We start from the raw sequence: 144,179 nt of genomic DNA on the forward strand, positions 1-144,179 counted from the left end.
AGAATAGGCCTGCAGCAGCCCTAAGCTTGTCGTAAAAGGCGACTAAATAGTGCTCAGAACCTTAGCCGGGGGCTACGGCGCTCTGCCCACAGAGCAACTGGGATGTGTGCCCCAGGTGGTGGAATGGGGTACCCCTGGCGTGTTACATGCTGGGGTTGTCAGGCTATGATACGGAAAACCTGACCGCAAACCATAGTGGTGCACCGTGTTGGGAAAGATGCCACGTTCCTCAAACGTTAAAAAACCCTACTGTGGTATTCTCCCGGAGTACGAATCATAGGGCTCCGCCACAGGAGGCTAAATTGCCCGATCCTACCCACCTCTCCCTATTTCCAGTGGCAATCAAAATTTGTCGATCCCATTGTCCTTGTGTCCCATCCCTTTTTCATTTCATCATTTCATGTTCATTTTATCATCAATTTCATGTTCATCGTCTGAAAATAGCTGAAATATTGCTGCTCGGACGTTAAACCCCAACAAACAAACAAACAATAACAAAATACTTTTAATATTTATTGCCCTCAAATCAAATTCTGAGTAACAGTAACAGAGATAAAATATAAGACACAGTATATAAAATTAACAAATAAGGTAAGATACATTTGTATAAATAAAATATCATTAATAAATACTGTGGCTATTGATTAATATTTTAGCACTAAAGGATGCTGCTGTATTGTTTTATGTTATGCCCAAACTCCAGTGATTTTTTCATTGCAAGGAAGCAATTTTCATCTACTTAACTTCACTTATAAACCAGAAGATACATTAACAAAGGATGCAGCATCTTCAGCCTGCAACATAATGATATTTAACTGTAGTAAACTAGAAATTGTTATGTAACCCAGATACTGGTGGTACAAACTGTATAACTGGCCTTGTTAAAACTGTATACGTTTTAGGCAGAAAATTGGGTATTCAGAAGTACAGAAATTTCAGTATATATCAAATATTGACCAAACAAATGATACTAAAGAGACTGACTTATTCTTTGTAAAAGGAACTTTAATTCTGCATACATTATATGAATAGGATATTTTAAGCTAAAGGAATTCTGTGAAGTAAGGATTCATAGTGTATATGCATGATCATCGGTATAAGTCCCTAACTGCATTTAATACGTGTTGAGGTAAATTAACAAGAATATTTTTACTAAAGCTTTCAGCATTTCAAAGAATTGTCAAACTTTCTACACAAGAATTTTTTTTTTGTAGTCACTTCATAAGAAAAAAATATCTCAACTGTTCAAAGTAAATATAACAAATAATGTGTTTCCTTACATTTTTGTAGCTAAATTAATGTCATTTAATGTAAACGGACATTTTCATGATTTCTTTGATAAATCTACATTGTACAGCTTTAAATCAGGACTGTTCCCCCAAACTGCATTATAATTTCCTTGAAAAATAAATTCAGGACAGTTTAGTTTTCGTCTTACAGGTTTTACCACAAAAATGGGGAAAATGAAACTGCCTAAAATATTTCATGGTTTACAGTATTTCAGAGAAAAACTTTTAAATTTTATATACAGACCTGAGTCAACAAACCAAAAGAAATTGAAAAAAAAAATAAAAGTAAATTTATAATTAAAGAACTATAGCAATAAATTCTGATATAAAAAAAAAAACTAGTTAGGTCTGCATATATTTTACACCTCTTTTAAGAAACAGTCCCAATTAAAATATAAATAGCAGTTAAATACTATTGGGACACATACGATACATCCAAACATACTGAGAGGATAATTCAATACTTCATATTATGCTGAATTTCAAATCCTTCTTAAAACAACTAATATATAACTGATCAAAATTTGCAAGTAAACGTGTGCAACTATCAAACATCCACATCATAAGGCCAACAAAAAAATTGTTATGTTTCCTGTCACCCTTTCAGATTCCCCTACCCAAATGTTTTCATTTGTAATATTGGAAAAAAACAATTAAAATGCCTGCTGACTTGCAGAAATAAAGAAGAAAATAAAGCCAAAGAATTTTTTTCTATCCTAAATGGAAAAACAATGAGTAAGAAATACTGGTTGTTTTTATTTCGAATTGATTGTAAACACACATGTGACTATGCTCTTGGCAATGGACTAACTCTACACCATGTTTAATCTTTAATCTCAGATTTGGTTTTCATTGTATTCTGAGTTTGGTGTCACAATTATTTCATTTCAAAATAAAAAAAAAAAAATTAAAATAAACATTTTTAAAAATCCTAACATACCACATTAAAAAATTTAGAGGAGTGATTGGAAATAAACACAACATTTTTTTTTGCCTAATGTAATAAGCAATAAAAAATGAACAACTGTCACTATAAACTCTGGATTGTTCATGTTATAACAGTTGGCGATTGTCTTCCTGTGAGTTCTCTAAGCTGTGAAATCTGTAAAGCTATATCTATCAATGGCTTCAATACAACCTGAAAAATGAGTTAATATCATATTATACATAGTTTATTGGATTCAGGTTAAATTTGATGGAAGAATACATGAAATCAGCTAACACTTTGGAAACAAACATACACATCTGATAAATACCTGGTAAGAAAGGAACTTGCATTCAGTGCTAAATTTATATACCAACTGATTTCACCATTGCTAAACCAAAACATATGAAAAATGGAAAAAAGTAGAGGGACATTAAGAAGGAAATTTTGTAACTGTACAATTGAAAGATTGTAGAACTGTGACAATTATTTCCCCTTTACATAAGGGATCAAATATAACTACATGTACTAGAAGGGTACAGAAAGAACTGGTCTCAAAAACAAAATTATCATACAACCTGCTATTGTAAACAGCTCCAACCAAGGAATGAATGGAGTAGATAAGTCCAAAGAAAATTACACAGTTTCCATGTTTAAAACCTAACTACACTGGTGGAAAGTGCTTCATCCAAAAGACAATGATTAAGAATTCTTTTGTTTTAAACAAACTTTTTTTTCTGCAGTGAATGACAGTGTGGTCAAGTCAATTTCAGGGATGCAGTAGTCAATTATTTGCTATTTGAATCCAAGTAAAGCTTAATAAAAGTATGAAGTGTTTCCAAGTATATATTGAAAAATGGATTGAGTACTTTGCCATTCAAAAGCTTAAATGAACAATGAGTCAACACAGTTGTTAAAAACTTACATTTTTTAATATTGTCATTGTCTTGTAGGACTCAGTTGGAACATGGACAGAAATTTCTTTCTTTAATGGCATTTAAAAATTGAAAAAAAAAAAACAGAGATTGTGGTACCAATCATACAGCAGAAATAAAACATTCGAAGATAAACCAAAGGCTAATAATATTTCTTAAGAAATGAAACTTTGCCTCATTAAAATTTGTTTGATTCCTGATCTCAAACACATATCCTGTGTTTATAATAACCAAGAAAACTTTTATTTGACCTGTCTTTTTTACATTCATGGTACTCTTGGAAGTTAATGATTCGGTATTTAAAAAAGAATATTTTATTCATGAAACAAAAATAAAATAACTTCTTCAATATCATTAGGATATGTTAGATAAATTAATTTGTATGAATCAGTTCTCAATTGCTTAAAATACTTAGAAATGTCTATTTATTCCCTATTCCCTCTATTTCTTGATGATAGAATATGAATTTCCAATAATATTAAAATATTAAAACTTAAGGCAGACAATATCAAAAACCCTTTTTACATTATTGTTATATGAATAATTAAACAAATATGAAAAGTCTTGCTGAAACATTGACCTTCAAGTAAAGATTCAAGGTCATTATCTATCTATTACTCTATGAGTGATGTATTGGTCTTATAAATAATCACAGTTAATATGAAGAAAGGACAGAGTTTTGGACAAATATGATAGTTTTAACATCATTTTTTAGAAAAAAAAATAGAAAATACTAGTTCCTTGGTAATTCTTTTTTTTGTGTTAAAACTCAGAGCAAAAAAATTTCAAATTTGTACATTGTACCTCTATTAGTACAAGAGTATGAACAAGCAAGTCTGTGAAAAAATACATGCTGCTATTTGTCAATATGTATATACTTAAATTATTCTATAAAAATATAATTCATTTCAGGACAGTGGACACACTTCTTATGGAATCAAAATAAAATTGTATTTCAAGAAATCAAACTTGGGTTTAAGTCTATTACCCTGGTCATAAAAAATCAATATTTAAAGTTGGTTTTCTTGGCTTAATAATCAACAAGATACAAAGAAATCATAAAGGGTTAATGAATGTAAAACTATGTGACATGAAAAATGCACAAACAAAAACAAAAAATACAAATTGCGTATGGTGCACAAACTAAAAAATTACCTGAGGATCATTAGTGAAAGTGGCAGGATCTGATTCGTAACCTTCTATATACATTCTTATAGTAGCACCACTACTGCCTGTACCACTCAAACGGAATATAATACGAGAATCATCTTTAAATATGATCCTTATGCCCTAGAGTAAAGAAGAAAAAAAGCCATCCATAGAAATGTATACTTTGAATAACAGGATCACAATAGAGATATTTGATGTTTTTTTCTCTCAAGTATTAAATATGATACATTTCTATGACTATTTCTGTTTGATGGTTTGTTTGTTTGTTTAATATAGACTTACTGAAATATTGCTTAAAGCAGCAAGCAATTTGCAGCAGACTTTCAGAAATATTGCTGAAAACAGCAAACAGTTTTCAGCATTGACATGATTTAATTGTTTCTACTACCTCAGAAACAAAGTTCCTTTTTCATTAACAACAGAAATAAAAGAAGAACATTTCTTTGAAATATTGATTCATAAGAGCCAATACTTATAATTTTAATGGTTAAAAATAGCAAAAAGTGCCACTATGTGAATCATGTGTTGCAAAATAAAGAAAGTATGATTTGTAGGATAATTATTTAGAGAGAGTAAATAACCAAATTATGTTCAAGAGCACAGGAAAACACCAACATTAAAGAGTTCACAAAACCTTGTTCTGTGCTCTACATAAATCTCCAAGCATTCTAGGTACATGTAATTATAATTACATTTTGGATATAAACAATCACTAATTTTATTTATCATGGCATTTTTCTCCAAATTTTACTGTTATTTTCGAGAGATATTTTTGATTTTGAGATCAGCAGATATTAAGAGTCTCCAGTGATGTCAAATATAGTAAATGTCACAAGAAATAGAAGAAAATGCATTCCAAGCTCTTACATTGTTGAATGGTCAAACAAACTCCCAAAAATATACCGTATTGCACCAAATTACACTTTGGGACAAAAAAGTTGCGACTTTTTTGTAAAAGAAAGTCTGAGAATTCTACATAATAAATTACAATATTCTCCGGAATATAAGTCAAATTGTCTAATTTTGACCAAAATCGACAAAAAAAAACATAGAGATGGTGAATTTGCCAGAAAAGTCAAGGGTCAGACTTGTGCATATATATCATAGATGTCAGTGAAGATCCGAGTTGAGTGGTTTGTTTTTAACAGTATATTATTCCAGCAATATTGCTTTGTATAGTACTTCTGAATTTAAATTAATATTTGTATTTTGTTGAAGTGTACTTTGTCCGCAAGTTCAATTTAGTGAATTGCGTGGTAATTGCTTAGAAGCCTTAGATCATCAGGTGTATGAAATCGTAAACATATCAAGCATAAGATGTGAAATTAACAGGAAATTAGTTTGATGAATAGGTCATAATTACAAGTGGTAATTAATAAACAATTCCCTGATATTTCGAAAATACAATTAAAAAAAAACTGTCACCTGTAAATTTGGTCGCAATTAGCCATTTAGATAACACCTTAACTGATTAAAATTTTAGCAACATGCAAGTAAGTCACAACATACTGTAAATGGGTATAAATTTGAATATTAAAGGACCGAAAACTTCGGAACACTCGATAATGTCTTACCAGTTAAAAAACAGTTTTGTTATCGTATCTTCTAGAGTTAGTTTATAAATTTTAATGATTCCAAAGTTTTTATTAACATTGTCGTATTCGTTCATAAAGGATAGCGGCACTGATCAATAATCTTCAAGTTCAATGGCCAGTTTGACTGAGTGATGGCTTTTGTTGATTGCAGTTTGTCCAAAATTTTGAATGAAAGCAATCGAAAGTGAACTAAAAAAATCTAATGAAATGCATCGTAGATGAACATTTTTTCTTGAAAAATACTTATACAAGTCGAGGCTGACACTTCACTGAAAAAAAGTATCAACTTATAGTCCGAAAAAATATGGTACTATCATATTTTCAAATTTATATATCATTTTTTTCACTCAGGTTACTTGAGATAAATATATTTTCACTTACAAATATTGTTATTGTAAATGAGCAAGCTTAAAAAGTCTTTTTAAATTGGACAAGAAACTTACACATTGTAACTTATACATGGAGTAACTTAAAATAATCATGTGTTACAATTTCTTCTGGGTAAAACTTCAACCATGATATACCTGATTTTCACTTTTACTTTTGTCTATTGGATCTATATAGGAGAAATTGTCCATTATGGCAACTTTATAGGATTTTCCACCAGAACTGAATGTCTGTCCTTTTAAACTCCCTTGAGCAACCTGCTCATTTAAATTGGACATCATTTTCTTGGCAGGATCACTTTCACAATTTTCATAGTCATACCTTAAATATAAATATGCATATGTATCCAAATGTCAACATAAAAACAAATATAACAAAATCTAGAAAACATGATATCGATATATTTTTTGACACATTTAATCCTGAAGTATAGAATATTATAAATTTAACTGCTAAGTTATCACTTTCATATTTTATTGTTGCAAAACACAAACACGTAATTGGTGTAAAATCCTGAATTTGGTTACTGGATTGGAATCCATTCACAAGTTGTCAAAATCAAATATCCATCAAAATTAACATATAAACCAAAACATCTATGTAGCAAAAAATGGTAATCAACTATTACATTCTGTGCCATAAACTTTTTCAGCTACTAGCCCAAACAATGAATTTCAGTAACTTATCTTAATCAAGCAACTAACATTCTCAGATTTTTCACTAGCCCGAAACAATTTCAATTACTTTCAGGCTTCGGGCCAGTGGCTAAAGGCACAGACTGACCAGTAGAAAAGAATAATCAGTATACTTCGTGTGCAGAACAATTTAAGTGCATTTGTCAAATCAAAACATTCAACGGCACTAATGATTGTTGTTATTTATCCTTTTTCAATTAATAATATTTTGTATTTTGTTAGTGTTGATAAAATCTGCTTTATAAAAAATTTGTAAATACACTATTTGGTTCTTCTATTTTAAAGAAAACATGTGATTATCAACTTGACAGTATTATATCCTATCTCTAATACTATCGAACTGAACATTTGCAAAGGAAGAAATACAGATAGATTGAATAATTCAATAACTACAGATAAACATCTACACCAGATTTTAAATAGAACTACAGAATGAAACCTATAAGACTGAATAATAAAAGTTATTTTTATTAAACAAATAACAAACCTAGTGTAAAAGTTTCTACCATACTGTTTCCAATGATCTAGAAGCACATCTTCTACACTACATTTTTTGTTAGCTAAAACTGATAACCAGGCCAGAACAGCCCATAGCCCATCTTTTTCACGAATGTGATCAGATCCTGTACCAAAACTTTCTTCACCACACAGTGATAATCTACCAGCATCCATTAGATTACCGAAAAATTTCCATCCTGTTGGTACCTCAAAGCACTCTAAACATTTGGCTTTAGCAACTCTGAGAAATAAAACAATATACACTTTAAACACAAGAACATATTAAATGTTGCTAGGCAAAATTAAATTTTGGATGCAGTGAGGAGGTGGGATTGGTTTCTATAGAAACCGGGTGAAATGAAGAAGTATTGATCAATTCTGTTCTTGTTAGAGGCCTGATAAAACTCTGTATAAGATAGCCTTATTTTAAACCACATTCACTCTGTTTGCATATGAAATCAAATTGTGGTTTTCAAGCTAAAACTAAAACTGCCAGAACCCAAAAATCAGAAAAAAAACAGCCCAATACCTTACATATACGGTTCCTGCGTGGTAAGGGTTAAGATTTGTATCAAAGGCAATCCTTAAAAGAGGAAGGTAAATTAGGGAAAAAATTGAAGTAATAAATTTCAAAATTTCATAAATGAATTGTCTGCCAACAGACATTTTTGTTTTCACTTTTTGGGTAAAGAAATATTATTTATGTACATGAACATTCACTACCTATCTACAGCACCACTGGTAGGCATACTTCTAGCCAAACCCTTCACTCCTGTCTTCTTAAAGTATGGTATACAGTCAAGGTTATTGCCAAGAACTGCTAGGGAATCTGATGGTGTCACAAAAAATGCATTCTTTCCTAAAATCATATTCCTGTCCTGAAAAAAATGCAATATATGAACCACTTATTCTTACATTGATAGTCCACAGACTTTATATATACACATGTACCAAAAACTGTAAGTTTTCTGTATCCATATAGACAATGTAAAGTAGAGATAAGAGAATGAAATTTTTGTAGCATAACTGATATGAAGATTTTTTGCATTAAAGTAACCTTAAAAAAGAATATTAACTTTAATTACAAGATCATTTGTTGCCACAAGGATGAGTTTAGTTCTTTTCAGGATTACATTATCATTTTAACCATAAATGAAATTGTGTGTTTCGTAAGAAATTAAATTTTTTACGGCAATCTGCAAGGTAAACCAAAAAACTTGAACCCAAACATTTTTTATACAGAAATTATCTTAACTGACAAATTTCATTACTATTTATTTCAATGATCATTCCTCTATTAATGCCTATCAAGGCCATTCAAAGTAAATTTTATGATTCTTGGGACATTCTTCATGAAAACCAATGAGAAAGGTAGCAATTTCTTTTACTTTTTTATAGCCCCTAAAAAATTCTGAGGGTGCTTTCTACAATTTTCAACCATGAAAAAAATTATGTGGAATTTATGGAAATTATTCTTGTTTAATTTTATTTATATAGAGATAAGAATGGATAATGAAGCACCCTTAAAAGAGACAAGAGTCTTTCAAAGAAACCTGAATTTTTTTTTTTAGTTGGCACATAAAAAACAAAACTTAACCTTACCACAGGATTTTAAAATAGCAAGTGCCCTCTCACCAATGACCCCTAAAATATGGTGTGGGCTACAGAAATTTCTTTTAGATTGTAAAGAACTATACATATTGGATACCAAATTTTAAGTAGTGGGCTACCGAGCCAAGATTTTAAGTTAAAGCCCTGTCTTACCCCATCCCCATCAAAAGCACAACCAAAGCTGTGATTTCCTTTCTTCAACTCTGTGACTAGATCTGCAGCATATGTAAGGTTAGGGTCCGGATGTAGTCCTCCAAAATCTGGTAATGGGTTGCAGTTGACAATGTTAGATTCTGAAGCACCAAGTTCATCAACTGCTACTTTTCTCACATAAGGTCCCATTACTTGAAAATAAGTATTCAATTAAATTAAGACATGCTAAATATGATGTATTATAGCATAATAACTCACTAACAGTAGCATGAGCCTTGACTATTCTAGACATATTACGTCTCATGTTTTTCTACTATCAACTACAATACAGTTCAATTTAGATGTTTGTTCAACTGCACTCTTGTTTTTAATTTTGTTTCTTGTATACGAGAAAAAAATCAAATATGGTGAGGCATAAGTGTAACAAAATATAAAAGGTTGGTAATGTGTATGAATTTAAAAAGAACAATGTCTTAATGGTAAAATATTGTTTAGTGATAAATTCCCCTACAAGGAATTAATAAAAGAACAATCCTAACATAAATGTCTTATACTCGCAGTAAGAATACATAATAGAATTATAATATATGCTCAATATAGGCAAATTAATATTTAGAACACAATATTTTTTTTTTACTTCTACCAAAATATTGAAAATGTAAAAAGAAGTGAGAATATAAGTATTTTAAAAACTGACCTCCATTCATAGAATTTAATAGGACATTAACATCAGGAGAAGACAAGTAGGATTTAATGGCAGGAAAATCAAATATCTCCTTCATGTAGTCTACATAATCTGCTACAGAATCAATAACTTGAATGGTAAACTGGTGTCCATCTACATTAAACTGTTGTTCTCCTAACTTAGATAAGTCTGCATTTAGATCTTTACATATTTTGTACTCTGATATGGATGTAGTCAGCTTGTAAATAGTATCCGTAACCCCTTCTGGAGCAGGGCCTATACAAGTGGAATAAAAACAAATTTGAATAAACATATATTTATATTAAAAAAAGAATCAATGGAAACTGGTCATCAAAAGATTTTGTTCAATTTAACCTAGAACTTCTAGGGAATGAGAATTCAGGTTTCTAGACAACTACTGCATTTAATATATATTGTCTTTTGTCAATTACATTATTACAGGTAATATTATTCTTAGTCCCTCACCCCTTGAATAATCAATCAGGCTACCCCTTACATATACCTGACAGAATAACTTCACTCTCTAGATCATACAGCATACTTAAATAAAAAAACTGAATTACAAAGACATAACAAACAACCTTTATAGTTAATGCTAACCTCCATTTGAAATGTTGAACTTGATCCCAAAATCAGCATCAGGACCTCCAGGATTATGACTTGCTGTCAGTATTATGCCTCCATCTGTCTTATATTTTCTTATAACACAGGATACACTAGGTGTTGACATAAGCCCATTCTGAGCAATAATAAGTTTAGAAACCTATTCAAAGTTAAAAAAAATAGATGATACATTTACGTTTTTGTTTAGAATTTGTAACACATAGCAGAGTGGAATAAACTGTATATTCATGTTTCATTTTAAAAAGAAAAATCAACAAGTCTATGAACATCACCAAAAATGACAATAAATAAAAAAATCTAACTCACTGTTTAATATTTCTATATGTAGAAAACTATAAAACTAAAGTATTTAAGTATTTTCCATATCATATATTTCAGTTTTGGGATTTCTATGGCTGAAAAATATGCAAATGTATATTACATGTACATTTATAGAGAAATGAAGATGGACAGAAGAAGTCCTAGTAGCAGTGATTTTTCTAGCGCTCGTCATTTTCGTCAATGACGAAAGACTTTTCAGAATGACGAAAATAATTGAGTCTCATTTCGTCACCTGAAATCTTTGAAAGTACAAAATACATTAAGAGCTGTAAGCCCAACATTGGTTCAAGTGGCAAAAGTGACAATTTAATTACCCCAACCTAATTACAACTCTCAACAGGTATAAAAAATTTGCGTAAACAATCACCTAAGTTGCCAATTACACTAATCAGACACCGCACATGGAGTAAATGTCAATCTCTGACCACACAAATGTGAAAGTTCAAATGCGGGTAACAATTGCTGCTTTGAAAATTCCTTTGCTTCTCATTAACTTCGTCTCAAAATGACATAAAAAGTAATTTATCATTAATTTTTGTAAATCAAACTTGAGTGTAAACCAAATGTGGGTAATTTTGCCACTACCCCGGTGTCACTACATTTGTAGTTGAATGTCAGCAATATTAACTATCTTGAAGATATCATTTATACTATCAATGAATTCCTCAGGGACCAATACTAAATATAACTGAAAAATAAAGACATAAATTTGTCATTAACTCAGTATGGTTCCCAAAGGCACAGATGAAAATTGTGCTAAAAATAGAATCTCATGAGGCAACAATAGGGAAATACCTATTTGAAAATATTTATATCTGTCCAATGTAGCACTGTTGCATGTTAAGGCAGTTCTATATATACACTGTGCTAGATGTATTTTTGTGTTTCTACAAAGGGTGGCAATACAGAAAACAGCATTTTTTATATGAAATACATGTACATTTAAAACTATGTCAGGGATGTACACTTGTATTTCCCTGATTAATTTGTAAGAGTGTAAAGGGATTTCTATTGTTGATGACTCTTAAAAGCTGGGGAGTTTCTTTTTTAATTAAATCTCAGGCATGCTTTTTGGATTCTCTGGAAAACATGCTTGCATGACTGTGGAAAAAACTGTGCTTTATTCATATGCAGTGTACATGTACATTTAAGTTTTATTTAATGTCTTTACAAAGTGCTGTAAATAACAGATGATTCTGAAATATCTTTTGTCAGATGCAAGTATTACCATACTTTAAAAAAATTTACCATTAAAAAGGTCCTCATTTTCTCACACGAAAGTGGCTAAAGCTTTCAAAATCCTGGAAAAAACCCTGTAGTAGGTAACCCTCTATAAACATTTTAATGATAATTTTTAAATTAATAAGGCGAAATGTAGGTCCGGTCACCTCATTGAATAAAATAGGGTCAGTAAGTTGGAATATTATTGATTTTTAAACAATTCGTGAGGTTGGCTTGAAATGTCGCTAAATCCTGAAAAAAGATGAAAGCATAAGTGTTCAATGAAAATATTAATTACAAAAACTGATTACTATACAATCAACACAAACAGGAATGAGACATCAACAGGCTATAAATTTATGGCTTTCAGTTGTCTCATGGCCGCAGCTGCAAGTAAGTTGTTATTTTATAATGTAAATACCAAATCCATGTGAAGAAGTTTCGAAAGAAATCCAGATTACCGGAAATGGGTAAGGTCGGTCGGCTTTTTATTATTATTTTTTTTCATTATGGCAAAAAGAAGTTAAGGGCAGGCAGTAAAACAAGGGGGCAATCAGGCAACAGGAGCTGCACATATTTTTTACTTTGGGCTTATTATACATTAAAGTATTTTTAACAATACAAGGAACAGTAGCAAGCACAATTAGTAAGACTGGAATCTGGAAGAGTTTTAAATAATTCCAGTGGAAAATGATATGTCTACTACCATTCTGCTCCAAAAGTATCATGCTCCATCCACTCTTGTTTTGCACTAATTCACATGTAAAAAGATTCAAAATGTCAACAAAACAGGGTCTCTCATGTAAAATGATTAAAACTTCAATAAAAAAATTTAATTATTTTTGCATTGAAAATGATATCAGCATACAGAAAAATGAACCAGGAATCGAACTATAGCAGGCTTGCCTATCCTTTCCTTATGAAAATAGTAAGGACTAAGGGTGTAATCAAAAGTAGTAATTTGAGATCAAATATCATGAGTTTTATTTTCTGTTGCGAAAAATTGTGGACAGAAACCACCAATATTGTGGATGAATATCAATAAAATGTATATTTTATTGTGTTGTATTATGTGGTTTTTTTTTGTTTTGGAAAGAACATAATTTTTCTCCTCACAAATATTTTTTGACATATATACAGTGATTGGGATTACCGTGCACCATGTGCCATAGTCGCATTTCCTCTTGGAATGGCCCATTGAGTGACTAATGTGTCGTGTCATATGCACGCATTAAGTTTCCATCATTGATGGTGGAGTATTGTCCACTACTTGTGACAGTAAAAAAGGCATGAATGTGTCTTTTAACAATGTTTTTATTAGCTGTAGGTGGATGTTTTGATTGACACATTTTCAAGGGGATTTGAAGAACGGGGAATGAAACAGTACTTTGTCAATTTTTAGATTACATATTCTTGATCACTTAATTATGTGTTTGAAAGAACAATAAACATTGTTTTAAAGAATAAATCTAATACCAAAACAGAAGAAAGTATCTTTTTCAACACCTAAAAAATATTAATAATGGTAATTACCAGAATCAAACTGCATTGTTGTAGAAACTAACTCGGCAGCTAGACACAATTATGAACCCCTTATTGAAAATATTGATAATGGTGGAGTCATAATATATGGTCCGAAGCACCCCAAAAAAATCCATAATATGATTGCAGCCAAACAAAAAAAATAGACTTTTTCCTATCATTTTTTATTAACTACTTTAATAGCCTAACTGATGGCAGATCTGTGGACTATGATAAAGGACTAGACAATACATCACTATAAAAACTCAAACAATAGAAAAGAGACGAGATTTGATGTGACAATTAATTGACATGTTAATTGTTAACTCTTAATAAACATTTGATCTGCAGTGTAAATTAAAGTTTGTTTATGTTACATTTGGTCTTCAATATCTATTGTCTAGCCAGCCTTAGCAGCTATTCCAAATTTTGTCTCATGTTTTTTTAAGAATGGCCCATTGAAATTGAAAATTTCCCATTGAATTGAAGGGTAAAGGGGCCATAGTCCCATTGGCAAAATTTTAATTCCAATCACTGTATATAGATTTTTTTTATGTTTAAAAACTAGAAATGACTATTAATGCAATAGTTACAGAGTCATATAAAACAAGATGAAACCGAACCGAACCAAAAAAATCACAAATTCGGAAAATTTGCCAAAGTGTAAGAAAGTTGTCAACAGATACCCTTGAAAATCTTGGGCCTTACGACAAAATTGTGCGGGTAAGCAACTCTGCTATAGGTACATGTAGGTGTGATAAGCATGGTTGTTAGAAGCATTTGAAACCCAAAATGGTACTCCCTAGTATCACTATATCTTCAACTTTTTGTATGGCACATCTTTTTGAACACAAATCCAAAATACAAATGTATCAATATCCATATAAAAAAGAGGAGGCTTACATGGTCAGATGAATTTTGGATTACCTTTGGAATAAACAAAAGAGTTAAAAAGGTTTTGTAAGTCTTGTCATGTATTTCTGTGGTTTCACGAGAATGGGTCCTTCCTACCATTCAAATGCATAGAGATTTGTCATTTTCAAAATGTTCAGAATATGAAAGCAAAAGATATTTTCGTGTAAAAATACCAATAAAAATAGCAAACATCTATTTCCACATGATTAAAGTGTTAAAAATGCATAAAATAGAAGATTTTGCTTTGTAATACAGCATGTCAAGAACCAGAAAGTAAACTAAAATGCAGACAGGTCTACCGATTTCAATAGTTACATTAGAAATTCTAGTAAGAAAAGTGAAATGTGGCAGGACGGCCTACCTGCGTTGTAGTAGGTAGTGCGATTTAAATAGCCAGTTAATTGACTTGGCTAAAGGATTAATTCTTTAGCCAAATCGTTTGTCGCTGGCTTGTCTAGGATTCGATCCTCGGTGGCGGAGTATAATTTTGTGAGTCAAATCATGCTCTCCAATTATGTTTGGCACCCAACTAAAAAAACCAAAGGGTTTGGTTAGCTATTGAACTAGTGTTAGAGTCATTCATGGTACGAAGACTCTTAAGGTGGGGAAATGTGGCAGGACGGCCTACCTGCGTTGTAGTAGGTTGTAGTGAGATTTAAATAGCCAGTTAATTGACTTGGCTAAAGGATTAAATTTTTAGCCGAATCAGTTTGTCGCTGGCTTGTCCCTGAGCGGTCTAGAGTTCAATCCTCGGTGGCGGTGTATAATTTTGTGAGTCAAATCATGCCCTCCTGTTACAGAAACAAGACGAGACTTACAGACTCTATTGTCTTGGTGACAAGCTTTCATTATGACCTACCAGTAATAAATGATATATATGATATGGTGCAAATATTACCCCATTGGCAGCAGCAATTCTGACAATCTTTTCTGCTACATCTTTCATAAAATAACGTCCATCTCCTCCCACTGCCAACGTGCAACCGATCAATTTTTCGCCAAGAGCACCTGTAAGTGTAGACTGTACGAAATTTTCGGTGTAGTGCTCTTGTTGGAAAACTTTTACCGCTTTCCTTAGGCCACTTGTGCCCGGCTTTTGCCCATCGATTGGCGATGTTGACACCCTTGCAGAAGTGAGCGACATTATTCGTCCTTAGGCTTAGACAGTCAAGGATGCTGAATGTTTTTTGTCCTTGAACTCCGAAAATATTATAAATCCGGTACCAAATCCGTTTGAAGATCCGGAAATAAACGCGCGTTACCACCGGGGGGATGTTACTTCCTACATACCAGTACTATAGGAGAGTTCTCCAATCTCATTAGTGATGTCATATTCCCCAATTTGCATATCATTAAGTGTCAAATTGGTTGGCAGATAAAAAACGAAATAAACAATTAACAATTTCATGATTAGAATCCCAATTTTCAAAACTTTATAGCTTTGTTATTTTATATCCAATTTTTGTTCTTCAAAATGTTTCATTTAGATAAAATATTCCATATATTGTATGTGAATTTTTTACTCTTTTACTTACAAAATTAATTTGAAATGATATTTATATGTAAACCTCTATTTTCATTAAAAATTATTTTTAATTTTTTATGTTCACATAGTCTAATTACTGAATATTTATTTTTAAAATCCGTGGATAAAAAGAGTATTGTTGGCAGTGTAGTGAACCAAAAGAATTTTTCAATTATCTTCATAAACCAAAAAAGTTATGATGATTAAAAGTTGATGCCCCGTGCCACTCAATGGATTTTTTGCCAACCAAATCCAAATCACAGGTAAGTGATGACATCACGAAGACGTGCCGCTGGAATGGGTCTGTTTTTCTAGAGTTGAAATATATGTTTGGGTCATAATTTTTTCCCTTTCCTATGTCACTGGGCTGTCATTTCTGAGCTATACATATAACGGAGGTGTTTTTCCAGCTCCAGCAGCACTCCGTACCAAATTCTAACAATAGTGACTCCACAACCAGGGGTGGATCAGGCGGGGGCGTGGCGGGCATGCGCCCCCACTAAAAAATGCAATGCATGGGATGCCATAGACTGGTTCCCGATCGCAATCTTCAGTATGCTACACATATACAAATATAACGACCGGTACGGACTTGACATTACCTTGAACTTGTTTACTGCGCTCTTGGAAATCGGAGGTATTTCTGTACCGAACGTCAGTTGGCGGACGTATACAAAAAGACGCTCCTTCACCCGATATTTCACAAATCCACATCCCATTGACAAAAAAATGAATTCATTAAAACGCAAACTTAATTTTTTTTTCTAAAGCCTGCGACAAGACATAACAATTAGAAGGCATGATAATGGATAAGTGATTAAGCTATGCAAATCTCGATATGGTATATTTGATCATTTCTGCCATCTGCCATGATCTGGATATATGGATATGAATCAGAATTTTTTTAATACAAACATGAAAGCAACTGGATTGTCACCACAAAACATATATGTAATTCAACAATACAAATTACAATATTTAAAGTACATGTTCACAACATAACTTTATTAACTGCATTTATGATTACTGTAAGTCCAAAGAAAATCTTGGTTTGGAAGGTTGAGTCGGGCATATTTATTATAATACATTTACCAGGACACAATTAAGGTTCTCCATTTCACTACCCTTATTTTTATTTATTTTATTTTATTTTTTTATTTATTTTTTTTTTTTTTTGCCTTTTCTGTAAAATTGAAGCTAAATTTTAATATTACAACAATATCTAATAAAATAATTTCCAATATCTGTCTGACTAGCATGTATCCTAAACTTTACTGTCGTTACTATCCGTTACTCGTGTTAACATTGATAAGGTATAGCTGCGAAACGTAGCTCTATTTTTTTGTATTTTCTTAACGTTAGATCGCGAAATCAAAAAAAAAAAGATCAAGAGCTACGATTTCGCAGCTATGATAAGGTAATGCAATTTTGAATTTGAAACTCCAAGAATCGGAATTTCATATAATTCACGGCTTCTTCGGTTACTGAATCATCTAATAATTACAATGTAAGTACAAAGCGGATGTAGGTTTACTATAGCTATATAATTAAAACAATAACTGTTATTGTTACATTTACATGTATACACCGTGTACATGCACACATTTAGGGGTAGGGATATGTGGATACCTGGGATACAAAATTGAGGCGGTACGGACACAGGAAAGTCGACTTAAGTCTTGGTTTAAAAAAATGAGCGAACATGATAAAATGTTCACATTCATTTCTCTGTGATTTGTTTCAATAATAAATTATCTAACTTTTATTGAGCCCAACAGAACGATCTAAAACAAAAACAAAACAAAACTGGAATTTTAAAGCCGTCACAAATCGAAAAAATCCAAATATTACGTGTGCCAACTGGGTGTGTATACACCTCTCGTGAGAGTGTTTTGCTAGTAGCTAATACCTGGAACGTAGTCCCGGGAACCAGGATAGTGTTGTCAGGGGTAAATTTAGGCGGTTTTTAGTTGAAACTTTAATTTCTCGCTAATTTTACCACAAAAGATATCTACACTGCACTCACTCTAGAAGAATATTTCAAAAATTTGACTTCAAAATGGTAGTAACATCGTTAAATTTGAAACGCTTTCTAGTGTCTTGCCATTTTCACGTATCACGTATTTTCAAACTTTAACTTCGGTCCACTCATTTGGCACCTCCGTGTAGCAAAAGCAATACAAAGAAGTTCATGATACGTAATTGACCTAATAAATATTAAAAAAAAATAATTATTCTTTTAGGTACCAAAATTTAGCAGCAACCACATATGACATAAAATCATTCACGGGTGGGTTTCTCGAAACTATCTTAAGGATAAGACGTGTCCTAAAACTATCTTATGATTCGTCTCTGCCTTAAGTCGTGTTCTCGAAGTCATCATAATTTAAGCCGAGTCGTAATTTTCATCCTAACTTTAGGACGACTAAATAGGTGTCGAGGGATCATCTTATCGAAAAAAAATACCACAGAATGAGGGGGCACCCGTCGGTTTAAACATATTTTTAAGGAGTGTGCATGATTATAAACTTTGACCTGAATGTTTTTAACGATTCAGTGACACTTAATTAAAAAAAAATTGTCACTGTTTCTATTTCTAATACATATATGTAACAATCGAAAATGACAAGTTTAATAGATCTTCTTTACATAAGTCTAACCTGAAAACAAAGGAAAAAGAATATAAGTCTGAAATGAACAAAGCAATGATTACACATCGACGTCAAATAAGAAAAAAGCTTAAAGCACTCAGAAGTTGTAACAACAACGAATGTTGGAATATATTGAACTCAAATCGCACTAGAAATGCTCCGGAAATTTCCATTGATTCGTTGTTAAACTTTTTCAAAGATTTAAATAGCGCCGATGACGACGAGGTTCAAACTCCAAATCCGCATAGCGTTGATGTAGATTCAAATTCAGTTATCAATGATGAGATTTCTGAAAATGAAATTTTAAAATGTGTTAAAAATTTTAAAAATGGTAAAGCCTGTGGCGATGATTTAATAATTAATGAGTATATTAGAAATAGTTGTCATCTTCTTATGCCCCTATACATCAATTTTTTTTAATATTGTATTTAATTCTGGTATAGTACCAGAAAGTTGGCTATTTGGAAATATTATTCCATTTTATAAAAATAAGGGAGACAAATCAGATCCAAAAAACTATAGACCCAGAACTATTTTAAGCTGTATGGGAAAATTATTCACATCTTGTTTTGAATTTAAGGTTAAATGCCTTTTTAGAAAATTATCTTTTACTTAATGAGAACCAATTTGGCTTCAGACATGGTTATTCAACTATTGACAGCATTTTTACTTTACATTTATTGAATGAATTGCTTCGACAAAAGAAGAAAAAAACTCTACTGTGCCTTTATTTATTTTGCCAAGGCCTTTGACACGGTTTGGTGTCCTGGTTTATGGACAAAACTGCTATACTCATCAATTAATGGTAAGATGTTTAATGTTATTGTTAACATGTATAGAAATGTAAAATCTCGTATCTTTAATGGTAGAGAACATTCAGATTATTTCCCCTGTGATATAGGTGTTAGACAAGGAGAAAACTTGTCACGTGCACTAATTTCGTTATATGTAAATGACTTGGAAGATTTTATGTATAGTAAAAATATTATTGGTCTGGAGTTTCCAGTACTGCACTGCAACTTTGCTAACCCCACATGCCATTCTGAGGATTGTGAGCTGACATATGTAAAATCATGCTGATATATAGTCCTCGGCAGGTTAAAGTTAAGGTCAAGTCCAGAGAAGCCATTGAATATGGTGAAATTAACATAGAAGCCTATGGGAAGTGGAATTAGTGGTTTCTAGCCTTTAAACAAACAATTTAACCCAGTCATCACCTTTAGTCACCGGATGGGTGTTAAATTATCAGACATCTTTAACTGTTATTTAATGTGATTTGTACCCACACCAAAACAATAAAGAGTGAATTTATTAAACTTTGTTGAATGGTAGTTAAGTAAAACAGAACGAATGATTAATTACCAGCCCTTTGATCTTTAACACACATTCTTTCTAAACAGTGAGCATTATTTATCGAAAAGACCGTTTGATTTTAATCAAACCATTTACAAGTGATGCAAGTTTTGAAATGCAATAAGGCCCAAAGTTTTGAAATTGCATCAAACATTTGTCTCGACCAGGAAACCACAACGTCTAAGGTTATATAACACACGTAGGGTGGCAACTCTTTTTATGCATTTTAGAGTATAGATTTGTTGTGCTTTTTAGAAAAAAAAATCGAAAATTACAAACTTTTTTTCAAATTGTGACTGTGTATGACAACTCAAATCAGTGGGTTCCATCTTACACTTCTATTGTACTATGACAACGATGAAACATCCATTTAAAATATAAACCATGTATATTTGGTGTCAAATGTATAAGGTGTCATGTTTTCGAAGTAGTTGAATTCACCCATATACTCCTTTGTAAAATTGAATACTTTTCCAAATAGGTGTGACCATAAATTAAGTTTAATAGGGTCTTGATTTTTTCCGGTTGAACGCATAGTTTTTAAAGTCAGAATTTATACAAAATTACTGAAAACTTTATTAAAATGTAAAACAAAATCGACTCTCTCGACAAGTGATTGCAAATTTGGTATCATTCGATAGATAATATAATTTCTATATTGTGAATATAAAAAAAGAATAAGAATTTGCCAAGAAAATTTTAAATATTACCCTTACCCCTAAAAACAAAATGTTCCTTTACAGCAAACCAATACAGTCAACATCACATGTAGTGCATTTATATTTGAGATAATGACGTATCCAATATATATATATATATATATATATATATATATATATATATATATATATATATATATATATATATATATATATATATATATATATATATATATATATATTGACTGTATTGGTTTGCTGTAAAGGAACATTATATATATATAAGTTGGGCGCTTAGAGTTTAAGAATTTCACAAGTTATTGTCATTTTTTTTAATAGCGTAGTTCAAGTAAGATTTTATGCGACATAGTGTGTTCACATAGTATCTTAACATTCGAATGAACCTAGGCCTTCGTTATGTTTCAACCAAAGGTGGCCAATATACTCTAATAAGTAAAGTATCAATGATTGCAAATTCAAGCAAGTAAGTACAGTACCTTAGATTTCAAATTTACTCTGAAGTAAGTAAAGTATCAAGGGCTGCAAATAACTATACGAAAATAGGTAAACTATCAAGGATTGCAAATATACGCAAGTAAGCGAAGTATCAAGGAATGCGAATATACGCAAGTAAGTAAAGTATCAAGGATTGTAAATATACGCAAATAGGTATAGTATGAAGATAATTGTTTGCAAAAGATTGCAAATATATGCAAGTGAGTAAATTGTCAAGGAATGTAAATATACACAAGTTAAAAAAGTATACTATCAGTAAATGTATTCAGAGCTAAATGTTGTTGTTATTTTCGTAATTATTTCCCAGGTTTTTTTTTTTTTTTTTTTTTGGTTTTTTGTTTTTTTTTTGTTTTTGGTTTGGGTTTAGGTAGTACTATACGGTTAGGTCAATTCTGAAAATTTGGTCTCATCTTGTTGAAATAAAGCCGCTTTGAGGCAGTCTGCACAGAAATTTCAAATGTTTTGTCATAAAAAGTACATATTTTTCTAATCCTTGGTGTGTAGAGAAATTTATAAGTAATTTAGTGATTATTGTTATAAAATCTAGTAGCTGATGCTGAGGTGAGAACCTAATACGGCAGTGGACTGAAACGTTCCGGATACCATTCACCTGTTACCATTACATGTGACATTTTTATTAGCACTTCGGCGGGTGTTTCTAGAAAAGCAAAGAACTCTTACCCTAAGGTGCACATGGTCCATGCTCCCAGTTTTTAGTTGAGTTTTGATTTTTCCTGTCTAGTTTTAATCCTTGGAATATATTCTATTGAATACCCTCGAATCTTGGATCCATTGAATACTTTTACAAGAAGCATGACATCGCTCTTAATATGATTGTATGATTAATAAAATCCTACATTGCTTTAGATATTTCTTTATCAGAAAAAGTGTTTTTTCCTATAACCATTATAAGCAAATTAGTTTAATAGAAACGGATTAAAGTGAAGTTGTGATTCTTGATTTTATTAAGGCATATAAGAGTTTCCCCGGGGGAGTAGCCGCCTTTAAAGATGAATTTTATGAGGTCAACAAGCTTATGATTGGGTCAGATTTGATTTGATTGGTAGCTAACTGTTACCATGACGAATAGTTTATGAATGGGGTTTGCTTAAATGACAAGATAATTCTCTGCCTAATTTGGTTCGTATTCGTAATTTGATGGCATTAATTGTATTCACTTAAGTATCAGTCTTTATAAAAATCAGACAGGAGGTGATTCATGCATATCAAAAACCCACCGAATTCAGTTTTATTTTTTATTCAGAATCCATTATAGATAAGTAACCAGTCTTAGTTTTTCATTTGCTTGTTGCGCTTTCGAGATAAAATTCATATAGATTGTACACGAAATTAGTACTTTGCAAGAGTTATCGTACTTGATTAAGTGTGATTTGGTTGATTTTAGTGGGATGTTGGAGTGTAGTTTTCTCAAAAGTACAGATTTAACTACAGAAAGGACTATTGTCGCATAAAATATATCGTATGTAGACCAAAAAAGCATCGTCTGATCCATGGGGTTTTCTCATGATTAGTGTTAGTAGATTAATATTTATGTAGCTAGTATATACATTGTATATATATATATAAGGGTCTGAAAACTTCCAAACTTCCCAACAATGTTAGAACTGTCAAATTTGCGAAGCAAATTTTTGGTCGTTCCCTCCACGACTGGAACTCGTACCGCTGTGACATACATTTGTATCCGTTTGTGTAATATGGATTTGTTGTGACATGTATCTTTAATTTGATCATCTATCCTACACAACAATACCTAGATGAGCTGTCCCATATTACCACACTTCGTGTACTAAGTTACAAACCTAGATTAACAACAAATCAATATTATACTAACGGATATATATGAATGTCACAGCGGTACGAGTTCGAGTCCCGCAAAGGAACGACCAAAATTTTGCTTCGCAAATTTGACAGTTCTAACATCGTTGGGAATTTTTCAGACCCTTCTATGCTTACATTATCTTCCTTGTATCAATTTGAGCCGATGGAGCAGTGAAGCAAATAGAGTCGTCACATTCTGAGACGTTATATATATAAAGGTAGAGTATTTAAAAACATTTGGTTACACGTCTGTACCAAATTTTACTTAAAGTTACTCCCAGCCCTCTCACTTTCCCCATCCAACCGGGATTTTCTTTTAAGTTTTCAAATGCATGTTCACGTTTTGGCCAACAAGAGATATGAGATATTGGATTTCAATATATACATGAATGATTCTAGTGCTTCAATAATCCTTGGTGTCACTATGATTTTTTGCATCCGTTGTGACCGGGGAACATTAACCGACCTGTATTTTCATATATAAAAATCAATAAAAAAATATTAACAGAAAAAAACATCTTTAATCAACAAAACCATTACGGAAAATCTATGTAAGAGTTACTCTGCATAAACAACGAAAACCATTCCTATTACGAAGTATTCTCCACGTTTTATAGTGACTGTTGCTGAGTTATCAAATCTTTGGTCCCACAGACAACGTGAAGTTATCATCATACTTTGGTCACCCTTCTGTGCCGCGAGGACATGACATATTATTTTGAATCTGTGCATGTTAAGTGATTTAACTTTTTCTTTAATAATCTCACTTGTCAGTTTACATTTTTGTCCCATAGCTTGTGGGTCATATTCCTTTTCTGTTATGTTTTCTGTGAAAACATTCCTCATAATGTCTTCAACTTTTGACTCCAGGAATCGGTAATCTGGTAGCATTTTGTACGTGTTCTCATATTTGACTTCCGGTTGAGGTACCTCAGCCGATGAAGCGCTCCCTCTGTCATGGTCTTTATGACTATGGCCTTTGACAGATCCGTGTCCAACAGAATGAGTCGTATCTTTACGAGTAAAACTTCTAGATCTGTGTCGTCCATGATGGGAGTTGGCATGTCCAGCATTCATTGTGGCACCTTTTAGAGCATGATGTTTGTCGTGCTTATCATGGTGCTTCTCATGATGTTTGTCATGGTGTTTGTCAGACTTGTCATGATGCTTATCTGGTGAATGGTGTTTCTCATGGTGATGCCCACTTTTTTCTGATTCACCGTGACTCCCTTTTGACGAATGGACTTTTTTGTCCGATTTCTCTTTCATCGCTATAATGAAAAAGCAGTCAATGCTTCAATAATTATGTAGTGAAAGAAATACATTTTTGTTGTACACTGGGAAAATATACGCGTTCTTTTTCTTTACATCGAAATATTTATTATCAGGCCATACAAGAACTAAAATCTTCAGAAAATCAATGGAATGCAATAAAAGATTTTCTGTTCCCACTTATCCTACAAAGTTAATCCGTATACTTTGGGACAAGTTTTAATTTAAACATTAAACATATCCTTTTAGAGATAGTTGGATTTATTGATTGGTTTAGGGGGATTTTATTCGAAACATTGCTGTTTGTTTTAAATCGAAACTCTAAATAGTAGCGTATGAAGTCATAGATAAGTTTTATATTACATGTTTGATAAATATTTACAAATGATCATTTTTTTAATTATTACCAACGAATTGTCCAAGAGATTTATGTTTTAACTATTCGTCTTTCTTCGTTTTTCAAACTCTAAATGCTGGTATTGCTTAACTTAAATTCTATGAGAGCGTTTCTTGTACCAAAAATTATAAGATCAATATCCACATATACTGCTTGTACAAAGATAATTTACAGTAATGCTTAGAAACGTAAGTGCTTACCTTTTTTTCTTAATATCCGAACTGAAATAAGTCTAAAGCGATTGGACACTTTCGTTAAAAGATACAACACGGTGTTGGAAACTAAAATACCTCTAGACTCTGTTTAATTCAAGATCTGTGACTTTCTACTATTTTCTCTTTATCTGGTAACTAAAGAAATTGGTCTTCATGAAATCTATTGATTAGAGGGTGGTATTTGTCTAATAGAGGCAAAAACGTACAAGTTGATAATACATAATATCAACTGCGTGATAGCATTCACTGGAATTAAAGCCCTATCAGTCCGCTCAATAATTGATTTTTGTGGTCAAGGGTTACTTAAACTTCGGATTATACCTTCTGGATAATTTGTCAAAAAGTTGCATGTAAAACAAACGTGGTTGTTTAAATATTTTATCAAGGAGCTAGACAAATCGATGTGGAAGAATACCTTTGCCTTTGTCGTTTTTTGACTTTCATTTCCTGGTTAATGTGGAGTCACAATATGCAAACAGTGTCGAAACAAATACGTGTTTAATAAATATAACAGACTCTTTTTGGGCCAAGTTCTTTTCATTGTCGATAGAAAAATTTCGAAGACAGCCGACTTTCATCTTCGGGCTTAAATCTAGCAAAAGTCTATTCTTGAAAGTCCATTGTCAACTTTTTGTTACGCAGACATTTGTTCTTTTTAAATGCGTTTTATATAACTAGAACGAACACATGTTTTTCTCTTTGATCATACATGAATCCTTGCATTTAGCCAAAGATGTTTATAACTGATTATATACTATGTAAATCAGATGAACCTTTTTATCCAAAACTACTATTACACATTATGCCATCTGAAACCATTTATTTATAATTCGGGTTACAGATATAGGAAAGACTTAGTCGTAAAACATGACTACAGAGAGTAGTCCGATAAAAATATGTTTATTTACAATCGATTTGTTTAACATTCTTTTGTATTGTCATGGATGCATACTTTTCCAGTTCGAAAGAAATCTGAAAAAAAATCCTTTTAAGTAAGATGTATTTTGTCATCATGAAAACAGTCGAATAACATTGAAATTCCAACTAGAAGAATTTTGTCCATAGATCACGAATGCCCCCGCTACCCCTGAAGTCCATTAGTCCAAACTAGTTGATGTAGTCTAAAGCATCGCACATAATACAGCTTGAAAAACCATCTCAAACACTTTGACCAACTTTTCAGTATTTTTGTTCAAAGAAAAATAACCATGAGTTAATGCTATGATAATGTATTTGACAGACTGGATTGATGTCATTTGCGAAACAAGACAGAAAATAAACAAGGTTATGAGTAACAAAAAAAAAAAAACAAAAACAAAAAAAAACTGTCGAACTCGAACCTTTTCCGATAAATATCCTGTCAGTTCGGCTACGATCACTATATTTTTTATGATTATTAAAACTATGAAAAAGAATTGAAACCAAAAACAGTAAACACAAAATATAATTGTCCGACTTGCACTAAAACGCTCACTATATAATTGCTATGCTCAATAATTGTAATGAATTACAGTATGTCTACTATTCACGTGTTATATTTAAAAAAAAATCATACACTTTTCATTCACAACAGGAAACAAAAACAAACTCACACATGCAAATAGTAATGATTGAAAGATGCTTCTTCGAGTCCATTTGCTCCAACAGTTCTTTTTATTTTTTTCCTACTTCTGGTCAGATTTCAGAACGAAACGACCTTTAGTTTCGTTGAAATCCTTCCCTACACGTTTTTCAAAGTTGCACACCGCACAAGTACACTTTTAACTCCGACCGTTCACAAATAGCTAGTTAAAGTGAAACCGTACTGAAGGTCTTGGTACAGCTGTTTAACAAATTTAACACCATGAAGTGTCAATTTATTGCGATAATATTAACGAATTTACGATCCCAAGAAAAACAGCAACAATTGTGTACGACATATAGAAAGATAACATATTTCATTTAGAAATTATTAGATTACTCTACGAAGGGTTGCCGGAAGGACTACACTCAAACTTAATGATTCAGTACCTATAGCAGAGGCTCAAAAACGTAATCGAAAAACAAGCATGATAAAAAGGTTACAATTAACAACTATAAGAAATACAAGTAGTGGGTACTCACCTAATGTATAATAGCATGATGAAATTTGGGTACAAATTTTGATGTCCGGATAAGTGTCGGAATTGTTTCCGCAATTTACATATCATCTCATCTAAATTGAGCCTCCAGATCACGAGGCCTCCTAATAGGAACAGACACCCACCAACAACCTGAGTTCAGGACAGGAGTTAAAATTTCCAATATTTCAACTTCCCAATCGACATCCTCATCTGCCGATGTGGTGCCTTCGAGAAACGCTGATCTGAAAAGCCATTTGAATTACCTACAAGGACCTTTAACAAGTGGACCGACTAATCTTCAGGGACCTTCGACGAGTCCGCTTCCCTGTACATGAACTCAGGACCAAAAACACACAACTTGACAATTGTCATGTTGTTCATTGCCCGGTTGTCAACATCACGGAAGAACAGAAAGAACGAAAGTACATTACATGACGGTGACACTAAACTTCAAACATCAAGACCTGGGACAAGTAGTCCAACTTCAGTGCATGCGAAGTTGGTTTAGAGTTTACCAGATATGCCTGTCGTTCCTGCTGTATTTCATTTTAACTGCAACTTACACCCACCAATGATTCACTAGAGCCTGACACCACAGTCTCATCAGCTAACACATTGATGGAACTAGGTAGCTCGGATTTCCACAATACTAACAGGAGGTTCGGCAGCTACGGCAGCTGGCTGTATTATAAATGGTACGTTATGTGATTTTTCATATTCTGTTAATTGTCTTGGGTCTTGTTTAAGCATGATATATACTCATTTACAAGTTCATAATAAGCCAGTTTTAATACCTAGTATTTTTGACCCCATTCCATCCCACAGCCCAATGAAAATTAAAAAGAAAGTGAGGAATGGAATGTAAATTGATTTAGGTTACCTTTGAAATAAAACTGTGGTAATCTAGAAGGAGATCTTGCAATAAAGGGCGGTATGTTGTCGCTAGTAAAAAATATTTCTGTAAATATTATACATATTTGGACCAATACCTCCATGATTTATGCTGGAAAAGTAGTCAGAAAAAGGGTAAGAGTATTCGAAGTACAACGAAGTCATTGTCGTACAAGATACGTTTTTGTCTCCAAATTATGAAATATTAAAAACAAAATTATTTCCTGTTTCTGAAACAATAAATGTTAAGGGAACCTTTCTGCAAAATGAAAAAAAGTGTCAAAAAGTTGTGGTGATAATAAACAAAATGTCAAGTAAGTATGTTGAAAACATGTTTACGGATATTAAAATGGTGTGTTAAATTAAATCACCCAGATCAAAAGACGCTCTCCTTATTGATAGTCAAACCACAGTCTTAGCAGCTGTATATTAAAAAAGTAAATGTAAGAGAGCATTTGGGTGTAAACTCGGGTAACCGGTGAGAAGATTGACGACTGGGAGACGGCATAGAACGAAAACAGTGAGTCCTGTTTGGACTATTACAAACTGAAAGTTGCAATCAGAATCCTAGCCTGTAGAACAAAAACAGCTTACATACAAGTTTTGGTTATCAAGTGGTATTTTTAGTCCTCAGGGAACAAAAAAGATGTGTAAAGGGAAAGACTTAGGCCACATTTACATTGCAAGTCACATGATTCAAATCCTCGAAAAGTCTCAAACTGTAGTCTACAATTCATTTAAAGAGCAATATCCTGAAATTAAAATATAACAGATGAGCCTTTGTTCGAGAAGTTACGGGACAAAATCGTACAAATTGTTGTCGCCATAAAGAATTCAGGACTGAATTGCACACTCTTCGTGCATGAAAAATAGACAACTGATAATTCTGTCAAAAGAAAATTCAGTTAAATTGGAAGTTTAACACGACTTTGACATCGTTTTTTTTTTAATTTTAAGCAAAGGGAAGTAAGGCCCCAAACAACAAACTGGTTTACTGTCCAAATTCAAATAATTGATTTATTTGTACACATGGAATGTGCTTGGAGACTTTTGAATAACTTATTTTAAACCATGTAAGTACTTACGGGAGAAAAATAGTTGAAATTTGAAAGAAAAAATGTTTACAATTCTTCCTTCCCTAGACTGTGGTGTGTTGGTGGATTACCTTCCTAAAATGGCTTACATTCCATAAATATGAAAGTGCTATTCCCAATCTACAAAAGACAAAAAAAAATAATAATTTCACAAAACTTAGTGCCTCAAATCTGACGATCAAGGGTATTACAACCTAAAGTGTTTACATAGAAATTGTTTAAATGATGTCCAAAAATGAAAAATACAAGCGTCTTAGAGAAATTCGAAAACGTAAAAGTGCGCTGTAAATGTAACCAAGAAAAAAAAACACCATAGCTGTGAAACGGTTAACCAAAATTGGCGAGAAATCACTTTTCTTTAAAAAAAAGTTATTATTTCAATCAATAAAGTACGGAAGCCCATTAGTGCCAGGTGTTCACTTATTTAGTATCTCGTTTAAACGACTTAGCTAACTCGTTTAAACGACATAGCTAACTCGTTTAAACGACTAAGTATCTCGTTTTAACAACATAGCTAACTTATTTAAACGACTTAGCATCTCGTTTAATCGACTTGGTATCTCGTTTTAACAGCATAGCTAACAACGCCAGTTATGTCGTTATAACGAGATACTAAGTCGTTTAAACGAGTTAGATATGTCGTTCAAACGAGATACTAAGTCGTTTTAACGAGTTAGCTAAGTCGTTATAACGACTTAAAAATACGTGAACACCTGGCACTAATGGGCTTCCGTAATAAAGATCAAAATCAACAGTTAAAATTAATCGTATCAAACCATGAATGAATGCGTCTGCATGCATGATTTCTCTGAAAATTTGAAGTCAAAACGCAGTCAATTTGAAAGTAAACAAAGTACATGTCGCAAGGGAAAATTGTTTATATACAAACAATATGATCAGCCTAATCTTTATAAGGTAAGTGTCATTTAGGTTATCTATTCATGAGGGTGCAAGTGATCGAAAAACTTAGTCGTTTATGAGTTTTTTTTAATATGAGGCAGGTGTATTCTGTAAGAGCACGAAGTTGAACATATAGATATATTTAAAAATCTTATTATCTCTATTTCCCCTCTTTTTTGTTTTTTTCTAGACATATGATGGTTTTTTGTCACTTCTTGACGCTACTTGTCGCTAATTAGTGAGAGCGGTATTTTACGCATTTCCTGATGAAACAGAAAGGCCTACTCTTATGGCAGAAGCGAGGTAAACGAGGAAAAGAAAAAAAATCTAAACAGGTTTGACGAAACGCACTTGTCAGATACCGGCTACGCGGCGTATTTAAAAAAAAATAAACAATGTGGTCAAGAATATTTGTTATATATTTCCGCAAGAATGAGCAATGTCATTAAAGGTTAAAACAGCAGGGAAAAGTTTGTTTCTGGAAAATGTGGAAAAAAAATAATTTTGACTAATAAAAGTTTGTTTTAAAAAATGACAAAATATGATAAACAATGCTGTCTATGTGAAAGGTTCTATATAATTGTGAAATGTCTCAGAAAAAAATCCATAGCTCCAGAGAATCAAATGGTTGATGCCTAATATGATTGATGTGTCGAGGGCTCAGTGATAGAATGGTGAAACGCAACTCATTCAATATGGTATAACCCCTCTTGAAATAGTATATACTTACAGAGATTACCAAAACGACTTAGTATCTCGTTTGAACGACATATCTAACTCTGGAAAGCCCAGATTACATAAGTAATAAAATAAACGATGGCGCTCCTTCAAAATAAACTAAAAAGTAAAAAAAAATACACACGAAGAAACATTAATGACCAACATTGACATTAGAGCGAAATCATTCATTTGGCCAAGTATCATACTGTAAGCACAGCAGACAAATTGGAAATAATGGACATATATCCGAAACCGACAAATTAGATTAAGACAACGAATAAAAAACGCCATAAACATGCTTCATTCATAAATTAATTGTTGAAAATTTTGAATTTGGTCAAGAACTTGATATCACAAAGCAATAAATCGTGGATAAAAACAACGCAGGGCAAAACATTTACTAGAAGATTTGAAAAGAAATAAAATGTACAAAAAAATCTCGCAAACTGAATCGTTTTAGACAAACCCATTTGGCGAGATTTGACCAAATAAAAGGTCACATTCTCCGATGTTCTACGCTGCATCATATCAAAAATAACTTTCATGTGAAGTGAGGTAGACCATTTCATGCATACCTTGAGTTTCTGATTCTTTTCTGTTAATCAATTTGAGCTTCAAAGTTGAGGTTGCTATATTCAATTTTTTTAATGAAAATTTACATTTTTTCTTTTTTTTTTTTGCTCTACAGAGTGATGTGACATGGTTATTCCATCCCAAAGATACTTTTGTGTCTAAACTTTTGGATAAAACTCGTCAAAATACGGACGATCTTAAAGCTATGTAAACAGTCGCCAGATTTCCCATACCCGAAAGGTACTCTTAAACGGAGACTCGAGAAACGGGCAAATGGTTGCGATTACCTTGCAGTAAAATTAGCCAAGGATTGTCATGTATTGTTAGTTGTGTACAATAGTACATAGATAAATGAACTTAGCGATGTTTTATCTGTAAAAACAACGAAACCAATGATACTAACACAAGGTGATATAAACACTCCGAATCCGAACGCGGCCCTACAAGAAAACGTGATAAGAGTTGATCGCGATCTTATAACTTGGCGTGGTGAATTTGTACAGGATAGCGAGTTTCTCAATAGAAGTGTAAAAAGTTTAACTGGTGAAAATTCGAAATTACGTGAAATTATCAACAAACAATCGGATAGAATTCTGCAACTACAAAACCAGATAAACTTGATTCGCGATGGCAATAAAAGAGCTTGAAACTGTAAATAAACGATGTGATAAGATGGACGGTATCGTAAAACGTTGCAATGAACTTGAATCTAGATTAAATGAACAAACCATTTTAAAATCAAGAGTTGATAAAGTTGAAAGTACAGTAACTACATTGTCTGAATCAATCAAGCTTGTTACATGTAACGAAAAGAACTCAATAGCAATTAAAAACCTGAAATCGAGAGTTGAAGACATTCAAAAACAACTTAAGTCGAAATCTAGCGGAATTAACCTTGTCCAAGACCAACGCTATTCTGGGGTTTCGTCCTTAAAAACTTGAAATCATAAATTAACAGGTCAAAGAGAATGAACCAGCTGATGAACATGTTGAACGCAATGAAACAATGCTGACTTCATGTTTTAACTCTTTTTTCTGAATTTCAGAAAATAATAAATAACTTTGAAAAGAAAATAAATACGAATGAAAGTGATTGTAATAAATCGTATGCCAACATAGTGAAGGCTAATGAAACTAAACCCGATAAAAGCATTGCGGATGATACTGTTCTCGACACATCGAATGAGGCAAATGTTCAAGCAGCTTCCAATATCCAAAATTGCAAAGCGGGTCCCAAAATACCAACAGAATCAACCACGACAAACAAACAATGCGCCTTTGTGTAAATGATCCAAAAGTAAACATCAGTTTAGATATGGAAAAAGTAAATGTGACCCATTGCCCTGTCTTGAACGGCACTTATGCTAATAAGCATAACGAACAGCAGTCTGCATATTATGATCGTAACACTAGTCTCAAAGGTAGTGAAATAACAGTTGTATGTAACAGTGATATGAACATGGTTACCAACAAATTTCAAGGTTACCATCGGAACCGTGTCGATTGGTTCTTTGTCAGTAGAATAAGTAAGGCGTCTTCTGAAAACGACATGCGTGCCTATTTACAAGAAAGAAACATACGTTTCTTTGATAATCCAAATTCAACCAGAAACTCTGCACAATTAAACGTTTCATTGCAAGAAAGTGACATTATCCACAACCGTTCCTTTTGGCCAACTGGTATTAAAGTCCGGAAATGGATTTCACGGAGCAAATTTTATTTACGAAGTGAATATAGTGACTCAAATAATATTCATAATGGCTAACCCAATTAACATAATGGCATGGAACTGTAAAGGTGTGATGTCCGCAACATCATACCTTAATCAATGTCTTGAGAAGCATTCAATTCATGTGTGCGCCCTCTCCGAGCATTGGTTGCGTCTGTGTCATATTCACTTCTTGGACAAAATAAACACTGAGTATATAGCGTACTCAAAAAGCGTCGACTATCAAAACCCTGAGTTACAAACTTTTTCGAACTATAGACAGGGTGTGGCCTTTCTCATTCATCGATCTTACGACCAATTTGTTACACGGGAAATTGAAGTCGACTCGGATCGTATCATCGGTATTGAGTTTAACTTGCCTAGTAATATTCGCTTGTATATGTTTGCGATATGTATGCCTGCATCCTCACTCTCGATTCAATTGTTTAAAGATTATGTAGACTTGTTGCATGAACTTTACTCCATATATAGTGAACATGGTCATCTGATTCTAATGGGAGACTTTAATATCAAAATTAGAGGCTCACGTTACGATTTTTACGATTCTGAACGCAATCGTTATGCTGAGACACTGTTAAATGACTTTGATATCTTTTCAATAAACAGTGACGTTAAATGTTTAGGACCACGCTTTACATTTCAATGTTTTCAGAATGGTCCCACAACCATGATAGACCACATTCTTTTATCTAAAGAAATTTCGTCCCATGTTATCAGCGCTAGAGTTTTGGACGATCATGCTGTAAATGTATCTGATCATCATCCCGTGTTGTGCACATTGACAAAAATTCCATATATTGAAAACACAAACTTAGAATATTCGACTACGTGTAGGATTGCATGGAACAAAGCGGTTGATACCGAACAAGTGGTTGACTATAGATTTGCGGTCTCTCAACATTTATGGACGCTTTATCAACAGGAATGTGATGACATTGAAACATATTATAATATACCGCTTACGGTTATGTCTAATTCAGCTATTGAAACTCTGCCCCTGGTCCAATTCCGTAAGCACCATAAACCCTATTGGAATGATCGGTTAACGTCTCTACAGCGAGATGTAATGCGTATACGGGATGCATAGATACTTGACGGTAAACCTAGATCGTATAGTTGCGAGTCTTATGCTAACTACAAAGCACTGACGAAATCCTTCCGTGATGAGCTCAGAAAAACATACGATGATTATTTCGCATCAGTATCAGAAACTAAATTCAAAACTCTATAGAGGTAGATCAAAAACTAGTATGGTCAATTATCAACTCACGTAAACAGAAAAAAGAATACTTGTATTACATTAAAATCGGACGACAAGGTGCTTCACAGTGTAACTGATGTATGTAACGAATTTTCAAAACACTTCGAAGACATAGTTAAGATTCTCGATGGTCAAAACGACGATACATTACAAGAAAAACTTTTAGAAATTCGTCGAAGGAATAATAACTCTGCTATTCGTAATGTTGATCGTGTTGAACTCACTAAAATGCTTCATAGTCTCCGAATAAAAAAAGCATGTGGTGTTGATGAAATATGCTACGAACATTTGAAATATAGCGGAAATTAGTTAGCAGATCACTTATGCAAATTGTTTAATTTGATATTTGAAAATGGTGAGATTCCATCTATCTCTAAAGAGAGTGTTATTATTCCCTTATATAAATTCAAAACCGACGTAAAGTCACATAGTGAAATTTCTCTTATTCCAGTAGTCTGCAAGGTATTTGAAAAACTTCTGGATTGTCGCATGGACGAACTGATCACCAACTTTCCAAATCTCCAACAAATGGCATATCAGAAACATTTGTGTAGCATGTTCGCATCTTTCAACCTTCAAGAGACTGCGCATCACTACATTCTTGACAGTCAAAAAGCCTTTGACACGGTTGACCATAATTGTTTGAAAATGGAATTTCCGGGAAATTTTGGACTCTTTTGGATTAATTCTATGATAAACTGTCATATCAGTTGTATCAGATATAACCACAAACTTTCTCGTTTCTTTAATCTTGAGAGATGAATTCGCCAAGGTGGCTCGCTGTCGGCTAAACCTTACCTGGTTTATATTAATCAATTGATAAACATTTTAAGTGCATCAGGGAAAGGTGCTTTGGTGATTGATATTCAGGCCGGCTGTCCTGTCGCATTAATATCTGGTAATATTCAATTTTTGCAAGATATGATTCACATTTAATCAATGGAAGTTCCACTTTTCATAAGCTAAAGGTCAAGTTATGTTATTCTCAAAGAGACCAATGGAATTAAAATTGAAAATTAATGGTGAAATTCTTCCTGTACGCAGTTCATTTTGAAACATGTCGGGATTACTTCAGACAACAAATTCAACTCCATAGAAAGAACTTTAGTGGCATGTAGGACTATACGATCATTGAGCATGTCAATTATTCATCAAGGTGTGCATCCCAGTGTTTTAAGTGTTAAAACTTGCAGTAAAGTGATCCTTCAACTTAGCTACTCAAAAGCTCTCTATAGTTGTGAACTGTGGAATAACATAGCAGGAAATGAAATATTACATCTCGAACGTGCTCATCGATACGTTTGTAAGTACATGCTAGGTCTACCAAAAAGAACTAGAACCGATATTTGTACTTCACTTATTGGTTGGACATTAATCACGTGCATCATCGAAATTAAGAAACTCTTGTTTTCCGGCAGAGTATGCAACCTTCCATCTAGAAGTTTACCTCGTCAGATTTTCTTTAGTCACTTACTCCTTCATCTCAACCACGCAGATATGTCAAAATCCTGTTTTATATATGACTTTATGCAAATCATCAGAAAGTATGACATAATGCAGTTTGTTGACAATTTAATCAGAAATAGTGATTATCACCACTATGGAAACGAATTGTACAAAACAAAGTAAATTCTGAGGAAGAAAAGTATTTTCTGGAAAGACTAGAATTCGACAGCGAGTTTGAATATTTTTAAGTTATTCGTCCAAAGATTGAACAACATCGTGCATGGACAATTCCAATGAAGCATAGTCGCCTCACAACACAGTGCAGGTTCGTCATCTCGTTGTGTGCTGTTGTTAAACCTTCCCGTGATACTCCTAGAACCATGTGCCATCAATGTGTTTATTTCTACGACGATTCTATTATACACATAATATCATCATGCTCTAGTAGCAATTCAACAAGAGACAAAATCTGGTATGACATTATCAACATTGGGCCTATCGATTTCAGCGTAACTCTGCATGGTATGGATGATACAACCCAAGCTCTAACTATTCTCTCCTGTGATAGTGACCGATTTTTCGAGCTGTCATGATGAATCAGAATGTTTTGCAATTAATTGTGTACAGTCATCTGCAGAATGTGCAAGGATTTCGACAAGTGATTATAACGTTATACATACAGTCATCCTTTTTTTCTTTATTCGTAATTAGTTTTGTAATTAAATACAATTAAATGTATCTCACTGTGTGCGTGTGAAATTGTGATGGTGTGCCGTGATGACGTGTGTGTTAGATGGTGCGTACATGACTCTGCGTGTGCGTGTGGATGGAGTGTACCGTTCGTGCGTAAGCGTGTTTCGTTGAAAGAGTTAGTATATGCGTATTTGTGTAATCGAATGTGTGTGTATTTTTTGATATTTTGTTTCTCTAGTAAACCCTGTACCTCATATGTATATATATGATGTAATTGTTTATTTCCGTTGTCTGTGAAACAACTTCTCAAAAAGTGTGTCTACAAAAAAAAATCTGTAAGCTTAAAATAAAATCCTTTATATGTTTACGTTTGCTTTCTTGTTCTTTTTTTTTTAAATAAAGAAACAGTAGTTTAGAAATCATATATTTATTATAAGACATTTATCAAGGTAAAAATTCTACAAAGTTCATAGCATAGTAACAATATTTATTTATAATAAAAAGACATTCTGTTATGACATAAATACTTCGACAGTCGAAAGACCATCTTTGATTGCTTTAAATAACAACTATACAAGAATAACAACATACAATTTTATATCATTACACAACTTTATCACAAATCCGATCAAAAATTCATGAAGAAAAATCAGCTTTCACAAGCACTGTTTTTTTTAAATCCTGAGTATATTATGAAAGTGTAAAAAAAAACGTTTGAGCAATAAGAAATTTTTAAGCTATTTAACATAAACACAAACTGAAATGGACGGCATCTAATCAAAAATAATTTAAATAACTATAAGCACAATACATGGACGGAATCATTTCCACGAATATATGAACTATCACATACAATGAATATGAATGGAAGAAATGCAATTTAAGTTAAGATAAACTCAAAACTGCTCTATAAATAAATATCAATGTCTCACTTTTGAATCACTCGTACCCTGAATAAAGTAATTCAAATCCCCATAAACATAGCACTACTATATTCTACTGCTGATAAAGTATTGTCCAGGTGTTAAATGTACGTTCTATTCTCCATATTTAAACATCAAAGGCAGCATGGTAAGTACTCTAATGAACAGTCTTAGAATGAAACGATTACTAAATGCGTAAAACTATCCAAATCTAACAGTTTTATATTTAATATCACTATCGTCAAAGAATTCTGTCAGATTCTACATAGGTGCTGCACATCACAGTATACATTTAGATTCCATTAAACTATAACTTTGTTTTAAGCTATCATACTTGATCATAGTAAAAGTCAGGACCGACAGTCACTTCGCCATCATGATCGCTTTTTCTAGACCTTACTGAAGACCTAAGAACGTCACCGTTATCAATTCTGTCTTCGACTATTATCTCGTTGTCACGTAAAGTTTCGTCGTGGCGTTTGCTCTTCCTCTTCTTCTTTCGACGACGACGCCTGCGCTCTTCTTCCTGGTCATAAGTGTACTCTAATTCCGGGAGATAAAGATTGCGGGTACCTGTCGAAGTGACGTAAGTGTTCTCTCTAGCACGGTCGGTGTAACCCCTGTAAATATATGGTATTGTTCATTAGAGTCACTACATTACTTAGTCTTCTATGCGTTGACTAATGTCTAAAAAATTACATTACTCGAATACATTATTTTTACAGTTTTAATGAATATCATCAGACAAAACAAGTATTAGTTGTATTTTATATTTAGGTGGATCAAAATAATAAGGACTCACAAGTCTTCTGTTCCATCTGGCCTCAGTACTCGGTACTTGTTAATTTCAAACTCATCCGACGGTTGCCTGAAATTAGACATATAAATCAAATGAAAACATTTTATAGGGCAGGATTGTAATCGTATGATAACGAATTTATTCGGTCAAACCGGAAATGAAAATTGCTATCAGAAACATTTTTTGTAACTGTTGTAAATGGACGTTGCAATAAAATTTTAAGTTGTGAGAATATTAAAGTATAATTTGCTTACAAATCAAAAAACGCTACACGATTTTTCATTCTTTTTCTTCATTCATGCATTGTTCGTTACTATGTCAATGGTAACCACAGGCCCTTGGGGCCAGGATTTGTTTAATTACAAAAAAATATAATTAAATCATTTTGTTAGAGGAGGAGATAGACAAAACACTGGGCATAGTATAAACAGTAATAAATATCAAGCGGACACGTCTGAGAACATAATCACTCATATATGGAAACAAAATAATTTAATGATATTTTTTTGGTGATAAAAATAATATCCTGGTCCCAAGGGCTTGTGATGGTAACGAATAATAGAACTAATAATATGAATCAAGGATAACGACTAGATAGGGAAAATAGACACCAAATAAAAAACATGAAATAACACAACTAACACTACAAAGAGACATTGAAAAAATCCTGATGTAATTTGCGGTCACCCACCATACACCCATATATAACTCCTGTGTTATGCTTAACCTAAACCAATTATCTAAGTTCTTGAAGTGCTAATGTTTAGTGTTTTAAGAAACCCAATCAATAACCTACCTGATATGGACTTGCATATAGCAAGATAAATCAAAATGATCATTATAAGTCTTATGAAAATTTGCAAGTATACAAGTACTATGTTATAATGTTATGTTTACATGATCAACTATTTCAGACTCACATTTTACTTTACATTTGGTTCCTACTGTTTAAACTCACCTGTAAGATTTATGTTTCTTTCTACGAATCTTCCTTACGGCTGTCGTTTCTGGCTCACTGAAAATTAAATAGTCGATTTCGTTAATGGTCAACCTACATGAAATGATTCTTGCACAAAACGTAACCGGTTTAACATTTCTATTTTGTTTCAATAAGCCATTTAATGAAAAATTGATACACAGCTTCTACGAACAATCTTTAAATAAAGCAAACTGAACATACTTGCAAGAAGCACTACTTACTCAATATATACAGGTTCTTCGTAGAATCTTGGAATCTCAAATTTACGAACTGTTATAACTGAGTCCTCAGGTTCTTCGTAATAAACTGGTATTTCAACTCTCTTGGGTGCTGGTTGTGGTTCAACCTTTTCTTTCTTCCCTCCACAACAAAGAGCTGCACAGTATGCTGAAAACATTATCAAAAGTTAGAAAGAGTATTCTTAATAAGGAACAGTCAATTTTACTTGTTAACAGATAAAATTGATAAAATTCGGATTTAAACCCTAATTTGTGGTTCAACCTTTTCTCTCTTCCCTCCACAACAAAGAGCTGCACAGTATGCTGAAAACATTATCAAAAGTTAGAAAGAGTATTCTTAATAAGGAACAGTCAATTTTACTTGTTAACAGATTAAATTGATAAAATTCGGATTTAAACCCTAATTTGTGGTTCAACCTTTTCTCTCTTCCCTCCACAACAAAGAGCTGCACAGTATGCTGAAAACATTATCAAAAGTCAGAAAGAGTATTCTTAATAAGGAACAGTCAAATTTTATTTGTTAACAGAGAAAATTGATAAAATTCGGATTTAAACCCTAATTTAGAGAATTTAAATACATTTTTTTTTGTATTTGCAATATATTGTTTTATTTTTCTGAAAACTAATGATTTCTTATCATTTACCTTGACAGCAACAACATACGATGATTCCTATTATTAGCAAGAGGAAGAAAAGAATAGCCAGGATGATAGCCGCTATTTCCCCTGCTGTTAAACCACTTGATTCTCCACCAGTAGCTGCTCCTGTATTAGGTGCTATAAGAAAAAGAGAACATTTACAAGATTGTTGACAGTAAGTATATGTCGGTCTTTTAAATGAAAAATTAGGGAAAACAATAACGACAACGAAAAACTTACATTCTCCCGGTATTTTATTTTAAAATTATAATTGTTTATACAGACTTCATTAGATCAAAAAGAAGACTATTCATATATAATTACTTCAGCATAATGCATCATCGAAGAAATGTGAGAAAAGAAGCAAAATAAAATCAGTTTACAAGGATTATCGCCAACGTGTTTAGTTCATGAATCTTAGATTTTTGTGTGTGAAAGTGGTTTAAGGACATTTTATTTTGTTTTTTTTTTATGGTATTGTGAGATGTTTTTTTTTTTTAAATGGGGAAATGTTTTTGTTTGGAAATGGGACACATTTGGTGGAAAAAAACGAAGGGCATTTGTGAAATTATATGTTGCAAAATGAGTACAAAACTATAACATCCACCTAAAACTATGATATTAAACATTATGAATACATGTGTATATTAAAAGACATTATACACAAGAATGTTCAAAGTATTTCGCAATCACTTCTTTTGTTCCTCGTGTTTTAATTGTATTAAAAGTTATAATCTACTATTGTTTATCAATTTTACATTGACAGCACATTCTACTGACTTGCACCACTTCCCACTGAAAGACTGAATGCGATATCAGCTGACTGTCCGACAGTATTTGTAGCTCTGCATGTGTATGTGCCTGCATCACTAGCGGTATTCATGTCGACTACAAGCGTCTTTGTAGTTGTAGAAAGAGCGTTGCCGTTATAAGACCAAACCCATTCTGTTGCGGATGGATTTGCACGGGTGTCACAGCTTAGTGTTATTGGCGTTCCGACGACTTGGCTTACACTATTTTGGGTAACAGCGCTGACAGGAATATCTACAAAACGGTAAGATTTTATTGTTAAAAATACTTAGCGAACTCTGTAAAACTTGCATACTCACTACCTGAACAATCAAACATCATTTGGTAATCATAAAGCAATCACTCATCGATTAAGCTAGCTGTTATTAATACATGGGATCAGTCAAACAACTACCAAATACGACGTAAAAAGAAAATCCGATTGTTTCCGAAGATACTCTCAAGTTGTGTGTATATTCTTTCCTAGCATATATAAAATTTGACCATAAGTATCGGTAAAAAAATACCGAGGAGTGAACACTGAGACAATTCAGAATACCGAGGAGTGAACACTGAGACAATTCAGATGACCGAGGAGTGAACACTGAGACAGATGCGTCAAAATCCAAATCAGAACGTAAGAATGATCAAATGAATAAGCATACATTGTACATCAACGTCTTCCCAGGTTTGTCTACTTCCACGAGAATTTGTTGCTTTACACAAATGCAATCCGTCGTTTTGTGTCCATTTAGCATTGTTAATAGTAAGAACAGCTCCTTGATGTATCATAACATCATTGTGATACCATTGGTACGTTGGTGCTGGATCTCCGTCCGCATCACACGTCAATGTATAGCTTTCTCCTTCCTTTATTACAACACCAGCTGGTGTAATAGTTATCCAAGAAGGTGCAGCTAAAAATGCAAATATAACATTAACTTCTTTTAGTATTCATAATGTATGGTAATACAAATACTTCTACAAAAAATGTATTTCATTTAAGTGTGTACCTAAATTTTATTTGCCTCTATTTAAATTTCTTGAAATTGTAGCCAGTGGTTTAGTTCGATGATAGACGCAAATTACATAACTTTCAACAAATTTAATTCACATATTTCAAGGGAATATGATTTCAATGAACACATAGTAGCTTCATTAACAAAAATTTTGATCACTAAGATGATTTGAGTTTGAAATGCCACCCATCAAAAAAAGTTTTGCTAAATTTTATAGTTACTTCCATTAGATGTTGTGTACCCCTTAAGCATTAAAGGCATTATACGGTTAATCCAACGGATGTAATAATGATATATGATGAGAAAAAGTCAGTACGCTAACTGTTCAGTTAGAAAATTAATAAGTTAATTGTTCCCGTACTATTAAAAAAGAAGAAATTATCTTATAAAATGAGGTTTACAAGATACACATACTTGAGGTATCAACAGTGAAGGCAACAACCGAAGAATCCCCTTGTCCAACAGCATTTACGGCAGAACATCTGTATGACCCTGCATCCGACGCTACCAAGTTAGTAATTGTCAGGCTAGGATTGGCTAAATTTCCACCAACGTATTTTGTCCCGTCAACTGTTATGATTTGACCTCCTTTTGTCCAAACTACATTTGTAGCGCTAGGATTAGCTACATATGAGCAACTTATTGTGGCTGATTGTCCCCCAAGTCCTTGAGCAGGCGTCGTAATAGTTACATCAGGTACATCTACAATAACATGATATAACTATATATTTATTTAAGGCACTGAAGAAGGTCATTTGTTGACTGAAAATTTTGCCCATTATATACTTTATTATAGTATGTTAACATCTTTATCGGTATCGTTGTACAATCCTTTAGACTTATATAAATATTTTTGTTTGTGCTGCATCGTCATGACTGGACGATCCGATACCCATTAAGTTTCCTGGTTTGCAGATTCCTTTAGACTTATATATACTGTGTGAGTTATGGAGAAAGTGACTTTTTGATTGCCATATCAAAAAATAATAAAATAAAAACAACATAAAAATACTAAAGTGCACAACTAAAAAGAAATTAGAACAGTATACTTACAGCGAACGTCAACATTGACTGATGCTTCTCCGCTGCCATAGTTATTAGTAGCTCGACAAGTGTAAGATCCAGTATCAGTACGGGATGATGACGCAATATTTAGTGCTGCTCCGGTGGAAATTTCAGTATTAGAATTTCCTTTATACCATCTGTATGTAATTGTTGGACTTCCTTGTGCAGAACAAGTTGCCGTTATTCCAGTTCCTTCGGTAACAGTGATTGGATTAGGCGTCACAGTTACTCCAGTAGGTGCATCTGAAATTAAAGGACAACATTGCTTACTTTTAAATAAAGATCACCCACGCGAGTTAAATTGACAACACATTAATTATTTGAATCAGGAGATTGAGTTCGTGACTTGCTTGACAAATGGGAAACAAATCACATTAAATAAGGTAGCTATCATTGGTAAATTTATATATGCCTTTGGTTCTTTTAAGTTTTAAGTTCGGTTGGGTTGTATGTCTCTTCATACATTCACCATTTCCAGTTTCTTGTTTACTGTAATATATTTTTATCAAAGCAATTACTATATTTCAATATCACTACCCATTGTCTTACCTCCTGAGATGGTAAGATAAACTTGGTTACTGCTTCCTGTTCCTATAGAGTTGGTGGCCTGACATACGTATTGTCCCTGGTCATCCTGTACTACGGAATTGATCGTTAGAGAAGGAACAGATAAGGTCCCTCCGGTGTATCTACCACTGTTTATGCTTATAGTGGTAGGTTGGTTGTTTTCATATTTCTGCCATGTAACCGACGTGGCAGATGGGTTGGACTGGATGGTACATGTAATTGTTACCGAGTTTCCTACTTTGACAGACGCTTGAACTGTTGCTGTTACAGTAGGTACATCTATAAAATTAAAAGGGAAACTTTCAAAAACAATTTTTACTTTATGTGGCAAGAATTTTGCAACAAATGATACAATTTGTGCATGTAATTCTTTTTAAAAGACCTATTGAGCAATAACTGTATTGGCAGTTACCCTAATATCTTTCCACTTATTCTATCCCTATAAAGACCTTTAATATGTGAGTATACTTTCGGAAACTTTCAATTATTGTGTTCAAAAGAACATGGATTTCAAAGTATGTACATTAACATGACTCTTACTTCCAACCACATCCAAAAATGCTTGTGAACTTTGACCAGTTCCAACGGCATTCGTTGCATGGCAAACGTAGTTTCCTTCATCAGCAAGATCAACATTGTTGATGGTTAGTGAAGGAGATATCAAAGTACCACCGTCATATTTAGTCGATGTTGACGGATTTAATGTTGCCGTATTTCCATTGGGTGTCTGTTTTGTCCAGTAAACTGTGGAATGTTGTGGGTTAGCTGATATAACACAATCAATGGTAATAGTATTACCAATGTTTGTAGAGTAGGTACTCTGGGAAATGGTCACAACTGGTATATCTACAAATAGAATCATGCATTATTGTTATAACATGCATGGGAGAAAAGCTGTATTTTAAAATAGTTATAGACTAACTCTGAAATGTAAATTGAACTTGAGTATAATATTTGTCTAGAAAATATTGAATATACCATTGGTATCAGATACAAGAGTTAATTATTCGACATGGATTTCAGCAAAAATTAATGAAAGAAAAGAGCAAAATAAAAGACAAACATAAAGACGATTAGTAAATGGAAAGTCAAAAAGGAAAAATCGGAACAACAAATTGCAAAATCAAGGCAGGAAAAAACCAGTAAGTTTGAAACCGCAATAGTTCTGACTTGGTATAGACATTTTTAAAAGACATGGTAGGTAAAACCAGGTTTTATATCGCGCTATACCCCCGCATCAATAACTGTTAACTGTCTCCGGTGGATTGCTAACGGGCAGCGTGACATTGACACTTGTTCAAATCACAAGTCATAACAATACCGAAGATACATTCATGATATCATGAAAATCTAAACCTATATTTTTGTCAGAAGCAAAATAGTTCTCAATAAGGCCTGGATACAGTTAATAACACTGCTTCAGGCTGTGTAGGAGACGCATTTTTCATCATGCCCTTTGTTCAAAAGCCTATCTCTCAGGCAACAATGGCGGGCGTATTAATAAATCAGATTATTACCTAATTATAAGGTTTTATCTTGTTTATTAAATGTACACATATTTTTCTATATTTTCAAAATTTATTCAGGACAGGGCGATCTATTGCATTGTTGATGTACTATTGCACGGTACAATAGTCTCCTTGAGGAGTCTATTGCATTGACCCAATAATGACCTTTATCTAAGCCTATTGTTTGGTTGAATTTTTTTAAGCGCTTCATTGAATTGGAATTTACACACAAAAAACTCGTGTGTAAAAACGTAGATGTGACTCTCGTCTGCCAATTCGTAAACATGGAGCGGTCAATTTCCTATTCCTGGTCGAATGGTTGTCTCTTTGACATATTCCCCATTTCCATTCTTTATTATATCTCATAGACAAATTAGGTAATAAAACAGTTATTAAATGGGTTGGATGCAATAGACCAGAACATTTGTCCTTTGGTACTGAGAATGATCAAGTGTTCTTCTTGATCATTCTCAGTACCAAAGGACAAATGTTCTGGTCTATTGCATCCAACCCATTTAAGAACTGTATAATAGTGGCTAATAGATCCGTCATATTATAACAACTGTGAAATATAAACATTATACACAGAGTAAGCTGGAATGTTAATGCAAATGAAAGGGATTTATATTTTACAATCAAAATCGTGTCGTTTGTCATATATTATTGTACGGAGATGACTACTGTCGTCGAAATCGAGATGAAGATCCAAGAATGATTCGGAGAAAGCCGTGTTAAAGTCTCTGTAATTTCTAGTTCTGGTGGATAAATGGACGGAAGCAACTCTTCAAATTTAGGTTTACTAAGTGAAAGAGCATCGCTGATATATCGATGTGTGAATTAAAAGGGAACTTACTTCCAATAACTGTGAGAGGACCCTGTGAACTTTGTCCTGTCCCAACAGAGTTTGCGGCTAAACAAACATATCTAGCTTCATCATTACTGTTCAAGTTCGAAATTGTGAGTGATGGTGTGGTTATTGTAGAACCAGAGTATCTGGAGTTGGACATATCAACAGTAGAAGTTGTAGCTCCTGTAATTTTATGCCAGTATACGGAAGTTGCTTGCGGATTAGCAGATACTGTACAACCGAGAGTAATTGAGTCACCGTAGTTTCCTGTGAAGGATGTCTGTGTTAATGTTACACTTGGAACACCTGGAAAATAATTTAGAGACATGTAGATAATGTCAGGTGTAACAGGTCATTCCAGGACAAATAAATTTAAATGAAAGTTACAACAGAACAACGTAAAACAATGTAATACTTTAGATGTCTTCAGTAGTGAAAAAGACTCTTACATAATTCGACACAAAAACTTACTTCCGGTAACAGCCAAAACTACTTGTGTACTCTGTCCGGTTCCGACGCTGTTAGTTGCGAAACATACATAGGTACCCTGATCCGAAAGTGCAGCACTTGTTATGGTTAAAGATGGTGTGGTAGTAGAAGAACCAGTAAACCTGCCTCCCATGTTAACGTTGTTTGTGTTGCCACCTGAAATGAACTGCCAATAGACAGAAGTTGCCTGTGGATCAGCTGTTACTTGACAATCGATTGTAACAGAACTACCAACGTTTACTGTATAGGCAGGGGTCGGAGCGACGACGACTGGAATATCTGAAAAGAAATTATTTCTGTAATCAGTGTGTTTGTTATTTACATGATTGACCTTAACAAAATTTGTTTGTTTTGTTTGTTTGTTGGGGTTTAACGTCCGAGCAGCAATATTTCAGCTATGTTCAGACAATGAACATGAAATGGATGATAAAATGAACATGAAATGAAAAAAAGAAAGGATGGGTCACAAGGATAATAGGGTCGACAAATTTTGATTGCCACTGGAAAAAGGGGAGGATGAGTAAGGTCGGGCAATTTAGCCTCCTGTGGCGGAGCGCAAAGGTTCCTACTCCTATCGAATACCACAGCAGGGTTCTTTAACGTGCGAGGAACGTGGCATCTTTCCCAACACGGTGCACCACTATGGTTTGCGGTCAGGTTTTCCGTATTATAGCCTGACAACCCCAGCATGTAACATGCCAGGGGTACCCCATTCCACCATCTGGGGCACACATCCCAGTTCCCCTGTGGGCAGAGCGCCTATCCCCTGGCTAGGTTTCTGAGCACTATTTAGTCGCCTTTTACGACAAGCTTAGCGCTGCTGCAGGCCTATTCTTTTGACACCCGGACCTGCACGGGGCGACCTTAAAAATGAAGAATATCAAAAATGCAGTTGAATTGAACTTTTGAAGTGTTATGATTTTGGTAAGATGCTGTCAGTTTAACTGAAACGTTAAAGCAGTCTATATCAGGTTTAACAACTTACTTCCAAGAACATCCAGGAATGTTGTCGAACTAATTCCGGTACCAACACTGTTAGTTACTTTACAAACATAATTTCCTTCGTCTGATTCAACTGCATTGTTGATTATCAAAGATGGCGACTGGACAGTTGATCCACTGAACTTGGTAATGGCAGTAGAAATCGTAGTGACTTGGTTTGCAACAGTTTTTTCCCAAGTTACACTGGTGGCAATTGGATTTGCAGTAAACCTACATTCCAAAGTAACTGACGAACCTCTGTTTACGCTGTAAGCATTGACTGGTACAGTAACAGACGGTATACCTGTAATTAAAGAAGATAAATCAACATCATACAATTACACGTTGCATGGAAAGCGTATGATTTATTATGAAACTGTTCAACTAATAGGACCTAACCATCAAAATAATACTTACTTCCAATCACATCTAAGAAAGTCTGTTGACTTTGTCCGGTTCCAACTGCATTTGTTGCTCGACAAATGTAAAAGCCTTCATCGTCAATCACAGCATTGTTAATAATAAGAGATGGAGATCCAACAGTACTTCCACTGTATTTTGCATTTGACATTTGTACATCCGTTGCAACATTGTTTACAAAACGCTGCCACGTGACACTTGTTTCAGTTGGACTTGCAGTAACTGTACACTGTAGAGTAATAGAGTTACCAACATTTACGGAATAACTGGTTGACAGGACATTTACAACCGGTATACCTATAATAAAAATGGTAACAATATGATATACTTATAATGTTTAAGTAAATTTAAGGTTTGTAGACTCAGAGTATTGCAAAAAATAAAAAAGAAAGTTGCATTTAAATTCAGGGAAAATATACAAAGAACTTAAACAAAAGTTTTACGTTTGATAAAAGTGATTATATGGACGACCATACTATGTTAAAAGGAAAGTTTAAAAACTGTTACTCACTTCCTACAACGTCTAAGTATGTCTGACTACTAGTTCCTGTTCCAACACTATTTTGGGCATTACAGACATAGTAGCCTTCATCAGTGAGGGCAGTATTTAGTATAGTTAATGCAGGAGTTGTTGTTGTTGAACCGCTGTATTTGTTTGTCTGTTGCATATTGATGTTTGTTGCAACTCCATTTGTCACTTTCTGCCAGAAAACTGAAGTGTGGGCTGGATTTGCCGAGATCGTACATGGAATTGTTACAGATACTCCAATATCGACATTGTACTGCGGCTGTGGTATGGTTACCGTTGGCTGAGCTAGAATACATCAAATTATAATGGCATCAAGCATAACGTTCAATAATAAGTATGTATTGAAGAATCAACTTTCTGAGCCGACTTAAAAATAAATCTTTACACCGCTTTAGATATCAACTTAACGTAATTCAGTTGAAGATTACAGGTGTAAAATAATTTTAAAAGCAATGTAAAAAATACTGAAATACATTAAGGAAAGATATTCTAAAACTTCTTGAAACTGTCTGTTGTGATAGGATTTACCGTTTTTAGTGCACTTACTTCCTTGGACATTTAAGTATGTCTGAGTACTAGTTCCTGTTCCGACAGAGTTGGTAGCCTGGCATGTGTAGTATCCTAAATCTGAGGATGCAGCGTTTACAATTGTCAAGGAAGGAGTGTTGATATTGCCTCCAGAGTATTTGGTAGGATTGCCAGTTATATCGATAGCTACAGAATTTCCACCAGTCACCTTGTTCCATCCTACTGAAGTTGCCGAAGGTGTGGCAAATACCGTGCAAGTGAGTGTGACTGAATTTCCAAGGGTTACAGTGAAACCTGTTCCGACAGTAACAGATGGCACACCTGAAATTTATACATGATAATATTGAACGCAGGGACTTTTCAAAGATGCAGTTTTTAGTAACTGTATGGAACTTAAGAAAAGTAAAGGGGTAAATTCACTAACACTAGTTTCTGGCCTACTATTTTGCCAAAGTTTCAACTTGCTTTTTGAAATTTACTATTTGCCTATTTTAAAGCTAAAATACTATTTGAAACTAGTATACAGAACATACATGCTGTTGCGTGATAATTTTTTCATAAGGAGGCACAATACTCTACATCTACACAGTTTTCGAAGAATTTTCACAAAAATGTGAGGATCATGGGTAGTTTTTTAATCCAAAAATAGAGAGCGCAAGCTATGAACAACAAAATATTTTGTCAGGAGTTGCAATGGTACAGAAGGCTATTTTTGTAGAAATAACAAAGAGTTCGATAAATGCGCTCTATATTTTCTACATAAAAATGTCTCATGAAATAAGCTATTCTAATACAATTCGGCTAGATTTTCAAATTTTGGGTTATTTACCTCAACAATTTTAGTGCAACACATGCATTAACAGCAATGAAACTTTGTTTTTCACGAAAGTCACATATTCAACTAGTAAATTATGCAATTTTCAAATTTATTTGAAATACTTTAGTTTTTGGGGTTGATTTTGCTATTTTCTTAACATACTCCTTTACGATAGGGATACTTGAAAGCAAATATTTGAATACAAAATTTCTATGAATTTTCATAGCAACGTTTTTTAAACTTACTGCCAACAACAGAAAGCTGGGTTTGTTGACTCTGTCCAGTCCCAATTGAATTAACAGCAAAACATTTGTATGACCCTGCATCATTGGAGTCTGCATTGAAGATAGTCAAAGATGGATTGGTAGTTGTCGACCCTGTGTACTTGTTTGTGCTCGTGTTAATGTTAGTTTGAACACCATTCCTGGTTTTCTGCCAATAGACACTTGTAGCTGCCGGGTTACCAGTCACTGTACACACTAGCTGTACTGACTGGCCATAATTGACGGAATATGAAGCCTGGACAATGCTAACTGTGAGCACACCTGAAATAAAGCTTTCGTTTATTATATTGTTCTATGGAAGTTTGCATTATATTACATGCCACAATCGTTAAACATCAAATACAAGTAGATGCGATAATTGAGTAAATCCTTTACAATAGGTTCTTTATGAACTGATTTATCAATCTGATTGCATAAACTTACCATAACAACATCAAATTTTAAAACATCATTGTAAGTACATATTGGGAAAACACTTACTTCCAGTGATATCCAGATAAGTCTGTGAACTTTGACCTGTTCCAACCACATTAGTGGCTGTGCATATATAGTAACCTTCATCGGAGTTAGCAGCATTGGTAATGGTCAATGAAGGTACATTTGTTGTACCTCCACTATATCTATTATCAGATACATCTACGTTCTGCTGGTTACCATTTACGATCTTTTTCCACTGGACACTTTGATGTGCAGGGTTTGCCGTCACTGAGCATTGTAACGTTACACTATTGCCAATTTCAACTGGATAGTAGTTTGAAGATACAGTGACACTTGGTATGGCTGTAAAACAAATATTACACTAAACAATAAAGTCATTGTTTTGAGACAGACTTTCATAACGAATAACTATGAATACAATATGAATTGGCAATAAATTTTCGTAAATCATTTCAACATTGTGGGTTGACGGTTTTTGCTGAACGAAATATCTCTCAGATTCAAAAATTAATGTTGTTGACCAGTGAAAACTACTTACTGCCTTGAATATCTAAGTACGTCTGAGAACTCTGTCCCGTTCCAACACTGTTCGTGGCTGAACATACATAAAAAGCTTCGTCACTGCTGTCAACATTAGATATGACCAGGCTAGGGGATGATACTGTGCCCCCGGAATATCGACCAGAGATAGTAAGCGTTGATGGAATTCCATTCTGTATTTTTTGCCACTGAACGCTGGTAGCACTTGGTGTTGAATCAACGGTACAAACAATTGTTGCAGTGCCTCCGAAACTCACAGGATAAAAAGTAGATCCAATAGTTACAACTGGGACGCCTAAAAATATATTTGTTATCGTAAGAATCTATGAAAATCATTTTCCTAATCAATTTATTGCACATTGAGCCGACATTGTCGTTAAAAAAACTTCGATGAATGCGTAATACATGTACTACATATACAAATCTGTAATTATAATTTTATACATGGATGTTCCCACAAGTTTAATTGCTGATAAACTTATATCAGGCTTTTAACAAAATCTTTACTTACTACCAATCACGTCCAAGAATGTTTGAGAACTTTGTCCACTTCCAACACTGTTTGTAGCCATGCAAACATAGTAACCCTCGTCACTCAGCACCGCACCAGATATTGTCAATGTTGGACTGCTAACAGAGGCACCAGAGAATCTACCAGAAACTTGTACTGTAGTGGTTGCTCCATTAACTATTTTCTGCCATGTAACAGATGTATGGGTAGGATTGGCCTGCACTGTACAAACCAAATTAATGCTGCTACCGATGTTAACAGAATAGACGTTCTCTTGAACAGTCACTGTTGGTACATCTGAAAAAGAAATTGAATATATATTTATGAAAATAATATTTATGAAATTATATTCACATTTTCTCTCAATGCTTAAAAATCCTTAGAATCATATAAGACAAGATAAGTTTTCTTTAATTGCGTACGCTAAGTCACAACAAACTAACGAGGTGCTTAACACGATTACTTCAGTACATCTTTTTACTCTTTTTTACTTGAACTTGAAAAAAACAAAGTTTTTGTCAAAAACATAAAAAAAAAACTTACTGCCAATAACATCTAGGTACGTTCTTTGACTCTCTCCAGTGCCGATACTATTGGTTGCAAAACAGATATAATTCCCCTCATCAGATGACTGTACATTGCTGATGACGAGAGAAGGACTACTAACAGTACTACCACTATATCTGGTGCCTACTGAGGTCGTATCGACGTTTTGTTGTTGGTTGTTAACTACCCTTCTCCAGAAAACATTCGTCGCTGCTGGTGAAGCAACAACAGTACAACCTAGTGTCACAGTACCGCCGATGTTGGTATTATATGTAGATAATGTCACTGTTACTGATGGGACGTCTAAAAAGAAAATATCGTAAATGGAAGCGTTACATTGTAACAAACATTTCCGCCTGTTAATTATATAACAATAGTCATTGCTGAAAAAAAAGCATCACCAGGATCAATCATTTTTTTTTTTTCAGTTCAAATGAAATATGAATTTACAGAAGTGGACGTCGAAAAAACGTAGAAATATTTCTAAGTGAACACCTTAAAGTATATTTACTTACTTCCAGTAACAGAGAGGAATGTCTGTGAAGATGTTCCTGTACCTACAGCATTAGCAGCTGTACACACGTAGTACGCAGAATCGCTGGTAGCAGCGTTGTATATAACCAGATTTGGACTGTTGACAGTAGGTGTATTGTATTTGCTTGGGTTATTTGTTAAGGATTGTTGTATTCCATTTACCACTTTATACCACTGCATGCTTGTAGCAGATGGATTGGCCGTGATGGAGCATTCTAATGTAGCTGTCTGGCCAGTCAGTATATTGTAGTTGTTTGATGAAATAGATACAATCGGTAAACCTGGAAGTGTATGACAAATTGTTGTAAAACAATACTTTCGATCGAAGAATATCGATTATATCACCATATTAAACCTTGTACTCAAAATGACTTGATCAGTTTTGTTTTGTTTTATTTTTGGTTTTGGTTTTGTTTTTGTTTTGTTCTTATTTTTTGGTTACATTTCTACGAGACGAGAGAGTGGTAACTTGGTAATTCAAAGGGCGAAATTTCAAGGTGTGCAGTTTTAAAATTTCATTTGTAGAGTTAATTGGTTACTATGAAAAACTTGTGATATCGAAAATACTTGATATCTATTGATTTTTAATGCATACTTCCAAGTACGTCAACATAGGTCTGCTGACTGTTTCCTGTTCCGACGCTGTTTGTTGCATAACACTTATAGAATGTTTCGTCACTTTGCTCTACATTAAAGATGGTAAGAGATGGGTTACTGACAGTGGATCCGCTATACTTTGCCGAGTTAGCCGTGGATATGGTATTCTCCTGTCCATTCTGTACTTTTGTCCAGTAAACGGTTGTGTGGGTAGGGTTGGACGTTACTGAACAAACCAGTTGAACAGTCTGTCCAAAATTTACTGGGTAGTTGCTATTTGCAACAGTAACAATTGGTACATCTAAAATGAAATGATTATATACCGCCATAAGTAACAGTTATAATTATTCTGTCCATATTGATTTATATTTTAAAATGAGACAGATTTTGTCATAAAACAAAAGGGGACAGAGACTTTTTAATGTGCATTTGTTTATTATTTGACTTCATTCCAGCAACACTGAGATAATAGGGTTACTTACTTCCTACAACACTGAGATAATAGGGTTACTTACTTCCAACAACACTGAGATAATAGGGTTACTTACTTCGAACAACACTGAGATAATAGGGTTACTTACTTCCTACAACACTGAGATAATAGGGTTACTTACTTCCTACAACACTGAGATAATAGGGTTACTTACTTCCAACAACACTGAGATAATAGGGTTACTTACTTCGAACAACACTGAGATAATAGGGTTACTTACTTCCTACAACACTGAGATAATAGGGTTACTTACTTCCTACAACACTGAGATAATAGAGTTACTTACTTCGAACAACACTGAGATAATAGGGTTACTTACTTCGAACAACACTGAGATAATAGGGTTACTTACTTCGAACAACACTGAGATAATAGGGTTACTTACTTCGAACAACACTGAGATAATAGGGTTACTTACTTCCTACAACACTGAGGGTAGTAGGGTTACTCTGACCATTTCCAATACTGTTGACAGCGAAACATCTATACACTCCTGCATCAGTAGAGGCTGTATTCAAGATAATTAAAGACGGAGAGTTGACCGTTGAACCTTGATATTTCTGTGTATTTGCCATGGATATCGTCTGAGGGGCATTATTCCCGACAGTTAATGTCCAATAGATACTGGTTTCTGTAGGATTAGCGGACACTGTGCATGGAATAGTGATTTGGCTTCCAATATTGACACTGTAGCTGTTTTGAGGTATGGAAACGCTTGGTATATCTAAAATGAAATTAGAAGCTCAACAAATGTACCAATTTTCTTTTTTTCCCAAATGTTTAAATTCAGCATTTGCATTATGCGTGTTTTAACTTATCATATAATCTATGCATACATAATCCAATAAGCAATTTTCAATTTATTTATATCGAGATAAAACACTGAAGATTATAACTACACTTGAAGTGGTCGCAAATGAGAAAAACGTTTTGCATATAAATTTTATAAAACAAGAAAGCAATACACTTTAAAGATATTAGTTTCCTCAGTTTCTTGGAACGCTAAATTATTTGCGCCGTTAAATAAAAGTATGCATTCACATGTTAAAAACCAACATTAAAAAAAAAGACATGTTTAATCCTTCATAGTGCCATGCTTTGAAAGTACTAATAGAAAGAAAATTATTCAAAATATTCATAAAATATTTTTACTTTCACGATCAGTACTTACTGCCAACAACATCAAGGAAAGTATCACTGCTAGTAGCCGTTCCAACAGAATTTGTAGCTGAACAAACGTAATTTCCTTCATCACCGGCGGTGGCTCCTGTAATTGTCAGTGAAGGCGTTTGTACGGTTGATCCACTATATTTATTGTTATTGTTTGTTCCCATATTGATTGCTGTTAGGACTCCATTTACACGTTTTTGCCAGAATACATTAGTAGCTGAGGGATTTGCTACGACTTGACAACCCAAAACTACCGTATTGCCAAGAGTAGTTGTGTATGTATTGGACAACACCTGAACTGTAGGAAGCCCTGCAATAAAAAGGAAAACACATCCACATTAAAATATCTTACATAATAGGTGAGAATTAAGTTACAATATTAAATATGGAAAAATATTCATGTCTTTCTACTGTTATTCCCTTCTTGCGGAGCTCGGGATGCAGCCATATTTTATCCTGTTTCTGCAGAGTTACCTCCCGTAAGAGCAGGTGTAATTTCGAAGTCTCTCTAATCGATGTTCGGCTTCGGGTGCAGAAAAAAGAGGTAACTCGAATGAAAATGGAATCCCCAGCAGACAAACACAACGGTGTTTCTAAAATTTACAGGGTGTTTCATTTTGTTGGTAGGTTACATAAGGATGATTTTCATTTGTATCCCGGGTGAGGAAAATTTATTGCAGGGTCAGTAGAACGAGAAATTCCCTTTTGACTTTCGAGATTTTCTAAAATATCGTCGATATCAGATGGAAAAATCTACGTGTTCCGAATAGACACCTGCTCCAACAGGGAGATAAATGTTGACAAAATGTTGTTCCGCAAGTCGGGAATTTCCTTTTCACTTCCCCGCAATTAAGACTGGTAACTAAGGTATTCGTTAATCGTTAATCGTGAAAAAAAAATCAATCTGAGTATATTGCCATACGCTATAGAAAAATCAATATAATAATAGCAATTCTATTGGTTTTTTACCTCCAAGAACATCAAGGAATGTCTGCTGACTGGATCCTATTCCCACACTGTTTTGGGCAAAACATTGATAGTATGCTTCATCAGAGAGAGATAGTGAGGATATAGTGAGAGATGGAGTAGCAACAGTAGAACCGGAAATTCTAGAACTGGATGTAGATACGTCTGTCGTCTGTCCTCCCTGTATCTTTCTCCAGTATACGTTAGTTGTTGCAGGATTCGCTGTGACCGTACAGACTAACGTTACTGTTTGTCCGATGTTACCTGAGTATTGACTCTGAGCTACCGTAACTGTTGGAATATCTGTAAAAGAAAATAAAATGCAGTTCTTACCATTTTACTTTAGGTTATGCAAATTGCCACGATACACGGCTTTTGATCAATATAGTGGCGTAACTATAAAAAAATTCTACACAAGTTTGAAAAAAATATTGATTAAAGACGTGGTGAATAAGCTAGTAAACATCAATAACGTCATTAATATTAACTACTTCTCATTAATTTAGCTATTACTTACTTCCTGTGACATCTAGGAATGATGTTTGACTGCTTCCTGTTCCAACGCTATTGGCAGCAGAACAAATATAATTCCCTTCATCGCTTGTTGCGGCGTTACTTATAGTAAGTGATGGTGTGGTTACTGTACCACCAGTTAACCGGCTTCCATCAATGGTTACCGTCGTCTGTTGTCCATTGACTATCCTCAGCCATGTAACAGATGTATGAGTTGGGTTCGCAGAAACCGTGCATTGTAGTGTAATAGTTCCACCTTGTGTCACCGAATAACTGTTAGACAGTATGGAGACAGTTGGAATGGCTGAAAAAAGGACGAAAAACAAAATTTTACATGTGGATATATATTGATAGGATTCTTTGTTTATAGGGGGTATAGCTGTTGATTATAGGAATGGCTGTGCCCTGAAGATTTGTTCCATGTATATTAAGTGAGTTGTGCACTGCAAGATTTTAAATCGTGAAATATGCTAATAACACTGAACGAAAAAAGAAACTTTTTCATCACCCTTAAACATTTAAGGATTGGCTTAAGTTGGTTTATTTAAGTACCTCCGAGAACATCAAGAAACGTCTGGGAACTTTGTCCTGTACCGATGCTGTTTGAGGCAAAACAAATATAGTTAGCCTCGTCACTAACAGCAGCATTGTTTATCGTAAGAGATGGGTTGTTGACAGAAGAACCGCTGTACTTGTTGTTGCTGTTTGCTATGTTAACAGTTGTCGTCACGCCATTCTGGATTTTACGCCAGAAGACGATGGTGTGTGTAGGATTAGCAGTGACGGTACAAACAAGCGTAACAGAGCCTCCAATGTTGGTACTGTAGGATGAGCTTTGTATGGTAACACTGGGTACATCTACAACATAAAGAATTATATTTGTAGAGTCAGCTTATATTTTTATTGATATCGTTAAACACAACTTGTTTTGGACCCAAGGTAGTGAGTGTGTAATATTCTGGTTTTTGCAACGATGTTATTGTTTTTTACTCGTTTTCTTTTTGAATATGGTAATATCTAATATATTTGAACCAATACCATAAATATAATAAATAGAAAGTTTTAACGACTGCGATCATTATTCGTTATATAAGAATCGATTGCAAAAGATGCGTTTAATGTTGAACCATATATATTTGTATCGTACTCTTATCTAAAAGTTTTTTTTTCCTTGGTTGAAATTGAAAAGTTTGTTTGTATAGTCAAGTATTTATGAAAGTTCTTGGAGATTAAATACATGAATTGGAGTTATTTCTTGTAAGCAATTCTATTAAATCGAATTTGGTTTTTAAATATAATCAGCTTATATTTAAGGACTTTAAGTCAAATTATAATTCTTTATTGATGCAATAAACAGTAAAACTATACTCAGTGAAAACATGCCAGAATTTCGAAATCAATTTATAGTATGGGTAGAATGATTTGAATAATAATTGTAAAGAAAATAAATCTTCATTTTGAGGTAAAAAACTTAATAGTTATATATTGTATATTGAACCCCTCATTTGACAAAGAAAGGTTTTCTTTATTTACGCAATAGTTACTTACTGCCAACTACATCCAATGTAGCAATCGAACTTTGACCTGTACCAACACTGTTTGTAGCATAGCAAATATAATCAGCTTTATCACTTGATGCTGCATTAGATATTGTAAGAGATGGTGTCGAAACAGTAGATCCTGAATATTTCCCGCCACTGTTTATCACGTCAATGTCGGACGTGACACCATTTACTGTTTTCCTCCAAAATACTTGATAGTGAGCTGGATTGGAAGTTATTAAGCAACCCAGAGTGACTGTACCTCCAGTGTTAACTTGATAGTTGCTAATTGTCACTTGGACATTGGGAATTTCTGAAAACAAGCAACAGTAAAGGAGTTTCATTTAATAAAAGAGTGGCCAAAAAATGATGCCACAAATCAATAAAATATCAGCATCTTAATAAAGTACTTGAAACTTATTAGGCTTATGCAGTAGGACAGCAGTAATTCTTGTGTTTAAAATTCTAAAAAATAAAGTCAACAGAAGTATTTGTCACAAATGGCAATGTATACTTACGACCTGACACGCCTAGAACGGCTTGCTGACTGGATCCTGTTCCAATGGAATTAACAGCGTAACATATATAGTTTCCTCTGTCGCTCAAATCTGCATTTAGTATGGTCAGAGATGGAGAAACGATAGTAGATCCACCATACTTGCTTGGGTTTGTAGAGGGACCGATGTTAGTGCTTTGTCCATTGACATCTCTGGTCCAGTAGACACTAGTAGCGGCGGGAGTAGCAGAAACGGTACAACCAATTGTGATGGAATTTCCTACTTGGACATTGTAGGTAGACCCACCTATTGTTACTACGGGGACACCTGAAATATGAAAAGAAAGTTTCATTTTAAATTTCAGACAGTTTTAATGCTTATGTTGTGTTCCGTGTAATGCATTTCTTAAACCTAAAGAAAAACGAAAGCGCGTGCTACCAAATTTACAGATACAAGTACATTTTGTATTATTTTTTGGCAAGTGATGTGACGCATGTGAATTACTAGTTTTCATTTCCATGTAATTAAGACTAATAGAACTTACCCCCAGTTACATCTAGAAAGGTATTTTGGCTATTTGATGTTCCAATGCTGTTAGATGCGTAGCAAATATAGGTTCCCTCATCATCGATGGTTGCCCCAGTGATGGTAAAGGATGGATTGGTTGTAGTACCACCACTATACCGACTGTTGGTAGATATAGTGACATCGGTCGGTACACCATTCACCAACTTTCTCCAGTATACATTGTTGGCGGATGGTGTGCCGGTAACTGTACATGGAATAGTGACCTGTTGTCCAATCAACACGGAGTAAGAAGTAGAGGGTATCGAAACCGTCAATAAATCTATTAAATTATAAGAAAATGAATTATTTGATTTTCATCTTGATTTCCATCTTAACATCATTTTGTGAGTGTTGAATATCGTTTTGATGTACAAAGGATTCGGGCATATGCTTTACTTTTCAAAATGCATTTTTTCAATAACTCTTTTAATTGTAAATGTATACCACATGATGTTATCGTTCAACCTACATCATAGTGAAGTGAGAAGTTAACCCGTCACGTTAAGCACTCTTAACAGCAATAAACATTAACAATTAACACGAAGCACGCACTGCAACAAGGAGAAGATTGTTGAAAAACTTGTCTGTAAAGCAACACATTGAACACAACATCCACACAAAATATAATTGAGAATAGCCTTAATTCTTTAAAAATAGAATTCAGAAATTGAGTCACGTTAATCAAAAGTTGTAGCAACGTATATACTGTATATACTTAAGGTGCTCACAGATTTTCTGTTAGAGTCCTTTCATATGTTGACCAAATATGTCTAACAAAAATAAAAACATTGTTACGACTTACTGCCAGTGACGCTAAGTTGTGTAGGATTACTGTTTCCAGTTCCGACGGTGTTAGTAGCTGAACATGTGTAAGACCCCACATCAGACGACGCAAGATTTATAATTGTCAATGACGGGTTGGTAGTAGTCATTCCATTATATTTTGCTGTGTTTGTAAAGGTTGTAATGATATTGTTTGTTTGACCATTGTTAAATGTCCATGATATCGACTGGAGTTGGCTATTAGGGGAGGATACGGTACAGGGTATTGTAACTTGGCTTCCAGTTGTTCCTGAGTAAGAACTTTGTGGAATGGTTACTGTAGGAGCAGTTCCTGCAAAGATAAAATTAGTGAGAAGCAAGTGTCATACACTTTTTTGCGTTTATTAGACTTTTTATACCCACAAGACCTGTTTGTTCATCTAAAGACTTCTGTTTTCTCATTCATTCACTTAAAAATGAAGAATGGTCAATTTATCATTTTCGTTATTTTTTTCTTACTTTAGATCGGCTTACCTTGCACTGTTAATGTGATTTGGTTAGAATTAACAGTTGTTGCTCCGTTTGATGCTTGGCAATAGTACGTTCCAGCATCTGAAGTTGCTACGCTGTTAATGGTCAAGGATGGATTGTTGATATTTCCGTTACTATATTTAGAAGAACTACTGGTTGTGATCTGATTGTTATTGAAGTACCATCTGAGTGATGTAGCGGTTCCAGTTACTTCGCATCGCAAAACTGCCATAGTACCGGCTGTCTGAACATAATTAAGCTGAGGCGCATTTACAGATAGAGGATCTACAATTGAAGAGTATGTCTCGGTTTAACTACCCCATTGCTTTACTTTAACCAATAGTATTAACGAAATATATTAATACATGAAATGAATCCTAATTCCTTTGATTTAGGTTTCACATACTTTAAATTATGCAGGTTCGTATTTTTTAATAAGTGTTATTTCTTATAATGTTTCTTTAAACTTGTGGAAAAAGAAATGCATTGTGTTTTAAATAAAGACTTTTAAAACCAAAACATCAGTCAGTCCGTTATTGTTACTATTCCTTACTGGTGACACTGAGTTGTAGTGACACTGTCTGTAGATTGTTGCCCCTAGTTTGTTGGTGCTCCACATCACAGTATAGTGTATCTCCATTATTAGACAAAGATGGTACCCAGGTGAGGACACCAGTAACTGTATATGTCTTGTCTGTCTGTAAGGCTGCATTTGTATTGACTCCAGAATTAAGTTTAGTGTTGCCAATCCTAAATGACATAGCAGGAGCGGGTATACCGCCTAAACTGACACATGTCCATTGTTTTGTTATTCCAGGCGTCAGACTTGTAGGTCCTGTCAATGTTGGAGTATTGGGTTCCGCTGTAATATTAAAAAGACGATTTTCTAACCATTGGTGACTCCTGTATATAAGGTCTGTCTTAGTCATTGTTGGGAATATGTAAAATTAAAAAAAAAGAACTGACTAAGCGTGTCAATGACATCTCTTAAAACTTCCTTTAACTTTTACTTAATATCTAAAAGTATTGATTTTTAAATATAAAGAGTTCCCAATTTTTAGTACCATTAAACTTTAAAGAACTTGTCTTTAAATCAATTCAAAAAACATTAAAAAAATCCAATTAAAATTCAGCATGTCTGCATTAATATTAAGAATTTTCCATAATTTCTCAGTTACTGAATTGTTCCCCAAAACCGCTTAACATGATTTCAACTTTATATTAATTCTGAAAGAAAATTGAATTGATAAGTACATACTATAGACCTGAAAGTACCAAGTAAAAGCTAGGGGATTCTGGAGAACATTGTTATCAGCTTGACATTCATAGACAGACAAATGGTGAGATTTATCGGCTGTGAATGTATATGTGTTAGTTGTTACACCGTTGGTAGTTGTATATGACTGGTCTACCGGGGTTCCTCCCCGTAACCAGGTCACAGATGGCGATGGTTCTCCGCCTGTAGACGAACACGTTAAGGTGATACTGTTGCCCTCTACTATAAATGTTGGGCCCGTAATAACGGGAGGACCAGGTGCAGCTATTAAAGAAAGGGAGTTAATGTTTTAATTAAGCATGCAGTTATATAGAAAGTATAGGAAAACTACACTTCTTAAGTCAGAAAATTGTCTCAAACCAAAATATATACTAGTATAAAGTAACGTAAGAAGAGTATTTTTCTGGAGTTATATATACACCGTGTAAGAAGATGGTAGGAAATACAAGTTTGCCTATTATTGTAATAAAACTAGAGAGTGTATACTATTTTTAAAAGAAATTTGAAAATATTTTCTTGACATGATTTCGACGCCTAGCGAAAATCAAAGCCTTTGATTTTTGCAACAGTGACTCCAATTGATCATACCATATCTTACGACGCTATATATAAACACGACCAGACTGTCCTTTTCATACGTGAAAGAAAGATAGAAATATTATTTGGTAATTTTTTATAAATCAAGAAAATCAGTAAAAATGTTTTGAGGGGTTAAGTTGTTGTACTAATTTGTAATTATGTACATTATTGTATAATAATTGACGCTGTACATAAAATAAAAATTTTGATACCCGTTCCAATGGCTAGCTTGGCTAATGGGATTTTCAGAATTTTAAGTCTATTTTTACTAATATTTATTTCCATAAATTAATTGTTCGCTTGTTGACATTAATCAAAATCGACTCTGTGATATTTCGTCTACAGAAAAAATAACTCAAACTTGATATCATGTTGTCGGGACATCTGTGATTCCATTTTTGGGGTTTGATTTCTTTTAGAATGAGTGTACTTAAAAAAAATGCTGCTGTAAAAGAAGCAAAGGTACAATATTAGAGCGATGCTTAAATTATTGCTGTGAAAGAAGCAAAGATTTTAAATATTCGGTAATACGAAATGAAATACTGCAGTATAATAATTAAGCTTTTATACAAAATATATTAAACTAAAAAAAATAGTAAAAGAATGCCCATTTGCCCTCATTGTATTTGGGACCCCTGTTATGTACAGAATAATGATCAATTCAAACAGTCGCTGTATAAACGACATACCATTGAATTATGTGTCAATATTTGTTTTCCTATAAGAGAGTTTTAACAAAAGTTTGCTTTGGAAACAGGCTCAGAGGGAGAACAAACGAGAATCATTAAAGTCCGAGAATATGTGTTATAACCCATAGCTGAGTGTACTATACGTTTTGTGTAACTAGGAGATTTGTGAACATATGATATGTAAGAACTTACATGTACTTTGGCTAAGAACAGTTGATATGATTGAAAGCACTGTGGGTAAAAGCAGAAGTGGAATTCTGTTATCCATTGAGTATTGTCTGTATTATAGCACCTGTCCTTTACACTCTCAGTTCCCTGTAAATATCATTGAAAACGAATAAATATGGTTGGCTTAAATAATAACTCAAAACAGGCACTAACTCGTATAACACGAAATGAGTTTGATTTGTATAATACCCTTTGAAGGAATATTTGAATTTTGGCGCAAGTTCTTCAGAAGTCAGATGTTAACACTTTTTCTTTTGCATAATTATAGGTGGATTCGATTCATTATCTCTATTCATAATTTCCTTTTCAAATTCATCGTTTTGTTTGAACAAATCCTGACTACATTGTTTATTCACAAAATATTTGGTTAAATTATCCAGAGTTACCATTTCTGAACTTTTTATGTAGTTTACTTTGATGTCGGATTTCAAAACTGTTGTTGGTTTAAACAGACCTAACATCAAACATATGTTGGGTCATCGTGTATTCTATCTGGTTCTCATGAAACTCAGAGTGAGGATTCTTCAACGGTCAAATTTTTAAAGTTATCATGAGAAAAATAACTATTTTATCAGATCAAGGTGACAGCATATTTACATAGTCGACCAAGTTTTGGGAAGCAGAGCACTATATTTGGTAGTTATATTTGGAGAAAAATAGTGAGAGGACTTGTATAGAGTCATTTGGACCATGTTTACAGTACATAAAGTTTTTGAATTTTTATCACAATCGTTTATGCTCCTCGTCACAAAAATATTGAAATATTTAACCTTTAGCAAAAAATAATTGTGATTGATTAAACATTTGTAGTTGATATCTGTTCATAGTGAATGTATGTTCTACAAGAACCTTTAAAATACAAAAATGTCTCTAATTTTAATGAACAGTACTGTAACTATATATCATTATTACTGTTTTACAGTCTTTTCACTAGTGACCTGATCATACATAAAATCTGTAACCCAAATATTGAACCTTGATCAAGTAAGAGTCACTTACAATACGACCTTCAGTTAAAACTTATTATTACGTCTGGATTTTTAAATTCACAAACCGTATCGCTCAGTAAACATAAATGAAAATCTTTTTGAATTTCTACCTACATAATCCATTTCTACAATAAAGAAGTATCCTAGACATTGTCAATGGTGTCCTTGGAGTAGGTATACCCTGTAGAAGCTATTCGGGTTTCCATATATAAAATATTAAGTGCACATTTTTTAAGTATAGACGATCACACTTCATAGGCAATTAATTTTTTTTTTCAATACAGATCTTTTTCATCAAATGTACCATTATAGATGCATTTAAATGTACCATCTATTTCTAGGTTAGTCAGATATAAAATGTTTTTAACAGAAATCTTACATTGTTGCTATGGCAATTACGTACACAAAAATTGGCTGAATATAAGAACAATCAGTACATTTGTGTTAAAATCAATTTATATGATATGAAAATTTGATAAAACGTACTTATCCTGTGTGTTCAAGAGTAATAAATCCAGTTTCAGAATATGAAAGATACAATATATAATAAAAATGTCGTCTTGATTACATCGTTTTCAATTATTCCACTGAGAACATTTATTTTGTATTGTAGAACACACCTGTCATCGATTATTTGTTCCCACTTTTTATATGGAGGACACATTATCCTATATTTACATGTAGGAGCACATTAGGCCTTGGATTAATTAACGGGATTTAATTCTCAAATACCACTAAGACAGATTAAAAATCGAGGGAAAACTAAGTGTTGCTAATTTTGTTAATTAAATATTTTATATTGTCTTATGATTCAATTTATTACTGGTGTAAAAATTAGCGAATTAGTTTAATGGCACACCACTAATTAATTGTAATGGATGTGAAATCGATTCTGTTCAGGTTAAGCGGGCCACATGTTAGAAAAGTGCAATATCCAGTAAGTATAGGAAAATTGCTTCAGATTCTGTTTCAGATGTTTGAACTAATGAATTAGGATAACCATCATATCTACCGAAGACAGACTATGTTGCAAATAAACTTATCTAAAAACAGGTCTTAAGAAAATTGTCTAAATTTATCAGTGTTAGTTAGAAATGTAAATAAACGAAAAAAAAACTGTATACATTTATCTTTAAATTTTTACAAAATAAAATACGAAAACACTTCATTTCTAAGAAGCATCTTGTGTCAATACTATTCCAGTTAAACTATCGGGAGAAGTTTTTTGTAACACCGTATGAACTTCTACCGGTTGTAACATAGAGTATAGGCTCAGACAAGTTCTGATTATATGTCATTATCCCATGGACAATTTTGTACATTATAAGTCTTGATAGGGTAGAGTCATCGCCACAGTTTAAACTTTTCATGGCGGCTTGATACATAATTTAGATATGACTTTTTAAAAAAAATCCTTTAGATTTAAAAAAAAAACATGTAAATATGGCTCTATACAAAATAATTGCTTTATTTTAAAAACATCGTGAGTTTAATGAGCTTGTTGTACGACTTCTTGTGAATTATATTTCAAGGTTGACAAAATTACATTATGGAAAGTACATTCATGCTGTTCGTATGTAATGCTTATATCCTAGCTCAAAATATAGTATTTTGACTTATTACCGAGGCATACATTTTCATTCCTCTCACTATCCAAGAATGCACAAGAAACGTAAGAAAACCTAGATGCTTGAAAAATATTGTGCACAATTAACATTCTCGAGCTAATTTTACACTATTGTAATAACTGACAGTCATGGTAAAAAAATATTTTTTATTTTGTATTTTGAATTCAAACCACATGGTATATATGTACCGATTCTATGATTTTTGAAAAGCACAACCCACACATGTGAAGCTCCTGGAAAATAGATATACCTTTACATGACCCTCTGAATCATGAGTAGACTTGTTTAAAAGTATGACAACACAGATTGTGAAAAAGATTAAAAAAAACATTTAAAACTTTTTGTCTAAGGACATCAAATTCATCTCCTTGTAACAGTCCGTGTAACAGATTATGTAATGCTAAATAATCTAACAACTATCTATGACTAACTTTCCATAATTGTTTTAAAACCGAACAATTTTTAAATGCCTACACATTCTTTATTTTTTGTAATGAATGGGAAAACATTTATGTCCAAAATTAAAACCGAATGTTTTCGATATGATCCACTGATCAATGTGTAACCAATAGCAATAACAGACACAAGAAAACTACTTGACCGTTCAATGAATAAAATAAAAAAAATACTAAAACAATTTAAAATGATATGTATAGATATTTTTACTAAGCAGCTCTTTATTTCAGGCAAACCATTTTTGACGTATTAGAATCTGATTCAAAGAGCATTTGATAACATACTAATACCTAAAATATTATTCGCGACTGAAATACTATAATAGTACGATAAAGTAACCTCTCTCTGTCCTAGAATTTCACGAAAAAAGGGGGAGGGAGATAAAAGAAAATGTAATACCTTACAATAATGCACCTATATTCCAATTGCAAATAGTTATTTTCACAACATTTTCCTAAAAAGATAAGTCCCACAGCTTTGAAAGAATCACTCTTCTATCGTTTACAGGACCCAACTCTTGATCGAATCGAAATTTAAATGTCCAAATGTCGTTTCCAACGGGATTTCACAAGCGGTCGCCCACTGAAATTAACATATTAATAATTGTGTACATAGAGAATAAACGAGTTCTATTAAATTAAAATCTATTTTAAAATTGGTTGAATCAGTTTAATTTCGAGTCTCTAATAAGTGTAATATAACTAAGATCCTACACGTGAGTTATAGAAACAATTGATTATTACATCTAGAAATCTTTAAAATCTAATTGAAAATATACAATAACTTTGATTTCACAGGGTTGTATTTTTTAAAATCTTGCGAAGCCATCTATACAGTTATAATTGGTTGAAAAGAGAGCATATTTGTATAATTATTACGCTACCAGCAAATGTCTAGACGAATGCCAAAACAAACAAACAAACAAACAAACAAACAATCAAAACAATTAGTGCATCGTTCATTGGCAAATGCTGCAACTGATAGCAATTCTTAAAATTTGTTTACATAATTCAATTTTCTATACAATCGGCCTCACCGACTTTCGAGTTTTCTTCTTACTTACAACAACAATAAGAAGTTTCGTTTCAAATATGTCTTACGTTGATATCAAATGAATCTACAATCTGAATTTTTTTTTTTTTTTATTATAAATTATTATTTTAAAATTACTATAAATAATGATTGAATTTCCTTTTACAATATCTGTTCGTTTGTTAAACGCACATAATTCTGGGCCCACTCATTTGTTATAAGTATTTGTATGTATGAACTTACCTTAGGAGTTTAAATAAGGCAGAGACGAAATTGCAGTCAAGGAAATATGCTTCCACTGTCTTTATAAAGTCGACTTACACAATTCACGAAAGTACAATCACTTACTTGCTGGGTTTTTGTGTATTTATTAAGTTGCTTCTTTATTCATATTAGTTACAACATTGGCGAGAGTATACGATTTGTTTTTTTTTTTAGTTACAACATTGGCGAGAGTGTACGATTTTTTTTACTTAATTCGATATTTCAAATATTTTGGCATTTTTTAACCGGAATATTTCGAAACAATTTATTTATGTTTTTTTATACACATATAGTTTTATTAAACATGAATAATTCCTGTTTCAGAGGCCGCATTATAAAAACCGAAATCTATAACGTCAGGCGTTGCGACAATATGTGTGTGTGTGTGTGCGTATGAACACTAAATTACAACTTATATTCAAATGTTATCGGAATTTCTGCGGGGACAAATCGTGGACCACTTACTGTCGACTATTTCCTTATTGTTATGAATTAAAGTTTATGTCCATAACCAGTAAAGACCCATCGAAACAACATTTGGTGCATTGCAAACGACAAATATTTGTATTTTTTTTTCGGATAACGGTAACGGCTTTGCTGATTTTCTTGTGAAAGGAATCTCATGTTATATGATTGAAAAGATATTCCATCAAAGTTTTCAATATCATAAACTTGACAAAAGATTGTAATCAAAATTTCATCATCGACTACTAAAGATATATAAATCTACTATCAGACCATTCTTCTTATATTCTGGAATTTCCCGTTTAATCTCCTATGTTAATATTCTCTACAAAGTACAAAAATGTCAATCCAGTTGGCTTATTTACAGGGTTAAAATTATCATAAATTTATCAAGTCATTAAAGATGTGATATTTTCTATTTGAATGAATATAGATTCACACAAGGGAACCTTATATCGGTTATGATTTTCTTATATAGGTAACGATATTTTTGTTTGGCCAAGCCTACACTTTCCTTTTTTTCAGACTGATCTTGAACTTTCACAATATTGAAATCAAGATTAAGAGTGAATTAGCGCCATTTACTTTGATTGTTTACACATTGTTTAAAATTCAATTATTAATCTGTCTCGGGTTATGCTTTCTCGTGTATATCAATATACTAAACCCTAAAATAGGAAGGATTATCATGAGACGACGGATAGGGTAAAGGGAGACCGGCTAAGATGGGACGGAAGAAAGGAGAAAGGTACAACCTGTGTCCTCCCCTTTACTGTTAATGTGCTAAATTTTCTCAAATTATTCATATATTCTACATATACTACAAAGAAACTAAATGGCACATTAGGTTAGGCACGAAAGAAAACAGTGTCTACAGGAAGTCAAACTTTACCTATCGCACGAACTAAAATTCTAAGGATAACATTACACTGCTTGCCTTTTTTTAATTCATGGTTTTGACATATTTCCTTTTTTTTAATGAAGTCCTTCAAACTGATCTCATCTGACGCTCTTGTTAATCTTCCAGTTGGTATCGTGCTTTCCTCTCACTCTGATCGAATGCACTGAAGGACTTTGGCCCGTATCCAGAGTCTTCGGACATCCTAAAGTGTCTTGCATGATTTGCTGTTGTATTTTGGTTAATATTTTACCTCGTTGGGTGTGTTATTTGCTGAGATTTATTTAGATTGACGTTTGGGACCCATGATCATAGCACTGAGGACGGCCTTGGTCCACACCTGGATACTTAGGGGCTTGCGGGCGGATTTTCTTCCTCCTTCACGATTGATCATTATCTACGTAGTTCATAAGTTTTCGTCTAGGGCATGCAATCCAAGTCGGAGTCAAGTTTGAGACTCATTTTCTTTATTGGTGCATTTTTAAACCTGTTGCATATAAAAAACTTAACCCAAATGTCTATTGAACGTTCAGACTTCTTCCTATTTTCCTGATCGACGGGACCATCTTTGATCCTTTTTTTTTTGTAGTCCAAAAAAGTTCTTAATAGGATAATAATAGGAAGGAAAGAATAACCAAAATATGATCACGAGTGCCGAGGAACGCCTAGATTTAACGAGTGTGCGCAACTTGTTCCGCGCACGACTTAAATCCTACTGCCTTCTTGGCATGAGTGATCATATATTGGTTGTTCACGATAACCAAATGATAATCCTATTAACTATATAGATTTCCTCGATTCTTCGTTGTTATTTTCAGCATAAATTTTTAAATTTTGTGAACAGCGGATTGATTTCAAAATTGTGACGTTTTGACGGGAGAAAGTCCGAGAGTGAAATTACCGAATTCATTTCACAGTATGAATTATCGAAATTTATTTCACTCGGAACATTCGATAAAACACTGCTATCTATATGATAATGCGGTATATATACCTCCAGACTTAGCAATTGTCTATTCGGTGTCAGCTCAGTTCTAGGATTTTGTATTCTCCCGTGAGAAGAACTAGTTGCTTATCCCAGACATTCTGATTTTCCGTTACAAATCATCTCATCCTTTGCAGGAGGGATGATAGTATCACGATTAAATCTCTCGATGATATCTTCCTAGCTTGAATGTTAAGGAGTGGTACATGTTTTTGCCGATCCTAAGTTTTCCTAAACGACCCATTGAGCTAGGTCGCAATAAAAATTTCCCCTTGGTCGGTATGGACGTCAAGAGATACTTTGAATCGAGAAAAGAACTCCTGAACGATAGTTCCTGCCACAGTTTCGGATGTTTGGTCAGCCAGAGTGTACCAAAATTTACTACCTCGATTTGGGAAATGGACCTAAAATATTGAACTGGGTCCGATCTGTAGGGGATATTAACTATGAACTTGGCATTGGTGCACAACTAGATTTTGTGTTAAATTCTAATGGTTTCATATTTTTTGCAACAGGAGACATACAAAGTAGCAACCTAACACATTGAGTATCAATAAAAGTACTGTCCAATTCATTTTTGGATGAGCCGAAATAATCAATGTATGGTTCAGGTCAAAGATTCATTTCTCAGGTACAATAAAATTGAAGTTTTAGACATTCATCTCGAATTTAACGACAGTAGTAATCTTAGTTCAAAATATATTACAAACAAGACGATTTTGTTTTTAAATTATAAATTTCCCTTTTATTGTGTAGTAATATACCAGCTTCCCTTGCACATGGTTTTTGGACCAAGTTATAAAAATAAGCTGCCTTAAAAAGTTTAATTTCCTGTATCCATTTCTTGTGGATAAATATTCTGTTTTTGACAAATAGATTTTCTTAATATCAACGCATTAAATAAATTTTCTGCGGCCAAGTGAGCTTATGCCATCACTTGGCGTCCGTCGTCGTCGTATCGGACAAATTTTAAAAAATCTTCTCCTCTGAAACTACTGGACTGACAGGTTTTAAACTTGACATGAATGTTTTTAGGGTGTTCTGCACAAAATAACCGTTGGGATTTTTGATCCATGAAAAAACATGGCCGCTGTTACTAAAAATAGAACATAGGAGTCAGATTGCATTTTTTTTGCAAATAACGCAAAAAAAAAAACGTTGCCTTTAGCAAATTTCTGGCAGAGTAATATTGTTTAGCATTATGAGATGAACATATGCCAAAATTTTCAAAACGATTGGTCAACTGATGTAGGAGTTACGGCCCCGAAACAGTTTTTTTTTGCATTTTTCGCATGTGCAACTTTGAAAATCTTCTTCTCAAAATCCATTCCACAGAATTCAATGGAAGTTGGCATTTATGTTTCTTAGGGTATCCCACACAAAATGACAGTTGGAATTGTTGATTCATGAAAAAACATGGCCGCCGTTACTAAAAATAGACCGTAGAGGTCAGATGGCAGTTTTTTTGCAAAAAGCTCAAAAACCGTTGCCGTTATCAATTTCTGTCAGGGTAATATTGTTTAGCATCTTGAGACGGACATATGCCAAAATTTTTAAAACGATTGGTCAACTGATGTAGAAGTTACGCCCCTGAATTTTTTTTTAGCATTTTTTCGCATGTGCAACTTTGAAAATCTTCTTCTCAAAATCCATTCCACAGAATTCAATGGAAGTTGGCATTTATGTTCTTTAGGTTATCCCACACAAAATGACCGTTGAGATTGTTGATTCATAAAAACATGGCCGCCGTTACTAAAAATAGAACATAGGGGTCAGATGGCAGTTTTTTTGCAAAAAGCTCAAAAACCATTGCCTTTAGCAAATTTCAGGCGTGTATAATATTGTTTAGCATCATGAGACGGACCTATCCAAAAATTTTCAAAACGATTGGTCAACTGATGTAGGAGTTACGACCCCTGAAACAGTTTTTTTTGTTTTTTTTTGTTTTTTTTTTTCACGTGCACAACTTTGAAAATCTACTTCTCTAAAACCATTTATGATCATTGAATGAAAATAAGCATAGTAGTTCTTTAGTGTATTGTGCTCAGAATGACTGTTGTGATTTTTAATCCGTGAATAGATATGGCTGCCTATACTAAAAATGGAACTTAGGGGTCATAAGACAGGTTTTTGAACAAAATTCAAAAATTGTTGCCTTTAGCAAAATTCTGGTTCAGGTCATGAAAATGCTATGAATTATTTTAGTTGGTTTTAACTTAGTCTGTCTCATTCCTCATTTTTTTTCAAATAAGCAAATGGTTAACAAGTTGAGCGATTCAGGCTCTCTTGAGCCTCTAGTTTTCATCTTGACGCGTCTTTCCCACAAAGTTCCTGACTTATTTTGAAACTAGTATTTATCATTTCGGTAGTTTTGATATAACCCTTCACTTGCATTTAGTTCATTTTAATTGCATATTGTTCTTTTCATTTTCACTTTTTTTTCATATCTTTTGTGCTGTTTTAAATAAAGATTTCACCGATTATGACTGGTGGCAATCTTATGCTGCCCATTTGTGTTGAAATATACCGGAATTAGTGTACCGTAATGGAAGCGGGGTGTTAAGCGGGCTAGAAAACCCGCTTTAACCCACCTGCCTGTACTAAGTTAGGACCATTGCGGTGGTTTCCAACTGTCTGGATTTTACCCCCATGTTGCCATTTATTATACGGACTTTCCTTTTGACTGTTGTCTAGATTTCATTAACAAGGAAATTTCGTTATTACCCTTTCTTTCCAATATCGCACGGGTTTGGTGACCCAAGTGTCTTAAGTCTTATCATAGTCAGGAATATTTATCTATTATATGTTCCCCGTTTACCTATGAAAAGGAAATCCCTCTATCCATGGTAGTGTTATTACTTGTATCTATGTTGGAAGAGTAAGCCTCGTTGATTTTTTTTTTATAAATTCTATGCGCTGAATTGTCGATAACTACTGATTGTACATGGTCGACATCTGCCTACAAGAGACCAAACTATTCATGCATCATGGCGCAATGTTTACACTTTGACATGGTAGTGAATGTAGCCCACCAGTAATAACATGTTGTTTTTCCCGAACATTGGGGTACTTATTACTCCACACTAGAAAATAGTGCCTTCTTTTCCGGTAAATGAGTTTTATGCTGGCGTCAATCTTCGAATTGCAAAGCTGATCACTCTTTCGAACCCAATATAAACTTGGACGTAGACACCTCCTATCAACCTGTTTGATGCATCGGTGTCCAGGAAAAGTCTGGTCTGAGTTTGCGAAATTGTTGTATCATACGGTCACACCAACTGTTTATAATGGAAGAACATCCTTCCCACACAAATTCTAGTTTCACGCCATTTTAACCAAATTTGTAAGTAATAGTGCTGCATTTGCGGTATCTTTTTGGTAAAACCACGTTGAAGGAAATTTTGCTGAAAAATAATGAAAATATATAAAATAATAATGATTTGAATATTTTCCGAGTTATACTACAAACGATGATTCGTCTTTAAAAGTTTGGCTCATTCAAAGGTTTGTTTTATGTATATAGGATTTATTTTGTTTTAGATTTTATTTTCTATCGTATATGGATTTCAGAACTGGCAAATCTTTTTTCATCGGCAACTCAAACGTGTGCACTTGTTACAATTTTTCATCTAGAGTCTTACCACATTTCATTTTGCTGATAATTTCTTAATTGTCATCAGTTGTTAAAAATTCTTAAAACTGTAAAAAATACTTTTGATTAATTGCATTGAAGAAAGTATTATTTTCCCTTTACGCATGCTTACTTTCTTTGCGGAGACGAGATATTTCAAGTCTTGTCTTTTTGGCAGGTTGGATTTATTCATATTTGAAGCTGATTCAGCGGATTAAGTATATATATTTTTGATTTGATTAATATTGTCCTCAATTTAACCACTATAAATATCTGCTAAGCTCAAACGCACTTCTGTTAAGTTCTTATGTCGTTCAATATTGCACTTCTGCTAAGTTCTTATGTCGTTCAATATTGCACTTCTGCTAAGTTCTTATGTCATTCAATATTTAGAAGAATGTTTAGAAGTACTGTTGTTCACATTGACACTACTGCTGTGCGAGTGATTTCTTTTGGATGCTGGTCATTCATCCCTAAATTCAGTTTTTATGTTATTTTTCATCTATACTATTTCTCGATATGTTACTGATTGCTATATTATTCTTTGGCGTACCACTTTGTCTGATTTTCGGTTTTATTCTACAAATGGCTAAAGATTTCATTAGCGTGACACTTTACCCCTTCTATGTCTTATTACCGATTGACAGATATTTCTTACGTGTATCGCTGTTCCACAAAACGTATTCCCTTGAAAGTTGTTGTTGTAACAATGTCTATAAACAGTTATTTTTAGTGTAGGATGTCTCGAAATTTCTACACAGACTTCAAATTTTCCATTGAAATGTCTCCTGCACATGTATATCTCAACTTTTACCCTCTATCGTTTTGTAACAGGGTCGTAATCCTAATAGCATTGGTCAATACATTTGGTCGTCGGCTGTCCCAAATACAACTTGTTGAACTTGTTCATACTGAAATGAGGTGCACTAGAGAGTCATTTTGACTGTTCCCGTAGCGACCCAGTACTTTATCTTGTAGTGAGGCTTGATCTGGAATATGGCCTTGATCTCTGTCAACGGTCCTTTTTTTATTCAATGACTGTGCGTTTTTGGTTGTTTTACACGCGGCAAGGAATGTCTGTAATAAGTTTTCCTGTGCTGCTATATTATCTTAATGGAACCCGCCTTCAAGTCTGTTTGTCTTCGTTCCATTTGTTCAAACTTCGTGGTTACCTCAGCTAAATAACTATTCTTCCGCGAATCTTTTACTCTTTGTCCCTTACATCGTATTTTCTGTCAAATGATCTTGATTTTTCTGTTAGATCTTAAGGGATTGGTTCATGTAGAGTTCGTCAATATTCTAATATCACAGCCCATTCTTTCTAGTATATCCATCATTTTGATAATCATCATCTTTGTGTCATCTTTAAATGTTTCTTAAAAAGTGCTACCCTAACCACATTCGTTGTGAGACTGCATAATTTATTTTATAACCTTAACTTAGACGTAGTAATTTACATGGTATTGAAAATTACAGAAGATTAGCTGAAGGTAAGATTACCTATATGACTTTGTGAATACATTATCAATGAGTGTGTATTTACGATGGAGTTAACATGCCGTCCCTTTTGTTTTGATTTTTCATTACCTTATATTTCATGATATTTTGCCAGTAAAAAACTATAACGGTGTGCATGCGATACCATGTATTTCTGTTTTAATAAAGGAACTGATTTTAAGGTGTGTTAAATTGTGTAATATATCTCACTAGTGGCTAGAATCTAAAAGGGAACGGTTGTGATCACGCCAAAGTAATTTAACCCCGCCGCATTTTTGCGCCTGTCCCAAGTCAGGAATTTCTGGTCTTTTTGTTTTCTCTTTCAGTTTACTTTTACGATGCTGGAGTATACAGTGATAACGAATTCGCTGTACATGTGTATAATAATATTTTGGAGCCAGCAACAGTCTGTACAGTGGTGTGAGGGTTTCCTCATCGTTCATTGAAGACCCATTGAGCTGACATTTTTCATCCCGGTGGGGTTGATGTCTCTGACATATTCACCATATCCATTCTTGTTACATTTATAGGTGACGTCACATTAAATTCCCTTTCGGCTATCCTACTTGCTGCCTTGATAAGAGTGGTACTCGGAATGATGCTATAAATCACTTCTTGCACAGCTTGGACACCATATATTCAAGATTCATAATTAAACTAGCTGAGTAATATGTTCATGTATATACGATGACTTGTTCTACCAATCTGGATCACAGTGGCTTGCTCCTACTATAAAATACGCAGCCCTACTAGTATATAACCACGAAAATTGTGGGATCCCCCTTTTCGTAATTATATACTAGTGGGAAGTGGGAAAAAGCCCCTGTGTTTGGATTGCAAAGTTGATATTTGATCCTCGAGCCAGACTTGTAAAATCAAGGGCGAAAAGCAACGATTTCACGTATGTATTTACTTCCATGCAATTTATGAATTGTTTGTATTTATGTGTTCGTTTTGTAATTACCCATCTTACTTTTTACGACTATGTCTACCAGTATAAGGAGGGTTTTTTTCTATAGATTATGAAAGTTATTAGACTATAAGCTATAAAGTTTTACAATCCTTAACTCCAGTACTGTCGGAAGATATATGTGTAGTTGGTTTTACAACTATTCAACGCTAATTGTATAGGAATTAGGACTGAAATCAACATTTCCAATCAACCCGAATTCAATTGTTCGGAGTTATGGTCCTTGGATTTTGAAAATTAATGCACACTCGGTTTTCTTCTGGATTTTTCTTATGAACAAAGTATACATGAAGTTTACATTCTTTTCTCTTTCCAGTAGGTGACTTTGTATATTGCCATGCAATACTCCCAGAATGCTTGTTATGTTAGTGTTTGTCGTTGAACACCCATTGAGTTTTTCTTCCTGGTTGAGTGTTACTTTGCTCTAGTAGTCAGCACTTTTGAATGTTGTACATCAGGGTTCCTAGGAAATTTCTATTTAAAAATTAAAAGTATTGAAAGCCATTGGGTTTAGTGCTTCTTCAAAGTCTACGAATGCGCATTATAAGACAAAATGTACATACATCTGTCCGATTTGTCGAAATATCTCGTTAATATGATTTCAGAATTTAGACAACAGATTACAGATAACAATTATAATAGATTTGCCTTCTTTCAAGTATTTTTTTCGGAAACTGGGTTTAGAAATTGAAACCCAATAAAAAATCTATTTTATTCATTTCCTGATCCTTTTAATGATTTTGTTGTTTTTTACTTGCCCTTGCGTATTAATATGAATTGAGTTATCTCCCTTTGATTATAATTTTTCTTAGATTATGACAACTACTCAAGACAGACGGCCCACTGAACTGGACGCTATCCTGATTTTATTCACGTGTTATGTGACGGATACCGCTGGCAGAGCAGGGCGTGCTTGCCCTTCCGGGTACGCATAGGACGCTTTCATTACTGGGGCACCTGATCCATGCTCTCAGTTATTAGTGGAGTCCGGGTTGCTCACTTCTTTTTGTCACTTTGTATGTATTATTTTGGCTACTTTATGTTCTTTGTTGTGTGTCTCTGTTTTTCATGTCTGGTCTTTGTCCTTAGATTGCATTCTTTTGATTTCCGCCAGAATCTTAATTCCCTTGATGTCTCTTTTATGACATTAACATCATAATGCGTGTTAGGGTCAAACTTTACGTTTACTTTTCGTTTTGGAATACCAACCATGCTTTCACGGCCTTCCTAATGGTGAAGCGCTTATAATTATAGATTAATACATGGTCCTTTTCATATTGCCATTGTTATCATCCTGGGATCTTTATATTGGCCACGAGGCTTTAGTTTTAAGTTGAAGGAAGATGTCCGTTTTCACCAGTTTTGCGTCCTTTTGTGCCGTGACTTATTTGCTCCTTCCACTTTTACAAAAAATGAGCCAATAATTATCGCATTCGATTGCTCAACATATAATGAAGTATGATATTAAACAATGTGAACGTTTTGAAAAAAAAAGTATGACTCCCTTTCTGCTTTAAACGGACTCAGAATAGGCAGTATATAAACTAGCAGAGTGAGTCATTTTGATAAATAATTAGATGTTTTTCCTTAAGATGGGCCACAGAAAATATTTAAATCATTTTTATATCTTTATCAAAGACAACACACATCAACAGTAAAATTATTTACAATCAAAACGCAACAATACAGCCAAACACCTGTATGTTTTTTCAAGTTAAGGGCTCGAACTTCCAACTCATTACGAACACGTTTTATGGCGACTTATTTCACCGTACACATAATTATATTTGTTACATTTCACAATAGAAATGTTCTCTTTCTCGGAGTTATGCCTGCCCCTGACTGCAGCGGTATACATGATAATAAAGTAAAAAAAAAATACCTAACTGATGAATCTATGCAATACATGCTTCATACATTCATGGTACATAATACTATACGGATAGACAGGCACAAGGAATTCCACATTCTTGCGCAATTCAAACAATAAAATTATTTGTGGCGCAATTGATACCTCTATAAATATGTAATTGGCACGAAAGAACGCTTTGCAAATAAAAAAATATAAGGATGAAGAGATTCAATGTACAATTACTGGTAATAAGCTAAGTGGTATATAATGTTTTTGTGAATAATAAATAAGTGAACAATAGCTTCAAAGGAAAAGGAACTAATACAAATAAAACTTATTTAGGGACCAGTCATTGTTTATCTCCAGGGATGGACCGGCAAAAAAGTAGGGGGTCAAAGAAAAAACTAGCAGCACTTGAGGGGGGTATGTATTTTTTGACTAATTGATCATGGGGGGGTGTCATGATTTTTTTTTAAAGAAAAGTCATTTACACATGTACTTGTGCAATATCTAGAATTGTATACATAATGTCCTGTGTAATGAAGCTTTTTATGTTTTGGTTCAGTCATTGTCTCTAATTGTCTGTTTCATTTTTTATCAATGCATAGAAAATGACATTGCTTAAATTTTTACTTGGGGCCTTTCAGAGCTCACTACTGGATGAGGTTATCCGCATGATGAAGGTCCTGTTCAAATATTGGAAACATTCCTGAAAATAACTTGTGATTGTACTATATGTTTCCTATTCAGTTTTGAATAAATCAATACATACATTGAAATTTCATTTAAAAAAAAATGCAGGGGGTGAGTGACTTTTTTGGTACTTTAGAGAAGAGGGGGGATTGAGAATTCTTCTGTGTTTGGAAAAGGGGGGGTATTTTTTCCGGGATCATTTTTCAATTTGCCGACCCACCCCTGGAGATAAATAATGACCGGTCCCTTATTAAACCCGGAAAGTGAGCTAGGCCCACTATTTTAGGAGACTGGTAATAAGACACTAACTAAAATGGTCAAATATTGCACAACAATACAAACCCAGTAACTATTAATAATATTAAGTTGTGTATATCCACAAATCCTTCAATATTTGCATTGCTATTACCCACTGGTTCCATTTACAATATTTAATTTTGTTTATGCTGCACTTAGCTATACCAAAACCAGTTTATAACGTTATGACTTGATGTAATATTCAACCAATCATAAATGCGGTTACTTGGCTGACATTTGACTTAAAAAAAATCATATTGTCACGTCAATCAGTGATGCGATCACCTGGTCGTACTGACTCTAATTTGTCCTGACAACGAATTCGGAGTGGATTTGATTGACATATTTCACAGGGTTGGTAGACGAATGATACAAGTGAACAGCATTGTAGTATTTTCCCTGTCTTTTCATTATTTTCTTAATGCGAAGTGGCAACAAAACGCCTTTTCCTCTCATCATTTTTATTCTCAATTAAGAGCGTAAGCTTAACAGATAGCAGCCGAAAAATTACAGAAATGATTATGGGGTGGTTCTAACCTTTATTCTTTACCCAAAAATTATCAGTCAGATGTGCATAGCAAAATAATGCCTGGGGGAATAACAGCCCAGTCAGCATCTGCGTATGGAGTGTTCATATCACAACTCATACGTTATGCCAGAGCTTGCCGAGACTACGCAGACTTTGTATTGCGCTAGAATTCTAACAAATGGGCTTCTGGAGCAGGGTTATGTTGCTACAAGATTGAAGTCACCACTACAAAAGTTTTATAGTCGTCATCATAAACTCGTGGATCGTCACGGTGTATCCACCTGCGCCATGAAAATTGATTTGTTCAATGCGTCATACATGTAGTTTTTCTTTCCTCTTTCGTCTATCCTGGGCTTGACTTTTTATGAGCAACTCGGCGGGTGTTTCTAGAAAAGCAGAGGACGCTTACCCTATCGGTGCATCTGGTCCATGCTCCCAGTTTTTAGTGGAGTCCGAGTATGTATGATTTTAGTTACTTTATGTTCTTTGTTGTGGATGTCGGTTTTTCATGCCTGGTTTTTGTCCCTGGATTACATTCTTTTGATTACCGCTATAACCTTGGCTCCCTTGCTTACTCTTTTTATTTTTGTTAATTTGAAGGTTGCAATTTTTTACAAATATGTTATTTGGTGCTCATATTTAAATGAATTTGTTACAGGATTAGCGCGAACCCTCAACCTATAACAGTAGTACTGCCATACGAATAATAATGTCCGGTCGTATTTCGCGTGCTTTCCCCTTATAACAAGAAACGCCTCGGTGGTCTCTGGGTAGCGTGCTCACTTCATGCAAATCGTTCGTGTCCTGAACTGCATGAAATACTTGTCATACAAATATACAAAATGTTAGCAACCAATATATACGTCAATAGAAACCATGTTTTCGTGGCGTAGTCTTTAATAAAAAAAATAATTATGCTTGTAAAACTGAGCAAATTATGCTTTCTTTATGATACCCCCTCCACGTAATGGCATTTCGTGCTAAAAATTGTGAAAGTTTCATTTAATTGTATTCAGCGGTTTCAGAGGATATGGCAAATTGAAGATTGACCCACCCTTATCGACCGATGACATATAGTCCATTTATTGCATCAAGAAACCCCACTAAATTCACCCAGTTGGCAATACAAAATAAGAGGTGCAAAATAAAGAATTTGTTAAAGTTTGATCAAACTATATTCTGCCATTAAAAAGGCCTTTTTTCGGCCAATGACCCAAATTATGAAAGCAAAATCTATTGCACAACAATGGAAACTTGGTTTCATGGACTATCTTTAGTTGTGAATACCCTCACTCCTTCAATAAAGTTATATATGATTTTGTAAATCTCAAATGACCTACGATACAAAGTTCTGGCAGAAACAAACCATAAACTTCAAAATATAGAAATGATATCGGTGAGCAAGCTTTTTGAAAAGCTTATTCTTGTTAATGATTTGATTTGGTAAATAACATGACCAAACACTCATCGGACCAACATCATAAGCATCCAGTGAGGCCTTCACTACGAAAAAAATAGAAATGATAACTATATGCTGTTTTGAAAACTTGTACTCGTATTAATGTTGAATGAGACTTTTTTGTTTGTTTTAGGACTCGAAATCATGCGACTTTGTGTTCCACAGGTGAACGATCGATTAATGTTTTTAGATTATTTTGTTTTCGTGATGAAATGTTGTATCACTTGTAACGAATAAATATTGAATAATCAATGTTTACTTAAGAAATGTAACATTTTGAGATTATCAAAAATACCATATCGCCCTTCATTCAACTAAACAACAATACGTCAGGTTACGCGTGATTTTAATGGGTTCAATAGATAGTCATCTTACTGGATAGCAGTCGCTTTGATTGTGTCGGTGGGCGTTCCGGTCCTATGAGTATCATTTCTTTAACATATAATGATGATATGTTCAAATTACTGTAGTCCTTTTTAATCAATCGGGCTTTTCACATGCCGATAGGAGACTATTTTGTGTGTAAATACTACATGTAATTCGTTTCAGCGGATTTATGTATTAACTCCTTACATTTAAATTTAAAATGATAAAGAAATAAAAAGCCGTTTAGTTTCTATTCCAAGGGCATTTTTTACTGCTTTACTGAACAATAGGTGCTATCGCGAGTGGACCTAATAATTCAGTTACTTGACCAGATGAGTTAGATCTGGCAAAGCGAACGAAACACTGGGATTTTTTTTGTGTTATGAAAATGACCAAATACAATGTATATTTTTTAAAACGTCAATGTTTATGGAGTTCACTTGTTATGGATGTTCTTTGAAAGATAATCAATCATGTAAGTAAGCCGAATATTTTATATCATTTTCTGATGGCAAAATACTTTTGTATTCTATCACTGCAATGAAAATAGATACATTAGTTCAAAGTTTCACTTAATGTTGAGGTGACAAAATGCCAGAAATGAAATGTGACATAGAAATTAACATTACTTCTGAGGATGACAATTACGACGCAATAGAAATCCCAGCATGTTTACGGGAATCTACCCTGCAATCACTGACCAACTCGGTAAAGGAAAATGGAGTAGTCCGACTTCCGGAGAGATATGCTAACAAACTAAAAAGAAATGCAGATGTAGCTGACTCAAATGGACATTTCGTTGGGGATATTTGTTCTGTAGGTAATGATCTTGTTACTAGAGAAAAAGATTTGTCGACGGCTTTAAAATGGATAAAACAAGAAATAGTAAGTTAATTGTATAAGATATTGTTTTGCCAGTTGTAATTCGCACTACTTAAACTAATTAAAAAAAAACCAAATTTTACCATTACTGTCTATTAAGATAACTAAGGCTCCTGGTACCTTATTTTAATTTTGCCTAGTATTTGAAAACTCCGGTCCAGAAAGCCGCCTATAAGCGGAGAAGTGAAATGCTCCTTAAGCGTCTAAATATTTTCACACTTACTCAAAATTTGACTTTTTGTATAGTTTGTTTTGTTGTTGATATCAGATTGCTATGATTTAAAGTCACATACAGACAAACTGTTGTAAGTGTTTGTCTGCTTTGAAGTAAAACTAAAAATGTTTGTAAAGGATTAGTAGACAAACATGGATTTGATTTATACCTGTAACTGTCATATCTCAAGATTTTCTATATCTTAATAACGTCCACGTTTGTTTTTGTTGTTTCATTAGACCTCCCAGTAGTATAGTTTACGTTCATTTTTGAAGCATTGTAGTACTTCAAGTTTCGTGGCTAAGGTGTAAAATATTGTAACTTGTCCATATTGACAAGGTATTGGTAGATTCTGATAGCAACGTATTTTCGGACTATTTTCCCCGAGTGATGTGTATTGATCGTATTAATTAGAAATGCATCACTTTGATGGATTGCGAGAAGACGTGATTGATATGTATCAACAGAGGAATGTGTATTGCTTTATATGTTACGTACGTGTTTATTTTATTATGGTATACATGTAGATATCACAGATATGAGTAATCGATTACACAACAATATGATTACCTGAAATAAATCATGTCAAGACATTTTATTTTGATGCCGAAAACTGCACTGAATACTGCATGTAATGACCTCAATCATGACATTTACGTCTGATCAATTTCCTATTAATGATTAGAATGTGCAGATTGAATGATTATCATCGTTTTGTTATGGACTTGAGTTCCTCGTTGTTAAAATGAAACTATATATCAAATGATATTTACAAAACAAGACATAAACTTTAGTAATTTATAAATTACCCACCAAAAGCCAACAGAAATAAAACTCATTAGACTTTAAACCCGCAAGAAAAGTACTTAGTTAAAGATCATCCCATTCAATTTCGTGATGTGACCCTGTTACTCCACAAAAATTAAATCTATCCTAAAATAATTAGTTAAACTTTTAGCCTTTGGTGTAGTAGGCACTGCTTGGCACATTAAAGACCTCTGTTAAATGTCTCGCTCAAAGATTAACTTCACAGATAAATGTTTACTAATAAAGAACTGTCAACAAAAACAAACAAGGACCTCCAATTACTTTATCAAATTATTCTGCTCCAATAATACCCTGAAATATCTTTCATAATTATTTAATCTTTAACCTTCGGGCATTATAAGGAGCAAAACGTGATAAACAATACGCTATCACAAACACTATCATTTTCATATTTAACGTATAAAGGGACGATGTACTTGTGTGGGAACTTTCAATTTATCAACATAAACAACAACAAAAAATAAGAAACAATATCTTCATATCTATAAAAAGAAGAAAGTAGCAACACTGAGAGTAAAAACGTTGGGAAATCCATCTGACATAATCTAGCAATGCGCGGAAACACAAAAAAAATCATCAAGCGAAAAACAGATTTTACAAACACAAAAACACTGACGAAAACACACAGACATTCTTATTAAAATAAGACCTATCAATTGTTCCATTCAGTCACTGCAAACACTCCATACTCCTTTTTACTTTCTGTTCAGATGACCGTTTTGATCAGCCAATCAGATTTCATCTGTCATGATTTTGAAAGCATTATTCAAAGATAAAAATGCCATCTGAACAGAAAGTAGAATGGAGTGTTGTTAAATCTTAAATGCAGTGACTGAATAGCACAATTGATAGGTCTAATTATAGTTAGATTGAAACACAATAACGAATATCACAAACCACACTCAACAACCAGGGTGAATTTTGGTGCTTCGAAATACAGATAATTATAAGGAAGCCTGTCATATCGGGATTACACATGTTCAACATTGCTCTCCATGTTAATTATTTTGTACTAGGTGCCAAACCAATATAAATGATCAATAGATATAATAATAATTGAGCGTTCTTATGAACAAGGTGTTAAATTCTTGCAGCGAAATCACACCGTGTTTGGAGTTTCTTTTAGCTAAACGCTTTCAAAACGATGAAAAATTGAATTTGAAGTGCCCTCCGACCTTCGATTAATGTGTATGAAAGCAGCGGAGATAGGGATCTTTACATCATTATGAAATGGGCTTGTAAAATTCTATACTATGCACTCAGAATTGGGGATTTAAATCATATGTATTCAATGAAGATAGGGTTTATAGTATGTCAGTTTATCATTTGCTCGACACATTTTGAAGTTGAGAATATTGTTAAAAAATTCTAGACGTCTCCTTCTGAAAGGTACATTTAAATTTATCGTTTTTGTTCTTTAGTCTATATTGTCACGCAGATTGAAGTAAAAAATCTTCTCTGTATCTATTGATTTTTTTCACAATATTTTTTGGAAACGTTCGCTTCAAAATTGTATCAAACGTATTAGATTTATTTGCAGTTATTAAAACAAATATGTCGCTTTAGAAGAAAATAATGCTTTGGTGTGGATCCTTATTTTAGATGTTAATTAAGTATGCACGGGATGTTTGTTATTATGGGATAATATATATTATAGTCTAGAGGTGAGAGAAAATCTGAAAACATTTCTAGATTCAGCATTAAATGTGATGCAAATGCTTTCTTTTGCCAAAAACGGAAGACGACGCCTCCTATGAATGATTGCATTTTTAGCACACCTGGCCAAAGGCCAGGTGAGCTATTGCCATTAATTGGCGTCACCGTCGTTAACAATTTTTCAAAACTCTTCTTCTCTGACACTACTTGACCAATTAGAACCAAACTTGGTATAAATGTTCTTTGGGGTATCCTGCATACTGATTTTTGATCCGTCGAAAAACATGGACGCCGTTTTTTAAAATAGAACACAGTTAGGTTTAGCCAAATTCTGATATGAATAAAAGTGTTTATCATGATGAGATCTATATGTGGTCCAATTTTCGTTGTAATCTTTTAAGCCATGTTGGAGGTATTGCCATTTTTGTACGGTTGTTTTTGCTGTTTTTGATGTTATTTATTTCCAAAACTCTTCTCCTCTACACTACTTGACCAATTGGAACCAAACTTGGTATGAATGTTCCTTGGGGTATCCTGCATAGAACTACATGGGAGCCTCTTGTTTATCAGAATTAAGTATTTCTTTACGCTTAAGTGTCCTTTAAGTATTCCTGGAGTTGTCTTGTCCTTTAAGTTTTCTTGGAGTTGTCTTGTCCTGTAAGTGTTCCTGGTATTCACTTGCCTGGTATTCACTTGCCCTTAAAGTGTTCCTGATATTGTCATGTCCTTTGAGTGGTTCTGATGTTGTCTTGTCCTTTAAGTGTTACTGGTGTTTTCATGTCTTTTAGGTGTTCCTTATACTGTCATGTCCTTTGAGTGTTCCCGGTGTTGTCTTGTCCGTTAAGTGTTACCGGTGTTGTCTTGTCCATTGAGTGTTCCTGATGATGTCGTATCCTTTAAGTGTCCTGATGTTGTCATGTTCTTTGTGTATTCCTGGAATTGTCATATCCTTTGAGTGTTTCTGGTGTTGTCTTGTCCTTAAAGTGTTCCTGATTTTGTCATATCCTTTGAGTGTTCCTGGTGTTGTCTTGTCTTTTAAGTGTTCCCGAATTTGTCATGTCCTCTAAGTGTTCCTGGTTTTGTCTTGTCCTTTAAATGTTCCTGATGTTGTCTTGTCCTTTAAGGGTTCCCGCTTTTGTCTTGTCCAAGGATATTTATCCCCTTTATTGCACCTTGGTATTACTGCTTCTTCTTTTATAGTGCCATTCTTTTCAGGTCTCAGTTGTTTCAACAGAACTCGTGTAGATCAAAGCCTCCTTATTGGAGTTTTTGTCCTTTTGGCCCTTTGTTTGTCAGACTTTGATTTTTCACGTTTTGGCTTGCAATTTACCAACAACAACAGATATAGAGAGAACTGGAAACCAGTGTAGTGCGTTAAATGTTATAACGAATAACAATGGTTCTAAATGATCTTCATTAATATGTTCCACGTGATGGACAATCTCCATAAGCAAATCTATAGTATAATGAATTTTATTTTTATTTCAGTTGCAGATGAAGGAACAGGATCGTTCATTGATGAAACAATTTATTGACCTACGTTCTACTATTGTACAATTAAGATGTTTATATGAGTTTCAAAGTTCGAACTCGGACATCAGTAGCATGAGTGGCAGCAACTACTCTTTGGATGAATCATTTCGGAATTCACCTCCTCTCCGGAATGGATTTCATGGATACCTTGAAGTAGATGGGACTGAATTCCGTGCTCGGACATCATCTTTGTTAACCCCTAGACGCTCACAGATAACACATATTAAGTGGAGAAGTAACGAATATATATAAAATTTTAAAAATGTACTTTGTTTTTAATATACATAAATCAAGAACAAATCCTATCCATGTCTTTTAATAGCCCTGCAGTCAAGGTATCCTGACTAATTCTTTAAATGTACAAATTTCTAAATATTTTTTATAAAAAGCAAAACCTCCTTTGAACTATTTTGTCCTAGTGTTTTAGTTCAGTCTTCTTTGTCAATTGACTTCGAGTTAGTAACTCTACAAATTAAACATCTATTTACTTTGATTTTACTAAAGTTTTAAAGGTACTGTAACGTTTAGGTTCTGCTTTAATGTATAACACTTGTTAATTTATTAGATCATCATTGGTATCTAAAATCTCAGCTTAATGAACCTATTTTTACCCGAATCTAGAGGATGTTAAAAATGTACCTCAGTGTTCTAATTAGTATGTTATACCTTTACCTCTTGATTTCCTTGGTGTTGTTATCAACCTAAGTTGTGATGCAAGTTTTATGCTCTTTATTGCTGTTTGTAACAACTGGCCATATCCATTTCAATGACATGCCTTTACATACATACGTTGTGCTTCTTAGCAACATCCACGTCCAAACTCAGTACAATGTAATAATGCATAATACAGTGGATTTTGGAAAACATATATTTGCATTTATACGAACGTTTTACGATAATGTTTTAAGATAAAGTGTAGTTCGGCGTGAGGTACGAAATAAAAAAATGATAGCACATTAAGCCACAAAGGAAATGTTATAATTTAAAACCGGCAGAATTAAGATGCTTAATCTTAACCATTTATCAGAACGTATCAGATTCTTGTACTTTTACATTTTGACTGCTTTAATTACTTATTTCAACTTCACACTTTGGTTAAAGAAATTGTTATAACCTTCGTCTACCCCGGACTTAATTTTTTATGAGCAACTCGGTGGGTATTCTAGAAAAAACAGGGGACGCTTACCCTACCGATATACCTGGTCCATACTCCCAGTTTTTAGTGTAGTCCGAGTTTCTCGTTTACTTTTGTTACTTCGTATGTATTATTTTGGTTATCCTATGTTCTTGATTTAGTTTGTCTGTTTTTCATGTCTGGTCTTTGTTCCTTGATAACATTCTTTTGATTTCCACTAGAATTTTGGTTCCCTTGGTTATACCTTAAAATCGAACTTGAAAAATGTCTGATGCACGTCGAAATGAATCTAAGATAAGTGTCATTTATTTGCTCTGACGTCGTAACTATAAAACATACTTTCATACTTTATAATTCAAATTGTCGTGACGACCTTGTCATGGTTTTGAAAATATGGTATCAAAATTTATGTCTGGGATAATGTTTTTGTTGTACGATCATTTTAATGAAACAAAACAAGGATTTAAAGAATATGAATGCAAATAACAATGTTGCAATTCGTCATTAAAGAGAAGTATAACATCAGCAATTCAATATGTCATGAATGGGTTGGATGTATCTGTTATCAGTTTGCCGTCTCCTACTGACGCTAGCTATGAACTAATGTGGAACATTCGATAGCCGTGGGCTAATTTGGACAATACTTACGACGAGACACACTCGATGGTTTATTACCCTAATTGTAAATTGTAATTGAAGACAAGCATAGTGAAACATAATTCTGTAGTACATGCTGTGTAAAGCTACATTAACCCAGATTTTGGGAAAAGATTGATCAGAATTTAAAACAATTAATAAGAAAATAAACAGTATGTTTAGAAAAAAAAAAACGCAACATTTAGTCAAAATAAGTTCAGAACATATAAAACTTACACACAGAAATAAATGGAATTTGTCCTGAGATCATGAAAAAACGACAGCAAGAACCGAAACGTCACCGTATTTGTCATAACGTTACGAATTAGCCATGAATCAAGAATCCGCTGTGTTCTTTATTCAACAACCCGCTATCCACGGCATTGATTCAATTACTTTATAATTCCGTATAATAGTTGATGAAGCAATGTGCATTATAATGATCTTTGTTCCAAAGGTAGACATATGATGCCATGCTATATAAGTTAGATTAGAAAATCGTTGATAATGTAAGGATGAAGGAGTTGCGCTTCGACAGAAAAAGTGATACTTTCGAAAATGATAGTATCAAAACTAAAGTGTCCTAGCCAGGGCATATCAGAAGTCTCGAACGATTATCATCCAACAAATTTCAATTATGTTACTATGAATATGCCAACTACGACAGTTTATAACGCTGCATAAATTACTTACCACAAAGAAGTTGGTTTAATTTTCAATATCAGCGAAAAATATTCAGATAATATAATATGAATTCTTTACAAGACATTTGAAAACGCTGAAAATTAAGTCACAAAATATGAGTTCGAACTTCGGTAAAATTAGACGTTTCGTTAGTTAGCACTCAGCTTATATATTAATTGCTAATTCTTTTAAAATAAATGTCATGTATTTAAGTACCAGTCCATATAAAATTCAGACACTGCCAATGGTAAAGTGATTCATGGTTAAGAAGAAAAACGATGCTTTTTCAGTTTACATATGATGTACTTTCTAATAACGACAATCTTTTCTGCATTCAAATCTGCTTTTTTTTTTTAGAAAATCATACATTCATCTCTCACTAAAATCAACCAAAATGAAGCCAAATCAAGAACGATAACTCTTGCCAAGTGCAAATTTTATGTACAATCTACATAATATTTATCTCAAAAACGTAACGACCAAATGATAAACCGAGACTGGTTATGTGATCAGTAACGGTCTCTGAACAAGAAATAAACTGAATTCGGTGGGTTTTTCATATGCATGAATCACCTGTCTGATTTTTAGAAAGACTGGTACTTAAATGTCATGTCGTCTTCAATTGCAACAGCATTAAATGTTTTTTTTTTGTATAAGAAATACGCATTTTCTTTTTATGGTAATGTAAGTTCAAATTATCATTTTAAATTCACACGTTAGACGCACAACTTCGTTAACGAAAATATTTTTTAAAGAATATTTTTAAAATATCCGATATCACAATATAGTGAACCATACCTAACGAAGAACATTTAAGAAATATCATACTTATAGATATCACTATATTAAGTTGAGTTTTTCCCCATTGACATCTTTGAATTATATAAGCCTTATCAAGTTATTAAAATTTAGTCTTTTTTTCATTTAGTTATTTTTTAACTTCAAAGTATATAGAAAGTCGTTTTAAGTGTCTTGCAATCACGGTTACATGTATAAGACGAACATTTTAAAAAGAGAACAGTGTGTACATCAGAAGATAATATCTCGATTACAATTTTTTAGAGGTATAGTTTTATGATATGTCAGTATATCATAGTTAAATAAATATGCCTTTTTATCTACACGCGTAAAATGTTCAAACATTCAAGACGTCTTCTGTAAACAAATACAAAAATTCAATTGTGTCTTAAGATCCTTGGTCACTATGAAAATTTAGGTCATAATTGTTATCTTTTGATTTCATTCTTTACTTTTATAATGCACAAACATTGACAAAATTAAGCACATACTTGGTACTTTTTCCACATACACTAACACCTTATGATCCAACACTTTCACCTAATGATATACATTTTATTATCTAATAAAAATGACCCTTTAGCTTCAATTTTTCATGTGCAACACAAATGTAGATTGCCATTTCTGCCAACAGATATTTTACTTGATTATCTTCGTTTAAAACTTATGCCTAAAATCTGAAGAAGATACCAACTCAAATTGGATTTTTGGGAACTTATGTGATGTAAGGCGTATATTGTTGTCGTCCAATCAATCTAACAAAAAACTAACCCTAACAGAATATCAGTTGTAATAGAAGAAACTAATGTATTTTGTGTCATGAACAATACAAAGTTAAACCAAGTAAAATCGCCATGAAATAAATGAAGGCAAAACAAAGGTTGCAAATGAAAGATGTATTTCTTCTGGGATTTTGTATTGTATAAGGATGATAACCCTTGGAAAAAATGCTTGAATTCTTGCATAAAAAGCACTTCTACATAACATTATTTACTGTATCATTAACATGTCACTCAAGTACATGATCAGTTTTAAAAAGGGCTAAAACCGTTAACAACACCCAAAACCGTCAAAGGCAGAAACCAGCAAATCTGTTAACATCTTAAAACAACAGATAATATACCTGCAGAAGTCATAAAAGATCTTTAAACGAAACAAATATTATACGACTTTAGGACACCTTGCAAAACTACCAAAGAAAGATGATCTTAGCATTTGTGGTAGCTACATGGGAATAATGCTTCTGTCAGTATGTGAAACAGAATATTTTGGGATGTTTAAAGAAGTGGGTCGCCCAAAAGCTACGAAACAACCAGGAAGAACTCCGCCAAAATAGATTATGTGCGGACCAGAGAGACACCTAATGTATCATTATGGGACACTCACTTGAATTGAATTCATCCTTTATACCGTGTTCATTCAATTCCATACAGCATCAACCGTCTAGTTAAAGCGGTGTTTTGTGAACTCATTTGGTATTAAGGAATCTTGTTATTTTTTTAAAAACCATGCATAGTCGATTAATTTATGGAGGTCACCTCACAGACCCTTTTGATATCACAAATGACGTCCGTCAAAGATGCTTGCTGTCACCTTTTCTATTCTTCATAGCAGTAGACCAGATTACGAGACAAACTAATACCAACAAAGGAAAGGGCATCTATTGGATACATTTGAACAACTATACGACTTGGGTCTTTCTGATGACATCGGGCTTTGTCTCACGAATACCAACAGATAAAGACTCTGATAGAGGATAGAGTACATGAGACTGGTCTTATCATCAGCACAAGAAAGACCAAAATGGCCATGAAAAGTAAAAACAGCCTTGTCAGCCTCCAAGTAAAAACAACTACTCTTAAAGAAGTGAACCATTTACATATCTCAGCATTGTTTTAACAGTCAAGATGGCGCTGAATAAGATGTCAAAATCCGAATAGGAACAGCAAGAACAGCCATTTGAATAATGCCAACCATTTTGAAAGCAGATAATACATATCATATTAAATGCAAAAATCAGAATGTTAAAGACCAACGTTAAGACGATTCTATCATATCACTTGGCTGTAAGAGCTACAAAATTCTTCCTAAATAAGCTACAAGTCTTCATCAACTCCCTAAGACAAATACTGATGATCAGAAATCACAAATGTTGATCGGTGAGACCAAATAACAGCCTGTAGAATTTAAATTGAAAAAGCGGAAATTGTACTGGATAGGACACACGCTTCGAAAGTCAGCTAATTCCATCACCAGACCAGCACTGCAGTGCAGCCCTCAAAGGAAAATAAAAGTTGAAAGGCCAAGAAACACCTGGAGAAGAACATTTTAATCAGAAACATAGGGATACAGATGTCTAAATATGGTTAGACTTGCACAAAACAGAACTAGATGATTTATTCTCTCTTAAAAAGCAGAACGTTTTAATGAATTTGGCATGCAAAACCTTTGTCAAATGGAAAATTCCATAGGAAATTTGAAAATCTATTTTTTTTTATATCCCTCATTGTTTATTTTTTTTTATTTATTTGGAATTAGTTCTGGTGATAATAGGACATAATTCGACAAATAAGATTGAAAATATCTTCTGTTACAACTAAGTTACTGTCAAAAATGTGTTTGTGTACGCTTGTTGGGTTCTAAGTTAAATATTTTATAGTCGAGGAAATCGGAAAAAAGTAAAGAACAAACTCCCCAAATGTTAGAATAGACGTTAGGAGCAATAATGCAGTACGAGCTAAAGTGGTCTGAGTTCATTGTAGTAATAATTCGTTACGTAGTTTAAATGTGAAATTGTTTATGTAAACAGATATGATCTTATTATTTTTTTTCTTCGTTTTCAAAGCCACAGATTTTTAAGATCTTTCCTTGCCATAACAATCTTGTTGTAATGTACATTTCGCTTCCTAACAACATAAAATGATATGCTGCACATAATAGGATCTCATTTCGTCTTATTAATAAGTACAATACTGTCGTGATACTCAAAAGGTTCGAACTGAAAATTTATTTGCATTATTATATACGTTTAGAACTTATACATCAAGATTTCGAGTAAGTGGGAGTAAATAATGAACTTAATTGTTGGATATATAATTCACACAGTAATAAGTAATCTTTTACTTAAAGACACTGACATCCTTATGATGTTATTTTCTGTACAGACATCGGGGCTCGGTAGATTTTTGCACATTTGTATACGTTTGGTTCATTTTAGCTGAACTCTTCGGAACTATTTTTTTTAAATTTAATATCCGACATTTTTGTCGGTTGCCAGTAGATATTTTACTACTGCACTTTGATCAAATACTTCAGCCATTTAGAAATAATGGTTAGGTGTTATCTACTTTGGGTGTCACCGTTTCTTATCCATGAATGAATCTGAAATGGGTGTCCTACATATTAAGTGTATACCTATGCTTGCTGTAAGATAATAGCATGGCTTTGCACAACTAAACTATTTTGAAGAATAATGTCGTGCTGACTTAGAAATTAATTTGTATAGGTCATGATATCAAAGCTCATATTTATGACACAAAAGTATTTTTCTTTATGTTAGATCTTTGTCAATTCAAAAAAAAAGTGAGCAGATAAGAAAAGCAAGTGTCATGTGACAATTCAACAATTTATTACAACAAATAACGTGTTAAAACAACGAAAAAAACAAGACATGTCGTAAATTCATTACAGGTAACAAACATATTTAAAGCAATATTATGTTTACATCATGAAAAGTACTAACCATGTATCTACCAGTGATAACTGCACGATCGATCAGAATTACTGATTAAACTAAAACAAATGATGGACTTTGAAATTTATAATATCTTTTAATATTGATTGGTTAACAATGTCTGGCATAAAATGAGTTAATAGAAAAGACTGCGAACATGATATCAACATGAAACTTTGGAATGTAGGATACTGATATCTTTTACTAAAATATATGAATTTAAGTAAGTTGATAGACGCAACGCTACGAAGTTTTTAATTTATATTATTGTCCCTTTTGACACAGGACAATTTGGCACAGAAATAATAATATTAACTGTGGGCCAAAGGCTCCTCGTGATGCCCCGCTTTAAATTGAGAAATTAACATTATGGGTATAAAGTTTGCAAAGAGTGGTGTTAGGAAAAAAAACAGATAGTCGTTAAAATCAAATTAAGGACACCATGATCATAATAACACATAGCTAGGATAAGCAGTTGCTAAATAGTGAGAAAAAACAGGACCCCGATAAGATATCTGGACAGTCATTTTTATCTCGAACCTATATTTATCAAACCGTGAAATTTTGGTTTAAACACTAAAGTATTAAAATATACATTATGCATTTTATGAGCACATATTTCATATTTAATGTTTAAACCTAAAATTGGAATGCATACAATCATCAGTCATGAAATGGTACATTAACTTTAATTTTAAAAAAAAATAAACTAATTCTGATGCTTCTTAAAAAAACGTAATAACACAGTACTCAACATATGAACAATATAAATCATTCTAATTTGAGAAGGATGAAAGTAATGAAAAGTATTATCGAGATTCTTTTAAGGTTATGGCAGTGCATGGTTCTATTGACCATTAAAAGATAAATATATTTTTTACATTTCGCTACTCTATAGATAAAGTCATTTGATCGGTAAATAATTTTGCAAGTCCATTAAACTGTAAGATAAAAACCACTATTTGAACACATGTTATCATATTATTCATCATTTTCACTAATTGAAAAGGAATTTGAAAGTACGATTGAATAATTTGAAATCACTCAATCGCTTAAAAAATCACTACAATGGATGTTGTTATTTCCCTGATCACGTAACAAAAACTATCCCAATTCAAAATGTTAGTTTTATGAATATATTAATCGAGTTGTTTTCAATAACACACTGAACTATATTAAGAAAACATTAAATATTAATAGAATATTACATTCAATTTCATTTTCATCACCTGTGATTATATAATTTATCGAGCAACAATAACAAAAAGCATTTCAAAGACTAGACTCTTCATTACAGGACAAAAGTCGATCAAGCATTTATTAAGAAAACACCAACATAGTGTTTAAAAATAAATCACCTTAACCTAAAACAGATGAAATATTTCACCGGTTTTATACCTATCGTTCACAGTTACAAAGCGGGTCCTTTCCGACATTATTTAATATATTATTCACCATAAGGTTATATTAACAATAGCACAATACAATATATATTTCATTGAACCAGATATGTTTTTCGGTTTTGATATGACTTGTAGAAGTAGTTATTCTTTCTAACCATCATTCCCATGATCAAAGCGTCACCCTTTAACATGGGATATTGTTGTCTTCTCTATCAGCTGATACTTGTCTCCATTTAGATACCACCAGGCTCTGTTTAACATTTTTCTGCACATTTTCAGATTTCCATTTGTTAGCTTGCTTCTGACAATTAACTTTACATTGAAGCTCTTCCTTCGTGTTTGGATCTCCTTCATCAATGAAATCATCTTCTGTTTTAATTTCCATCTTCTGAACAATCAGTTTAAGGAGATCATTACTTTTCTCAACCATCGTTGACAGTTGCTTTATTCTACAATTTCAAGAAAGGAGGAACACGATAAATTTGTGATATATGAATCCAAAATTAGAATGATGTATCACAGTATTTAATCAAATGTATCCCTAATCAAGTAACAAAACAAAACAAAAAACAAACAAAAACTCATTCCTTAACAAACATACAAACAAAAACAAAACTGTAGTTCAATTCATCATTCAACTAAATTATTTAAGTAGATTTTTTTTAAGTAAGGGTTAATTGTAGCCTGGTTAGAAATAATACATGTATTTGCAGATTATTATTGTACTGAGCGACGAAATCGGATGTAAATTACACGAATGCTAAATACAAAATTGGCGATATTTTACTGTTCTAACCCGTGTTAGTAATACGATTAGATTGTAGTACCAGTAGTTAAATTGCAAGCAAACATACTTTGCTTTCTGTTTCACAAGCTCATTGGCCAATTCAGAATTTTCATTTAAAGGCTTTGTCGAATCATCACCAACGTTCTGCCATGTCATTTTCGACCAGATCTAAAATAAATATAGAAAAAAAATAGTGTGGAAAATGCACTTTGTTCAATATGAATCTGACATACCACTGCAACCTAACCTGGAATATGACATATTTGTCAATAAAAAAATTTTAATTGACCACCCCATTTAACCCCTCCCCGGTTAACACCAAATGAGTATTATTGTTAACCATACTGTGAAAAAAAATTGTTATGGAAGAAGAAGAAAAGAGTTTCAGAAGGGGTTTGAGAATTAGGCAGAGTAGTAAGTTTCTCACATGCATAAATGATCATTTTGACATTTGATTCTATATAATCATGTTTATACACATGCGCAATGAATACAATTTTCAAAATTCCATTTACAAAATAGACGAAAAACAGAAAAAAACGTATCGTTACCTATACACTAAAATACATTAACCGCAGATAAAATTAAGAAAAGTTAAAAACTTAAAAGATGTAATTACTTACTCGAGACAAGACACTTCTCGTACAGGCTGGATAGATCCTGAAGTTTACTTTGTCAACACGCTCTAAAATTCCTTTGGGTAACCTTCTTTCAATATCAGTATGAAGTTCCACCTTAAAAGTTACGAAGATGTAAATAAATAAAAGAATTAAACAAACAGTTTTATTCGTTACAAACAAATATTTGAAATAACATAAAAAGATAGTTTTAAAAATGACATGCAACTATTAAAAAAAAAGGTTTGTGAAAAGTTATGAATGTTTGTAATGTTTCAAAGCAATCTTTTTGAGTGTCAAATCTTTTGTGTCTCCTTGATTTGAAAAAAATGTGTTTTGAAAAAATAACAGTTGTTTATGTATTGTACAACCTGCATTGCAAGCCGTTTCAATGTAGCATCCTTCTGAACTGCCTCGATATCTCCCACTGCTAAACCGATCTGCAAGATGAATACAAAAATATGGTGTTTTCTTAAGTTTTGATTTATTTATCTATCATACATCCAAGGAAGTGCAGAATAATTTATAATTAATTTCTTTAGTTTTCCAACTTTCAAAATGACAAGGAAAGAGACAAATACATTCATGTTGAATTGTCCATTACAACAATTGCAATGGGTGGATGCAACCAAGACATCAAATGAAAAAAAGTACCCAATGAGGGATTACCTCAATTTAACAATTAATTAAGGGTAGGAGGTGGATGCAACATTGACTTCAACTGAAAAAGGATGCACTGAGTATTAACTCAATTACACACAGATTAAGGTTAGATAGTTTGTATGGAATAACAAGTTACCTGACACTTACCAACAAATTCATCAAAAGTATTGGCATCGTCAACACAAAGACAACAAGAAGTATGATAGTAGTTGTTTGGTATTTCAGTGTTTGATGGTCATTGTCTGTGTAAGGATCGTTAAAAGATGCCATGTAATCCAGCTCTAACATCATAATACCGGTTCGTAGCAAAGAAAGTCCAGGGGATGAGTAAGCTTCTGAAGTCTTCAGAAAATAAAATAATTAAATTCTTATTAAAGTGTAATAAAGGGAACCAAGTTTATAGCGGTAATCAAAAGAATGTAATCCAGGGACAAAGACCAGACATAAAAAACAGACATACACAACAAAGAACATAAAGTAACCAAAATCATACATACAAAGTAACAAAAGCAAATGAGCAATTCGGACTCCACTAAAAACTGGGAATTGTCATAACAGTTAGTGTCAAAATGAAAATTAATGAAAAAATATTAACTTAAAATTTTAATTAAAACTGTAGAATTTTACACTAGTACACTTTTATCAATGCAATTGATTACTATAATCCTGTGATAATCAAACAGAATTTGATATTAACAAAATGATCAGATTCGGAATTTCACCAATTTTTAATATAGTATTCAGTTTCGGTTGAATATTTTTAACATATCAGTATATTGCATATTGGTTTTATGAAACGTGCGCAGCGAAGTATCATTTTACAAAATTTTTCTAGTTTAAACATGCAGCACCTGAAGGAAAAGTGGTATGATGACAAGCAATATTGCATCAAATTGTGTTAGTCATTGGAATGTGTTTGATGAACTTGACAACTCATTAACAAATACCCATTCTTATATTCTTGTGAATGATAACAAGAAGTTACAAGTTCTACAATTTCTAATGCCAGAAAAAAAAATCAATAACTTTTTAAACAACAGAAAATATTAAAAGAACTATCTGTTGCTGTTGTTACTACTGTATCAGTTGATATTAGGACAGGTAACTTTTGCATTTTAAAGTGTCACTACGTTGATAAATTTATCAGGTGTTTTAGAATAAATTGTTCTGTCTTTTGAATACCGTAAAAAAGGCTTTCAAACAACAGATTAAATGTGTTAAGAAGCTACTTAACACTGTTCATTCGTCTGTCATGTGAAAGGTTACATGTACATATGTTGTGTAATTTGCAAGTCTACTTTTAAAACTTAAACTTATGTTTATATTTATGTTGAAATGTGCAGATGATGTTAGGTGAACTTTGACAAACTTTCGCAACCACAAAAATACAACAGTAACACAACTGCCAGAAAATCAGAAAATCGGTCTTGTTATCATGACACGTTGTTGCATGTACAGAATTTTTTTTCTCCCATTCTTAGCCGGTGATAAAAAATGCACGTGACTTTTTAACCATCGGGTGGTGATAAAATTACTGCGAGTTATCCCGCCATTTTAAATTTCCTAGTTTTTAACAGATTTCGTGGGAAAAACCAATTCTCCTTCAGCCTTTTCTTCATTTAAATCATTTTTTCACTCTCTATGGTAAAATTAAGATTTTATCGTGCTCGATATAGCTCGCATGTTGAAAATTTTAATTTTACCATCTCGAGTGAAGAACTAATTTAAACTACTAATTACTGAATATGTATTTAAGTTTCTTCTGTATTGATTGTATAACTATTATATAAATTATAATAAAGATAATTCATTTAGTCAATTTAATATCACTTCAGACCCAAATAACTTTACATTTGATACTTATTATACCTTTAACTACCGAACCTAAAAATATATACAGAACAAAGAAAATCATGTCTTATAAAAAGTGAAATGAAAAATAGAGTCTACCAGTTGGTTGAGAGGCGATACGTTGCTTCGCCTCTTAGTAGAAATAATTACCTCGTTTTTCAACAACAAGTAAAATGCCAAACCAAACGCCACGATCAGAAGTGAGAACACACTCAAGGCTTGTAACAATGTTCTTAGAATCTCCATGAACATCACAACGTAAATACCAAACACATCGAACCTGTAATTAAGTACACTTATTCGCAGAACGTAAAACTCAAAAAAATATCGAAATGTAATGATTGATTATATTTGACTGTAAAAATTCTTAAATATTGTAAAACAGACACAATATATTCAAATAATCGAAAGTCATTAATGTTACACTTAACTGAAAAACTACAAAATATACTTCTCATGACAAACTTAAATAAAAAAAAACTATTGTATTAAAATGTAAATTCGATTGGAATAGGTTGATTTAGCTCAAGTTTTAAGCCCTTGTAATGATATGTATACAATACAGAAAAAGTAAAATTCAATTAATTATTTTGATTTATATTACCTCTGCAGGAATAAGAGGCAGTTAAACCATGCCAAGAAGATCGCTACGGCACCTGGTTCAATTTCCAAGTGGTCACTAAACCCACAGACAGGAGGACCAACAAAGAATGCAGATGATAGGTAAAGAAACCATTCCATATAATTGTTTAACTCAGTAAAATATTTTACTCTCTGTAAAAAAAAATCGAACACCTACATCATTTAAAAAAAAAGATTCATACTTCATTGAATTCATATAAAACTGAATATCTTCAGTTCCGTTCTTTAATTGTTGAATTCACCCAACACTTAACTATGAAAATTTACCAGATAAATATGAAAAAAATCTCTTATTCTTTTAATTATCAAAAGGAAATAAGCATTGTATCATTCACATTTATTTTGTAATTACCTGTTGGGCCATCTGGAATACCTCTTTCACTATATTCAGAAACGTAAAGATTAAAACCACCCAGGCACTACATGTAATCATATGCATTCCGTTCTGAAAATAAACATGATAAATATTATGATACAATACTTCTGAAGCTATTTATACATCAGTACATCGGTAAACAGAACAGACGGAAGGAAAAAATGTTTAATAGAACAGAAGAAAAGCACAATATTTACTGACGGTAATGATTCAAAAATACCCATCATATATAGGGCAAATTTTGATATACTGTACAAGTGTTTCAATTAGTAATCTTTCATCAACAGCATTAGAATAAAATATACAGGAAGAAGTACTCAGAACCAAAACTATCAAAATAGGAGGCCAAATCTTTTCTTCTGAAGACGACTTTTTTTATGTACGCATTTTAACGGAAATAAAAGCAATGATCACTAGTGTAACAATGACTCGGGACAAGTCAATACACATATAAACAATCAGAAATTAAAAAAAAGCAAGACATGACTCAATTTAAATGGCGGAAAATTGCCTACCAAATCAGTAGGTTTCTTATGTTCTAAAACATTCACAGATTATTTTTCTCAAAAAGGGGGGCAATGGAGACAGACAATAACAGGTGAGTAAAACTCTTATTGATTTAAACACTACCTCTAGTTAAAGAGAGGGTGCCAGTATAGAGTGAACTAAAGGTAATTATATTTTTTCTGTTGTCGTTGATTTTTTCTTTTTAAAAAATGTTAATACCACATCTACTGACCTTGTACTGACAAGTATCGTATGATGGACTCGTCGAGTTGGTTTGGTTTGTGGTGTTTCCTTTGTCTGATAATACGTTTTTATAGCAAGGCAAGGTAACCAGGTAAGTCAGCATAGCCAGGTATACGATGTAGATGATGAAGTTTAGAGAATACAGCCAGACACCATATGCTCTCCTGTAAAATGGGATTCACCATAATGGTTATGAAATTAACATTGTATTAACTTAAAATTAGTAACATATCCTATGTCTAAACAAAAGCAAGAAAGCAACACGTTAAATTGAATGAATGTGACAAAAAAATGAAGAAAAGATGTGGAAGATCAATGGGAGACGATGCCACGTACCATTTCATAGACAGGTAAGCTTTACAAACAGGATGTGACAGAAGTTCCACTCGTCCAAACTTTACCATCAGCTGAAATATGGAACATTAAAATATATATATTTGTTGTTGTGTTATATGACTATCACAAAATGTATATACCCTTTTTCTCGACAAGTTATTCTTTCATCATTACTTAATTCCGTATTTAACTGTAAAGAAATAGACTCTCCTATCGTAAAAGTAGCATGTTAAGTATTTGTTCTCGTGTGAGTGTGTGTGTGTGTGTGAATTATGATATATTGTTAAATTAATTCTTACGTTAAGTGTGTAAAGTGGATCAATGTCCACCCCCTCTTTCTCTTTCAGTCGCATGTATGCGTATGGAACTTGGAGAAATTGGAAGTCATAATCAATCTAAAAGAAAATATATTTAGAAATACATCATTACTTTGTAATCGTAATGTGTTAATGATAGAAAGAACCCCCAAGATTAATTTTCAATACCACTTACAAATATTAGAAAAAATATTTTCAATCTTTTCGTTTAAGGTATTTTTTCCTGTTAATGTTAATAAAGTTATTTTAAAAAGACTTATAATTTGTTGTCAATTATACATCTGCTTGAAACGGACATGAAACAAAATACATAATTTGATAAAATGATGCGTGGAGTTTTCATTTCACACTTCATACGTTATGCCAGAGCTTGCCGTAATTATGAGGACGTTTTGTACAGTGCCAGACTTCTTACAATTAGGCATTTGAAACAGGGTTATGTTGCTATTAGAATGACAACATCACTACATTAGTTTTATGGTCGTCATCATGATCTCGTGGATTGTTATGGTGTATCCATCTGCACCATGAAAACTGATTTGTTCACCGTGTTATAGTTTTACTCGGCGTTTGTTTCTAGTAAAGCAGAGAATGCTTACCCTAACGGTGCACCCGGTCAATGCTCCTAGTGTTTAGTGGAGTCCGGATTGCTCATTTCCTTTTGTTTCTTTGTACGTGTTAAATAGTCATTTCATATTCTTTGCTGGGTGTTGTGTCTGTTTCCTCTTTCTAGTCTTAATCCTTAGAAGATATTATTTTGATTACTGCACGAATCCCTTGATTACCATTTAATATCAAAATTAAACAAAACTTACGAAGGACAATTTCTTTTTGTGCACTTTATCATTCGGTATTATGGAAAACGTTTGGCATTTGTCAAGGACTAACTAGAAATAAAAATAAAAAAAACACTAAATGTAAGTACTATTGGCTTTTAACTTCGATCTCAATTTTTGTTGTATTAAATGGTATGTTTTTAACAAATAATTGTAAATTTGTTAATGAATAGTTTTATTAAACACTTAAAAATATATATAGAACAAATGTTACAAGATTTCAATTTCAACGTTAGTGTCAAGGCAAAATGATACTTTGATAAAGAATAATTACCATGGCAACATCGGGCAAGTGCTCAATCAGTCGACTCATTCCGCAACCAGCGTTTGTTACTAAGCTTAGAATCTCGATCCATCTTAAATGTTTGAATGCAACAAGAACATAACTACTACATCAGTAAAAGAAAGTTAGTCACCACACTTGCTTGAATTAACATTAATATTGAATTATTCATTTGATAAAATGAACTACTGATATACCACAGTCAAATATAGCATTTCATTTAGCTAGCAGTATATATTTCTATTGTAGTAAAGCCATTATTTTTTTAATTTAATATGTAGGAATGCGACAATTAAATATTCGCGATGAAAGATCATATTCTTGCTATTCTTCAAATATTTCGTCTTTTAAGTATTTATTTATTTGTCTACAATAATGGGCATCGCAAGGTTGTTCTTTTCATAATTTCTGTCATACAGTAGGTTGGTTCGTTATTCGGAATTCTTAATATCTGACAAATATCTCTTTTAGGGCATTTCCAATTAGCGACTAATATTTCATTCACGCTCTAATATACCGCGCGAATCTACATTTGCCTAGTAGCATTTGCCTGGTCTAACATTTTTTGAGAGACGTCGTTTCTCCAATATTCTGTCGAACTTAAAAATATATTTGACCGATCGAATTTCCAGAACAAGATATCTCAGTTGAGAGAACATTAATTTATTCCATCAGTAAAAAGTACCGATTAAATAATACTGTTAACTATTTTTATAACTAGTGAACAATTTTAATACCTATCATGTTTTATTGCAGCTGTAGCAACTTCGGAATGTTTATTTTCTATTGCCATATCAAGGAATGATTTCCCGCTCTCATTGTGAGTCAGCTTAGCTCCTGCGTCCAGTAGAAGGGTAACAGCTTGTACCTGTCCTAATTCTGAAGCTGTGTGCAGAGGGGTGTTCTAAAGAGATAAAAAATGTCAAAAGATAAGGTAAATACCATGAACATGAAAGGGACCGAAAATGCTTGGCTACCTTACCCATTGGTAATAAAAGATAACTGAAATGATAAATAACTTGTCAACTAAAGAGAGAAAAAAAGCAGAGATTACAGATGGTGGATAGCAAATTCCACAAAGTATTGTTTACAAATGGTATTAAAACTGTAATTTATAATTCGAGTGAGATCAAATGATCCTGTTCAAACTAATAAACCAGTATAAAAATTTCCTGGAACTTAGGGATTATATTTCCAATATTGATTAACTTTTATAGATGTTACGGTTATTACAATTTATTTCTTTTATTGAACTGTAGATCTCAAGTTTAAATGCATAATGTATAAATGTATCGGAGTTTTGCTGGAAAATATCAACGAGGGTGAAAAATTAAGAAATCAGCAAAAATTAATTCTAATCTGAAGTTTAAAAAAATATCCCTATTAGAATTACACATGACAAGGATAAATTATAATACAGTGTAATCCCAAGTATTAATCTGTGTTCATAATAGGTTTGAATATGTCATCAAAGAACAAAATAATCTGATGTGGAAGTTAGGAATAGTTTTCACTGAGGAAAATTGTTATTCCTACGTGAGGTGTAAGCCGTATCATATATCATCAAAAATTTAAAAAGTATTAAACTAAGGTGATTAAAAAAATGTGCAATATTGAAGCATATGTATGATTAATTATTTAATAAGTCTTGTGTGTCTCTTTTCGATTAGTAAAGTCGTATACAAGGGCGGATCCAGGATTAAGATTAGGGTGCGCACAGTTAAAATTTCGCCGAGCGGAGCCAGGCGAAAAATTATTTGAGGTTAATTTTTTTAAATATTCTTTTAGAGTGGGTGTAATGTAGATATCTTTTGTGGTAAAATTAGCGAGAAATTAAAGTTTCAACCTGAAACCGCCTAATTCTACCGATGACAACCCATGATTTGCTAATTTTAGTGGAGCGCACGCCCACCACGCCCCTGCCAGAATCCGCCCCTGGCATATTCTAACTACATGTTATATTTAATGTTCGTGCAAGTAAAGATATACAACGTCAACAAAACAATCGTAGATATTATTCGAAATACCAAGTACAAATAAGTGGCCTGTCTTACATATGACTGATAACTGCTTAAACACTTTTTAATGTTATTAGAAATTTTCATTTCAATTTTACTAATCAGCATAAGTTACATACCCCTGCATTGTTTGGACAATTTAACAAATTTCCGTGAACATTGAGAATACTTCTCATACTTCTGGTGTATCCATGTATTACTGACATGTGTAATGGTGAGTTATCTTCATGGTCTCTAAATATTAAAATAAAACATCTATACGAAATAATGCAAAATTACAAAACTAATAATTCTGTTTCTTGTGTGAGTTTTCTGGAAAAAAGTGCATTAAAATTAATGTGTGTACCTATCTTTTATAGCAATAAGAATTTAAGAGATATCGCAATTAGATCGACGTCGAAAACTCTGGAATCAATGGATATAGCGTTAGCAGAAACAATTAGACAATGAAATAAACACACAAAGAAAACACGTAAATTAATTAATAAATAAATCACGGAAACTTCCGTTTATCATTGTTTCCGCGGTTTACTTCAGTTTAATACTTTTTTTTACATTTTCGTGACCTATTACGTTAACCTTAGACCAGCTATATTTGTACATATCAGGCTGTACACTTTACGCTGTGGCGGTTGAAATGCTCTCTAGTGACACTTGGTGCTTTGTTTATTTATAATGAAGGAAAGGGCGAATTAAGTAGAATAATTTAAGATATGGTATTATAGCGTCACAGTGTTCACACATGGACAAGAACAACGTTTCATTCATTGAAGATTGGTATTGTTTGTTTCCATGCATAATGGCGCACACATGGCGAGTGTTACAGTGTATGTGTGCAAATGATTTTTACGGAATATGATTTAACTATTCTAAAACATTTTATTAGATATGAATTTGATGTTCATTCACGCTGCTGAAATGAATGAAAAAAGCTGTAGACATCGGAATGTTATGTCTGTTTGTTTACATGATTTAAGGTGGGCAGTAATTTACACACACAAGCCAAGTCAATTAAATCGCGTGCTACTCATAAGGCAATCGAAAACCAACAGCAATTGTGGTCTCAAAGCCCTTTAAGGAGTCATATTAGAACAAGTAAGTTGGATCCAAGAACACTAGGGTTATGTTGGTAGCAATTGACACAAACGTTCAGTTAATAAGTTCTACTCGTGATTTACTAAATGCATGGCAACATGACGGATATTACACTCTAGTAGAAAATAAATTGTTTGTTTGTATGTCATGGTTAAGCATATGTATACTTTTTGTGAAAGTCGATGTTTATCTGAAATTAAAATATTCTTGCAGTTTTATTATAAAAAGAAGGTATTAGCAATCTTGCAACAGAATATTTCATAATTAAACTCCAGAAAATATCACATTTCTGCAGAATAATATGACAAAAACAAATTTTCCAATCATAATCATATAAATTATGAAGTAGATGAGCTGACTGTTTAAAAATTTTGGTTACAAATCGCATTTTCACGTGAAAAGGGTAAAATTTTCTAACAAAATTACAATATAAGAATAATATACGGCAATATAGGCAATATATATGGTCTCGATTAACTTTATTTAAAACGATAAAACATGCCGGAGACACAAGTAGGTATAAGTAGTTCGCGGAACAGTTTGTGTTCACTAGCAAAATGTTTGCTTTCTTCAACACTTGTGGTTATATTTTGGTTTTTCCTTCTCTATATATTTATCCTGTCAAAAATTTCTTAATATTCTACCTCGTAACGTAAGCCCCTCTCTGCATAAGCAGTGTAATTATTTTTACATGTCCATTTCTAGCAGCATGATGAAGGGCTGTCAATCCATCTTCGTCTACTTCATTGATGATACCAGGACCTTCCTTGCTGTTTAGAAGACGTTTGCAAGTATTGTATCTACCATATCTATAATTAAAACAGTTTGCGAGGTATGTTAAGTATTAAGAAGCAGTCTTTATAGAAATCTGACAGGAGGCGATTCATGCATGTCAAAAACCCACCAAATTAACTCTTATTTTTAATTCAGAGATCGTATAACCAGTTTCAGTGTGCATTCGTATGTTGCACTTTCGAGATCAAAATTATATATATTGTGTATTAAATTTGCAAGAGTTTCGTTCATAATTTTGTTTGATTTCAGTGGGAGATAAATGTTCGGTTTTCTACAAGAATACAAAATCGAATTTTTTACGTTAAAACATATCGTAAAAGCATCGTTTGTTCGGAGGAGATTTCTACACCATAAAAAATCAAACCATAGACAATGTCTGAATTTTATACGGACTGGTGCTTAAACACAATAGACACTATAACATAAATCTTTAAATATAAGAAAAAACAAAAATCAAACCTTTACAACTGAATGAAATCCAGGAACAAAGACCAGACATGGAAAACAGACACACACAACATAGAACATAACCAAAATTATACATACAAAGTAACAAAAATAAATGAGCAACTCGGACTCCACGAAAAAAAATGAGAACATGGACCAGGTTCACCGGTAGGGTAAGCGTCCTCTGCTTTTCTAAAATCACCCGCCGAATTGCTCATAAAAAGTCAAGTGCGGGGTAGACGAAAGAGGAAAACAAAAACTATGACATGTTGGACAAATCAGTTTTCATGGTGCAGATGGATCCACGAGTTCATGATGACAACCATAACACTATTGTAGTGATATCTGCAATCTGGTAGCAACATAACCCTGTTTCAGAGGCCTTCTTGTAAGAAGTTTAATGCGATACAATAAGTCTACGTAGTTACGACAAGCACTGGCATAACGTATGAGTTGTGATATGAAACTCCATATGCAGGTGCTGAGGGGATGTTGCCACAGCCGAAAGGAAAGTTGACAATACTGAGTGAAAAGTAATTGCGTTTGGCGTATAGTTTGATCAATAGCATTTATTGTACTATCAATCTGTAAGTGTAGGTGCAGATATGAGGTTACAGTGTCTGTAGTATCCTTAATCTCAAGTTCTTTGGGGGTAGAAGCGATGTATCAAAACCCCAAAACTATGATTTTTTAACGATAATACGTTAGCGAAAACTGAGATAAAAAGATCTAGCTAAGCACTTTTGGATCAACAAGTAGAGGAGCTCAATTTGTTCCCACTGGAATGCGGACTGTTTGTTGAAAAACACGTCCACCACAATGGACAAATATGTTTTCGATAAAAAGATTCTAGCATTTGAAAACAACTTTTTCGGTATATTGGAAAATGGTATTGAATTAGTTTATACAAAGTAAGAGGAATCTCTACAAAGAACTACATATTTGTATCTAGCTTCCGTTTTTTGAGTAACAACGATGTATAATGTTTTAGTCTGGATTTTAACTGAGTATCGGGAATAGAAGTATAAAGAGTTGAAAAATCATATGTTTTAATGCTATTGTATTCCGATTGTAATCTTGAATTGAGGGTTTCCAGAAGATCTTTCGAATTTTTCAGCATCCACATTAAATTAATACCACTACGGGAGTAACAAGTGTCGTGGTAGGACTAGAGACTTTCTTTGACGTTTGTCGTATAGTTTGGTCAATAGTTTTCCTTTACAATCGATCTCTACGTGCAGGGGAAGATATGAGCTGACTTCACAGTGTCTGTAGTATCCTTTATCTCAAGTTCTTTGGGGTAGATGCAATTTGTCAAATCCCCGGAACTATAATGTTTTAATGGTACTACGTCATCTATATAGCGGATAATTTCAATATCATTCGATATTCAATATTCATCATTTGTGAATGATGAAAGAAAAACGGTAAAATAAATATTTTTGCCAAAATATAAAATGATTTGACTGGACTTAGAATGATTCAATGGTAATTACATCGCGACTTTATATAAGAGGTACTGGCACTATTATCTTTAGCAAGATAGAAGACAAAACATCCAATAAAGATTCAATTTACCTGGCTGCGAAATGTAAAGGAGACTGCTTCTTTTTATTCTTTGGATTCAAGAAAGCTCCCATGTTAATTAAAGCATCAATGGCGTTGAGCTGTCCTTCCCTTGTGGCGTAATGTAGTGGTGTACTACCGTGCTCATCAGTTTCATTCAGTAAGTTCTTGACATTCTAAGTTGTGATATAAAGGCATTCTTTGATGGTTTTGTTTCAATTAACAACACAGTAAATAAGCGCATTTCGCGAGGGAAAGTGCAATTATAAGTTAACTACATAATTGTAAGGTTTAAAAAATTAACAATTAAAACACTTTGTTGCATTGCTTCTTGCAAAATGCATTAACTTAGAATTTTGTGTTTTGTATGCTGATTGAAACCGTTTATCTAAATTTGTTTCGCCTTAATGGTACAGGATCAACATTGCTATTTATACAGTAAATTAGAAAGTGAAATTCGTGAAGCCTCGTATTTCTTCCTTACCTTTACAACTTCGTCTTCAAACATGTTAAGACTGCCTCCTCCTTTAATAATGACATGAAGAAAGTTTCTGCTCTTTTCATCCCTAATGGACATATTGGCACCCTTCTTAATGAGGAGGTTAACCGTGTTCCATGCCTTCTTCGATGCGGCCACAAACAGTGGTGTTCTGTTACTGGCGTCCAGGGCGTTGATGTCTGCACCCTGATATTATATAGAAATGTTTGAAAATTATCATACAATTCAAGAACAATCGCTTAGGTTCTTCCCTACATTTGTTATGTTGCCTCTTCGCTGTCATTGAGTGTAAGAAGTTTCCCTCTGTGAAGTGAGTACATTCCATTAAGGACACCTTCACTCTGATATCATTCAAGAATGTACGAAAAAAGAATTATCTGAGGTTGACATTAATAATAAAAAAATGAGATATGAAATGAACGTCAACGTAATGGTGGGTTTAAGCAAACTTATCAATAACAAATTAAATAAAAATGAGACTAGCAGAATCATCAGATTTAAATATAACTTAGTTTTTTTAATGCGCTTAATAGACTATAATTCCGTTAAAAAATGGATAATCAATACTTTTTAGTAAATGTTTTTAGAAGATTGTGGTATCGCTACCCCAGGTGCAAAAACTGTTCTGCGAGAAATTTATCACTTTAATGAAACGAATTGTGCTCCTCTACTTGCTGACCTATTCCTTCATTCTTATGAGGCTGACTTCATGGCTGATCTAATCCAAAAGAAAGAACTTCGTATAGCTAGATCATTTAATCTCAGTTTCCGCTATATAGATGACGTATTATCGTTAATAAGTCCTAGTTTCAGGGTTACGATACTTCGCATCTACCCCAAAGAACTTGAGATAAAGGAAACTACAGACACTGTGAAGTCAGCCACATATCGTGACCTACACTTACAGATCGATAGTAAACGAAAACTATTGACCAATCTATACCACAAACGCAATAACTTTGCATTTAGTATAGTCAACTTTCCTTTCATATGTTGCAACATCAATTTAGTACCTGCGTATGGAGTTTTCGTATCAAAACTCATACGTTATGCCAGAGCTTGCCGTAACTACGTAGACTTTTGTACAGTGCTAGACTTCTTACATTTAAGCTTCTGAAACAGGGTTATGTTGCTACAAGATTGAACTCATCACTACAGAAGTTTTATGGTCGTAATCATGAACTCGTGGATCGTTACGGTGTATCCATCTGCACCATGAAAACTGATTTGTTCAACGCGTCATAGTTTTCCATTCCTCTTTCGTCAACCCCGGACTTGACTTTTTATTAGCAACTCGGTGGGTGTTTCTTGAAAAACAAAGGACGCTTACCCTACCGGTGCACCCAGTTCTTTGTGGAGTCCGAGTTGCTCATTTACTTTTGTTACATTGTATGTATTATTTTAGTTACTTTATGTTCTTTATTGTGTTTGTCTGTTTTCCATGTCTGGTCTTGGTCCCTGAATTACGTTCTTTTGATTTCCGCTAGAATCTTTGTTCCCTTGATTACTCTTTCTTTAAAATCTGACAGTTCATAACAAATATGAGCAAAACGGACCAGTTGTGACATGTAATTACCACAGAAGGTTGCTTCAGGAATATCCCCATATAGGAATGAGAAATTTACAATGGAAAAATCAAAATTATCCCTTTTGTCATAAATTTTTGTATACAGGTTGCAATTTTCAGTGTACTATCTAAATCAAGAAAAGGTGTAAGAGTACTATTATTGTTGGACTTAGTCAACTTAAGTTCTTTTGGGTAGATACCATAACCATAGTTTTTACAGCCAAAATAGCAGCACAATATCTAAAAGTATTATTGAATTCATGCAACTGACCATATTTTGAAAGATCATCAACTTTAGTCATGAACTGCGATTCATAACAGTAAAGTAACAAATCGACCATGAGAGGAGCACAAATAGTCCTCATTGGAATACCAACAACTTGTCTGTATATTGTATAGCCAAATCGAATAAAAAATATTGTCCATTATAAAATCAAAGAACTGATCTTATCTAGATATGTCCGATCAATGTATTTATCCCGCTTTCAATCAATGAAAATGCATAGTAGTCATCACAAGAAATAAATGGAGAGCCAGTTTTATCAAATTACCATATAATCAGATATATGATTTTTTCCTTAATAAGTTTTTTTTCACATTTTTTGTAACTTCCGAATATGCAAACCTTGTCAAGGAGGTACTCTACTACATCTACGTGATTAAACAGGGCTGCTCGGTGAAGTGGTGTCATCCTAAGCACATCAGGTGTGTTCATTGCTGAAAGGAATTTGGTCTCTTGAAGCTCATACATAATTTTGATCATTTTCAACCCTCCTTGAGCACAAGCAAAGTGAAGTGGTGTAGATTTATCTTCCTGAAATATAACAAACAAATGATGCTTTATTCACAAGTCAAGTTTGCAACATTTGAAAATAATGAAGAAAAAAGAAAAATACGATACAGATATACACTCAGCTTTTCAGTTTTGTGGTTTTTACACCAGATGAACCGACGGTTCAATTATCTTAAGATCACAGACAGGAAAATATATCCATATATACCATAAATAATAACTTCCAATATTAAATGAACAACTACTTGCATTTGGTACCATTCAATATATACGTTTTCTAATCTGACACAAACAACCGGTACATACCCTATCCATATAACATATACCTACCTGTTGAGCATCGACAGGGGCACCAGCATTGATACATACTCTTACAGCCTGTAATAAAACCATCAAGATATATCTTTAGTATTATAACTTACTGAATCAAATGGAAATATTCAATATCCCTATTTTATAATGTAGTGAGATATAATACTTTCGGACTTCTGGCAATATTAACGTTTGGATTTTGTGAGATTCTTTATAATAGCTTTGTGATATTGTGGAGCTTATACGATTTAATCTCTTTAATTCAACAACTATCAGAACATCAAATGAACGATCGCGGTAAAAGTCCTCAATTATCAACTCGAAAAAGATTGTTCACAATTCCACGGAGTGCTGTCCAGTAGTTCAACATAACAATTTGTATATTACCTCTGGGTGGCCACTATTAACAGCAGAATGTAATGCTGTATTATTCTCTTTGTCTTCAAATGACAGAACCTCATCTCTCGTATAACCTAGAGTTTCAACTACAATTAGATAACACATTGTTTTGTTTACATTTTTAGTAGAACAGACAATGCATTTAATGGAATCGCTAATTGATTTCTTGATAGAAGAGATAAAGTCAAAAGCTGCACAAACTCAGAGTAATGGAAACAATTAACAAAGCTTGCTGTGTTTTCCTAAACTAGTTGATATAGCTAAAAAAATTGAGTTGCAACTTTGGGATTATCATTTGCAAAAAAATGAGAACCAATTCTCTTTATCTTTAATGTTTTATATCGGTTTTTACCGTTTACTGGCTTTTAGAATTAGAAGCAACCCTGATGATTAACGATTGATATGAATGAATAGATTGTACCATATTTGATGATGACTTCTAATGTCTTTGCGGCAGCAGAACGCGCGGCGGCATGGATTGGATAGTAACCATGGTTACACTTAATACAAGGTTTTGCACCATGTTCCAACTGAAAATAAAACATATCTAAATAAATTCTTAAGTCTTTTAAAACACAGGGTAAAAAGGCTAACAAAGAAAATGCACAATTAGGAAGACATATCAACATATTAATACCTACCTAGAATACAGAAATTCTGATATAATAGCATAGGCAATTAAAATTGAAATGTACTAAGACAAAGCCATTCATGCTCTTCGAAACTTGAGCACTTACCAAGATTGTCAAATATTCAAGTTCTTCTTTGGTTCACAAATCAAATGTTGTAATTCTTTGTAACTTTCATTGACTGACAGTCAAATATCTTACCAATTTTTTGGCGCATTCAGCTCTATCTTTAAAGGCACAGTAATGAAGTGGTGTTGCTCCGGATTCACCTGGCTGTTTAACATCAACACTCTTATATTTCAGCAATGCCTACAAGATAAACAAACAATATGTTAATAAATCTATAGATGTATGATAATTCACATGCAACATTTTTTTATTTATCTTAGTCATAGTAAAAATAAAAGGAATATGGAAAATATAAAAGATCTATTTGTGTTCAACGCTATTTGAAGCCTGTAGCAAAAATTAGTGCTTGAAGAAAATCAAGCCATGCTATACAAATGGTCCTTGATTTTCATAAACATATGTTCCATTATTATAACTGGTCTTTCTTAATGAGTGTTGATTTTGGTATCTGTCACCTACATCTAAAGACGACATTGATCCAACATCCACGGCCAAATGTATTGGTGCCATTTGTAGGTCGTTCAGTATAGTTGGATCGGCTTCATTTTTCAAGAGAAACTCAATTATGGTAGTCTGTTCATTTTTAACTGCTTCATGAAGGGCCGTGTTCCCGCTTCCATTCTTAATGTTGATTTCTGAAATAAGACATATTCAAATTATTCCTCTTTCTCTCAACTTACACGCGGTGTTATTAATGACGACCAAATACTCTTTTGATAATTCAGCAGAAAAAATAAGTAGATTTATTCAAATTAAGCTAAGTAAAAAGCACATTTTAGTTATACTTGAATGCATTACTGACAGAAGTAACAAAGAAACAAGGAATGAAGATAAGAAAATGTTTCCAGTGTTGGATAACTGTGGTCTTGATCCGTCCATTCCATTTCTATTTTGGTCACTCATTCTTGACCAATATAAAGCCTTTGAGATCATACTATACGAGTAAATATATATATAACATTTTAGGAAAGACGCCTACATTAACAGCGAGATGAACCAAGTTTGAGAAATTAATATCAGGTGCAATGTGACATTTTCATCTAGTGCTATAATATATAAGTGTATACGGATATGTTTTACTTTTTTTATAATAAGTCAGCATTGGAACTTGTTTTTAAGCTAATGCATTGTGGAACCTTTGAGAATAACAATTGAGGGTGAAAAATTAAGAAATATAGAAATTTATTTGCCGCCTTCATTTGTGATATAACGTCTACGAGAGTTTACAGAAGTTAACTCGTAGCCTTCATTTTGTAATATTTCGTTACCAGAATTTATAGCAATAAAAGTTTACTCACCGCCTTCATTTTGTACAATAAAGTCTACCACATTCAGATGACCATTGGCTGCAGCTAGATGTAAGACGGTATTGCCACTGTTGTCTTGAAAATGGATTCTGTCTGGGTCTTCATTATAAAGTCTACGGAATTCTTGAATCTTGCCTTTTGAAGCAGCCTGGTAAAAAAATGACGTCTTCGATTTACTTTGAAATATTATGTAAGCTGCCATTTAGATAGAAATTGAAATAATCGAGACACATTTTTCATCATCTAAAAAATCACCTTCAAATTCAAAAAAACTTCCCAAAAACTAGGACCAAACACATCAGGAAACATGTACACTTTACAAAGATCTTAATCAAAATAATGAATTGATCGGTAAATACTAAACTTTGTATGCATATCTAAACTGATTTGAACATTTTTGGTTCAAAGACCATACTCGGAAAAAAATCAATGGTCAAAAAAGAAAAAGAAGAATACGAACTGCAAGACACATTTTCGTACTTTGTCATCTTTTGTGGATTTTATGACATTTGAATGTGCTTGGTTCATTTGTTTTTGTTTTTTTTTCATTGTGTTTTGCTTGTTTGTTATTGTGATTTAGTTATGGAATGTGTTGTTTTGATATTGCTTTATGCTTTTTATTTTGATAAATTTATTATGATTTCTTCTGTTTTGGTTCACTATAGTAGCAGTACATAAGTACCATTGGAAAGGTGCAGTTGTTGCAGAACATAAATATCCGTGAAAAAGTGCGCGTGCCTTGCATTAAAAACGTATATAAAATTCGTGAAAAACATTTAAAATTAAAAGATTTAGAACTTAAACGAAACTGATGTTAACAAGTTACGCACAAAGCTAACCATACCAAAATCAATATTGTATAATTGGTGACATACCTGTAAGTACCCATGAGAGTTACCCGATATTGTTCCTGCGGCAGGAATATCTTAATATCGTCTTTTTGGTAAAATTTCATTACACAATGAATAGTTTGGTTTCTAATTTCTTTTAAATGTAACTAAATAATACTTTAACAATAACTATCCAAAACCAGAATTCAAGTATCGTATAGTTCTGGTTTTATATCTATTTTGATTATTTGTCAGTGCATTTTTTTCCACAAGTATTGATGAATTAATCGAACGTTGAGCTAACAATAGATGCAATATTTGTCTTCATTCACTGTGGACCAATACCATTAGCTCAAAGTAATATTAATTAATGTTTTGTCTGGTTTCAGTGCATAATAAATTGCTCATGACTGTAATGATCTCTCGTCATTTCCTTAAATAAATATTTGTTAACGGTTTCATAAGTGTTTTTGAAATAATTAAGTACCATTCTGTGTAATAATCAGGCAATTTGATCTTTTGCCTCAAATATATTCAATACATCAAGAATACTACTGTGAAGACAATGTTTATTTTGGAGCATCTGTGACGTAGATATTTTTGACTGCTTATATAGTAATAAGTTTGGGAAATTTTTCCCGCCATTTTTCCATAGTGCATTTCAACTATAATTCGACCTATCTACATCTTAAAAAGGCAAATATTTACAAACATTTTTATGATTGTATCTGGATGTCATGACGTATAAATACTTGGATAATGCAATAAAATCTCAGCGTTTTTTTTCCTTCACAGCTTACACACATTTTGCCTGATTCTTAAAGCTTTTAAGTTAGAGAATTAAAAATTTCAGGACACGCATTACTCTATCATTATCTCTTTCAAATGTGATAATAACGTAAAAATGTTTGAACAGGGATCTCTCTTCAGAAATATTATGCTGAGTAGAACTTGAGAAAAATACTTAAAAAAAAAAAGGAAGATACCATATAACAACTGAAAATAGATCTGATAAAGAATCTAAATAAGATCAAAGTGATTTCCTTCTGAAAGTATGATATTCTAATACAACATTTGTTGCGTCTTCGAATTTTCTTGAATAAAATCGTAAATCACACGGTACCAGTTTTATGACTGACATTCTCAAATTATTTACGCATGCGAATAAGTTCAATTTTCATTTCTAATGTATTTGACATTCGCATTAAAATGGTGATTTGAAATTTTATTGTCGATTTAGAGTCAGTAAACTCCATTTTACGATTGACGCCCCAAATCTTCAAGTACAATACAAATAAATCTAATTTTTCAATCAAAATTTTCTTTTTTTTTTTTTTTTGTTTTTTTTTTTTTTTTGGTTTTGTTTTGTTTTTTTTTTTTTTGTTTGTTTGTTTGTTTTTTTTTTTTTTCCTTTCACTCCTGTTAAAATTACATGGGACAAACTTCTCTCTTGTATTTCGCTTTTGGGGACAGGTTATAAGATAAAAACAATCGTAGATGTTGTACAGGTTAAACCGTGAACAAATATCAATACAGGATACCTGTTACCCATTCTAGTTACAATATGGTCAAAATATAAACAAATTCGTCAAACAGGAATTAGATGTCAAAATATGGACACCTATAATTCTGTCATTTATTTTTCAGAATCGTGTCATTAGGATCAGTTTATTTTGATTTCGCATGGCTCTGTGTTATTTCAACCTTGTACAGCATATTTAGGTACTTATCATTCTACAATTGAACATACATTTTTAATTGTTTTACCTCATTTTAGTATTTTAGTGGCAAATCTGACACAGTTATTACAGAGCTGTAAATGATGTAATAATTCGGTGCACGTTTTGATGCACATTTTTATGAAACCAGATGACCATTCCTCATTAGCCTTTGTTGTGGATTTGCCCTGGATTAATGGACAATAAGTACTGAGATGCATAAACAATCCATTATTTATCTTCCATAAATCTATCCAATTTATTAGTTAATCATTCAAAGACATTCAAACATATAGGATCAACTGTTAATTAATCAACTATAACTAGAGATTATTGAGAATCCATTGAACGATATTTGGATATTAGAGCAGTTTTAAGATTAGATTTAGTTTAAATTTGCTTTAAAATCTAAATGAAGCTATGTATCGTTGAAATATACTCCTCTCTTCTATTTAATATGCCTGTATATATGTAAGGGAACTAAGATTCGAGAGAAAATTCAAAGAATATAATCAAAGAAAAAAAAACAGAAACACACATGATGGATTCATTTACTTTGATTAACTCTTCAAAAGCTACACAAAACAATCGGGTACATTTGTCTAACGAGACAACATTGATGTACCTGAGATCGTACTTACCGAAAAAAAAAGCAGCCAGTGTCATCAGGTAGATAGATAGATTACTTCACACATAACATGTATCTGTCAACACACCAAAGGTAAATAGGGAAACATTCCCACTTCGTTTCTGTGGAATGTCTCCTGATTTAGATATTTTCGTTTTCTTTCTGGTCAAAAGTTTCAAGAGTTTGTTATCATGAAAATGGTCCATCTCAACATTATAGATTATATTTACACTGTAATAGTTTGTCCTCAAAAGTTCACTCTAAACATTAAGGAAACCTTTACTCATGACTGACAATATTTTGCTGAGAATAGTTCACTGTTCTAAAGAAAACTCCAGAACATATTCGCATTTAATTTCTCAACTTATGTTCCAATTTTATGGGGGTAAGCATACTTATAGATGACAACCAATTTATACTAAAATATTTCCTGTGACATTACAAGTTACATGAAAGCGATAAGATTTCAGTCGCATGTAATCTCGGACAATTAACAGTATTCAGTCATTCCTGCATAACTGTTATAATTAGATAAATATGCATATATTTGCAGTATTTGTTAATTTGAAAACTTAGACAGCACATGTTACAAAGTTTTATTACATTAAAGGCTAATTGGGCAATATTCCAACTTTGTTCCTGTGGAATATCTCCTGATTTAGATTTTTCGCTTTCCTTCTGGACACAAGTTTCAAGAATTTGTTATTGTGAAAACTGTCCATCTCAATGTTACACTAATAGTTTGTCTTTGAAAACAAAAAAATCTAAATCAGGAGACATCCCACAGAAATGAAGTGGAAGTATTGTCCTTCTAGTCTTTGATGTATGGAAACTTTATAACATGTTCTGTCAAAATTCTGTCATAAAACTCTGAGTTGTTATTTTGGTTATTTCATGCTCTTTGTTTTGTGTGTCTGTTTTTCCTGTCTCCTTGGATTGTTGTGTGGGTCTGTTTTCCCTGTCTAATCTTTATCCTGGGATTATACCCTTTTGATTTCCGATCGAATCTTGGTTCCGTATAATACTTTTTCGTAAACCTTATTTACCGATGATAACAAGCTCAAATACTTTCTCAACACAAAAGGCAACCCCTTCCCACGATAGCATGTCACCATTGAAACACTTATTTAAAAATAATTACTTCAACCCCCAACAAAACTTTCTTATAAGCAAATGGATAACTTACTTAAGACAAAATTGCATAATACTGATTGACAAGTCATCTTACAAAAAAGAAACGTCTTAGAATGTCAAAAATATGATTGATGTGGCCAAGGTTAGAAGTTTGTAATTCAATGATATTTAAAAAACAAAACAAAAAACAAAACAAAACAAAAAAAAACATTCTTGCACATCTCGATTTTGACAATGCCAAATATGAGCTTAGCCTATTAATGTGTTTTTTTAACATTCTAAAGATGGCAATTTTTTCCTTATCCATGCCTGACCCAATATTTTTTGCAAATATTAAGTGAACACGTGTTATTTTTAACTATTTAGACAAGTACAGGATCTTTGCAGAATACGTGAAGTACCAGTAAAACATGTTATATAGTGTAAAGAAAATAAATATTGAAGACTAAAAATTTTCTAGTATAACAATATCATATCTCAACTCTTCAATTAAATCGAGTGTTCATTGTCATTGTACCTTTTGTGTTTCCTTCTATAATATGTAAAAATAATTTAATAAAATTAACGAACATAATCTACTCAGAGTTAAACTACTTTCAAACTGGCAATTCGTTAAAAGATACCAAAAAGAAACTTCAGAGTATCCGATGATAAATACTATTACGGAATTACCAGGTAATTTGAAAGGAAAGTACAATAAAAAGTGTGTGCTTTGTAATATAATGGACATAAAAAGGTCTCAATCACAGACACTTACATTCAGATTCCTACCATATCTTTTAATACAAGGATATAACACGGGGAATCCCGAAAATAAGTCACTGTGTCGACAAGTACCCATAATAATAAGAAGATGCCCACGCTAAAGAGATTCTTTACCAAACATTTTAATCACAGTAAAGAAATCGAGACTCTACAAAATAACTGTGTTTTGCATACAGTGTGTGTTTTGTGGTACCTGTGCATGTCTTTCTCGCTTTCAGTCATACATTTGGATAGCAGACTGCTGTGAAAAAAAGCCGAATAAGGTAAATCTTCCCCCCACAATATAGCCGCTCACACAGTAAGATCTATGTGACCTAGAAAAGGGTTCCTTCTCTTCCTTCTCTAGGTGGCAGATGAAAACAGGGTAATTTGCGGGTCCAGGAAAAGTCATGAAGTCTCTGAGTAATCTAAACCCCTGGATGCATGGCGTGCATCGCTAATCGACGCATGGACACACCATGATGCTTGCAACTATTGGATAAATAGTTCAACTGCTTTGTGGTTGACCATGGAAACAAAAGCCATGGGAGACAGACAGACATAAAAGCTCGACAGATCGATTTCGTCAGAAATGTTCTTGCAATCGTCTAAGGGAAGAAAAACCCTGACAGAAAAAACACGAACATGGAGGTATTTGGTTGGGCGTAAGGCTAACCGCTTTACCTCGGAAAAAATGAGCTTGTTACAGAAACCATAAACATTTCAAAATTAATAATAGGGGAGGTCAGTAATCAAACTTTTTCAACACAAAAAGATATTGCAATGACGAATCGGGATGAAAGCCCCACGGAAGTCCACATGAAGATAAACTAGCTAACCCTAAGAACACCAGGAAAATAAGCAAACGGAACATTCGAACCATGTAAGCTGCTGGTAAGACTGTACAGATATCGTTCATACATACCTGGAATAAGAGAATGAAGATGTTGGCATGAAGACATGGAAAACAAACACAACATAGAACATCAAACAACCAAAACAACACATACAAAGTAACAAAGGTAAATGAGAATCTCGTACTCCACTAAAAACTGGAAGCACGGACCAGGTGCACCGGTAGGGTAAGCGTCCTATGCTTTTTCTAGAATCACCCGCCGAAATGCTTATAAAAAAGTCAAATCAAAGTTAGTCGAAAGAGGAAAGGAAAACTATGACACGATAAACAAATCAGTTTTCATGGTGCAGATGGATACACCATAACGATCTACGAGTTAATGATGATGACCATTAAACTTCTGAAGTGGTGACTTCTATATAGTAGCAACATAACCCTGTTCCAGAAGCCTTATTGTGAGAAGTCTAGTTTTAAAGTCAAACGATCAATAAACGGAATAAAAGTTATGAGCTGTGCAGACGTAGAAAGCAATCACCACCTTCTAATAGTTAAGCTTAAGTTAAAGTTGAATAAGATGGAAGGAAAAGCAATATTATCTAAAAGGGCTTACTGAAAATATAAAAAAAACAAGACATAATGAATTGGATGTCAGAGTGTAATAACATATACAAATGAAACAGTACTAGACATCAGTTGTCCAAGAAAGAAGTCAAATCAAGAATGAGTAGGTGTAGACAGTTGGAAGCTTGCAGATAAACGAAAAATATCGAAAAATAAGAAAGAATGAACATGATCAGATAGGGTCATAGAAAAAAACTGTGGAAACAATACAGTAGCCAAAAAAAGGATGTGAAAACGAGTATGAAGAAAAAATATGGTTTGAAAAACTTGCAACTGAAGCTGAAAAACAGCCAGTAAAGGAAACACGATAGCAGTTTATGACTTTACAAAAACACTACACAAAGACAAACCCAAACAAATGAGCCAAGCATACGAAAGATAAAAGTGGTACAATATGAAGTAAAGTGAAGCAAACAAGAACACTGCAACGAACCATCATATCCAGCTGAGATAGTAATGGAAGGATTCGAAGCACCAATGTAAAACATCAATCATTAAACAACTTACAAATTAAAAAGCACCTGAATTTGACTACATCATTATAGTTAGTGAGTTATTTAAAAAGAGCTGATTCATAAACCTCCTCTAAACGAATTCACAAGCTGCTCACTAAAGAATGGAATGATGACAAAATACCAAGAGTAAGAAAAGAACAGTAAGACAAGAAAGGATTAAAAGTCAACTACCTAAGAGAATACACCTCACGTGCTGTGGAAACTGGACAGGCATAGCACTGATCTCAACAGAATCCTATATCATGGGCAAAATCACTATTAATAGAATAGCTGAAAAGTGAACAAAAAATCAAGGAAAGAGCAGGATTCAGAGAAGGACGAGGTACAACAGAAAAAAATTTCTCAAAAACATCACTGTACAAGCTGTGGAACGGAATTTAAAAATCCATAGTTTTTGAGAAAGCACTCTATAGTGTCCAACAAGAAACATTCTTCACTATGGCATCCCTGAAAAGCTGATTCGACTAGAGACGTGCATGTGCATAGGCAAAAAAAAGTGTGGTAGTAACATCAATAGGAAATTCAGGCTGGTTTCAAATAAAATTTTGATTGAAATAAGTTAGCAACATTTTCGGTTTCGTTTTTCTCTGGGTTATGAGAAAGTAAACAGCACAGAACAACACAGGAATCTTATAGAATTTCGCCATCAAATTATATCATCAAGAGACTGCTGATAATATCACACGATTGCAATAACAAAGAAAATTTAACGATGTCAGCATATATGCCAACCCCACAGGCCTCAATATAAAGTAAGCAAAAGCTAAAGTGATTCGACTCAATACCAACACCAACTGGCCAATCATTATTTCAAAACAAAAAAAAATCAAAGATGTCAATCATATACATGCCTTGGATCAATACTTACCATCAAAAGAGGACAATGCAGACATCAGAAGACGACTTTGCATCGCCATAGTATCATACAAAAAGTAAGTTTTTATTTAGAATAACAGCCAAATTTCAAAAAGAACTAAATTCTGCTTGTTCAACTCAAACGTAATATCCGTCATTCTCTATGGAAGTGCAACATGGAAAATGACCAAAAAAAAATGATGACAACGTGGTGGATTCTTTTCGTGACATGAGACTAAGATGAATGATCACAGAAAGTTACATTTGAGGATTTGAAAGAATAAGTATTAACATCAAAAGAAGAGGGGGTAAATGGCTAAAACATGTCCTAAGAATGGGACATACCAAGCATGCTAAGCTAGTTGTCGTGTGAACATCTGAGGGGAAACGAAAAAGAGGACACAAGGATATATGGAGGAGAACGGGTAGAAAGAAAAACGAAAGATCTTGGGGTTTGAATCACTGACTGAAGCAACCAAAGTTTCAACAGACAGAGACAAATGCAGATGTGTAAATAGCCAGATTCCTCTCAATGAGAAACATAAATAAGTTTATTAGTTAAAAGAAAACGAGATTTTTCAAGAAGACAAGAAGTGTGTCAAAGCATTCATATTTCATGATAGGCAAACACATAAAAAATTACAATTAGTCCCCGATCTTTGATCAAGCGATATGTTTTTGTGCACTTTTCCATTAGATACGCATTAAGAATGATATATATACATAATAACACGTAGATGAACTGTCCCGTACTACCATACATCGTGTACTAAGTTACAACGTCATGTATATATATATATATATATCATGTTAGACGGCTTATGATATGTAGAAGTGCACAAGAACATATCGCTGTATCAAATCGCTGTATCAAAGATCAGGGAACAATTGTAGCAAGGAACACATATTGAACACACACCAAAATAAGAAGTAAACTTACACATCAATCGGCTAAGGGCATTGAATTGGAAGTCTATGACTTCGCATCACACTATAGGGAAGGTCATTTGTAAACATCATTCGCTACATTGCAGTTTATTTGATGTTTTGAATCGGAAAACCGGCAAACGAAAATATATACATGTACGTTTCTTTGCAACTGCACTGCGTCAGGTGTGAACATTTGTTGATGCATTTTAATGCGAACAGGTCAATCTTCCTTCCCGATAATCAATGGGTAAAACCGTGAACAAAGATCGTTGCTCCCCATCAAAATAACCATTGGTCTAAACATAAACACAGTTGTCAAAAAGGAAGCAGATTTCGCTCCAGTCTAAACTTTAATCCCACGATAAAGCATACACTATAAAGCTTCTGTCGAAATAAAAAGTGGCTGAGATAAGTAGTACCAAAGAAAACTGTATCGAAAAAAATTGTGAACAGACAAATGGATGTACTGACATCATGTCGATCCACATTAAGTTCAATCCCTGTAAAAATCAGGCAGTAGGTGTAACATGGTATTAAAAAAACCATCATTTCGATAGTGTAATTTGACCCATCAGAATCAAGGAAAACAGACACGATTTTCCATATCATGCTGACCCATTGAGTTACAATTTCAGTGAAATGCACTGAAAATGAACATTTCAAGGGCAGATAACTCTATCAAATATCTCATTTTTCTAATATTCTATTGAACAATTTCTGAGCAAATCCAATGATGCAGAGATCAAATATGGTCTTTTCAAATAGAGAAAGCATCCTTGAGTTACATATTTTATTGTCTGATCGGTGAGGTTTTGACATGCATGTTTTTGTTCCATTTTGCCTGATTCTTACAAACACTTACACAGTGACTGATCTGAAAACAGCCCTAACATATTTATACAAGTATGCATGTTTTATCAATGTTAAAGTGCTCGAAGTTTCGGTCCAAAGTACTGAGTTAAAGTTAAATAATTTTAGCTGTTTTTTTTAATTTAAAAGTAATGGATGAATAAAGAAGGGAATAGACCACCCATTCTTCGCTCCACGTAACCACTCTATTTGAAAATCCTTCACAACTCTTTTGAATCCGCAACTTATATTGTTAGTTTATGAAGTCAAATAATTCATCAGTGACTTTCAAACAATTTATCATTTATATTAGGTTTTTATATATAGCAGAATTTCGCAGACTTTGATAGATTCAACAACTGAGGCCAAACCCGTATACTGGTTAGATCTACTGTCATCCATTATATTTAAAGAATCGAGTGTCAGAACGAAGTCAGTCTTGTGTACCATATACATATATGAATACACAATGTCAGCACTTACAATGCGAAGGAATCATGATGATTTTTTCAGAATCATGTTAGGGGACAACCATTAGATTCTTAGGGAGCTGGCAGATTTTGAAAATAAACAATCTGTCTCTGATTATGTAGCAAATAAATAATCTGGCCTCATCATACCAGAAAATAAATACATTGTAGTCTGACTTTGCAAATTGCTAGAAAATAAATATTCTGACCTTGGCTATTGAATTGAAAATAAATATTCTGACGTGCACAAAACCTTAAAATAAATTTGACTCGCTCCGCTCGTCATAGTTTCATAAATTTTGCTGACCTATTCCTTCACTCTTATGAGGCTGACTTTATAGCTGATCTGATCAGAAAGAAAGAATATCGTTTGGTTAGATCATTTAATCTCAGTTTCCGCTATATAGATGACGTATAATCTTTAAACAATCCTAATTTCGGGAATTTGATACATCGCATATACCCAAAAGAACTTGAGATAAAGGATACTACAGACACTGTGAAGTCAGCCTAATATCTTGACCTACACTTAGAAATCGATGGTAAAGGAAAACTATTGACCTAACTTTACGACAAACGTGATGATTTTCATTCAGAATTGTCAACTTTCCTTTCATCTGTGGCAACATCCCTTTGGCTCCTGCGTATGGAGTGTTCATATCACAACTCATACGTTATGCCAGAGCTTGCCAAAACTACGCAGACTTTTTGTATCGCGCTAGAATTCTAACAAATAGGCTTCTGGAACAGGGTTATGTTGCTACACGATTGAAGTCATCACTACAGAAGTTTTATAGTCGTCATCATGAACTAGTTGATCGTTATGTTGTATCCATCAGCACCATGAAAACTGATTTATTCAGCGGGTCATAGTTTTCCTTTCGTCGTTTGTCTACCCCGGACTTGACTTTTTATGAGCACCTCGGCGGGTGTTTCTAGAAAAGCAGATGACGCTTACCCTACCGGTGCACCTGGTCCATGCTCCCAGTTTTTAGTGGAGTCCGAGTTGCTCATTTACTTTTGTTACTTTGAATGTATGATTTTAGTTACTTTATGTTCTTTGTTGTGTATGTCAGTTTTCCATGTCTGGTCTTTGTCCCTGGAATACATTCCTTTGATTACCGCTATAACCTTGGTTCCCTTGATTACTCTTAGAAAAGTACACATGTTTAAATACTCAAAAAGTTTTATACAAAACCCTAATAGTCTACAGTGGATTCCTCTTAATCGCATAACCAATTTATCAGAAAAAATATGCAATTAACAGGAATACGCTATTATCAGGAATGTTGAATTTGATATGGTGTAATAGTCTTATTCTCCTATACATCTTCCTGATCCTATATAAACAACTCTACGGCATTGATTAAACCAATATAATGGAATTAAAAACAAGGAAATTAAGTTACATGGTTTTTGGACTAGTTTTACTATAAACACACAATATCAAACTAAAATTAAACTAAAAATTAGCTACACCTTTTAATTGAATTATTGTTAAAAATACGTCTTTTAGGCCAAAAAGTGTCAATTTTTTAGTGCTGCGGACGGCTAGGGATTTTTCGAACTTTAATGGGTCTAGAGGGTATACGGCTATATCATATGTCAATGGAAAGATAAATCTATGTAGTTTTTTAATATCATTCTTTTCTAACTGAAAAGTGGTCAAGTTTCCTGTTATTTTGCATTAATTAGAGGAGGTGTCAAAGATCAATCGACCCCAATACACTTTGATAAGTGATTTAAGTGAAATCGTTCATTGTAAGTATCGGAAAACAAATAACATGTAAAGATCACATATACAGAATTTCAAAAAAATGTGAAAAAGAACTTTTTCCGACAAAGGTTGACAATGTGATCACAGAACAAAAATGCCTCTAAAATTAGTTGCATTTTAGTGCATTTTCAATGATTAAGAGATAATACGACACCGTAGAATATTACAATGTATATCTAAATATTATTTATTGAATAACAAATAAAATAAACACAAAGTTTTCGATTCGATCTGCAACATGGGCTTTGCAAATTGAGTTTGAAATTGCAAATTTTCACATATTTTAACTATTAATTGTACTAAAATTGTATAAAACGGAATCGTTTCAGGACTGTTTTATGAACATATAAAGGCTAGAAACCACTAATTCCACTCCCCACAGGCTTCCATGCTAATTTCACAATATTCAATAGCTTCTCTGGACTTTACCTTAACTTTAACCTGCAGAGGACTATATATCAGCATGATTCTACATATGTCAGCTCACAATCCTCAGAATGGCATGTGGGGTTAGCAGACTTGCAGAGCAGTACTGGTCACCGGAAGTGAAGGGTCTATAAATAGCATGGGAAATCCCAGTGTTTTCACAAGATAGGGGTATATTTAGAAATCATTATGGAAATTAGGCTTCACATCACAGAAGCAAAATGCACCTATAAAATGTACAGAAATGTTTTTCCTTTCAGAAACTGTATATTTTTTTTTACATAAGATGAGAACTTTTTTCACAGCACTATGAGGAACAGGGCTAATTTCTGCGTAGGACTATTTTTGCGTACGTTCCAAATGCTCATTGGTTGAATTGGTGGTCTGTAACCTAAAGTATCGAGTTTACCTTACGTTTTGATGAAAAGACTTAAGGTTTTGAGATTTATTTTTGTACATACAAAAATTATACATATTCTTTTTGTTGCATTTGTCTTTATATGCTTAGACTTCAAATAAAACGTTAAAGATTTAGGCATGAATCTGGGATTCTCAAACAAAAAATGCGACTCGGGGGTTCATGATAAGGCTGGATTTCGTAATAAATTTGACAATACTTAAACTGTGAACTTTGAACTTTGCATGAAAGCATGTTCAAACATGTTCATGCATGTTGTCACAATATTTATGTCTTATTATGTTTAACTATGCACCAGGCTGATGCTTGTAATGCAATATCCTCTGCAGTGGCGGATCCACACTGTGAAAAGGATGGTGCCAGCCGGGGTCCTCAGAAAAGGGTGCGTGTGTGTTAGGATATTATTTACCATAGTTTGTCAATTTTACACATGAAAATGACAAATTTTCCAATAAAAAGGGAAGTGCAAATCCCATGCACCCCCTCTGGATCAGCCGCTGCTCTGAACGGATTCTACTAAATGAGTTGATAAAAACAAACCAGATTCCGTGTAAAAATTCTAACGCAAAAAGAAGAAAGAAGTTCAGACGCAATAAAAACTAAGATTTTTTACCTCTCAAAAAAGACTCCAGTTTTTGTAGCCGTATGAATAGGACACAATGGTAACGTAGTTGTTATAGAATATTAGTTCAAAGGAAACATCATTGTCCAGGCCAGGGGTGGATCAAGAATATTAAAAAAATAAATGGGCTCTGATTAAGACGTTTAAAACAGGGGTTTCAATCCATTGTTCGCTACATTTACTGCCAAAACTTACTTTTTTTGCGGCGTAAACATACAAAACAGTTACAGTAAGTGGTTTGTGCATTGAATTGTGCGTTACTTGTCATATTTTGACAAGGTAAGAAATGTCATAGTTTTTAATTTTCGGGCAGCTAATCATGTCTATCCGCTTCAAGCAAAGAATGAATAAGTGAACCACTTAATGGTTCACTCTAATTCTGATTTTTTTATAATCTAAATACCAATATGAATTAAACTGAATATGGGATCACAACTGTAAAGGCATCTTCCCTATCCTAGGGTTATGGTCTTGCCCCTCTCTTCACGCAATGGGAGGGGTATGACCGTAACCCTTGCATAGAAGATGCTGTAAAATCTAGGAATCAGAAATAAGCTACTCATAACTTAGAAATTTTTCATCGGTCTATAGGATAGTAAAGGCCGATTTAATTAGAAACAATCCATTTACAAAAATCTTTGTAACGTTATCTTTTTAACCGTCACATACTAGATGACTTTTAAGCAATGCCAGAGTTTCCCACCTTCGTTTAAACCGGAATGACATCATTTATATCAGATCGACGGGCGCTTAAGGAAAAACAGAAAAAAGGCGTTAAAATTAATATCTTATCAATGAATCTGGTCCAAACCCCCAGTTTTTTTAATCAAGCCTGGCTTGCTAATTAATTCTTTAAATTTATATATGTTAATCTTATGACTATTTTTCTATTTTTGGTGCTTTGTCTTGACTATGAATATCATGTTCTTCATTCCAATTTCCTCAAAACGAACATTGTTGAGCGCTCGATTATTAAATAACAGATAAAAAAGCAATTAAAATATTTATCATGTCAAAAAATAAGCTACTTTGGATAATATTCCTGCTTTTCTGTTGTACCAACAGTTCGGAAACTGAACAGGTTGTCCGGAAAATGATTTCGTATTTTACAATTTTAGTATGATAAGTAGTTAAAATATGTGAAAATTTGCAACTTCAAACGCTTTTGTAAAGCTCGTGTTGCAGATCGAATCGAGAACATTGTGTTTATTTTATTTTTCATTCAGTAAAGAATATTTAGATATACATTGTAATATTCTACGGTGTCTTATTATCTCTTAATCATTAAAAATGCACTAAAATGCAATAATTTTAGGGGCAATTTTGTTCTTCGATTAAATAGTCAACTTTTGTCGGAAAAGTACTTCTTTACATGTGACCTTTACATGCTACTTATTTCCTAATACCTACGATAAATGATTTCACTTAAATTACTTATCAAAGTGTATTGGGGTCGATTGGTCTTTGACACCTCCTCTGATTAATGCGAAATAGCAGAAAATTTTACCGTTTTTCACTTTGATAAGTACGATATTCAAAAACTACATTGATTTATCTTTCCATTGACATATGATATAGCCGTATACCCTCTAGGCCCATTAAACTCGAAAACTAAAGCACTGTCCGCAGTACTATTTATAACATTTTGGGAAAAAGATTATGCAAGAAACATGAATGTTTGTTTAGACCTATGCTATTAAGAAGAACTTTTAACGTGGAAGAGATGGAAAATGATTTGGTTCTTTAAAATGCTATGCAATGAATAGAAAAATGCAGTGGAATCCTTTGTACATAAATGACTTTACTGGGGTAATGTGTAGTTATAAAGTAATCAAGGGAACCAAGGTTATAGCAGTAATCAAAAGAATGTATTCCAAGGACAAAGACCAGACATGGAAAACTGACATACACAACAAAGAACATAAAGTAACTAAAATAATACATACAAAGTAATAAAAGTAAATGAGCAACTCGGACTCCACTAAAAACTGGGAGCATGGACCAGGTGCACCGGTAGGGTAAGCGTCCTCTGCTTTTCTAGAAACACCCGCCGAGTTGCTCATAAAAAGTCAAGTCCGGGGTAGACAAACAAGGAAACGAAAACTATGACCCGTTAAATATTGCAATTGTAGATTTCATTTAGTATACGTAAATATGCGAATCTGTCCCCTAAAAAGTCGCTCGCCACATTTTCCGCTAACTATGGGACATATTTCAGGTCCAGGAATGCCATCTGTCGGATATAGTAGAGACTATGCCTTGTATTATAGAGAATGAACTTCATCTAATGAAGTCTTTAATAATAAACATAAAATGTAATACATGCATTGATATAGACCACAAACCACATATTTTGGTAACCCGGACAGGCACATTTAAATTTTCAAAGAAAAAAATTACTCTTTGATGATTACGGAAAATAAATAATCTAGCAAAGGTTATGATGAAAATAAATAATCTGACTTGCACCAGACTGGAAATAAAATTTCTGATCGAAAAAATTGCTCTCACTAAGAATCTAATGGTCGTCCCTTTATTCGGATCTGTTAATTTGGATTTGTTATATTTCAGTGTTACTTCAATTTATAGACTTGAAACAGTATAATGTCTAGGTTGTTGTAATTAAACGTAAGTACAACAGATCATACGTTTTAAGCTCGTAACATCTCTTCTAGTCCTGGTATAGTTATTGGTTTTAAAAGTGATTATTAGTTTGTCTTACGGTACAGCGATACTATGTCAATGCCTGGTGTATCTAAGGTTTTACTCACCGATAAGAAACAGTTAGTATCATCTAGTATACATGTAGACAAATCGCTACACACAGAACTTGTATCTGTCATTACATCAAACGCTAATAGGGAAATATTCCCACTTTGTTCCTGTGGTATGTCTCCTGATTTCGATTTTTTCACTTTCCTTCTGGACAAAAGTTGCAAGAGTTTGTTATTATGAAAACGATCCATCTTAATCGTGTGCTTTAGTATTTACACTAATAGTTTGTCCTAAAATTTGCACTCTTTACACAAGAGTTTTAAATTTTTGTAAAGGTAACCTTTCACAAATGACTAACGGTATGTTGTGTTCGCTGTTCTAAGGAATAATTTAGAAATTAATAATTTGATGTTGCGCATTTAATTTCTCAACTTGTTTTGACAATCTGATTGAAACGTGTACATTTTGAAAATATTAATCAATTTATACTATAATATTTTCTGAGACTTTACAAGTACCATTAATGCGATAAGATCTAACTCGAATGTAATCACGGACTGTTAATAGCTTTTAAGTTTGTTAAGCGCAATACATTCACGAGTAAACATTAGAAATCAGGGTTATGGCTATTGATATCACACATGGGATTGGTGTGGTGTGCCGATAGCAAATAAGATAATCTACCATGTAACAAAGGTAAATTTAACAAGTTATTGGTAATTTAAATTGCACTGTAAAATTCCAATTTTTGCCCTACATTAGTTGCAATAATGTCCAAGTAGCAATGTAGCCAATTTAGACCAGAACATAATGCCTAGGCCTTGTTCCACGAAAGCTACATAATAAAGGCTATCAAATGCATTTAGATATTTTCAAAGGAAACTAATTTCTACATCTTTGGGTTGGAGACATAATTATATTAAAGAGTTATTGTATTATGTTATGTTCGATGTACGGTTATGCTTGTGTAGTCGGTCATGTGAGAAAAAAATCGATATTAAGAGCACTTCTGTCACTCCCTTGTCATCATATGCAAGAGGGTTACTCGTGTTGGATACTTCACCTAAACCACCATTCTTATTCGCCCACCCCCAAATACAATACAGTGCAGAATCTTACCGTTTTCCCCATAAACAAACTATTATGTAAATTGTTAAATAGTTCTCATTACAACAGTCTTGATAAATTTGTACAGACTCTAAAATTGTTACAAGGTGGTGATTGTTGGTTCTAAATGCAATAACATGAACTATTAAGTTTCGGTTTACTTGTCACGTGGATAGCTCCCCATTTGAGAGTTTCCGTTCAGACCCTTTAGTAAAATGTACTTTAATGAATGATGGAGTGAAACCAGAAAAACCATTAGATTTATTTGGTTTGGTTGTGTGTATACTGTCAATATTTCTTTTTATTTGTTTTGTTTTGATTTTAATTATTTTATTTGTGGTTTTCAGAACTTTACAAATTTTACCGCATATACAATTTGCGATACATCGACGGTACTTTAATATATCATGTTTCCTTTTTTAAAGCAAAAAAAAACCAGAAATACTGAAAAGCAAGCATTACAGTAGCCATATTTAATGGTGTCGTAAACATTATGTCATTTATTTGAAAAAATGTAACCAAAATCTTTGCTTGTTTTTTTTATTCTTTCCTAAAATAATTAGCAGCAAATGACATTGTGTATATATAAATCATACATATAGTCCAACGCCATAAAACTACAGTGAGTTTCTGGAGATCTCCTAGCACCCATGATAACCCGGTGTGTTGGTGGGATATTTTCTAACAGGGATAAATGCACTTCAACATTATGTTTTTATAGACCACACTTCAACCAAAAAAAAAACTGAGCAAGCTCACGTATTAACACGGTAAAAAAACGATATGCTACATGTCATATGTACAATATAAGTTTATCACATGCAGGAGTGGATCCAAAAATTTACATAAGTGGAGGGGTCAGATTCATAAATTTCAAAGGTTGATACCAGGCTATAATTTAATAATTTCTTTGGGCCAAAATTTCCCACAAAATAAACAAAAAAATTCGAACAAGAAAAAGTTGGGTGTAACACCCGGGATACCCTTTTGATTCAGCCACTGTCAAATTTTGACAAAAATGTGGGTTTTCTGTAAATGGAAAACTTGAGGTAACCTTAACAGCCCAAATAATATCACAAAACATTAAATGTTCCATGGCATGTAATTGACATTATATATGTTTAACTACAGAATCTGATGTGGCTTTTTCTTTTCAATGAACACACCAAAGACAACCCAGATTGACATAACCCACATCCTGGAGCAAGGGTTAATACAAATTTACCATGTGTTTAGTACTAATATACATCGTTATCCATGGTGCTAAATACGAGGTTTTAAATCTGCGTTTTTGCTATAAGCACTTGGACAGATGTCGGTGTTTCGTGGTAAAACAGCATGCGATACGGATTTTTCTATATATTCATTGTATGTGTCAGATTTGATGATTTGGGATATCATTTCAAACATACGATATTTCATATACTATTTAGAAAGAAAAGTGTGCAAGAATTTCGTGTGATTTACTTTTTACGCACAAAAATGATAACAACGAACATTAATTTCAAAAATTAACCTCCAGAAAGATTACACGAAATAGTATAGCATAACTTTTAAATGTTCAGACGGAACATAACTTAATTATATGGATGATTTTCGAAAATAAATTTTTAAAAAAGTATTATTTACATTTGCATCAGCTTGGTAATGTTACGGGTAGAGACTACACCATGTAGATGAGATACTAATCAAGCACCACTGAGACCATCAATACTATTCATGATAAGTTTATATCTTGCCAAATATACGGAGACCATGTAACATCGCGCAATCATGTTACTGATATCTGATTTTTTTCCATCCCGAACTAATACGCGGGCTTGATTTAGGTCTTATATAAACAATGTGTTTACGATCGCATACGCACTAAAGGTATAGAGATCTATGAAGTAGTTCGATCATTGCGCTTTCCTTTTCTTGTCCCATGAATACCGTACGAGTGTTGGAAACCCTAAAGTGGTCTAAGAATTCCACTATTTTTTTATTCCACTTTACCAAATAATGATGTCACACCACCGTGTCCCCCATAAAAGGGTTCTTAAGCATATCAGAATAAAAATTAATCACTTAATAACTTCAATGATTCATGAAAAATGACGAGAAATCAAAAGAATACTGAAAAGTTCCAATCACTGGATCATGAAATAACTAGTAGTCAAATCAGCTGCTTTGAAAACACTGTTTCTTACCTTTAAAATACGAAAAGGACTATCCTCAAGAAAACAGATTTGGCCATCCACACTATAGTCATTGCTAACCAGTTTGGTTTTGGCGTCAATTTCCAAGTTGGTATTGTTATTTTGACACGGTATACTGGACATGCTTGTACTGCTTTGTCGCCTAAGGTTCCTTCGTATTGCAGACATTCGATGACCTTTTAGGAAAGACAAAGTACCATCATCCGAATGATGTAAAGTTTTCATTTCAATATAATCCCGGTTATGATTATGGAAGTATTTAAAAAAATAATAATCATTGGAATTGTTGGTTGAAGTCAAAGGTCAGCTTTATCCTAGTATAAGCTAGATACATCGAGAAAATAGTTTATACGATATTGCCAATCACGTCGAGGCTGATTAAAGATAAAAAGGTGCGATTAATATATTGTGCTTCTAATAAGTACTGAACCTAAATCGTTAATAGCATGGCAAATTTAAAAAAAAAAACTTAAATACAGCACCGAATTAGTTTTAGTGGGAATGGTCGATATATTTTAGCAATCAATAATCATGCTACGGTTCATGATTAAAATCCGCTTTAATAGAAGCACATATTGTAAACGTTATTTCACACGATCCGTGATTGTAATCCGACAAATGAAGACAATAATTTTGTACTAAGTACCTTTATCTTTGGCTAATACAACCCAGCAGTGAAGTTCAGGGGATGTGAAACATTTAGTGTTTAAATATAGCTTTTTTATCTAATCGGTAATCTTATTTTTTCTTCATTCTAAATCTTACTCATTTAGATACGTTTTAATAAATTTTGATGGGACATTCTAGCATATTTGCTGCATTTTAAATTAAATATGAAGTTTTCAGATTGTTTGTCGCATTGACCTTCAAAGACAATTTCAAATCAAGGCCTAATTAAGCGTATTGTAAAAAAATACAGTCTGCATGTCCATGAGGCCTGGAAACGGGAGAAAATTTGGAGCAACACCGAGTCCTCTGCGCCGAGTGCATGCGGAATATGAATATTACTATTCCAATACATTCTTCACAAGTCGGTTGGTGTTAGATACGGAAACTATATCTCTACCATGACCCTAATTGGTCCTGAATTTGCAGGGGATATAGCCACAAAAACAAATTTTTCATGGTACATTGTAATTTAATGTACATTTAATCATTTTTAACAATTGTAAATAAAGCGGATTTGAAACAACAGCATGATAAACATAATTGTGAAATTGGAAAAGCAGGTTTATCGACAATTTCGACAAATTCCCGGGTCACACTTTATCAGAATGATTGGGTAATCCCCTGAAACTATGGATGTGGTTTTGAATGTTTTACCGTATATACTACCCATACCACAAAACAATTGCTCGTGTTAAAATGTAAGTGTACACGATATACAATTTAAAATGTTATCTAATCAAATCATATAAACATGTTAACATAAATCTGGCTAAACTCATGAATCTAAGAGCTGTCATGGTATATCACATATTCTGATTGAATGCTTAAGTTGCTTGTCAGTTTGTCTCTGTTAAATATATTCTACGCAATTGTACTTGAACAGAAGCGGATCTTAAAAAAAATAAGCTCATCACTTAGAATAAAACGATACTAGCACCGACCAAGGTATGGTAAAGCTAATTATAAAAATCATTACACATTATTTCAATCTAAAATAAAGAAAAATATACTATCAATACCAATAAGTAAATATTTTTACGTGTATATTCTTTACATTCAAAAGGAATTGGAACTATAACGAAGACAATCGGGTGACCTAGAATATATACTACTGTTAACGGTAATATAAGATGCAACTTTTCTTACCCCGAAAGCACTTCGTGACAAGACTGCGGAAGCAATGTTTCGTTATTAAATTAATTAAACACTTCTCGGTCTACATACGTAGTATGAATATGAAGCAATCGAAATTTGGAATTAAACTTGAACAAAGGTGTTAACTTATTGATAAAGCGTCATGCTTAGCTGTGAGTCCGTAAATTACTTTTCTAGTGCAGAACGTTCGTACGTGACAACGACACTTTTATATTACCTACTCATTTGTCAAATTCTCATATTTAAGTAAATTAAACAGTGACAGGTATCTTCTAAACTGATGCCGGGTTAACATATGTCTTTTCATGCCTTCCTAAACTGTGTATAGAAAATGCAGCGGAAATACGTCTTATAAAAGTTCGAAACGAATTGAAATCACATCGAATACACTTCCAACATGCGCATTGTTATTATTGTCAAACACAGAATGATTTTTTAATTTGTCATCAGAAATCTTATAATTGCAGTTTAGTTCACGCGTTCGCAGTGATAGTTTATAATTGATGGAGCTTCATGCAATGTTGTTCTCTTTTTTATAATCTAAATTTATAGTACGATGTTAAAATGGCATTTCCTGTCTAACTTCTACTGTAGTACTGTTAATTAAGTTTCTATAACTCAATGGGCTTCTTTAGAGCTTGTCCTATTCTGTGTCCATGTTAACTTTTTTGCAAATATTTCTTAGGTGTAGGCCTTGATCATTACTTCCAAGCAAAAAGCTCCGTTACCAAAGCTCACTACGGTCGACATCAATCTGATAAGTACAGTACTTTCAAAAGAACATGACATAAGCAATCTGATAATGGGCTTCTTTTAAATAGTCCATAATATAAAAGGACCAAAATCCAAGCATCCAGTCTTAGGTGAATATTTGAAATCCAATCTAACCACTTGTTTTTCATAGTTGCGCTATATGAAAAGTTATAATAATACTTTACCAAATGTCTTGTAACTGAATGGTATGTTACTGAAGTGAGTGGGTTCTAGGTAATATATTTACATGACATAGAGGGTGATTATACCCAGTAGACCTATAAACTTACTGTCCTTACTATTTAACCTGATGATATGCATTTTCGGAGAGTTTATTAAGATAACTGAAGGTTAAAAAAATCTTGTATAACGAACAAAAGGTATTACCGAACTTAGTTACAACAATTGCAATTACAAAACAAAAACGCTGTATGAAAATATTCACGTCTGTCCTCCTGTTCGCTGTATCAACCATTTGCATTGGAGGCAACGCTATATTAGATTGACGGATGTAACATGAAGATAGGGTTAATTAAAATGAAAGAAGGCATTGCGCATAAACATGACTTGACAAATTAGGAATATGACAGTAATATAGCTGAAAATGTTAAAGGAAAACTTTATAAGGTTGACCCTTTCTTTAGATGTTGATATGGTCCTTTATAGACTGATTCTCTCTTAAGATGTTGATATTGGCAAAGTTAGTGTAACTAAAACAAAAAAAAAATATGTTAACTTGATTCTTCAGAAAATTGACCGAAATTGAAATCCGGGTAAACTAAATTTCAAGGACAAATATTTGGCAATTTGAAAATGACAAACAAAAGAGAGTACACATTAGTACACTATTTAAAGATTGCCATATAAGCTGTAAAGGCAAAACCAAGCTAGAAATATTTAGTGCTGTTCTCAATTTCTTATCCCGGTGGCGTTGTTGTCTCCTTGACATATACACCATTTCTATTCTCGTTAAATTTGTAAGAATCAGGCAGTGGGTAAATCATGGTGGTAAAAACACACACAAGTTTATTCAAAATGTTTTCTGAAATGCAGACATGGCATTCATTTCTTTTTTTAAGTATTTAAGTGCCAGTAATTCGAGGTATGGATTACTGGTATATAAAATACATTGCTGTCATCATCAACAGGAGAAAGCTCACTTTTCCCTTGTCGTTCAACTCGCTTTTCTTTATCCTCACACTTCGTCTTCAATAGACCTTAAATTATGTGCCCACATTGTCTAATTCGTGCATTTTTTTTCTGAAAAAAATTTTTTCTTTCATTTTTGCCTGATTCTTACAGATTCCTGCACTTAAGATCATTTATAAACACTTCTAACTAGCTGTATAGAAGAGTCCTGTCATTGCACCATTTGACTTGTTATTATATGTCTTAATATTTGAGATTTAACCAAATACATGTATCAGACATGTCCTGTACGACTCTTTAGGTGACTTATATAGTGAAGAGGATGTGGATTAAGGAGAAAATGTTATGTTTCGAGAAAAATCATTCCGATTTTCACTGATCAAAACAATGACATTGCTCATTCAAGTATAAGAAGCTTGATAATTCTTCATAAAAAAAGTTCAAAGCCGTCTTATCATCGTTTCTCATTATATGTTGTCTGAGCGTTATTACAGATTGATTTGTACTTATTTTATACGAACAGACATAGAACAGTGAAATGTAGTACGGGTAAAAAATATGTCTTGAATAAAACTGAATTGACTTCTAGGTATGGTAATTGAAATACTGCTCCTTACCGTAAAACTTTGCTGTTGTTCCTTTTTGGTTTCAGTGAAGGACTCCTCTAAAATGTGATACGACTTCCGACATGATGCAGCGAATTCTTCATAACAAACATTATCCCTGCGATAGACGTGTTCTTCAGTCTCCGTGTCTTTCTCTTTGGACATGATTGTAGATGTCCATGTGCTGTAGCTATAGAACTAACGAGTGACTGTCTTCTGGCTATTGTAGATGGACCCCTGGGTCCACAATCCAATAATTTCAGATTGAATTTTTCTGTTCAATCATAATAACTAAACTTTTTAAAAACAGATTGCAATATCATTCCATCATAACTAATCGTTTACGTCATGTAACATTGTTTTATAACAGTGCTTTGTTCTGGACGAACAATAAGATGTTCTTAGGGTAACTTTAATCTGAAGCCACAATGAACCAGTACTTTGATATTGGTTGTCTTAATTGACTTAGCAATAAATGCACATTATCACAAATTTGAAATTTTAGATAGGCTAAAGTTAAAACGATTTTAAGCAGAGAATTTTTACATCACAAGAAATTAAATGTTAAAAATCAACTAACAAAGGATCAAATAACTTTTTCCTGTTATTTTTGTTTGATTTCCTTTTCTATTTTCATTAAATACTATATAAAACAAATAAAATAAACAAGTTAGCTTACACGGTGTGTATTTTTACTACAATTCGAAATTATACGAATTCCAGAACTGTATTGATTCGATCCAATACTTAAATAGAAATAACTTTCATCAATTATCTGTATAATTTAATTTCTCTCTATAAATATGAAAATAGTAAAACTGATGAAAAATAACTATCAGCATACAATAATAAAGACAGAAATTGCTACATCTATGTCGAGAGAACTTTGTTTGGCAGACGAGCAGAGAAACACGTGTAACACATCTTAAGGTCATGTCTAAAAGTCTTGTCTAGTATGGCATAAATGAATGCATTGGCGATGTGATTTATATAGACAGATGATCTGGCAAAAATATGAAGGAAATTTGAATTGGTACTATCGCCATCATCAATATCCCATACCCTCCTTGTATCCAATAGTTTCATGATCGTGCTAGGTATATAACTCAATACAAAGACAATGACGACAGCGAAAGCTATCTTGGTTATTCTGAACGAGCTTGCATCTACATTGGCTCTTTCGGATGAAATTCCATTCACAGTAAAAACAGAAGTCCGTCTGCACGCTACCTGAAATGTCTTGATATAATGGATATGCTTTATGATCTTTCTCATTATACATACATATATTATAATAAGAAATGTCACCATCAGGCTGCCGACGATAAGGAGCGAGAAATTGTACAAAGTTGGCAAGTCTGTGCTACTATCCATAGTCTCAGTAACACAAACATAAAGTGTAAGATTATGTGATGTTGTAAATAGCCTACAGTTCCATATGAAAGCATTCGGTAATGAAACAAAAGCGGCTAAAACATACACAGCTGTAATCAATTTTACGGCAATAGCTGAATTCATTTGAGGCTTTAGAGGGGAACAAACTCGCCTATATCTATCCACGGACAGAACTATTATCATAAAAGCCGAAGAACAAATGAAAAAGTAGCTAAGCGTTATCCAAAATTTACATGTAAAATTGTTGAAAAGGGAGAAATGAAATACCTTTTCTATTATTTCTGTCGGTATAACTGTTCCACACACAAGTCCATCGGCCACGGCAATATTGCTGGTTATAGTCTTATGGGCGCTTGGTTTCTTCCTGAATATGTAAACAAACAGAACTAGTACATTGCCAACAAGACCGATGATTGCCATTGTTGATAGGTATGATATGTACAAAATGTGATCCTTGGCATACACTTTATTTAGTTCTGCTGTCGTTGTTATATTTTCACAATTAAGATGGTCGATGCTTGTGTTGAATTCCACGTAGCCCATTGCAGGGATTTAGTTTCCTAGTAAAGAATTAACCGCACACCAAATTTATTTTAGGAGTGTCAACTTAACCCACCATTTCAGGAGTTATTGATATGATATTGTTTTTATTTGACTTTACACCATCTGTTTCCTTCCTTACATTGAATTTCATGTGTTTTGGTTTACAAAAGCTACCCAATAGTTTCCGAGAGTTAATATTTATCCTTCTTATCTACTCCTTTTACTGAAAAAAAAAAACACAGAGGTGTTTTATCTGCTACTTCAAACACTTAAATAGCAAACGGATCGATGGTAACCCAGTTCCATAACCTTTCAAGGAACATTCAATAAAAAGTTTTTGATATTTTATACAAGGCAACTCTCTCTCTCTCTCTCTCTCTCTCTCTCTCTCTCTCTCTCTCTCTCTCTCTCTCTCTCTCTCTCTCTCTCTCTGCCTCGGGCATCGTCCTTTCTCCTAGTTCAATTGCACCAAAAAAAAAACTACCTAATGCGCAGGTTTAATTGTAAAATATCAACTATTTCACAATGCATATGAAATAAAATATAAGTTGAGAACACTATTTTTCAATTGTTATTTACATATTGCATCCAATTTTAGATCCTCTTACGTCTTGACTACGGGGTGCCGAATGGGACTTGATCTTTTTGTAATCAAAATCAATTGTGTGTACACGAAATTGAATTCTGTCATAACAAAATCATTTTTGCCGAACAAAATTATGTTATACCGACTTGTTTTTATGATCACTTCAATTTTGCAATGATAAAATTCATTTTTGTCATGACAAAATTGAATTTTTTCCAATAGGTATGTAAATATTAACTTATTTGCATAAAATTGACTTTTGTTACCTGATATGGAAATCAAATAATAAAAGTCAATTTTGTGAGACAAAATTGAAATTGTATGCAAAATGTTGATTAAATTAGCTAGCATCCTGTGATTTTGTAATTTAATTTAATTTTTGTGGAGACAGAAGTGAAAAATAAACACAAAAGTCAATTTTGTATGCAAATTGGTTTACAGAATCCATGACGGACTGAGGGGTTTCTTACCGCCCTTGGCTATCATATGGGTTTTCACGGACGGTGTAAAGCATCGAAGCGTTTACACAGTTTCCGAGCATACTCATACCCGTGAATGTGGGCCATGGTGTATTCGGGGAAATAATAGTAGTCATACGACCACGTTCATAATGTCAATCCGTGACCTAGTGATCCAATCATTTTGATCTGCACGCTTATATTGTACAGCCTACGGCATTTGCTGAATCTTTGCCCCAGCAGAATACTTTTGGGATAGAATCAACAGTTTCAAGTGGATGTAAGACAGATAGGTAAGTCAACTTATTGGTGCATGCCACTCAATTGATGAGAAATCTCCAAGGCCGCAAAAAATAAAGTTATGTTTCCGATCACCATTCTGAAATTTTGTAGAATCGGTAGGTAATGATTTATTTTTATTTAAAACTTTTGAAATGAAATAAGTCATTATAGTGACACCAAACTCAAAATACAATGAAAACCAAATATACAAAGACTAAACAACTAATAATTTTAGACTGAGTTCACGGCCAAATATCTTTTTGGGATTTGACGCTTGAGATATTTTTTGTTTTGAATGGCGGTGGTCAAAACAAAAAAATATCTCAAGTGCCGAATCCCAAAAGGGATTATCCACGACCAAGAGCACACTCACGTCAGGTGTGCGATTCTAAAAATAAACAATCAGTATTTCTTACTCTTTGTTTTTCCATCTGAGGAAAAAAACATCTTTGGTTTTATTTTCTTCCTTTTTTGTCTGAAAGACAATCGGCAGACTTTTTAATTATTATTTTTTCAATATCACTAATAAAAAAATTTGGGTAGGGGGTCGGTAGGTAACGGGAACTTTTTATAGGCAAAAACATTTTGCTGGAGAAAAAAACTTGGGTATCAAGGTTAAATATGACCTTCCTTTTACATATCTTTTAACAGTTCATGTTCCAAACACGTACGTGTATATCATGTATATGAACTTTTCGACGTTTTGTTGCAAAACACATGGCATTGAGGAATCTGTTAAGTTTGGGTAGTCCAATTAGCTGGGAAAAAAGTTTTGGGGACTTTACATTACACATATAAAGATTATGTGCACATAAAAGTACTGTGTACGTGTAAGTTCATTCCCGAGGAGCTTAAGTTTTGCTATATATGTGCATGTCAGGCTGCATGTACGGACTACTCTTTGACTTCGTGCAAATAAAATAAAGTTTGTACATGTACATAAAAATATAATTTTAATCACCTTCATACTTAAACATTGTACATGTAAACATTACTCTTTTTTAAGATGTTTACCACATAAAATCTTTTTCTAGAGGACGCTTACCCTACCGGTGCACCTGGTCCATGCTCCCGTTTTTAGTGGAGTCCGAGTTGCTCATTTACTTTTGTTACTTTGTATGTATGATTTTAGTTACTTTATGTTCTTTGATGTGTTTGTCTGTTTTCCATGTCTGGTCTTTGTCCCTGGATTACATTCTTTTGATTACCGCTATAACCTTGGTTTTCTTGAGTACTCTTTTAATACTAAAAGTTTAATATATTTTTTTGTTAAATTTCCGATTTATAGAAAACCGTCACATTATGACTTTATGCACATGTTACTGTTTGTAAATAAATTATGAATTGTACAAGTACGATGGGTCCGCCAAGTCTACATTTGTTAAATCAAGAATGTTTTATAAATGTACAAAAGTACAGTAAGGGTAACCCGGTTAACTGGCTTTTGAAGTCAAAGCACTTAAATACATGTATGTATTATTTTGACTTGACAAACCTTTGATTATTTTTCAGGTTTCTGTTTATATGTGCATGTATTTGTATTACTCTAGATTCTCCATCAATATTTTTTCTCCATCGAGAATGGTAAAATGTGATTTTCAACATTTGAGCTTTAGTATAATAAGTGGAGAAATAGTTTAGGAAATTTAAATGAGGTTGTAATTATAATCTCCTTTTCTGAGCTAATTTTATTATGATATTGTACACATGTGCATGTAAGTTAAAATACAATGCACATGCAATGTTCTTTAAAAAATGTTTTATAGCCATAGTGATGTCAGATGATGTTTTTCTTAGAATATTCAATAGACATTGATTTTGAATTACACAGTTAGATTTACTGTATATGATTATAGATGTAGAGTAACACCATACACTCAATCAACAAATGCAGGCATTGATATACAACTACATGTATGTTAAACAAAACATTTTTGATTATTTTTGTAAAGTATTAAAAATAAATGTATACTCTTTTTCTTATATTTGCAGATAGACAAATATGGATGAAACGCTTTTCTGTTGAAAGGATGAGGGTTTTGTTTAGTATCAAGACATTAATACTACACACGTAAAAATAACTAAGTTTTATTAAATTGTGTAGATTTACACGATTTAATGAAATAGAGATTCTAAAGAAAAGTGAATGACAAGTGTTTTGAAATGCTGGATGTACATACATGTTACGTTGGTTCTGAAACCAAACGATACTGGCAGTGCCTCTGGATATGTTTATACAGCCGCAAAACAAGTGCTGTAGTATACAGTTTTTGTCCAAGGAAACATTTTTCGGGCTACAAATATGTAACTATTTTGAAGTTGATTAAAATTGTTTGATACAAGATTTAGTTGAAATATTGATTTTGAGGTGTTAACTTGTTTCATAAGAATTTCGAATGTTATCTGTTGAGTACATGACTGTAAGGGTAATTTTTGTCCATTATGCAGTTTTATTCTCATTTGCTAGAGAACTGTAAAAACAAAGGCCTTATAGATGTTAATTCTTAGCAAATCAAACACTACAAAGTTGCTCCGAAGGAAGAGTAATTGACAGGCTTTTTAGGGAATTGAAAATGGAGCATTCCCAAAACCCGAATTAGCTAATTATTTGATTTTGAGTTTATGGCACCTACCATTTTGAAATTAAGGCCATCCATGTAACTGATAGATTCCACACTGTTGGTTTTTGTTCATCTAAAAAAAACTGAGAGTCCTGAATTTTACCTAGCTAACCTACATAAAGTGAAATGGTCAATCTTTAACATGACATAGCAAGTTCAACACATCCATGCAAGTACACCTTCAAGGAAGAAGCATTGTAATATGTATATGACTTGTCTTAGAGCTATCCATAGTAGAATTTGTTCCCCATTTAGATGTTTAGTAACACATGTTAATGGATATTTATCAACATGTGCATAATTCAATTATTGATATCAATAAATGGAGAAATTTTCTAGACAATGCAAACACATTCAAGACAAAACGTATGTATGTACAAATTTGCTTTTGGGCAATACCAGTCTGCGTCCATACTTGCATCTCGGGCAATGCCAGTCTGTGTCCACACTTGAATAACAAAATTTAAATGGTAACATGTTGTAAATTTTGTTAATCTGAACTAATTTTTTTTAACAAACTCACTTTCGTCTGTATAAAATTAAATTTTGAGTAAAAAACACCACAATCCAATTCGGCACCCCATATTGACAACATACGGATGCTGTTTTCCAACTATGAACGTGAAACCACCTTCTCTCAGTCTGGCTGGTATTCCGAATCCTAGTCGCAATGCAGAAGTTCCTTCAACTGTTCGCCAAACAAACAACGGGTTTAGACCTTTCATGTCACGCTTTAATACAACGAGCAATTTTACAATTTACACTCATCAATGTTTTTTTATTGACACTATGGTGAAAATACAGGCCACAAAATACTTGAAGCTCAGGAGCACTAGTGCACCAGCTGTTCGTCCACGTAAAAATATTTGAAAAAAAGCATTTTTTATTGACAAATACAATCCGCTGATGTCTGGTTAAATTAAAAGTTGGTAATTTGTGTATGTCCTGTGCTACAAATAACAGGGTCTCAAGCCAGGACAAAGGAGGAAGGTTCATGTTCATATCAAAATTTTTATGTTTCAAGATATATTATATTAGATTATTACGATATTTACAATATATAAGGGTCTGAAAAATTCCCAACGATGTTAGAACTCAATTTTGCGAAGCAAATTTTATGTTGTTCCCTACGCAGAGCTCGAACTTGTACCGCTGTGACATCTCGGCTAGCTAGGCTATATAAAAATATAGCTTTCGCTATTCGCTACAATGCTCCATCGGA

At 33.3% G+C, this 144,179-nt stretch overlaps 5 protein-coding genes across 13 annotated transcripts; 1 reads left to right on the forward strand and 4 right to left on the reverse strand.

Annotated features, from left to right (window-relative positions):
- Positions 1-500: 500 nt before the first annotated feature.
- LOC148629414 (phosphoglucomutase-1-like) lies at positions 501-15,735 on the reverse strand. Of its 2 annotated transcripts, XM_088550502.1 has the most exons (10): positions 15,465-15,735; positions 10,565-10,727; positions 9,956-10,219; positions 9,259-9,449; positions 8,218-8,372; positions 7,484-7,735; positions 6,439-6,622; positions 4,305-4,439; positions 3,140-3,199; positions 501-2,427 (listed from the first exon to the last, which is right to left on the reverse strand). In XM_088550502.1, exons 1-10 carry the CDS (start codon positions 15,708-15,710, stop codon positions 2,338-2,340), a joined length of 1,740 nt encoding a protein of 579 aa, XP_088406628.1. In that variant the 5' UTR covers positions 15,711-15,735; the 3' UTR covers positions 501-2,337. The 2 variants fall into 2 exon arrangements, with proteins under 2 accessions (XP_088406628.1, XP_088406634.1); XM_088550508.1 differs by lacking the exon at positions 3,140-3,199.
- Positions 15,736-23,610: 7,875 nt separating this feature from the next.
- Positions 23,611-25,241, reverse strand: LOC148629415 (dynein light chain Tctex-type 5-like). Of its 2 annotated transcripts, none has more exons than XM_088564762.1 (2): positions 25,069-25,241; positions 23,611-24,380 (listed from the first exon to the last, which is right to left on the reverse strand). In XM_088564762.1, the coding sequence occupies exon 2, from the start codon at positions 24,376-24,378 to the stop codon at positions 23,668-23,670; it is 711 nt and encodes a 236-aa protein (XP_088420888.1). In that variant the 5' UTR covers positions 24,379-24,380; positions 25,069-25,241; the 3' UTR covers positions 23,611-23,667. The 2 variants fall into 2 exon arrangements, with proteins under 2 accessions (XP_088420888.1, XP_088420887.1); XM_088564761.1 differs by having other exon boundaries at positions 24,979-25,241.
- Positions 25,242-36,813: 11,572 nt separating this feature from the next.
- Positions 36,814-66,406, reverse strand: LOC148629416 (hemicentin-1-like). Of its 5 annotated transcripts, none has more exons than XM_088550567.1 (38): positions 66,279-66,406; positions 62,766-62,888; positions 61,288-61,569; positions 60,583-60,891; positions 60,033-60,314; positions 59,539-59,850; positions 58,714-59,016; positions 58,191-58,496; positions 57,680-57,985; positions 56,684-56,989; positions 56,136-56,435; positions 55,622-55,921; positions 54,654-54,962; positions 53,901-54,206; positions 52,988-53,290; positions 52,374-52,673; positions 51,856-52,161; positions 51,313-51,609; positions 50,800-51,096; positions 50,304-50,603; positions 49,785-50,084; positions 48,741-49,043; positions 48,177-48,479; positions 47,663-47,962; positions 47,250-47,549; positions 46,247-46,543; positions 45,782-46,081; positions 43,961-44,266; positions 43,403-43,699; positions 42,842-43,096; positions 42,203-42,490; positions 41,435-41,686; positions 40,761-41,024; positions 39,987-40,118; positions 39,325-39,490; positions 39,083-39,139; positions 38,128-38,193; positions 36,814-37,945 (listed from the first exon to the last, which is right to left on the reverse strand). In XM_088550567.1, the coding sequence occupies exons 2-38, from the start codon at positions 62,839-62,841 to the stop codon at positions 37,654-37,656; spliced, it is 9,978 nt and encodes a 3,325-aa protein (XP_088406693.1). In that variant the 5' UTR covers positions 62,842-62,888; positions 66,279-66,406; the 3' UTR covers positions 36,814-37,653. The 5 variants fall into 5 exon arrangements, with proteins under 5 accessions (XP_088406693.1, XP_088406687.1, XP_088406701.1 ...); XM_088550561.1 differs by having other exon boundaries at positions 66,274-66,406; XM_088550575.1 differs by lacking the exon at positions 66,279-66,406 and adding an exon at positions 64,277-64,369.
- Positions 66,407-80,785: 14,379 nt separating this feature from the next.
- LOC148629417 (uncharacterized) lies at positions 80,786-86,230 on the forward strand. Its single transcript, XM_088550605.1, has 2 exons — positions 80,786-81,697; positions 85,881-86,230. The coding sequence occupies exons 1-2, from the start codon at positions 81,404-81,406 to the stop codon at positions 86,175-86,177; spliced, it is 591 nt and encodes a 196-aa protein (XP_088406731.1). The 5' UTR covers positions 80,786-81,403; the 3' UTR covers positions 86,178-86,230.
- A 6,559-nt stretch (positions 86,231-92,789) lies between these two features.
- Positions 92,790-133,199, reverse strand: LOC148629418 (transient receptor potential cation channel subfamily A member 1-like). Of its 3 annotated transcripts, none has more exons than XM_088550618.1 (26): positions 132,733-133,199; positions 113,320-113,476; positions 112,481-112,656; positions 112,094-112,201; positions 111,685-111,793; positions 111,252-111,349; positions 110,883-110,930; positions 110,385-110,573; positions 108,178-108,378; positions 107,706-107,869; positions 105,530-105,694; positions 103,910-104,024; positions 102,510-102,676; positions 101,764-101,845; positions 101,469-101,540; positions 100,636-100,731; positions 100,337-100,407; positions 99,990-100,164; positions 99,227-99,319; positions 98,837-99,006; positions 98,383-98,512; positions 96,529-96,723; positions 96,090-96,158; positions 95,725-95,835; positions 95,169-95,269; positions 92,790-94,763 (listed from the first exon to the last, which is right to left on the reverse strand). In XM_088550618.1, the coding sequence occupies exons 1-26, from the start codon at positions 132,964-132,966 to the stop codon at positions 94,499-94,501; spliced, it is 3,561 nt and encodes a 1,186-aa protein (XP_088406744.1). In that variant the 5' UTR covers positions 132,967-133,199; the 3' UTR covers positions 92,790-94,498. The 3 variants fall into 3 exon arrangements, with proteins under 3 accessions (XP_088406744.1, XP_088406752.1, XP_088406760.1); XM_088550626.1 differs by lacking the exon at positions 132,733-133,199 and adding an exon at positions 129,493-129,902; XM_088550634.1 differs by lacking the exon at positions 132,733-133,199 and adding an exon at positions 114,204-114,331.
- Between the last annotated feature and the right edge of the window lie 10,980 nt (positions 133,200-144,179).

The sequence above is a fragment of the Perna viridis genome, chromosome 1 (genome assembly GCF_037379345.1).
Source record: "Perna viridis isolate PV_CMFRI_1.1 ecotype Kerala chromosome 1, ASM3737934v1, whole genome shotgun sequence".
Taxonomy (NCBI): Eukaryota; Metazoa; Mollusca; class Bivalvia; order Mytilida; family Mytilidae; genus Perna; species Perna viridis.

What these genes read in the sequence shown, in the direction of transcription:
- LOC148629414 (XM_088550502.1), bottom strand. Translation starts at nt 15,710, where the DNA reads ATGTCGCTCACTTCTGCAAGGGTGTCAACATCGCCAATCGATGGGCAA. An exon ending in ATTAAATTCTATGAATGGAG is followed by an intron (nt 9,450 to 9,955) that starts GTCAGTTTTTAA and finishes CTTATTTTCAAG; the next exon opens with TAATGGGACCTTATGTGAGA. An exon ending in CAATGACAATATTAAAAAAT is followed by an intron (nt 2,428 to 3,139) that starts GTAAGTTTTTAA and finishes CTCATTTTTCAG; the next exon opens with GTTGTATTGAAGCCATTGAT.
- LOC148629415 (XM_088564762.1), bottom strand. Translation starts at nt 24,378, where the DNA reads ATGAAAGAGAAATCGGACAAAAAAGTCCATTCGTCAAAAGGGAGTCAC.
- LOC148629416 (XM_088550567.1), bottom strand. Translation starts at nt 62,841, where the DNA reads ATGGATAACAGAATTCCACTTCTGCTTTTACCCACAGTGCTTTCAATC. An exon ending in ATTCCTTGATGTTCTTGGAG is followed by an intron (nt 54,963 to 55,621) that starts GTAAAAAACCAA and finishes TTTTTATTGCAG; the next exon opens with GGCTTCCTACAGTTCAGGTG. An exon ending in CCAGCTTTCTGTTGTTGGCA is followed by an intron (nt 49,044 to 49,784) that starts GTAAGTTTAAAA and finishes TATAAATTTCAG; the next exon opens with GTGTGCCATCTGTTACTGTC.
- LOC148629417 (XM_088550605.1), top strand. Translation starts at nt 81,404, where the DNA reads ATGCCAGAAATGAAATGTGACATAGAAATTAACATTACTTCTGAGGAT. An exon ending in AATGGATAAAACAAGAAATA is followed by an intron (nt 81,698 to 85,880) that starts GTAAGTTAATTG and finishes TTTTTATTTCAG; the next exon opens with TTGCAGATGAAGGAACAGGA.
- LOC148629418 (XM_088550618.1), bottom strand. Translation starts at nt 132,966, where the DNA reads ATGAAAACTTTACATCATTCGGATGATGGTACTTTGTCTTTCCTAAAA. An exon ending in AGAAGTCATCATCAAATATG is followed by an intron (nt 111,350 to 111,684) that starts GTACAATCTATT and finishes ATCTAATTGTAG; the next exon opens with TTGAAACTCTAGGTTATACG. An exon ending in CGAGAAGTGTCTTGTCTCGA is followed by an intron (nt 95,270 to 95,724) that starts GTAAGTAATTAC and finishes TATTTATTTTAG; the next exon opens with ATCTGGTCGAAAATGACATG.